At 41.3% G+C, this 144,179-nt stretch overlaps 3 protein-coding genes and 1 long non-coding RNA gene across 4 annotated transcripts; 2 read left to right on the forward strand and 2 right to left on the reverse strand.

Annotated features, from left to right (window-relative positions):
- Positions 1 to 5,906: 5,906 nt before the first annotated feature.
- fbxl16 (F-box and leucine-rich repeat protein 16) lies at positions 5,907 to 46,509 on the reverse strand. The gene is made up of 7 exons (XM_054758894.1): positions 46,220 to 46,509; positions 28,764 to 29,475; positions 25,478 to 25,720; positions 21,249 to 21,514; positions 18,786 to 18,870; positions 18,624 to 18,687; positions 5,907 to 14,698 (listed from the first exon to the last, which is right to left on the reverse strand). The coding sequence occupies exons 2-7, from the start codon at positions 29,466 to 29,468 to the stop codon at positions 14,550 to 14,552; spliced, it is 1,512 nt and encodes a 503-aa protein (XP_054614869.1). The 5' UTR covers positions 29,469 to 29,475; positions 46,220 to 46,509; the 3' UTR covers positions 5,907 to 14,549.
- Positions 46,510 to 61,561: 15,052 nt separating this feature from the next.
- On the forward strand, positions 61,562 to 116,659 carry smg1 (SMG1 nonsense mediated mRNA decay associated PI3K related kinase). The gene is made up of 64 exons (XM_054758356.1): positions 61,562 to 61,788; positions 66,523 to 66,671; positions 66,968 to 67,120; positions 67,351 to 67,487; positions 67,582 to 67,640; positions 68,489 to 68,702; positions 71,113 to 71,238; positions 71,397 to 71,469; positions 72,050 to 72,147; positions 73,490 to 73,663; positions 73,934 to 74,155; positions 75,667 to 75,768; positions 76,157 to 76,447; positions 76,528 to 76,658; positions 77,939 to 78,100; positions 78,343 to 78,461; positions 78,564 to 78,651; positions 80,052 to 80,153; positions 80,340 to 80,480; positions 81,203 to 81,429; positions 82,443 to 82,642; positions 82,738 to 82,899; positions 82,983 to 83,137; positions 83,555 to 83,688; positions 83,819 to 84,130; positions 84,251 to 84,392; positions 84,499 to 84,649; positions 84,923 to 85,043; positions 85,959 to 86,204; positions 88,061 to 88,212; positions 88,354 to 88,489; positions 88,631 to 88,775; positions 89,764 to 89,902; positions 90,086 to 90,304; positions 90,812 to 90,992; positions 91,201 to 91,362; positions 91,475 to 91,695; positions 91,798 to 91,952; positions 92,042 to 92,264; positions 92,655 to 92,901; positions 93,102 to 93,331; positions 94,782 to 95,027; positions 95,105 to 95,243; positions 95,375 to 95,484; positions 96,756 to 96,974; positions 97,100 to 97,293; positions 97,389 to 97,561; positions 97,705 to 97,984; positions 100,765 to 101,037; positions 101,213 to 101,447; positions 101,952 to 102,163; positions 103,406 to 103,562; positions 104,070 to 104,259; positions 104,351 to 104,625; positions 108,015 to 108,224; positions 109,265 to 109,402; positions 110,460 to 110,612; positions 110,690 to 110,869; positions 111,750 to 111,977; positions 112,078 to 112,289; positions 112,378 to 112,478; positions 112,595 to 112,768; positions 113,480 to 113,586; positions 115,462 to 116,659. Exons 1-64 carry the CDS (start codon positions 61,712 to 61,714, stop codon positions 115,537 to 115,539), a joined length of 10,962 nt encoding a protein of 3,653 aa, XP_054614331.1. The 5' UTR covers positions 61,562 to 61,711; the 3' UTR covers positions 115,540 to 116,659.
- Positions 116,660 to 121,129: 4,470 nt separating this feature from the next.
- On the reverse strand, positions 121,130 to 137,205 carry col1a1a (collagen, type I, alpha 1a). Its single transcript, XM_054758357.1, has 49 exons — positions 136,954 to 137,205; positions 135,456 to 135,647; positions 135,177 to 135,202; positions 134,942 to 134,977; positions 134,277 to 134,369; positions 133,606 to 133,674; positions 133,491 to 133,535; positions 133,102 to 133,155; positions 132,963 to 133,016; positions 132,830 to 132,883; positions 132,698 to 132,751; positions 132,559 to 132,612; positions 132,028 to 132,072; positions 131,885 to 131,938; positions 131,754 to 131,798; positions 131,617 to 131,670; positions 131,042 to 131,140; positions 130,862 to 130,906; positions 130,672 to 130,770; positions 130,518 to 130,571; positions 130,317 to 130,424; positions 129,935 to 129,988; positions 129,161 to 129,259; positions 129,036 to 129,089; positions 128,864 to 128,962; positions 128,722 to 128,775; positions 128,582 to 128,635; positions 128,396 to 128,503; positions 128,270 to 128,314; positions 128,012 to 128,110; positions 127,822 to 127,929; positions 127,581 to 127,742; positions 127,391 to 127,444; positions 127,198 to 127,305; positions 127,045 to 127,098; positions 126,920 to 126,973; positions 126,674 to 126,835; positions 126,404 to 126,511; positions 126,112 to 126,219; positions 125,981 to 126,034; positions 125,049 to 125,156; positions 124,909 to 124,962; positions 124,731 to 124,838; positions 124,598 to 124,651; positions 124,411 to 124,518; positions 124,050 to 124,329; positions 123,779 to 123,969; positions 123,462 to 123,704; positions 121,130 to 121,831 (listed from the first exon to the last, which is right to left on the reverse strand). The coding sequence occupies exons 1-49, from the start codon at positions 137,033 to 137,035 to the stop codon at positions 121,685 to 121,687; spliced, it is 4,347 nt and encodes a 1,448-aa protein (XP_054614332.1). The 5' UTR covers positions 137,036 to 137,205; the 3' UTR covers positions 121,130 to 121,684.
- LOC129170633 (uncharacterized) lies at positions 135,479 to 138,972 on the forward strand. The gene is made up of 3 exons (XR_008566655.1): positions 135,479 to 135,778; positions 136,409 to 136,546; positions 138,740 to 138,972. It is a non-coding gene; the product is annotated as an uncharacterized LOC129170633 (long non-coding RNA).
- Positions 138,973 to 144,179: the final 5,207 nt, after the last annotated feature.

Below are 144,179 nucleotides of genomic sequence, written 5' to 3' on the forward strand. Positions count from 1 at the left end.
CAGTTCAAAATAACATAAATATAACAATATCAGTGATGTAACAACATCTGGAAAAATAAATATAGAAGGGGAAAGTATCAATCTTATTATTCTAGGATCGAGCCCATACTGTTCCTGCAACTGGTATTGATTCTATCAATGGATCGATCTGCACAACTCCTTGGTTGGTGGATTTGGTGTAAAGGTGTGGTAAAATCTTTGTTGATAAAATGTGTTCCTGTGTTACCTGCAGTGAATAGAAAATAAAAATGGGTCACTATTTGAAACATGAAATGCCAGTCAGATGTTTTGACAGTTGATCCGTGCACAAAGAGCTACTGAAACGGATGCAAAAGTGTGAGTGGAAGTTGAAAGCAGATTGTAACGGGGTTCAGAGGGTGAAAGAAGCCATCACCGCGGAATGGAGTGTGACAACACTGCCACAAAGCTGCGGTGGCAGTGTTCTCACACCAGCCACTTCCTCAACCTTCTCACGCGATGAGGCTCACTGAGCTGTCAGGATTACTTCTGTGTGCACACCAGCGTGTGTTCCTTCATGAACGCTTCCATCGCGGCGCGTATTTGACATTGCAGACGGTTTCTGACTCCTCACTAAACCGCTCTGTCTCACCACTAAATAGTCAAGTGGGTGACAGAAAGGCACAGGAAAAAAAGCAAATAAACTACATTTGTACCACTCACACTGTACAGAAACATAAAAATGAAACACAATACGCCGAGCACTCTCTCTGCTGATCTTGTGAAAGGTTCTGTTAACGGAAATAAGGGTTAACGAATCAGTTGGACTTAAAAATGTCCTCTACTGGCCTCTAGTGGCTGCTACTGTGTACTGCAATAGTGACGGGTTGACAACCATCACCCATTTTCCACCCAACGACACTGACACGGTTGTTGCTGGCAGGGGTGGGCTTATTTGGTAGCAATCCAATGCCAAGCAAATACAAGGCCAGTATTCCCGACACTGACATCGATACGTTTTACTTTAACTCTTTCAACATCATTGAATGACTTTATGCTCTTTAATTTGGTGATTATAAATCAAAACGTGGATCGGGATTGGGCATCTCAGTGACCAATGAAGAGAACAACGACACAGGGACGACACAGAAGTACTGAGCGATGAAGCAGTGGAATGCATACAATCACAAGAGTTCAACACAACTAAGCAATGAACCAGCAAACGACAAACCTTCGCCTGAAGAAGCCAAGTAATTACAAATAAGGGTCAGCTGTGACTGGCAGCGTCCTAAGAAAGAGGTAAAGACGACTGAAAACAGCACGAAACAGGAAGTGGATGCAAAATAAGAGTACAAAACAGGACATCAGCAAAACCAACACAAAAGAATCCATACTGTCACGCTGAGTGTAACAATGTTCACAGTTATAATTTCCGTTTGCTTATATTTTGACATTTACATTTTGATCACTTCCTGTGTCAATAAAAGTAAGGAACGTCTTGAACCTTTTTTTTTTTAATCAAAATTTTAAAAAAGGATGAAAAATAAAAGTAAAAATGTAATTAGAGCAGTAAAATAGGCTTAATTTGTTAAAAACAAACTGAAAAGAAATACATTTGAATAAGTGGAGACATTCGAGATAAGTACATTAAAAAAACATTGAGGATAAATATATAAATACTGGAGTAAAAATGTTGACTGAATCACACAGTGATAAAGTAATTTCTGTATATAAGTTAAGTAATATGAGCTGAGTAGAGGCCGAAGGTGGGAATCTCGGCAGTCTGATCCTCGGCTGATCCTCGGTAGCAATTCTTGTCTCAACAAGGGAAGCCTTGATGACCTTATTGATGTGTGTTGCTCATATGGTGTTTTCTGAAGAGACAGATATGATAATTCCTGTGAAGATGGTTCAAATGTATCCAAACAATACACCATGGGTCTTGAGAGCATTTATTTGTGCTTTGGCCGAGGCTGAGGCTGAGCTCTAGCCTTATGCAGGACCCTCTACACCAGTGGTCCCCAACCTCCGGGCCGCGGCCTGGTACCGGGCCGTGGGTCATTTGGTACCGGGCCGCACAGTAAGAAACAATAATTTCCATTATTTCATTTTTTTATGTTTTATTTTGAAAAGTGGCCGGGTTTTCTGTGTTACATGCGTCTCACTTGACGCATGTCCATTGTGCGTGTGCTAACTTTATCTCATGCCGCACAGATAGACTACTACTGTATTTGTACCATTTTTCTTTCACCTCATATTTGGTGTCAAATGCTGATACTATGTGGGAATGCATAAAGGTAAGTTTTGATGACTTATTGAGTGCTAATGTGCACATTTGTCTCAAGTTAATTCATGCTAGGCACTGATTGTTACCACACACGTCAAACAGCGTTCATTTTGTGCTTTTAATTTGATGTTATTCATGTCTTAGTTTTACACAATATATAATAAATAAGATAAATTACATCGCTATAATGTAAATATAGCATGTCCTATCATCAATAAGGTCAATGGGCTCTCACCTTTTTTTTTATCTTTATTTATGTATTTTACTGTAATTGTTGTATGTTGTACTAATTTACTTACGGGTACTAATAAAGAAACCTGACCTGACCTGAAATTGGAACCGCGATGTGGCGAGGGACGACCGTAGCGTAGCGACCCTTGTGTTATGTGTGAGTTATGTTGAGTCCAACTGTTTGTGAAACAGTGAACGCGTCAGGAAGGGCTTTGGGTGTGTGTGTGTGGGCGCGTGACAGTTGACAGCTTGACACTTACTTGGCAACATTTTCCATGATTCTACCTGCGTGGTTGCAGCCGACAGCAGCCTGTTTTGTTTTTATAACGCACTTGTTGATTGATCACCTCAATCGCCCCTTCCTCCTTTTTATAGCATCTGATAGCTGCTACAGCTTGTATTTACTATTAAAAAGTCTCATAGATCAAACTATCTGTCAGACCATTAATGATAACGGCTGAAAGTTGCTTTCCTGCTCCCTTGTACAAACATAATGCAGACCGTTTGCTGTACAGTATATCAGGAAGGAAGGCTCTGCGGATGCACGCATGCTTTATTTATAGTAATTGAAGTGATCAGATAACTGGCTGGTTGATAATCATCACTGAACCATTTGTGTTCATTTCAGATCAATGAATGGTGCATTGGGAAGACAAGAAAAGTCTTATTTTAATAATTAATATAACAGCGACATGTCAGCTTTTGATTCCAGGTATTGACATCCGGACTGCTTGTTCTTCACCCATAGACACCTGTCTGGTTTTCATGTTCTTTTCACCTATAAATGCAGTTTTCACAGGCAAAACCGATCCTACCCGATCTGAAACTGAGCACAGACGTTCAGTGCTATTTATTGACTTAATAAGCAATGTAATAGGACACACCTGGGCAACAAAACAAAACCTGTCAGTCACATGTTCCAATACTTCGCTCACAGAAAAAAATGGGTGGGTTCAAACAAAAGGTGCTATCTTGCGACGACTGAGTATTAGGGCCCCGTTGGAAAAAAAGACTTTGAGAATAAAGTCGTAAATTTACGAGAATAATGTCGTAAATTTACGAGAAAAAACGTGTACATTTACGAGAAAAAAAAAGTCGGAATATCACGAGAATCGAGTTGTAAATTTACAAAAAAAATGTTTTAATATTACGAGAATAAAGTTGTAAATTTACAAGAAAAAACTTGGAAATTTATGAGAAAAAAGTCATAATGTCACGAGAAGCGAGTCGTAAATTTACGAGAATAATGTCGTAAATTTACGAGAAAAAACATGTACATTTACGAGAAAAAAAAGTCGTAATCGAGTTGTAAATTCACGAAAAAAAATGTTTTAATATTACGAGAATAAAGTTGTAAATTTACAAGAAAAAAAGTCGTAATATCACGAAAATATTACGAGAATAAAGTCGTAATATTACGAGAATAAAGTCATAAATTTATGAGGACAAAGTCGTAATATTATGTGTTGTGTATAACGTATAAGGCAAAGATCATGGAAGTCCCCCCTTTTTATAGCTGTCTCAGGCAATGCCTGTTACGATGGTGTATTAAAATAATCAGAGATTTCGTGAATAATGTCGGACATTTACGAGAAAATACTTATACTTATACTTATACTTATACTTAATATTGTCTGAGACAGCTATGAAAAGGGGAACTTATGTGATATTTGGCCTTGCGCATGTGGATGTGTCGGGGTAAGGAAGGCGGAAGCGAGAAGGGCTAGACATGCTAATCCATTTGTGCTCAACTGCTCTGTTTTGCTGCCACGTGATGAATAGAAATTTGCCTGAAGCAAAAGGAAAGTTCCCTTCCTTCCTGAAGAGCTATTTTCCATATGTAATATTATGACTTTATTCTCATAAATGTACGACTTTATTCTCGTAAATGTACGTCATTATTCTCATAATTGTACGACATTATTCTCGTAAATGTACGTCATTATTCTCGTAAATGTACAACATTATACTCGTAAAAATATGACTTTTTTCTCATAAATTACGACTTTATTCTCGTAACATTACGACTTTTTTCTTGTAAATAAAGACAATTTTTTCTCATAAAATTACAACTCTATTCTCGTAAATGTACGACATTATTCTCGTAAATATGACTTTTTTTCTCATAAATTCTGACTCTATTCTCGTAACATTACGACTTTATTCTCGTAACATTATGACTTTTTTCTTGTAAATTAAATTTTTTTTCTTTTAAAATTAGAACTCTATTCTCGGAAATGTATGACATTATTCTCGTAAATATATTACTTTTTTCACATAAATTACGAATTGATTCTCGTAACATTACGACTTTATTCTCGTTACATTACGACTTTTTTCTTGTAAATAACATTTTTTTTCTCATAAAATTACAACTCTATTCTCGTAAATGTACGACATTATTCTCGTAAATATATGACTTGTTTCTCAGAAATTACAACATTATTATCGTAACATTACGACTTTTTTCTTGTAAATTTACGATTTTTTTTCTCATAAAATTACAACTCTATTCTCATCAATGTACGACATTATTCTTGTAAATATATGACTTTTTTCTCATAAATTACGACTTTATTTTCATAACATTACGAGTTTTTCTTGTAAATTTAAGATTTTTTTTCTCATAAAATTACAACTCTATTCTCATAAATGTACGACATTATTCTCGTAAATATATGACTTTTTTCTCATAAATTACAACTTTATTCTCGTAACATTACGACTTTTTTCTTGTAATATAAAAAAAATTTCTCATAAAATTACAACTCTATTCTCGGAAATGTACGACATTATTCTCGTAAATATATGATTTTTTTCCTCATAAATTCTGACTCTATTCTCGTAACATTACGACTTTTTTTCTTGTAAATTTAAGATTTTTTTCTCATAAAATTACAACTCTATTCTCGTAAATGTACGATTATTATTCTCGTAAATATATTACTTTTTTCTCAGAAATTACAACTTTATTATCGTAACATTCAACTTTTTTCTTGTAAATTTAAGATTTTTTCTCATAAAATTACAACTCTATTCTTGTAGATGTACGACATTATTCCTGTAAATATATGACTTTTTTCTCAGAAATTACGACTTTATTCTCGTAACATTACGACTTTTTTCTTGTAAATTTAAGATTTTAAAATTACGACTTTATTCACGACTCAGATTGATTTTTTTTCAATGCGGCCCTAATACTTAACAATAATCTTGCTGAAATGTTGCTTTCGGGTTTTGTATTCGTCTTTTGATGTCAAACCCAAATGTTTTCCATCTACAGCAAAAATAAATAGAGTGACCTCAATGTTCCAATACTTGTGGAGGGCACTCTATGTAACGTTCCCTTTCCATTCAGGTAAATAAAAATGTTTGCCTGCCTGTCAATGCAACTCAAAGTTGAAAAAAGGGGCACACAGTCCATCAATACTTTTCATTATCAGTAAATTGTCGTCATTTATTTTACTGTTGAAAGTTGTGCTGTACAGGGGTTGTAACAAAATGGTGACAGATGTATACAAAGACCGTAGACAGCAGTAGAAGTGGCAGGAATGATTCTCCTTGGAAAACGTTAGGTCATGTACCGTGGACTCAGATTTGTCGTTAGTTGCTTTTAGCTGAGAAAATGCCTGACTGTACACGTTCGTTTATGATATGTAAACTTGCACATGAATCTATGGAAGCTCATTACAGGCAGAGTTGTGTTAATCGGTATCAAATGCAGGAATAATTAAAATATTTGTAATAATGTACACTGGTATAGACTGGTACTAAATACTACATCAATTACTGACAAGACAACATGTAAATAATTCCATTTGCTTATCTTACTCTCGTAGAAAAAGGGTATAGTATACAATTGATCTCATAACAATCTGATTATTTTCTGCTAAGACATTTACAGTACCACATTCAGAAGGTTTTTTTTAAGCTGTCGCCTATTAAAAATCCCACGACGTAGAAAAATGATGTCAGTCTGTTTGATTTAGCACTTCACACGTGTAATGTTTGAGTGTATCCGACACGATGGTCTTCATTCACGAGTAACATAAGATACACCAAATACAGTGGTGCCCGTTTATGGCGACGCCCCTCTGACTGGTTGACTGACGTCGGCCATAAAGGATTTATACATATTTTTATGTAGATTCTTCTGTTTTCATGTATTTTATACTCGTATCTAACAGAGCTGCTGCGCTAATTTCATTCAACGTCTTGACTACAATGACAATAAAGCTTTGGTACAGGCGCACATCTTTCTTCCAGTGGCTAACAATCTAAAAAATACTAATACATGGGTGCATTTTGTTAGTTCCTGTGATAGAACCCAGGTTATCCCTTTATTTTGAAGCTTACTTTGCACTGAACAGGAAGTCACTGTGTGCACATCTTAATGCTGTGTAACTACACAGTAGTTGTTGCTGCTGAGCAATAATGATGGAGTTAACAGTACATCACAACACATCGACTTAAGCGGGCACTTTTTAGTGGGCCACACAGACCGGTTGTTGATATAAACGGGGTCGACTTAAGCGGGTTCCACTGTAGATGGTTCACAACAAAAATCCTTGAATACAGGAGTTTTCAAAGTGTGTAGCTTGAGAAAAGTAAAGATTTGTTTTCCCAAACTTGCTAACTTCTGTTCTACAGCAGTAAGTCAAAGGTTACATTTCTTGATTTTTAGTTCCTACCTTTTTTTTTTCATTTTGCCCATCATCCACAATTCTTATGTGAGACAAGAACACACGTCTTTCCCTTTTCTGTGTGTTCTAGATAGGTGCTGGCTGTTTTTCACTAACAATGCAGGTAATGGGGAGTCGCCTAAAAAAACCAAAACAACCAAAAACACTAATTAACCAAGCTACTGGAAAGTGACATTGTTCTTGTAGGAGCTTCTTTTCTGACTCTCTCAGCCCTCGTCTGCTTCGACGTTTCGCCTTCTCTTCTTGCCGGCTCAGCTTCTAAAATGTGTCGCTCATCCTCCGTACATTTGGGCTCAAAGTAACGGAAGTAGCATTAGTTGCTATCCGCTCTTTGAAATCAGTGCGCCCTGGAAAGAAGCTCCGGTAGTGCTTAAAATGACCAAAATACTGTAAGTATTACATGTTATCACGAATGTGCCAGCGCAAGTCTGCTATCTAGAACGCACAGAAAAGGGAAAGACGTGTGTTCTTCTTGTGGATGATGAGCAAAATTCCTTAGTACACCGCAGAAAATTCCACAAAATCCTTCTAAAAAAAACAGTTTTTCCGGTGGTAGGGGAGACCACACATGTTTTAAGACAGGGACGTCAAACTTCTTTTCACCGTGGGCCACATCGCAGTTATGGTTACCCTGCGAGAGCCGCCTGTAACTGTGAAACCATCAAAATGTAAAATCACTTTATGATATTGTTACTCATTTGATGATTGTAATTTTCATTTTGTATTGTCTTACCAACAAATTTACATTCAAATAAGAAGTCAAGGTGCCAAGCAGAAATTTGAGTGCTGTAAAAAAATACTTTTTTCATAAACTTTGAACCCTGCGGCTTATACAGCGGTGCGGCTCGCGACGTCTCCTTCACTTCAGAACTACTTCGAATTGTTTAAATAGTGTGTGCCGCTCGTGAGTCAATGAGGAAAGGGTAGCTCTTTCTTTGGCAGGAACCAATCAGGAGCTATTAGTGCACTCACAAAAAGCTTGTCAACCCACTGGAAGTCAGTGGAGGTCACTATCTATACCAGTTTAACAACATAAGAGTCTGACTCACGGTGCCATCTTTCGAAGAAAACTTTGCTAACGGCACTAAATTTATCACGCCGCAACTTAATACTCAAAAGGTGTATATACAAATATACAAACACATCCCAATATCAGTTTAAAATTTAAAAAATAATAAAAATTGAAAGTTTTTCCATATGGCATTGCATCTGTGCAACACATTCATTGGGGCACTGCAATGACGTCAGCTTCCCTCGTTTGAAATGGAATTAAATGGTTTTCTCAAACAAAATGCATTATGGGAACACTTTAAAATGTTTTTTTTTTCATATAAAACTCATATTGATACATGTTTCTATATTTCTGAGGTATAATGTTTTGAGTTTTTGCGTGATGAGCTTAATGTTGTTTGTAAGATGAAACCGTGAGTCAAACTGTTATACTGAGTAATGACCTCCTGCAATTTCCAATGGGTTGACAAGCTAGTTGTGAGTTTTTTCACAAGTCGTGATTGGCTCCTGTCAAATAAAGAGCTGACTGGTCCTCACGGACTCGTGCACGCCACAATATGCCCCCTTATGACGTAGACACGTGCGGCTTATACACCGGTGTGGCTTATATAAGAACAAATCTGTTTTTTCCTCTAAATTTAGTGGGTGCGGCCTATACACTGGAATTTACAGTGTACAACTATTGTATTATTAATTTGAAATAGGGTTTGACAACAAAAAAAATAAACTCCAATTGCATTTCTGTCAAAATTGACAGAACAAATACATTTATCAAGAAAGATTTTAATAGAATATATATATTAAAAAAATGACATAAATAAATTAAAATAAATGATAATAATAAAATATATCTAAATATTTTTATTTTGAAATAATTTTTAAAAAGTGTCTTTGCTTTCCAGGCAAATCTGGCCCGTGGGCCTTGAGTTTGACACCCGTGTGTTAAGACACTTTACACTTTAAAAAATGTGCCATACATGACAAGAGTGATAAACATACAACACACATCAATACAGGCTCATTCTGATGACGATTTGTTGTTAGTTTGTCCCTAATAAGCTTCCATAGATTTCATTTTGCATTAGCAAACCATAAATCTTGCCCTTCATTGTTTGAGTAGTAGTATATTGTAAACATAGCTTAGCCATGACAGAGGTAAGTGGCAAACATTGTATGCTTTCTGCCACATTCAAGACAATGACAGTCAATACATCATGTCAGCACAAAGTCAAATATTTATTTTAGGGGTTGAAAAATTATAATTAAAAAAAAAAAAATCAGCAATCATTGCTAGACCAAATTTGAAGACTCTCTCAATAAATAAATCAAACAGGCAAGACACAAATTAATTGTAATAAATAAATAAATATATACACTGAAGAGGTAAAAGGACAGCGTTGTTGAAATCCAGAGGCAGAGCAACTAAAAAAAACATGCATGGTCTGCCCCCTGTCAGTCCACGTATGAGGCAAAGCAGCCACGCGTGATGCTGCACATGTATTTGGCACAACCTAACACCGGCTGTCACCCAGCCAGCCTTTGCAGATGGCAGTCGGCACGTCTGACGACACACTAGAGGCAACACAAAAGTAGCACAGTGGCTCGCTCCTTTTGATATCCAACGAATGCTAGAAAAATAATCAAATTCAAATGATGGGTCATTTATTTCTTTGTTTACTTGATGGGGACTTTTTTTGTCCCGATGCTTGAGTCCAGACAAATTAACGGATGCCGTTCTGTCACGCAAAGGTCATGTTTATCTTAGCTTACCCATAAGAACCCACTAAAGAACTACTTTAAATGTCCTAAAATGGGCTTGACTTGAACTCATCATGTACCTAAGTGATAAATTCAGGTGGTCCTCGCTTTATGACGTTTTGTGGTTATGAACGCACTCAACGTAACTCAGTCAATACCAAAGACGTAGTTATACGTTTGTATTAACCCGAACGCCCGATCCCAACGACGTATGTATACGTCATTTACGTGTTTTTGGTGCGAAAAGCAGGTGATGACGCAACTCTCCAGTAATGCATTTCACTTTCAGAGCAATTTTAAGCCATAAAAACGGCCACAAGGTGGCAGAAGTGCATTTCATAACAGCTCCGCCGGGATCGCGTAATGTAAAAATCACACGACAGGAAGGAGGAAGTGAAAGAGTGTGGAGGAGTGTAGCGTGCAGAAGGTTACGCATTGTAGGGAAATTTGAACGCACCGTGCACACACGCAGTTCAGTTCCAAATGTGAAAATTGCAAATCGTTCATGGTGTTATATTTGTAAATAAATGATTTTGATGTAAAACAACCTCTTTTTTGTGTCGTTTATGTTGGTATAGTTTAGATATTTGAGCTGTCACAAAAGAAAAAAAATATTTGTGTCTAAGTGAAAGTTATGCTTGCTTCTTTCCACAAAAAGCTGGTTTTCTCCATTTTGTAGTCAGGAACTGATATTTTCCTGAAACGTAACTATGTTCTACTGCTGATTACTAAACAACGGAAAAAATAGAAACTATTTTTTCTGATGAAAGATGGGATTCTAATCCTTCTTTTGGTATGGTCCATGTTTATATAGCCATAGAACACAATATTCGGCGTGCCTTGAAAGATCAGTCAAAGTCGTCCAAAATGGCCGGTACTGAAGGGGTTGTCTTTTGAAAAATGGCTGGGATTGATTGAGTTAATTTTGGTTCGTAAACACGGAACTCGCTGAAGAACGTGTGAAGAATAACATGGCTTATTATTTAACTTTTTGGATGTCATTATGTCTTCCAAGCAGCAGTCGGGGACATTTTGGCATCCCCCCAGTTGGCATGTAGGCTAGCCAATTTCCAAATGTTATTTTTCGTGCCATTGAATGTCATTTCAAACCCCTTGAACAATTCTAATGTTTTAATAGGGTGTCAAATATTACGATTCAACCGTTCTTACTATATTTCTTCATTGAATTCATATAAATCAAGCTAGGAAAATATCGCTGTGGGGCTTTTAGCATTAGAATAGCTATGCAAAGCATGACGTGACGTATTTGTCACAACAGCAAAAATACTAATAAGACAATCAGTAAATTTCAATTATTCTGAATTAATATGTTTGTTTCATACATTTGTGGTTGTATTTACTACTGCTACCAGTAGAGGGTGTCGTATACTCACGTGAGAGTTGAAGACGTGTGCGGCTCCACCTAGTCTCAGTATGCGTTTATGTGCCTGTACGAGCATATTAGGAAGCCACAGTAGACAATAGCCGGCTAAATATAGAGCCACAACAGTCCTTATTGGCTAAGGGAGAACCCGTCCGTTGTGTTCTGCGTTCTGATTGGCTGTATACCATTGTCAATAAATCTCCTTCGTGCTGTTTCCTGTTGTGGTCAATAGTCGCTAGCAAACTAGCTAACTGTCTCAGCTGCTTGCTAACCGCCAATAAACAATCGAAGAAGAAGAAGCTAACCCGCTAAATGAATCTTCGGTTGAAGGAGTAGGACGGATAAGACAGTTTTAGAACTATATAGTCATGAGCATGAACTAGGACCAGAGTTGTCCTATCGAGTCATGAGTACAAACTAGGACTAGAGCTGTCCTATCTAGTCGTGAGCATTCATCAGTCATGACAATTCATTAGTCCCTATCATGATTTGATAGGACTCGGGCTACTCATGTCTCAATAGGACAGCTCTAGTCCTATATAGTCATGAGCATGAACTAGAGCTAGAGTTGTCCTATCGAGTCATGAGTACGAACTAGGACTAGAGCTGTCCTATCTAGTTGTGAGCATTCATCAGTCGTGACAGTTCATTAGTTCCTATCACGATTAGATAGGACTCGGGTGCACTCACGTCTAGATAGGACAGTTCTAGTCATATATAGTCATGAACTAGGACTAGAGATGTCCTATCTAGTCATGAGTATGAACTAGGACTAGAGCTGTCCTATCTAGTCATGAGCATTCATTAGTCGTGACAGTTCATTAGTTCCTATCATGATTAGACTACTCACTACTACTACTACTACTACTACTACTCACTACTATTACTAGTAGACTACTCATGTCTAGATAGGACAGCTCTAGTCCTGTATAGTCATGAGCATGAGCTAGGACTTGAGCTGTCCTATCTAGTCATGAATATGAACTAGGACTAGAGCTGTCCTATCTAGTCATGAGCATTCATCAGTTGATGCTCATAACTAGAGAGAACTAGCCCTTTGAACATGAACTGATGGGGTGAGTCTGCTTGAGGTGAAACAACCTCTAAGACAGCCAAAACAGTCCAGCTGAGATCCATTCAACTAGAAGACAATGACCTGGACAGATATTGAAAGGCATCCATAAATTTGTCGGACTCACTGAAGCAGGAGCCTCCATATGACTTAAAACCGGCCATGTCATTTTCGAACAAGCCCACTGATTCACAAAGTGCACGGAAAAACCAAAACTCCCAGATGGAGTGAAAACCCCAGACTTGCCATCAAGTAGTCAGTCCACACAACTCGTTTTTACCGACACAAATTCAAATAAAAATACCAGTTCCAAAATTCAACGTCCCTTCAACGCTCTAAAAAAACCTCCAACTTAAACACTGCGAGCCATCTTGTATCGACTCGTGACACCTTTGAAGAAAAAAAGCACTTAACCGTCAGCAGAATCTCTCCAGCAAACAACACAAATGTATCATTCTCTCTTCCCACTCTTTAACTGCCTCGCTGACCACGCATTAAAGACACAACAGCGCCTTATCTAGAGCTATCATTTCACCGTCTTGCAAAAAAATGGGAATGAAAAACAGGAAATAATGAGCCGGTCAAGCCTGCAACGCCAACGCAAAGCAACAAACATTGTAAACCAGGGGTGTCCAAAGTGCGGGTCCATTTTCGGCCCACATCTTGTTTTTTTAGTCAAAAAATGCAACAAATTCTTTCCTCATAAGATATATTATGATATATTACACTAATACGCTTTGCCACCTAACACGCAAAGCTAAGATGTCGATGTTTTGTTCAGATAGCTTAGCATATACAGTACAGCAGATCCCCGCTTTTTGCGAGGGTTAGTTACGTTCCTTGGACAACCAGCAAAAAAAACAAAAATGTGAGTAATTGGTATATTTATCTTTGACACTTGCCCACCCCACAAACCCTCTTGGTAGCTTGACATTGATGTTCTCCTCCGATTTCTGATCAGCATTTACAATAAAAGTGACGCTCCAGAACCCTCCCACTGCCATTGTTCACTTGTGGTTTAAGCCCTAAATATGAATCATACACTTATTAAATGCATTGGAAGTATAAAATTTATAGTTACTCACTACTAATGAACGATTCCGTAGCGAGTCAAACTTTAGTGTCTCAACTATGGTGCGTTCAAGGATCTCCAAAGAAAGTGCGAAGTCTTAACGCTTGACAAAAGTGAAAGACATAAACATGGAAAAATTGCAGGCTTTCCAACAGTGATACATGTATGCCGTACATGTTACTTGTATTATTTATGAGTTATTACCGACTTATGGTGAATCATGTGGAAAAAAATGGCAAAAATGGCAATATTTTTGGTGAAAAAAACAGAAAAATCCACGAATGCTGAATCGCTAATGTGCGGGGATCCACTGTATTGACCTACACTGGATTGTTGTTTAAGCATCATTAATGTACAAAATGTATCAAAATCCCATTCATTTTTCCTCACTGGAAATAATTTGGACACCCCTGATGTAAACAGTAGTTTCTCCAAATGTCGTGTTGTTTTTGACTTCTGATAAGAGATGGGGGGGAAAAGAATGGTGGGATCCCAAAAAATGGTGCATGACTCACAGTTCACACACGTCGAGGGAGAAAAAAAGAGAAAGAGAAGTTCCTTCCGTATTTCATTAGCGGCTGGTTTGTGTCTGAACACTTTGAGAAAACGGATATATTACACAGAGTGATGAAGCAAAGAACAGTTAGTACTTGTATCACACACGGTATGCATGTGAGTGCGGTTAAAGTGTGTACGCACATGTGTGACTTCCACCAGAACACAAAAGTCCTTCTTTGTGTTCCCCCAATGCCACTTCCTTAAGAATCCAATCCGCTAAGAGTTTGTCATCAAAGCTTCTCCCGTACCCTTTAAGAAAGAAACTCGTGGCCAGACAAGACGTCATACCAGGCCTTTCGCTCCAGTGTCTTCAACATTGAACGCCATCCAGTCTTGAAGCACCCTCCTGCTGGTCCGCCTGTTCAATGGGGTGTGGAGGAAGACGGGTGGGGTCGGGGCCAGGTGGTGACGAATGGTGTTCTGTGTCCTGGCTGCCGTTTGACAAAGAGTAAGGAAGAGTAGCGAGGAGGAAGGTTGAAGTATTGCAGTTGGTTGCCAGGGTGGGAACGGCGGTCTTATTCGATGACCATGCAGTGCGGCAGGTGTTGTGAGTAGTATTTAAAGAGCTCGGCGGTGGCTCCCGGGCAGTTGGTCAGCTCCAGCTCCTCCAGATCTTGCAGCTGAATGAGGCCTGATAAGCCTGTGGTGGTCAGCAGGGGGCAACCTGCAGGAGGACGCGCAGATGTTTATGCAGAAAAATGAACCATCATTCAGACTCATACCTGAAGTCCTGTATTTTGACCTTCTTTCCTGGCGCTCTCCCGGTTTATTAGTTTCTCGTATTTTTAACTAAATCCTTTGTGGCAGCACAGGAGAGGCACAGATATCTACTGTATATTTATCTTGAAATGTTGTGCAATGCATGTCAAAATGCATTTATGACAATAAAATGATTGGCATTGTCCATTATTATTTCTGAAAATAAGGACCAATAAAAATATTGTAAGGTGAGAACTTTTTGGCTGTGATTTAACATTTTTCCTGGATTGTTTTGTCGCACCTTTAGTTCACGGGAGCCTAACAGCCACCAGATGGCGCTGTGAGTTAAATAACAATGCATTAAAGGTGTTTCCAGACGGTATAATTCTGTCTGGCTGTCTTGAAGTCGGATTACATCTTTTGGAAAAGTAACAGAAAAGTGGTTAAAAAGTGCATAATGCATGCATAATAATAGTGTTGTACTGATTGTATTATATAATTTCATGCTATACTGTTCTATACTGTATGCTTCTTTGCTTGTTATATGGCCTAATGTATTTGTAAAAATACAAAACAAATCAGATTTCAGCCTACAGGACAGCAAACCAAGCCCAGGTAATAAGATCGTGTACAGATTCTTTAGAATAAGCTCTATAGAACCTGTGGAATTATCTAAATATGTGTACATACGTGCATATATAGTGTGCGTATATACTTCACATGTTTCCTTGATTGATTTTTTCAATTAGATTTATCATTAGATAATTTCCTCTACTGTATATAGATATATTTATAAATATATGTAAACAAAGGCATACATTAAACATGCTTTTTAATTATACAAATATAATATATATATATTTAAATCATGCTACCCAATATAAATGATATAATATATTCATGAATAAATAAATATAAAATAAATAAGTAAAGATAATATGAATAAATGTTTTTAATTGACTGTATTTTAATATTTTTAATACATTAGTCTTAATCTATACATCAGATTTTTATGTATTATTTTGTAATATTTATTTACTTAGTTTGTAAGTAATGACATTAAAAAAAGTACTATTTATTTGAAATTAAATAATTAGTTAAATTATACACATATAAATGATATAATATATAAATCATTAAATAAATATCAAATAAATAATGAAATATAATGTAAATGTTTTTAAACAATATATGTTTTATTTTTGTAATACTTATTTACTTATTTTTTAAGTAAAAGCCTTTAAAATAATTATAATTAATTTATAATTTATAATTATAATTTATAATTAATAATTAAATAATTAATTTATTTGAAATGAATTGTTTGTTAATTAAATTCCACACATATAAATTATATAACATATAAATTCCACACATACAATGGAAAAAATGATTAGACCACCCTTGTTTCTTTAGATTCTTGTTCATTTTAGTGCCTGATACAACTAAAGGTACCTTTGTTTGGGCAAATATAACAATGACAACAAAAATAGCTAATAAGAGTAACATTTTTTGGCAGTACAATTCTATAGCTATTCAGGTACGGTTAACTCAGTGAGTTATGTGGGGAAGTATGTATGTACTGTGAGTGTGCACATGTACGTGTGTACAGGTATCTCTGTATGTGTGCAAGTCTTCATTTATATAAAGGTGCGAATGTGTGAGTGTGTAATTGTCACTGGGAATGTATGAAAGGAGAGGGACTGCCTCCCACCACCCAGCAAGCTTCGCCCCACATAGCCAGGCATAGCCCCCACCACAGAAAGCCACTGGGCCCACAGGGGCGGGCAGCACACAGACCAACCCACGGAGCCCTCTCCCCCGGGAAGACCAGCAAGGGGCCGCAGAGAGGCAATCCCAACCAGAAACACGGCGTCGGCAGGCCGGAGGACAGCCAACCCCGTAGACTGGCGAGAAATCACACCCCACAAGGGCAGACTGGCACCGGGGGCCACACACCAGCAAGCCTAAAGACGCCCCCGCAATAAGAAAGGAGCCCGCCCACGGCATAAGTGCCAGCCCCCCACGCCACGCCCACTACCAGGGAGCAGACCCCCCTCCTCCCCGGGCCACCCCACGCCCAACCCCCGACACAGGACCATCGCCCCCCCACCCACCTGATGGAGGCCCGGGCGGCAGAGATGTAACACCCAGCACCAGCCCCCACAGAGCAAACCCCTGCGTATCCCCATAAAATAGGGAGAATAGAATAAACAAATAAATAGATTTCAATAAATAAATAAATAACACACACACCCAGGGGTCCCAGACCCACAACCCAGATCCCAAGCCGCGGAGAACGCGGACCACTAGGGAGCAAGAAAAACCCCAGGCCCCCACATCCCAGCGGCAGGATGTTACCAGCAGGCAGACAGAGGAGCAGGCGAGGAGGAAAGCCAGCAAATGAGCGAGTGGGCGGGCAAACGGGCGAGCAGCAAGGCGAGCCACCACACAGCGCCAGCCAACACCCACGGGGCAGCAAATCCCCGGAGAGGGAGTGCCGTGCCCCCAAGCCACAGGGAGGCAGAGTACAAGAGCCGGGAAGGCGAGACCCGCAACAGATCAGCCGCTGGACCCCACCAGCCACCAGAAGCCAGACCACCCACCCGCCCCCAGAACCGACGGCGCACCACCCACGCAGCGGAGCACCACCCCTGACAAGCCCGCAGACAGACCCGGAGGAGGCAAAGACGCAGACAGCGGCCCAGCAAAGCACAAAGAGCGGCGGCAACAAACACCCAAGCGCCCGGCAGACCCCGCCCCAGGGCACACACTACCCACCCCCCACCCGTCACCCAAGACCACGGTCCCTACGAGAAGGACCAAGGCTCACCCCACCAGATAGCCCGGGCCCCCAGCAGCCACCACGGCAGCATGCAGGCCACCAGTAGCACGGGCACTGCCCCCTGGAGACTGCTGAATCCCCCACAAGCGCGCAGAAGTGCCCACGGCCCACGACCCCGCCCGGCGGACACGCGCCGTGGTATAGGCAGGAGGTACCCCAATCCAGCCCGCTCCACCAGTGGATGTGATAAGGTGAGATTGTGTCTATTCTGCAATTAAAAATGTAAATATATACACAAAATAAATAACTAAGTATAATCTAAATCAGTGTTTTTAATTGACTAATTTAATTTGAATATATTTTAATATTATACAACATTTTGTATTTATTGTTTTGCAATACTTATTTACTTATTTTTTAAGTAATACAATTTCAAATAATTAATTAATTTGTTTATTATTTATTTGAAATTAATTGTTGATTACTGAAATTATACAATTATACACAAAAATATAGAAAAAAATAACAAAAGAAGAACTCACACATAAATATTTGTTGGTACTGTACTGACCACATGATGATTTATGGTGTAATTTAGTATGTGATGTAAAGGACACAGCTAGAAATCTCTATTCAACTGAAAATGAATGAAAATATTAAATATAACTAGAAAGCACAACAGAATCATGACTAAAATACACAATATTAGAGAAGTTTGCGTCTGAAGGGCATGAAATGTATCACAAAAACAGTTACAGCTGTTTTTTTGTAAAGTGTATTGAACTGTGTGTAAGGAATGTCAAGTCATTCCAATTGAGGGGCGTCAAACTTTGAGGGTTAACAACAATGCCACCATGTGGTGTACTTGTAAAAAAAAATAATAACACGGGCAACACAACGGGGGTCCGTGTTTTGACAAATTTTCATTCATTTGTGTCCAGCGGTTTAGGAGTAGAAGCGTTAGCTACACAAACAATTACATGGGGTGTTTTAATTCTTTCACATGACTTAATGTATGAACAAATTAAAAATGAGTTGTGGTCTTAAAATGGCTCCCGGGACGCCCCGGGACACCCCTTGTTTCCTGTTACCACTCATAAAGTACCTGCTAGAGAGAGAAGACGAAGACTCCTCATTCCAAACAAATGCTGCAGTCCAAAATCCTGCACCTGAGCAACACACAAAGAATAATACAACAATATAATCCCACGTTTGATACAACCAGCATGCCTTCTGCATCATTCTGTGTGTGCAGATTTTGTGTTACCTGACAACACCAGCGCAGATAGAGGCTCCGCAATGAAGACATTGTCGACAAATAACCCAAGCCTGTGTCTGTGATCCGTACACATCTAAAAGCACAACGCACAACAATCAGACTTGGTTGGAAACAAAAACAACACACACAAACCTTTACTGACTCACATGTTATTAGTGATAAGTGAATTTCCGTGAAGTAGGATTCCTTATTCATAAATGGAATATTTTCGTAGTTAGATCATAGAAAACCTGCTTACGACCTTCTAAATAATTTTTTTTTAACATTATTAAAGCCCTCTAGTCATGAAATAACACAGCTATAGTCATCTTTACACTCGTATCACCCAATATAGTAGACATAAAAACAGAAAATAAGCCATTTAAGACATAAACATAACTTATGTTAGCTTGTGTTGCTGTAAATGTGTTCCGGTGCTAAGGGAGCCGAGTGGGTGGTGGGCAGGAAGTGACGTCGGGAGTTCAGAGTTTTAGCTTGGTGTGGGTTACGGCCGCAACAGTAGCTCTTGTTAGGTTAGGTTCGATAATTCAAACCTACAATAAAAGCCTGTTGTTACAGCAATCAAGTCTCGTCCTTGAGTGTCTCACCAAACTTTCCAATCACATTACTGACATGTCGTGACCAGTGTAGAACGCTACATATTATTACAATGTTTTTGAATGCGTCTTCTGAATGCCTTATATTTGTATTTTAGTTCATTTAGTCATTTTATGCTTGAAAATGCTTAATTTAGGCAAAAAAAGACATAAAATTTGCTTCAATTGGCATCTTTTTTTTTTTTTTTTTTTTACTAATAGGCCAAAAAAACATGATTTATTTATTAATATATTTATAAAAACATGATGGAATGAAGCCGCGGAATTAGAAGCTCAAATTTTATCTAAACCTTCAGGTGATCCTCGGTTTACGGTGTACCGTGTTACGACGTTTCGTGGTTACGAACACACGCCCATAAATTTATTAAAAACTTTGGTCTGTAAACACAATACTTGCTTGAGAACTTGTTACAGCGCACGCTGGCGGAAGTGTGGTAGTTTTGGATCTGTAAAATTGGACCTGTGCAGGACTGTGATAACGCCCACAACAGAGTAGCGCATGGTAAGTGCCAGCCTTTATTTAGAAACAAATGACAATGGGCTTCCTTGTGTCGCTGTTACGACACTGCATGACAGTGAAGAACAGCTTCACAGCCTCACAAATATGGCTTGCTGCAGTACAGGTAATATGAGTCAACATACATTTGGAAGGAAATGTACAGTGGTGTGAAAAAGTGTTTGCCCCCTTCCTGATTTCTTGTTTGTCACACTTAAATGTATCAGATCATCAAACTAATTTAATGCGTGAAAAAGTGATTGCCCCACCCCGTTAAAACATAACAACTGCAAATTAGTTGAGCTGTATCAGTCTGGAAAAGGTTATAAACCATTTCTAAGGCTTTGGGACTCTATCGAACCACAGTGGGAGCCATTATCCACAAATGACGAAAACACGGAACAGTGGTGAACCTTTCCAGGAGTGGTCGGTCAACAAAATTACCCCAAGAGCGCAGCGACGACTCATCCAAGAGGTCACAAAAGACCCCACAACAACATCCAAAGAACTGCAGGCCTCACTTGCCTCAGTTAACGTCAGTGTTCATGACTCCACCATAAAAAAAAAAAAAACGGAGTTCCAAGATGAAAACCACTGCTGAACAAAAAAAAACATCAACGCTTGTCTCAATTCTGCCAGAAAACATCTTGATGATCCCCAAGGCCTTTGGGAAAATACAAGTCTGATGAGACAAAAGTTGAACTTTTTGGAAGGTGTGCGTCCCATTACATCTGGTGTAAAAGTCATACCACATTTCAGAAAAAGAACATCGTACCAACAGTAAAATATGATGGTGGTAGTGTGATGGTCTGGGGCTGTTTTTCTGCTTCAGGATCTGGAAGACTTGCTGTGATAAAGTGGAACCATGAACCATGAATTCTGCTGTCTACCAAAAAATCCTGAAGGAGAATGTCCGGCCATCTGTTCGTGACCTCAAGCTGAAACCAACTTGGGTCCTGCAGCAGGACAATGATCCAAAACACACCAGCAAGTCCCAATGGGTGAAGAAAAACAAAATCAAGACTTTGAAGAGGCCTAGTCAAAGTCCTGACCTGAATCCTATTGAGATGCTGTGGCATGACCTTAAAAAGGCGGTTCGTGCTCAACAACCCTCCAATGTGGCTGAATTACAACAATTCTGCAAAGATGAGTGAGCCAAAATTCCTCCACAGCGCTGTAAGAGAATCATTGCAAGTTATCACAAACGCTTGATTGCAGTTGTTGCTGCTAAGGGTGGCCCAACCACTTATTAGGTTTAGGGGGCAATCACTTTTTCACACAGAGCCACAACTGAACCGTAACGCCTGATGTAAACATGTCTTTAAAGGACCTTAAAGTAAAGTGCAAACGCACACTGACCTGTCAAGCACTAGTTCTTCCAATTTATGCAAGTCACAGGCAATGTATTCCAGGGCCATGTCAGTGATCCGGGGGCACCAAGACAAGTCCAAGCTGCGTAGCTTCCGCAGGTTCTCCGCCACCAGCTCTACACCGTCGTCGGTGATTTTAGAGCAACCGGAAAGGCTGAGTGCTGTCAGGTTGGGAAGGCTGTGCACCATATTTACCACACCGTGATTGGTGATCTCCCAGCATGAGTGGAGCCGCAGAGTGTGCGTGGTGTAGCCCTGGCAGTGAACAAAGATCTTAATTATTACAGTGTTTTGGAAGAAACCATAATAATTGATTCTGACAGTTAAACCAATGAAAACCCACAAGTACAGTATGTGCAAGGATGATGTGGTAATGTTTTGGTTGGTTCATTTCCGCTGTTGGACAAATTACTATTAGTTGTAGTTCGTTGAACGAACATACATTTCTGGGGGTCATAATCAATGATATATGAGCTGAAAATCTCACGTTAAAAATATATACAACATAAAGTGGCACGGTGGTCTAGTGGTTAGAATGTTGGCCTCACAGTCTGGAGATTGGGAAGACCTGGGTTTGATTCTCCCTTGGGCATTTCTGTGTGGAGTTTGCATGTTCTCCGGGTACTGCGGTTTCCTCCCACATTCCAAAAACATGCATGTTAGGTTAATTGTCGACTCTAAATTGTCCATAGGTATGAATGTGAGTGTGAATGGTTGTTTGTCTATATGTGCCCTGCCATTGGCTGGCGACCAGTCCAGGGTGTACCCCGCCTCTCGCCTAAAGTCAGCTGGGATAGGCTCCAGCATATCTGTGACCCTAGTGAGGGCAAGTGGTATAGAAAATGGATGGATGCACAATTATTAAACATCATAGGATCCCTACAATACAATCAGGATCGGTATTGGCCAAATTTACTCCAATCCAAAAGCCTAAACTATCACATAAATGCTCCGTTTAACATTTTGAGACTTTATTCAATTTTATGTGGAATCTTTGAAAGTTGCTGCTGGGTCACGGGACCAAACAAAAATGCTATTACAAGCTATGTGCATTGAAAGTTAAATATAACACAGCAGCAGTATTGCATAACTTCAGTCATGATGTGGACAATTGAATTTCTTCCTTCATGGGAGCAGAATATTTGTTGTACTGTTGAAACAATTTAAAAATGTCTATTTCAAGCAAAGTACATTCATACAAATCTATTACTACAAGGACAATAGAAGGTTGATATCGTTATGGGGTTGATATCGGAACCCGACCTGAAAAAGTGGTATTGGGCAATTCATACTATATATATTTATCCCTCAAGGGAAATTTTATTTACACTTTGTTGTATATTTGTGTTACACACAACACACACACACACAAGCATGTAAAGAAAGACCTCAGCGTGAGGGTGACTGCCCCTGAGCTGCATTCTGTCCGACACTTTGGCCTTCAAAGTAAAAGCTCTAGCAGAAGCATTCTAGCATTTTTCCTCCTTTCTTTTGTCCTTTAAGTCTATACTTCAAAAGAAAAGTGTCTTTAACCGCTCTCCGTTTGTTCTGGTTTCTTTTCAGAGGTTTGATTGGAGTATTTATGTGGATTTATGTCAAAATGGAACTCCAGGATGCAGAGACTGAGGCGACATGCAGAGAAAATAGTCTTTAAGTAAGCTCACACACAGCAAAACAACAAGCACAAACACAAAGTACTAAAAAAACTCAGAAGAAAGGGAGGTACAGCTAAGGCTAACAAACAAACTCACCGTGGGAGGTGGAAACAAGAATAAGAAGGAGAATAAAACCAGCAAACAGGGAAAGGAAATGCAACGGGGTGGTATCGACACAAAGATAGCAATTGCCAACGGTAAAGTAATGAACCGGCAACACCGTGCTGCTGCCTCTGTGCTTTTAAGCAAAACAAATTAATGATTGGGAGCAGGAAGTACAGAACGGAGGAAAAAAAGTAAACAGGAAAGATCAACCCTGCAACTACTGTAGCATTCTATTTTATTTTTGTATGATTTTTCTATTGTTTTGAATATAATCATATTATGGCCTGTGGCTTGACCAACTATGATAAATTGACCTTTGACTCATTGAAAAATGTGTTTGTGGACCTCTAAGGGACCCTAATCTAAGGGATTAGACGTGCTTTTCTTCTTCTTTTGCATTTGTGTTGTTGTTTTTTTTGTGATGCCACTAGAGAAGGATACCAGTAGAGTAGATCACCAGTAACTGAGATGCCCATAAAAATGTCCATTTTCACACTCGAACACAAACCAACAGGAGGTCATCAAACCAAACGCCTCCTTCACTCACGGTGCAGCTAAAATAACACAAGAAACGTAAGTGGAACACACAATGTAACTGCGCCACACAGACTGTGCGGGTATTGAAAAGCAACACTTTCACATTAATATCTATACAGTCGTCCCTCGCTACATCGCGGTTCGAACGTCACTCCCGCACTCTATTGCGGTTTATTCATTGTTGAAAATTGTACATACTCATGGCCTAAATTAAGCATTTTCATGCATAAAAATGGCTAAATGAAGAAAAATACAAATATTCGCCATTCAGAATAGAGTATCTGTGACTTGTTGTGTGCGTCAGCGAGCTCGAGCTGACCATAGCCAAGCCTTAGTAGCAGGTTAGCGGTGTAGAGAGTGGCCGGCCACAGTTCCTGTGTGAATGTTCACTGCATGTGTTCTCTGCTTGTTAAAAAAGCGATTGAAGTGTGTGGGGAGTCTCTCTTTAACCACTACACTGGTCTTTAGGTGTCAGTAACGTTACACTGATGAGACAATAGCCACGGCAGTTAACGCTAACGTATGAGTCAATTAGAACGTTTACATGCAGTCAAGTAACCCTATCATAACCGAAATATTAGCAATAACCCGGTTGCGTACGGCCATGTAAACACCAATAACCCTTTTGAAAGGGTTCTTTAAAAACCCAAATATTACTGGTACCCCTGGGTTACTCCTTTTCTAACCCGAAAATCAGGTCATGTATACGCCTGTCGGGATATCCCGATCGAAAGGAACATTCATTTGTGTTCTGTGCAAGTTCTAATCGAAAGGAATCTTGTGTCTTTGGCAGGAACTACTTGTAAACATGACGACACACAAAACTCCACACTTTTGGAGCGAGGGGGGAAACAAGCCACCTCGTTAGTGTTGGTGAAAGACAGGAACGGAACATCATGTCTTTTAGTGACGGTGGAAAGTACCGCGATAGCGAAATCTAACAGAAGGTGAGCAAGAACAGGAAGAAGAAGCGGAAAAGATGTTTACCGTGCATCGAAACATTGTCCGTGCCCTGTTTTGTTTTTTTTTTACATCACACATGAAAACGGTTTATTACGAATGTTCCAGAAACCGGAATATTGACCTTAACCCGAATACAGACTGCATGTAAATGTAGTGTATGTTAGCTTATTTATGTCTAAAATGGCTTATTTTGTATGATTATGTCTACTGCATTGGGTAATACAATTGTAAAGGTGACTATAGGGGTGTTATTTAATGTCTACAGTGCTTTAAAAATGATAAAAAAAAAACGTATTTAGAAGGTCAAACAGGTTTCCTATGCTCTAACTACGAAAATATTTCATGTATTAATATTGAATCGTACTTATCGCGGTCGGGTCTGGAGCCAACTAAGTGTGATGAACGAGGGGCGACCGTATTTGCAAAACAATACTATTTTGTACCAAGATATAACCCAGAAGACACGTCGGGTGACTTCCTGTTGGGGAAGTGTGTGCCTCGGCTTCCCAGTGTGCCTTACGGGCTGTTATGTTATTTTGGGTTGATAAGCTCCTGATGGTTGGTGAGTAAGGGTGTAAAAATCAAGCAGATTCACTTCATATAAAGAACACTACAAGCAAGTTGAGGTTTACCTACGACTGCTTCCTGTGCAACTCAAGATTTACCAATGTAGGGCAAATGAAATGGGTTTTCAGCCTAATTATGGAGATTATAAGCACAAAAAGTTATAAACACACAAGTTTTGATCAAAAATCTGTGAATTTGCCTGAGTGAAAAAGAAAACAGCTCACTTAAAAGAGTCGAGATTCCCATCACTATTACCCAGACTTTATACAATAAGAGTATAGTAGATTATGTGATGGCGTATTTCCAATAATAACTCTGAACATGGAACATGGCAAGGAAATGACTTAAATTGTACAATTACACGGGTGATTCATTTATTTTCAAATGGTACCTGTTTAGCTGTGAAGTAGGCCATGGCCGTGTCAGTCACATGGTAGGCCTGCAGGCTCAGCTCGGATAGGTTGGGCAAAAGCTGTGAGATGGCAGCGATGGCGTCGTCGGCCACATTGATGCAGTCGCTGACGCTGAGTGACGTTAAGCGGGCGTTTAGACTGGACCACAGGCCGGCCTCCGTGAAGTCGTTGCATCCAGACAGTTCCAGGTGCATCAGACCCTGCATCTGCTCCAACATGACCTGCAACACATGTTTGACAGGCCACATGTGTGAGTCACTCGCGTGGCATGAATCATTTTAGAGGTGTTGAATAGTTTGCTTGATTCATACGCTCATAACTACTTTCCTGGACCAGCCCAAGAATAGAGGCGTCAAAAGTAATTTCAATATTATTGTTACGGACCGCTACTTGATTAGTTCACTTCTATGTTTATTTTCACAAATCTCTTACAATCCATCGTTTATCGTGGTTAATTGGTTCCAGACCTGACCGTGATAAGAGAATTTCCGCAAAGCATCCATCTTCTATGCCGCTTATTCTCACTAGGGTCGCGGGTATGCTGGAGCCTATCCCAGCTGACTTCGGGCGAGAGGCGGGGTACACCCTGGACTGGTCGCCAGCCAATCACAGGGCACATATAGACAAGCAACCATTCACACTCACACTCATGGACAATTCATGGAATGGGGTATGTGGGAGGAAACCGGAGTACCCGGAGAAAACCCACGCACGGGGAGAACGGGGATCTCCTGACTGTGTGGCCAACATGCTAACCACCAGGGCACCGTGCAGCCCCGTAGGATTCCTCATTCATAAATAATACCAAATTATTAAATAAAAAAATAAATAATAGTAGTTATACATAGAAAACCTGTTTAAAACCTTCTAAATACGTTTTTTAACATCATTAGAGCCCTCTAGACATGAAATAAAACCCCTGTAGTCACCTTTACACTCGTATTACCTAATACAGTAGACATAACAGAAAATAAGACATTAGACATAAACAAATAACATAGACTCACACGTTAGCATTGGAGAGTTCCCTGTTGTTTTTTTCTGGACAGCGTACTTCCTGAGGTGGCTATCCTGACCTGAATCCTATTGAGATGCTGTGGCATGACCTTAAAAAGGTGGTTCAAAACCCTCCAATGTGGCTGAATTACAACAATTCTGCAAACAAGAGTGGGCCAAAATTCCTCCAAAGAGACTCATACGCTCAGACGCTTGACTACAATTGTTGCTGCTAAGGGTGGCCCAACCAGTTATTAGGTTTAATCATGTTTCCATGTAAAGTGAAGTATAAGACGTATAAATACATCTTTGGGATCAGGCATTTGGCTTTATAAAAACGTATAAATACGTCCTTGGTACTGAATGAGTTAATAACAAATGTTATTCTCTACACCCCCATGGAAAACAGCACAGCGAAACCTTGGAGGACACACACAAGAATGTATTCATGCAGACTGACTTGGTGTAAGAACACAGCTAGACATGTTAAAAGCATTGTTTTCATCTGCTACATTCATTGTGTCTGCAGTCCGCACAATATAAGCCTTCACCGCTGATTGATCGCCTTGTTTTCAACTATTTCATGTCTTTATGCAACACACCATGCACACTCACACAACTGGAGTGAAGAATTTCAACGGCATGCACCGTTATCGGCCAAACATTGTACAAAGACAGGGCCTTTGTATGCCATATTGATCCTGATATATATGTCTGCATCAAGCTTTTAAAAGGTTATTAATTATGACAAATGACCAGTTTGTTGTTTCCGTTTATTTGCCAAATAAACATAACCATAACATTTTCTTAGTGAAAAGCAGCAACACTATATTGTAACTCATTTTAACAGTAATGTCCGTAGTCTACTTTACTCCATCCATCCATCTTCTATGCCGCTTATCCACACTAGGGTCGCGGGTATGCTGGAGCCTATCCCAGCTGACTTCGGGCGAGAGGCGGGGTACACCCTGGACTGGTCGCCAGCCAATGGCAGGGCACATATAGACAAACAACCATTCACACTCACATTCATACCTATGGACAATTTAGAGTCGCCAATTAACCTAACATGCATGTTTTTGGAATGCGGGAGGAAACCGGAGAACCCGGAGAAAACCCGCACACGCACGGGGAGAACATGCAAACTCCACACAGAGATACTTTACTCCTTCATGTAAATACAGTACATTCCACTAGACTGACATATACTACTTATGAAGAGGTTTTATAAAATAAACTGTCAAATATCATTCATTTCAATAATGAGCTCTCAGTCGCTGTGAAAAGCCTGCATGGGGTTCTTCCATTTCAGGTGCAATCAATTGCCGATGCACACTTCAGCACCCACAACAGGAAAGTCCATATATAGATCACGCAGGCAACACTTTCAGCTTTCACCATGACAACCATGCACTCATCCCAGAATAGCCCTCTTGCCTAGCAGGTATGAGGAGACATCTGACAAACACTTCCCAGCATTAAACTGCTTTTGTTCACAGCCGTGGAATGTGACAGCACATAAACAGAGCTAACAAAGAAGCAAAGAACAAGAAATGTCACCAAAAGTTGAACGCTATAGTTGATTATTTCAACTAAAAAAAATAATAAACCTGACTTCCTATAATAAACCGGATCACCACTGACCAAAACACCATTTGTACTATTTCCAGCCTTATTTATAATAGTTTTTATTGCAAAACTAAAGGTAATTGGGCCTTAGTCCATAGCTTCTAGTTTATGGAACTTTTTGGCCTTTTCCCTGACAACTGTAACCTCTATTAATATTTTTAAAATCTCTTCAGACAAGCTATTCACTCTTGATATTTCACTGATTATACTGTATTTTAATATTTCCAGGTTGATATTTTTATTGCCCTCTCATTTTATGCTATGCTATTATTTTGTATGTTGATTATATATAATTTATTATAATATTTTTTATTATTATATTATATATGTGATTGAATTATTATTATTAGATATGATATATATGTCAAAAAACCCTGCACAGTTGCACAACATCACATCTTGCCAAAGCATCTTCCTGCTGGAAAATGTTGAGCAAATTGATTTGTGAGATAGCTCCATCTGCTGGATTCGTAGATGCAGCACTGTTTTTGTTTTTGTACACAGTGCCAAATCCGTGAACATGTGGAGTGGCAAATAATGGGGCCCTACTGTATACCATACTGTGTATATGCAGTCAATATGCTTATATATAATAAAGCTCACACTCACTCCATTCCAGAACTCCAGAGAGTGACTCACCTCCAAGCCAGCGTCCGTGATGGTGGACCTCTTGAGGCTGACAGAGCGTACACCTTTCTTGGAGAGCGGGTAGTTGTCAATGAACTCACAAATGTCCAGGTCTGACACGCCCACTAAGCAAAAAGACTGGAAGCCACGCAGGGCGAAGGCCTGAAGACTGACAAACTCCTTCTCTCCATTGGGCAACAGGGTGTAAAGCTCCTTGGCGTGCAGTATGGGTGTCACACCCTCCCAGAACTTTGGCTGGTACAGCACTTTGCGCCATGTCTTGCATACCTGCGCCAACACACACTTTTCAGCAGTGGTGAAGTACCAGAGCAGTCGGTTTAGCAGCTTCTCATCCAGCACAAGTTGCCGCTCCAACAGGATGGGTTTGGGCAAAGTGAGGGGGGGTAGTTGACGAAGGGTCTTCAGGCCTACAAGCTGCTTGCCGGGTTCCAGGTCCGAACCCAGAATAGAGGCTGCTGAATGTGGCATGACCGTGCTGTCCAGGTGGTGGTGATGGTGGTAGGGAAGGGAGGATGGCGGAGGAGGCAGGATGGAGGGCACTGTTGAGGACTGGCACAGACGGTTCTTGGCAGCAGGGGTGCCCTTGGTGATGCTGGCGCTGCCCAGACCGTTGGGCTGGCTCGGGGGCAACTTCACCATGCCGTTGCGAGTCACGCAAGGAGACTTCAGCTCGCTGGGGGTGGACATGTTCAACATTTGGAACCTGGTAAAAAAGAACACAGGATATGTCAAATAATTGACAAAACTGAGGAACTAAGTCGCATGACAGTTTGTTTCTTTCTTAGTTCCGGTTTTCATGCCCTTATTTTGTTCCACTTCCTGTGTTATTCCGCTACTTTTTAAGCTGCCTTTGCTTAGCCGCTAATTAGGCGCTAATTTGAGTACGTTCTATTTCACAATCGGAGGAAATGTTTGCTTCAATATTCACTGATACAGTAGAACACGTTCACGTCGACTCCACTCGGACTGGCTGACATAAGCGGTTGTCGGCTTAACTGAAACGGAAACGATTGAATATTTACGTATGACATTCGGCAGATACGTAAGGAGAATCAGTGCTACCAGATGGGAACACTGTTGCTATTGGCTGTCCTAAAGGTCGCTAAATGATGTTGTTGGCAAATTTGCATAATATTTGCATATGATGATGCATATGATACGCTGTAGGCAAAAAAAAGTGAGTAAAAACACCTTAATTATGTTTAGAACTACAAATAAACTTGATTCTTGGTTTGTTAATTGAAAATTGGCCATCACTTCATCAAAATAAAATAATTTGAATATTTTATCTCGGCCAGCGCCTCTCAAAGTTTAGACAGCCTAACAATTACATCCAGACTCGCCTCCAGCCGCCACCTTTTATCTTGCAGTTAGGACTACTTGTTTAACGTATCAGAAATTGTTCTCCCATCACACAATCTGACACACTGACAGGCAAGTGACCGAGTCCGAATGTGGCTTAAGTGTAATGAGCGGTCATTTCATAAAGATTAAGAAACAGTTACATTTTAGATCCCGCTCCGCTTTGCAAAAACAGGGCGAGATCCACCCCGGCGGCATCGCGCCTCGCGCATGCTTGATTCATGGATGCGTAGAGCTCCACTATGCTCTCAGTGTGCCGCGGAAGCTGACAGTGCACTGATGGCTTGTGACTGCCTTGGGGCGGGGCGGACATCTCAGCAGCAGCCGCTGCTGCTTAGTGAGAAAACAGCATCAACAGATCAAATTTTAAGTCCCGAGATACCAGAAAACTCGCCAACAATGCCAGAAAAAGTAGCTAGATTTGTCGCTAGTCACTTTTGGGAAAATACGTCATCAAGAGGGTTTGGAATGTCGCCAGATTTTGCGTCAAAGTCGCCAAGTTAGCAACACTTGACATGGTTTTCCTCCATTTGTGCATATTTTTTATTTCGATCCTTCTGTTTTGATATTATACTCTTATCTACCAGAGCTACAGCGGTAATTTCAATGTAATTTCAATTCAGTGTTCCCTCGCTATAACGCGGTTCACTTTACGCTGCATCGCTATTACACACAGTGTAGCATGCTATTTTTTTTTTTTTTTTTTACAGATTAGGAACGCATTGTGTTCTGCGTCCTGATTCGCTAACGGAGAACCTGCATTGTCTTCTGCATCCCGATTGGCTAAGGGACTGTAGACCATCAGTCAGTCTCCTCCATGCCTACAGAATGCATGCAGATTGCCAAATTGACATAATTGTTCGATCACTGGCAGCGTGGCTCTTTGGTGCTATGTACTTGCAAGTTTTCTGCCCGACATAACTCACAATGTCGACTAAACGCTCTGCACCAGGCACCTGCAGTTGCGCCCAAAAGGTGATGCTAACCATTGCACAAAAAGCTAGAATTCTGGACATGCTGAAGGAAGGTAGAACTTACACAGCTGTTGGAATAAATGAATCTTCGGTTCGTACCATTAAGAAGGAGGAAACAAGGATGCCAAAGGGGCTTTAACTGTCCGCAACAAGACCACGGAGAGGCCGCCTTTGCGGATGCCGGGGCAGAGGCATACGTGAACAAATTTAAAGGCATCATCGAGGAAGATGGATATAAGCCTGAACAAGTTTTTAATATGAATGAATTTTGGAAACATATGTGATCCGCGCTTTCAAGGCCCTCTCTGAGAAAAGTGTATAAAGTGTGTAATGAGGCGTTTTACAGCCTTAAAACATATATAATAAACGAAAAAACATATCCTGTAAACAAAAAAACATATGCTGTAAACCAGGAAAACATATAAAATAAATGAAAACGAGGGAACACTGTATTCCAAAAAAAACCCCCAATGGGTGCATTTTGTTGGTTGCTGTGGTAGAATCCAAGTTTTATACAGCCGTGCTTTTATTTTGAAGCACTGAGCAGAAAGTCACTGTGTGCACTTTTTAATGCTGTGAAACTAAACAGCAGTTTTGTTGTCGTCATTTAAAGCTGCTCAGTGATGATGACGCTATCGATACTAAAACACGGGCCAGTCTTCGATCGAAATGATCCCTTTGGCTCTCGACTTTCACGTTGACAAAAGCAGTCGATTGTATACGTCGATGTCGACTCGAGTGAGCATTTTTTGGTAGTAAGAAGAACACAGTGGACCGTCACTTGGTGAGTTGGTTGACATAAACGGGGTGTTGACATAAACTGGTTCCACCCTGTACTATAGAAGGTATTTCACATTTGCAATTACAGAAAACTGAACATTGCTTGCGTGTTTACTTGTGATGTGGCCACAGACATGAGGACAATGGGCGGTAATAAGGGATTTTCTTTAACCTATGGAAGTTTGTTGACATGGTTTTCCTACATTTACGCATGGTTAAATGTTGTTAGTTGCGGACGGGGGGATGAGAAGTGATTTCAACAATACGGCAACGCATGTTGACATAAACCAGGGGTGTCCAACTCGTTTTCATTGAGGGCCACATCGCAGTTATGGCTGCCTTCATAGGGCCACTTGTAACTGTTAATATACGGATATGAATATAAATATAACCTCATGATATTATTACACAATTGCCCGTGCATTTGATTGTAATATTTGTACTAACAACGTGATAGATAACTTGCCTTGAATTGAGAAGTGAAGTGAAAATGTCAAGGTGACAAGCCGACCTTCAGGGATTTATTTTTGATAACAAAAAATGCTTGGAATATCTGATCAGATAACATTAAAGTTTAGAAAAACTGCACGCAGTACAATTTTTCCGTCAAAATGAAAGAATAAATACGTTTAAAAGGAAAAAGATGAAGTGCATTGTTGACACACATTATTCCCCGGCTTTTGCGGGCCACATAAAATGATGTGGCGGGCCACATCTGGCCCCCGGGCCTTGAGTTTGACACGTGTTGACACAAACAGACTGATTTTTCCACAGAAAGGACGCCTTTGAGTGTAAAATTTTATGTGGACAAAAACAATGGAAATCCATGGGCATAAAAATCCTAATCAGCGCACATAAAGACGACTCGCCTCGCAATCGCAGTCTCTAAATAATCCCTTGAGGGGATTATTTCTTATTAATTCTTATTACTAAAAACTGCTCAATTAAGTCGACTGACATACATGGGCGACCGTTTTTTATGGCGTCAATACAGTACCAAAATCTGCACACATAATAACCATAATCACTGCATGAAGACCACCATCGCTCACCGCTGCTCCCTGTTGTGAGAGCGGCATCTCTACTATGATTAATAAGAAGAAGAACGGGTTCCACAGTACTATCCACACCAACGTGGGATCATGAAGATTTTTTTTATACTTCATAATTCCAGGAGAATTAGACTCAAATTAGAATTTTAGAATTACAAAATTGTGCAACAGCCACAACTGGTGGTGCTCGGTTTCCAGTGTTCGGTGTTATGATGTTTCGTGGTTCGTTTACGTTTCGGAAACACAAGACATGCTCGAGCCCTATCTACAGCGTGCCCCAGCCCCAAGAATGCTGAAGACACACTGCGTAGCCACACTGATGATTAGTTAACTTTTTTACACTTCATGATGCCTCCAATGAAACACCATAGAAAAGGAAGTGAAAATGAACCATGGAAGTGAAAATGAACGTCATAAAAGAAGAGACACACCCACCAATATTGGCTGCTCGTTTTCTTTTCCTCGCACTGTAAACAGCAAAATCTTATCGTGACTCTTTTTTTCCCCCCAACAACAAATATCAGTAATGCATTCAATGTACCAACAACAACTCCTTTTGACCGTAGTTCATTGATTTGGAAGAGAATTCGCCAAACTATCTGCACAACTGTTTAAACGAGTTTCTGGACGGGAGCTGGACGCTGTGTTGACGTGAAAACACTTGAGGGTGTAAATGATGGACTGCCCATGGCCTCATCTCGCCTGTTCTCTCTGATCTCACTGTGTCAGCAGCAGGAGGAGGCTCACAGGCTCCAACTGATCAGTTATGTAAGCTCCTGACTTTAGGGCTTCACACACAACACCATCCTTTCGTCTCACTACACTAAAACAACGGGCAGTGTGACCATCACGTGACCATCACCGCGCAAAAACCATCCACCGCGCTTCTTCTGTTTTCGTAAGCACGACCCGCTGACAGTAGGACCGCATATGATGTGGCGTTTTTCATTTTCTCCCATTAAGAGAACTTGTTGTCAGTCCCTAATCGGACGGCGCCTTGCTCTGCCTCAGCTGCAGCATCACCAGGTTCATCCATTACATAATGCAACAATGCTTTCAGCGAGACCGGCTGCAGCCAGCACTGTGAAACATTTAAAAAGGCAGACATATTTTAGAGCAATCAAGTGCTGTGACAGAGCTCACGTTCGCAAATGAATGTAAAGATGTACCTATTATCCCAGTGCACGCACGGCTACAGCAAAAACCTACGCTAAGCAGACAATCTAATGAGCTTCAATACAAGCACAAACGTGGCTCAGTAGATAGAGCAGGTTGTCCGGAGACTGGAAGGTTTCCATCCAAGTCACTGTTGTTGCGTCCTTGGGCAAGACACTTCACCCGCCTTGCCTCCAGTGCTGTCCACACTGGCGTGTGAATGTGAATGAATGCTTGGTGGTGATCAGAGAGGGCCGTAGGTGTGAATTGGCGTCTAGGTTTCCATCAGTCTACCCCACGGCAGCTGAGGGTACAGATTATCACCACCGGTGTGTGACTGAGGAGTGAATGAATAATGGCTTCACTGTGAAGCGTTTGGGTACCTTGAAAGGCACTGTATAAATGTAATCCATCATTATCATCATTATTAAATCCAACTTAAATGCACTTGCGACTTTCTTTGTTGTTTTGCAGCCGTGATCAATAAAAAAAAAGCTGAGATCGGAGGTGAGAAACACTGCAGGGGTCGTAAGAGGCGGCCGCCACTCGTAGCACATAACAAGCTACTCAGCTAACTAGCTAGCCTCCAATTTATTTGCTCTCACTAGGGCTGCAATAACCGATTAATCGGTCGATTATTTTTTTTTTTAAACACATTTTTAATTTCCGCCTCCGTTCTGAAATCGAAGATTTGAACTGACAAAGCAAATAAGGTTGCCGCTTGAATATTCTGTTAAAATAATGTTAAATAAGAAAAAAAAATAGTCAAAAAGCTTCAGTAAGGCAATAAATGTGCACAAAAATACAATCATGATCATTTTCTTAGTCGATTCAGCTGAAGCTTGTTTAAGTGAATGGAGTAATGGGTTAGTCCATTGATGGAACAAATTAATGTGAAGCAAACACCTACAGTTAGTTGTTGGGCCCGCAACATATCAGAAAAGAGGCAAAAATGCCCATCGCCCATATCTGCGAATATGTTGTTTTGGCTAAAACACAAACATAATAGGTGTCATGATCCGTGGTGCCTGTCTGTATCTTGTTTTGGCAGACTGGCCTGGGAGGAGCCACCTGGTCACACCAGCAGCCAGTTAACCTGGGACGACTTCAGCCGTGCTGTTTGGTGCACATGTTGCCAGATTGTTCCCTGCTCCTCGTCTGACTCCTGCTAACTCCTGCCTTGTATTACCTCACGTCTTGCTATCTGGTACACACTTGCCGTGTTGTAAGTAGGCTACATTGTTCCCTGCTTGGTTTCTCCAGCAGCGGTGTGGTTTTTTTTGGTTATATTTATTGCTCTAGCCGTAACTGCTTGAGTTTCAGCAGTGCCCTTGTTCTTGTATTGTACGCGTGTCTCAGCAGTACCTTGGCTACTACAACATTGGTTTTAAATGCCTTGTTTACTCATATATCTACTATATTGGGTAATAAAAGTGTAAAGGTGACTATAGGGGTGTTATTTCATGTCTGGAGGGCTCTAATAATGTAAAAAAAACGTATTTAGAAGGTCATAAACAGGTTTTCTATGCTCTAACTACAAAAATATTTTATGTGCAGATAAGGAATCCTACTTTGCGGAAATTCACTTATCACGGCTGTGTCTGGAACCAATTAGGGATTACTGTACATCTAAAATAGCTTATAATAATATCCATGTTGTATGTTCCTAACCAGTGTCTTTTACGCTGTCTTTCCTGTGGTTGGTGCTCCCTTCTTCCATTGCATGTTTATTCATGTTTGTCTACTTATTTGATCTATTACCAGTGATGGTAATGTTGGGAACAGACCTCCATCATCGCTGCTGGTGTCATAACCCACCCTCATTCCCTCTACTCTTGTACAACCGCCGCACAGAGGCCTGGGTTCTGTTCTGTGATGTTTTTTTTGGGGAATAATTTAAGTAGCACACCCAACGCTTGTTGAGATGCTGTCAGGTAATGTAATGTAATATTATTTTTTTTTGGCCATCAGCATGGAGGATTACTATCCAGTATCACTTTAGACTTGCTCACTGTGTCGTGGGATCCTTGCAGCTGCACATTTTGAATGAGGCAACAGGTTTGCTTCCCCCGATGAATCACTCTCGCTAGGCTGTAAATGTTTAAGAACACTACCAACATGTTTATCCCACCAAGGCTGGAGTTACCTAACAAGCTTCATTTCCATGTCACCGGCAGTGATGCTGGGCGTCAGTTTTGAGGATGAGTCAACAAAGACTGTAAAGCAGAGCGATATCAACACGGCGTTTCTCTCTCATACTTTCATTCATTTGCGGCAGCCACAAATACCTTTTGGACCGCCACAAATAAATTTGCCGCTGCCTGTTCACCCTCCTGAAAACCTTACGATGCCTGTGAATGTAGTTTGTCATTCCCACTCTGTACAGCACATGGCGTTACAACTCTGCTTCTGAACATGGATAAGAACACGTAGCAGGAGGGATCAGCGTTGTCTACGTGGTGACCATGTCACTATACTTGGTGAGTATTCAGACCTCTCTAGATTCAAAAAACCAATTAGCAACAAATCTAGCGTCTTTCATGTTTTTTTTACTTTACCTTTTGTCTCACACATACATGCAACATGCAACTCGCCGCCACAAATAGATTGCAGCCCTGTAGAAAACACTGGAACAACCCATTTTCTCCTTTGACTCCAATAAATAACAGTTTCCGTCCATGTTGTTCATTGTATGCCAATACTTAAAAAATCATTAGCTCATTTCACATCACTTTTGTCATTTTCGATAGAATTCAAGGCCAGGGACACTAAAATAGAAAGTAGGAAAAAAAATGAGCCTTTTCCATAACTTCAAGAAAAAGGCAAAGTTACAGGTGGTCTGTGGGTCGGTCTTTTTAGATGAATATGTCCGAAAACCAGCCAGTAAGTATGTGATCACCGTTTGCCTCAAATACCGCATACAGTCGTCCCTCGCCACTTCGTGGTTCGAATTTCACGGCTTCACTCTCATGGTTTTTCAAAATAAGTAAATTTATAAATTATTGCTGTTTTTGTGGTGGACTACGGCTCATTATTAGTCCAAAATATGCATATTTAATCACATTTTACATAATCCTGGCCTAAATTAAGCATTTTAGAGCAGAAAAATGGCTAAATGAACAAAAATGCAAATACAAGGCATTCAGAAGATGAGACATGTAGTGTAATATCTGTGACTTGTATGTGCCTTTAAAGGCCCAGGAAGTGACGTATGTGACATCAGCTAGCTCGAGTTGACTGTTTAGCTGAGTGTTAGCAGTGTTGAGAGTGTTGAGTTACTGGTGTGAGTTGTTGCCGACAGCAGCTCCTGTGTGAATGTTCACTGCATATATGTTCTCCGCTTATTAATAAAGCAAATGACATTACAGCAGTATTGTACACTGGTGACCCCTGGTCTACCGTATATACTGCGATTGGCTGGCAACCAGTCCAGGGTGTACCCCGCCTCTCGCCCAAAAGCCAGCCGGGATAAGCTCCAGAATACCCCTGCGACTCTAGTAACGACAAGCGGTATAGAAAATGAATGAATGAATGATTGTCTACTATACTGGGTAATGTGAGTGTCCAGAGGGCTGCAATAACGCTAAAAAAGTTTTCTAGTCTCTCATATATACGGTATTTGAGGCAATTTTGGGTCACACCACATGTCAGATGGTTTTCAGAACCCACCCTCCCCCGTACAGTTCATCTTTACATTTTAAAGCACACCTGTGCATGAATTATGCTGTTTAATCAGCGTCTTGATATGCCTGCCACGCCTGTGAGGTGGATGAATCATGAATGATGAATGCTCACTTAGACAGATTTGTGAACAATATTTGAGAAAGATAGGCCTTTTGTGTTCTTAGAAAAAGATCTTTTGAGTTCAGTTCATGAAAAATGGGAGAAAAACCAAACGTGTTGCATTTATGTTGTTGAGTGTGTATAGTAATCCCTTGTTGATTGCAATTAATTGGTCCCAGACCCGCAAAGTAGGATTCCTTCTTTATAAATGCAATATGTTCATAGTTATGGCGTAGAAAACCAGTTCACAATCTGGTAAATACGGCTTTTAACATTATTAGAGCCCTCCAGACATGAAATAGCACCCCTATAGTTGCCTCCACACTCGTATCAGTGACAGGATGATACAGCCAAAGTGTGTGAAGGAGAGGTATCGCAGGTCTTTCCTTCCGGTAGGTGTCAGATTCCATAACAAAAACTCCACAAATCCTGTACGATAACCATGCAATAACTGTGCAATAAACTGTGCAATAAATCAAGCAATATCCATACAATTAACCGTGCAATACACCTACTGTATGGCTTGATCAACATGTGCACAGCTATAAATAGTGTATATAACTTTTTGATTTGTACTACCTTTATTTTGCACTTTCTATGTTCTTGTGTGCTTTTGTACTATGCTATACTGTGCTCTTGTAGTTTTGCTGCTGTCAACCTAGAATTTCCCCTTGTGGGACTAATAAGGCATATCTTACCTTATTACACAATATAGTAGACATAATCAGAGTAAATAAGCCATTTAAGACATAAATATGATTCATGCTTGTGTGTGTTGCAATAAATGTGTTCTGGACGGGTGGACAGGAAGTGACATTTTGGGTTCCGAGTAGTGATCGACCGATAATTGGCCGGGCTGATGTTATCGACTGATATTTGGTATTTTGACACATATCGGCATCTGCACTTTTTTTAATCCGACGTGTTATTTTGGCTCTGATACACCGGAGCCTCTCTGTTCGCAAACTGCGAGACTTCCAGAGCGTGAATGAAGCTAGCTCGGTTGGCTTAGCTTAGCAGCGCATGCCAGTGCGGCTGTGTGTGTGTGTGTGTGTGTGTGCGACTCAGGCTGTATGAGTGTGTTTATAACATGTTGTGTTTCACCACTTGGGAATGTAACGGAGCGTTTTACAATGCCCAGTGACGTTGTGCAAGTTCTGAGTGCAATAAGAATGGGAGGCACGTCTCTCGCATCCAGCTGTCTTAACCGTCAAGACACATTCTCGACACACAACACACTTCCGGCCTTCAAAATAAGAGCTCTGTTTGCCGCATACGGTCTTAATTGTGTAAACAAAATTAGGGTGTCATAACAAATATTTGGAATTGCATCGGTGACTGCCTCTTCCTTAACCACAAGCACAAACACTATTGCAATATTTTTTCACGTACAGTAATATGTTATTAATTTGTTATAATTAAATGTTTTCTTTTCTTCTTTCTATATTTGATTATGTAAAACTTATTAAACCTAATATGAAACATTTATGTGGCCAATGTTTTCACTTTTGCTGCAAATGAATATCGGCTCCAAATACCGGTTATCGGCCTCCTTGACAACTAAATTCGGTATCGATATCGACCCTGAAGAAAACATCATGGCCACAAAAGTAACTTGCGTTATTATAATGATGATTCTAATGATTATTGTTGTTATTGTGCCTGTTGTGAGATAATACAAACCTGCAAGTCTGGTGCTTGTCTCACCTAACAATTACTGACACCTAGTGAATACATTCATTTTCTCTGCTGCTTAATCCTCATTAGGGTCGCGGGGGTATGCTGGAGTCTATCCCATCTGACTGCGGGCGAGAGGCGGGGTACACCCTAGACTGGTCGCCAGCCAATCGCACGGCACATATCAATGTAGAATACTACATTCATTCATTCATTCCTTGTATATGTATTGTAGTTCATTTAGCCACTTTATGCTTGAAAATGCTGAATCATTTCTCATAACATCGTGTATATTTTCATTTATTTAGTCGATCCTGGCTCCTAGTGAGGACAAGTGGTATAGAAAATGGATGGACGGATAGTGGGGTCCTAATCCTTTGTAATGATCTCATGCGGGCCATCTTTGATTTTATTTTTGGAATAACTACCGAGCTGCGGGCTGCAAGTGGCCCCTAAGCTGGAGTTTATATTTTCAACTCATTTCATTTAACACTTTACATTACCACGAACCTTACAAAACAATTACTGAAGCTGCTTTTTCCCCGGTTAGCAATGAGCATATAAATACAACTGATGATCCTGAAAGCAAATCTACTTAACGCTGCGCAACTGTCACTACAATTCTTAACTCTTAATTCTTTACTCTGGGTTAATGAGCTTTTTGGGTCATTTGTATGCAAAAAGTGCTAATGAAAAAAATGTGTAAAAATGTACTATGCACGGTAATGAACTGAGCTGAAAAATAATATGTGCTTTAACAGCCTCTCTCCTCTTGTAATCACATAAACACAGCATTGAAAGGAGTCCCGAACACAGGAAATAATGAAAACAGCAATATGTAGTAAGTCCATCCATCCGTTTTCTATGCTGCTTCTCCTCATTAGGGTCACGGGTGGTATGCTGGAGCCTATCCCAGCCGACTTTGGGCGACAGGCAGGGTACACCCTGGACTGGTCGCCAGCCAATGGCAGGGCACATATAGACAAACAACCATTCACACTCACATTCATACCTATGGACAATTTAGAGTCTCCAATTAACCTAACATGCATTTTTTTGGAATGTGGGAGGAAACCTGAGTACCTGGAGAAAACCCACACACTCCACGCGGAAATGCCCAACGGGGATTCGAACCGAGGTCTTCCCGATCTCCTGACTGTGACTGTGTGGCCAACATGCTAATCACGAGACCGTGTGGCGATGTAGTAAGTCAATTCCGTAAAATAATTTTACACTGGTTTTTGTACATACACCCCGTAATGGAAAAAAATAAAAATAAAATTTCTTTTCCTAAGTAACATAAAAAAATATACCTCCAAAAACATAAAAAAGTGAACATGTTAATGCCTTCAAAGTAAAAGTTAGTATTTTGTATTAGTATTAGTTTTGTCAGACAATTTCCATCCTCCCATTTTTACTGGGAGTTGGAACCTATCCCAGCTGGGGGTCTGCCTCTTTGCTCTTATCAACCAACTGGAACTGGGGGCCTGCAAGCTGGCCCTGAGAGGTGAATCAGAAATCCGATTGGCTAAAAAAACAGTCCCATGGCTAATAGTGTGTATGTGACAAGGGACCAGCACTCCTGATTCTGAAGGCCCTGGGCAGATTACATTGATGTGGCAGCACACTGAAGCTGAAACCTGACTGTACACTGCTAGACCAGTTGAAAAATTGCAAGAATTTACATTTTGCACTATTGGATCTTAAGGAGGCTCTAAGTAGAGCTTCAAAAAGCAAAAAGAAGAAAATGGGAGTGAGACAAAACCATTATGAGTAAGCAGTTCCGGGGCAGACTTACCATTAGGCAAATAAATTTTTATTTTGAAAGAAAACAACCCTTTTATTGTGTTGTTTTTGTTGTGGTATAGTTGTTTAGATATTTGAGCTGTCACAAAAGCAAAAAATTAGTGCGTGAAATGTATCTAAAGCTGGTTTTCTCCCTTTTTTAAGTCGGGAACTGATATATTCCTGAAACTTACCAATGTTCTACTGCTCATTACAAAAGAACGGTAAAAGGTACAAACTAACTTTTTTTTTCTGATGAAAGATGGGAGTCTGCTCTTTCTTTTGGTAGGTTCCATGTTTATATAGCCAAAGAACACAATATTCTGTATGCCTTGGAAGATCAGTCAAAATAGTCTAAAATGGCCGGGTACTGAAGGAGTTGCCTTTTGAAAAATAGCTGGGACGAGTTGATATTCTGTTTAACTTGCCAATAAAAATAACAATAACAATAAAAATAAAAATAAAAATAAAAAGTCACTGTTTTCAGATAAAATTATTGAAAAATATGTTTTGCTTTTGCACAGACACTGTTTCAAAAGTACAGATGTGGCACCGTTATCAGTTGATATCTAAATGATACCCAACCTAAAATATGAGATGCAAAACTATGCAAGGATAAAAAAGTGTATATGCCTTGAGATATCCATATCTGACTTCAAACTCCTGAATGAGACCTCTCAATGCGTGCAATCTTCGAAAACTCCCGTGACACCGACACAACGTATACAATTTCCTGCTCCCCTTCGTTGCCTTCTGACCAGTCAAAGAGCACACTGCAAAATTCAGCTGCTTTTAATTTTTTATTCAGCTCTGCGCTGATGGTCTGCGCGATGGACTGTACTGTATAATACGCGTGGTCCCTTCTCGTGAGTGATACAGTATGCCGCCTCGACATTGACTCCAAGCCTCGTGAATATCTTCCTCATATGAGCGCATAGGATGTGCATTTTTCAACTATCCTCAGCAGTACTCAGGAGGTAGAGCAGGTCGTCCAGAAACCGGAAGGTTGGCGGCTCGATCCTCGCTGTTGTTGTGTCCCTGGGCAAGACAGGGTGGTGGTCGGAGAGGCTACAGCGCAAATTGGCAGCTATGTTTCCGTCAGACTGGGCTGCTGTGGCTACAGATGTACATTACCACCACCAGTGTGTGACTGAGGAGTGAATGAATGGAAAAAAAAAACATTATGTCCCTAAAAATGTGATATGTGATGTTAGTACCTGTCTTATTTCTTATTAGTTTAGTTTATAAGTGGTCCTCGGGTTGTGAACGACTTTTATTCCTATCCGACTGTGATATAAGTCGAGTTTTAGTTGAAAGGTATATCTACATTGGACTTAAATTGACTCCTAAATCACTCACACTCTACACAGAACACATGAAGGACATATAAAACAGTCACAAAAAGATTAAATACCAGAATTAAATGAAACGGTAATAAAAAAAGAACAACTCTGTACTTTTAGAGGCCTTTCTATCTTCTTAAAATATTGTCCCAGGCTAGTCTGGAAGGATAACCTCTTCTTCTCTTTCCAGATTTAGCAGTCAATAATCTTTATCCTTAATGATGGTTGCGACAGTCGAGCTGTTCGGACCCCACCAGCAAAACGTATACAATGTATAGGTACTCACCACGAATGAATGATAATATAAGATGATGGAGGAACAGAGTCATGTAGAAGTTTCACTTTTGCGTCTCACAGCAATTACAGCGCATTCAAAGACCCCCAGACAAAGTGTGAAATCTCAACGCTTGAAGAAAAAAACATTATCGGTGAAGCATCAAGACATAAACATGGAAAAGTCTCGGTCTTTACTAACAGCGGTACATGTATGCTTTACATTTTATCAGTATTATCATGTATTTATTCATTATCATCGACCTATAGTGAATGGGATGTGTTTTCTGCTGAAGAAATGGCTTATTTTCTTTCTTTTTTTTGACGAAAATCCGCGAATTGCATACGGTGACTGCTGATTCGCAAATGCGCAGGGATCCGCGATAATATGCAAACACACACATGTGTACACTCGGACATTCGGGCTTGCATAATGTTTAATATCTTCTCCTTTTACATTTTGAATCATCAGCTTTATGAGATCATTCAACATGGCACGGCGCAATGCCCCGAGGCTTTTAAAACTCTTACTGTATGCCCATGACTGAAAAAGACATACAAATATAATATAGTGCCGCAGATGCACGATGGGAAAGGACCGCGTGTGCGTATTACGGCGCAAGCAGAGTGCAGCATGACTTACACAGTCTAATCAATCTAGCTGATGCGGTTATGAATCATTCATGACAAACAAAAGCCGACGACTTCCTCACTGAACTTATCAGCGGCATCAAAGTGATACCATGTCATGATATCTTGAAATGATATCAGTAAGGATTAGATTAGATTACGTTCAATAAATGACACACTCCAGCAAAACAGTCATTTATGTAGTAGCCACTGAGTCTATATTTACTTTTGTTCAATTTTAATTTACTTACTTTGACGCAATTTTACAGGGGTCAGGGAAAACCTTCACAGTTATTATCGGCGGCCTGTTTGATAATGTTAAATGAACTTGGAAAGATATTGATCTGATCGGTTTCTTTGTGTTTTGTCAGCCCTGGTCTTCCTGTCAGTCGATTGGTTCTGTCGTTTTCCCTGGTGTCTTTCCTCGGCTCTCTCATTTACTGTCATTAGTCCCTGTGAATGCAGTGTGGGTGGGACAATACAGTGGAACTCACTTAAGTCGACAACCTGGCAATGACGACCAACTCATCAAGTCCCTGTTGATTGTGTTCTTCTTATTACTCAAACGCAGTTGTTGTGAGTCAGGGCCAGCAAAGCCTTCACTGCTGGCTTAACCATGATCACAAGCACTGACCTACATTTGTAACTTCAATTCTAGTATTTCTTTCATGAAATTGTATGAATTTATTCCCAAAAGTCTAGCATCTTCATTTAGGAGCATGTTTCTTGGCTGCACTGATTCCAGTAGTGCATGTGTATGTTAGATATGTTTGTCCAATCAGATTTCAGCTCCTATGTGTCGCCATATCAATGTAATCTGCTGAGGGCCTTCAGAATCAGGAGTGCTGGCCCATGCCACATACACACTATTATCAAGGGGGCTGTTTTTTTTTTTTTTTAACCTGATTTCAGCTTCGCATCCAAGTCCTTCCTCTGCCCTCTGATTGGTTGATCAGAGCAAAACTGATCAACAACCCAGATTACGCCCACAATGACTGACTGAGGAGGAGAGCTTGACATATCTGGTGATGAGTAGATGTATTTTAACTAAAAATGTTATGCTTTGGTCATGTTTTTAGATAAATATTGAGTCTGAACTGCGCCAGGTGATAACTTTCATTTCTGTTGGGAAAATGTATGCAAAGACAAAGGGTTCAGTGATAGTATTCTATGGCGTAGTGGGTAATGATCCCACTGTTAGTATTCTATGGCGTAGTGGGTAATGATCCCACTGCTTGAAACAGTGGATTGTAGTTTGAATCCCAGTCAGGGTGAATGGCAACATACAGAATATTTTATTATTATCATTATTTTCTTTTACAATACTGAACCCCACACTGTCTGCAGAGAAACATACTGTCTGGTTAAGTCCCCACTGAAGGCCCAGGTACCACATGTACCACCCGCCGGTGCTAAAATTTTGATTTCGTCGACGTCAACATACGTGGTAAGCCACTTTTGCGACACGTTGACACGTGTGAAAGTATTGTTACCATCCTCGTTGTCGCAGCAACATAAATACTATGAAGTTACACAGCATTAAAACATGCACACAGTGACTTCCCGATCTCCTGGCTGTGTTGCCAACATGCTATCCACTTGGCCACCATGCGGCCGTCACAGTAAGAGGATGCAAATAACTTTGGTCTTGTTGAGAGAGCCATCTGCCAGGGCTTGGAAGCTAAACTTACCATTCAAAATACCCTTTTCTTTGTCCATTTCTGCTCAATATTTGTTCCCTCTTATGGCTCAACATCAACTGCAATGCCGCTGTGATTTCTCAAACTACAGTGTGGCCCAAGGGTCAAACATGACGTGCGCACGTGAATCACGGGTTTCAAAAAAAAAAAAAAAGCCTCATTATCATCGCGTTAACTGTGACAGCCCTGGTATCAACATTTAAGCATGTTATGCCTTTTTGCTCCTTTTCCCCCCATTTTTGCTGTTGTTTTCTTGTTTAAATGTATTTTTAGAACATGAAAACGAGCTGCACGTTGCTTGCATATGTCGACAACCGCTTATGTCAACAGTTGCTTATGTCGACGTGAGTCAGCCGGTCCGAGGGGCGTCGATATAAACGGGTTCCGCTGTATTAATAATTGTAATAATTATTAAATCATTATCAATGACACACTTTACACAAAGCTGGCATGCAGGCTGTTTTTTCCCACACCTTAAATATGATATAACTTCTTTGCAAATCTGCAAAAATATCAAAATAGACGAGTCATCAGAGGAACACAAACTCAGGAGGTGTAAAGCAAATGGAATGTATTTGAATAGGAAAACATGGCCGATAATTTGTGGCTGACATGTTTTGAACGTGGATGATCACCCCCACCACAAAAGCTCACGTTGCACAAAATGACAACCGAGGCAGTTGCGTCACTCACAGCCGGTGACGTCACAGTGTCGGTTAATAATCCGCAGCTCGATGCGGCTGATCAGGTGTCGTCTTCCCCACAAAGAGCTTGGACCACCCAGTACCGTCCCACCCTCCCCGTGGATCTCGGTGTCCTCTGGACCGCAGTGTGGATGCTGCTGCCATAACCCGGCACTGCTTCAGACATCACGGCACCACACACACACACTTTGCATCCATGCACTCCCTTGTCCGCCCTTTTCCTCCTTACCTCTCGGATGGATGTTCACTCGGTTATTAATCCATGATCCTCACGTTCCTCCCAGCGTCTCCTACAGGGCCAAATCAATATGTTCTATTTCCTGCACGGTTCCAACCGTGAGGGGCATTCAGGTGGAGAACCGAACCTCCTCCTCCTCTTCTTCTTCTGCGTGATCACATATGCTCTAAAACGCGACCCTGTTGTGTTTCCGGTCGTCCTCCAGCAGCAGCAGCAGCACAACACAACAGTGCTCGCGTAATTTCTCCACGCACACACGCACACATGCACAGGCGCAGAGAGCCCCGTGTCATTTAAAGAGATAGCGGCAGCTGTGCCCACAGCCTCCTGCTTCTTATGTAACCTGAGCAGGAGCTCCTGGTGATGGAGCTCCATACGGTCCAGACACGCACGCACAAAGGTAGCTGTCCCAACGTGCACGCCATATGTCTGTAATGATGACTTTACTATAAGCACGGGGCCAGTGGCGTGCATAGACAGTCTGGGGGAGGGGGCAAGCACACACCACAATACTGCACAATCTGAGACCCAGAAATCCATTTTTGTCCTCTGTAAGGGACAAACACTTCACAGCCTTATTTTAAATGCAAAAGAGGGGGTCCAAAGTGAGGCTCGCAGACCATTTTTAGGCCGCAGCTCTTTTTTAATTGGCCCTCGACATATTGTGAAATTAATCCGAGAAAATATACCTACATGACCTACCCACATACCGACATTATACCTGACATACATTGAATCATTTTTAGCTAGGGATGTCTAGCTGATATTGGTATAAAAATGATCAGATCATATCGGAATCAGTTTTTCTGCCGATAATGATAGAAGACCTAATCAAAGTATTTAAAGATGTTGTGCTCCACAGAGCAACAAGCTCAGTATGTCCACGGATCTGGAATTAATACTTCTAATCTTCAATCGGGAAGAATCACACACAGCATTTTGGTGTTTTTTCTATAACTTGCATTGCATCCAATGGCATCACGTGTTCATTACACAACATTAGTTTGATCGAGGGACAACCTGCTGCCTGTATTGGTATTAGATAATATCGGTAATGTGAGTAATGAAGTGCTGGATGGTGTCGGATATTAGCCATTATTGAGCATCTCTAGCTTTGTCATCATTAATGTACAGAATGCACAAAAGAGGCCGCAACGTGGCCAAGTGGTTAGCATTGTTGGCCGCGTCGCCAGGAGTTCGGGAAGACCTGACTTTGAATCTCCGCTTGGGCGCGTCTGTGTGGCGTTTGCATGTTCTCCCCTAACATGCATGTATTTTTCCAAAAACATGCACATTAGGTTAACTGGCGACTCTAAATTGTCCATAGGTATGAATGTGAGTGTGAATGGTTGTTTGTCTATATGTGCCCTGCCATTGGCTGGCGACCAGTCCAGGGTGTACCCTGCCTCTTGCCCAAAGTCAGATGGGATAGGCTCCAACATACCCGCGACCCTAATGAGGATAAGCGGCATAGAAAACGGATGGATGTATCAAAGAGGCAATGAGGACTTCCTGATATTACTGACACCACAGTAGTATTGGTATAAGCATGATGAGATCAATATATTTTTGTGCTCTTATATGTTAATGTTCACAATTATTTTGTTGCCTTGTTCAAATATTTACATATTGATTATAAACCCAGGGAATCAGCACTACTTTGCTCAAACAATCGTACGTTGCAAAAGATAATAATTGTGTCATTTAGCTACATAGTTGTATAACGTTGCATTTGTATGTGTTTAAATTGCTCACAAATAAGTTTGTCGTTGGAGATTGTTTTGTTTGTTTGGCCTCAAATCTTCGTTTTATTCTGATGATCATCGCGATCAACAGAATTAATGGGTTTGAAAAATATCGTTACGGGCAATCTTAAATTGTTCTCAAAGAAGTTTGTAAGTTGATAAAATATCAGAAGAGAAACGTCAAGAAATGAATGACGAAATCCCAAAATCCATTTCATGATTTTGGAAAATTTTAAGTAAAAAATCTTATTATCAGTAGTGGTATTGGCAATACCGGCCCACCTGATAACGGATTGATACCAGAATTTGTAGTATCGCCCACTCTAGTTTGCATTTTGTTCCCGGGCTTGTGTGGTTAAGCTAAATTGTACTCCAAATCAGTGGTTCTCTATTATTTTCTGTCCGGGGGACAGAAATGTTTTCCCGTTTTGCCAATTTAAAATAGTATTGAGAACCTGTAATATGAATTTATTTGTCTGTACAAACCACTGCATGAGTTGCTGGCACCAGCATCATTCAAGCATGAATAAGGACACTAACAAACCTGTCGACCTCAAAGAAATTTTATGAATATACTGTAGTCCCTCTTGACTCACACATCCCCCCCCCAGCCCCTCACTGCTGTGTACCCCGCCTCTCTCTCACCCACAGTCAGCTGGGATGGGCTGCAGCTCACCCGTGACCCTAATGAGGACAAGTGTTGTAGAAAATGGATGGAAAAAAACAGGAGTTCATCGTTTAACAACATTGTTTGGACTGACAACATGTTTCCAGGTGTGTGGATGTCCTGTATCCTAATATGGGCATCACCTCAGTGAGGAAGTGACGCCATGATGCTCCATCTGAATATGCATTTTCTCTTCCTCTCCTTTATCCTCCCTCTGTTCCTTTTTCTCTCTGAGTCCAAGATGAGGACCGAGAGGAGCCGGAGAGGTTTCTATTTATAGAATGCAACCCGCTGCCCCTCCCGCCCTCTTCGGCACAAAGAGATACACCCACACGCACTCACACAAAGCAGCCGTGGAATGGACAAAGCGCACACACACACATACTGAAACAAGCAAGTGAATTCATGCATTCACAATGTAAAGCACACTGGAGGGAATACAGGCAGAAAATGGCAAATGCAAAGCAAAGGCAAATAAAAAACCCCGGCTAGGCTCATTGTAGTGCACATACTACAGCATCAATAATGCAGGGATTTTCGGAGGAGGAAAGGGAACACTCCCTGTAATGGATATGGGGGTGGGGGCTTGGGCGTCTGTGTCTGTGCACTAGATATTACTGATGCTGTGGGCATAAATCTGCGTGCAAAGTCACATTATGAGAGCTCGGGCCCCTTTTGGTAACAGAAAGCAAGCATAAATCATTCCATTTTTAATGAACAAGGGCAAGCAAGGCACGAATAGTTTCAACAGATGAGCTAAAACTGTGAGCAATGATGTTCAATTCTTCCTAAACTATTATAAAAAAGCCACACTACAACTTTATCTTTGCTTATTTACGAATTAGGACACCCCATTCTTACTATACTCTTCTGCTCCTGAACTGCTGCACACAAAAGGCCGAAAATTTGTTAAAACATGCTCCCCTACTGTGTTGCCTGTGCTATTATTTTTCGAACAAATACACCACACGGTGGCGCTGTTATTAAACCCTTATGTCTGGGGTGTCCATAGTGCCGGGACCATTTTTGGCCCACATCTCATTGTTTTCTTTAAAAATAAATCTAAAAATAAAAAATCTAAAATTAAAATTCTAAAATATATATTCAAAAGATTCTAAAAATTAAATAAATTAATTATTAATGAGATATATTATTTATTATTATTATTATTATACATTATTAGACATTACAGTCAATTTACTCTTTTTTTTTCAAAATTACAGTATGTTAATCAATAAATCATGCTGTTTCATGGTTGAATATGGCATATTATTAGTCAAAAATATGTTTATTTAAGCAAATTGAAAAATGTTTGCCTAAATTAAGCATAGAAGTGCCTAATTTCACTAAATACAAATATTAGACATTCAAAAGATGCATTCAAAGATGCTATGTAGTGTTCTACACTGGTCACTAGGTGTCAGTAATGTTACTGTAATGTTCGGTAAGGCGTACAGTACAAGCATCAGGCATGATTGCCGGAACAACAGGATTTTATTGCAGGATTGAATGATCTCACAACTGGCACAGTAGTAATAATAATAATAACATCATCATCATTATAATAATAACACGGGCTACTGTTGCGGCCCTAATCCACTCCAACTCTGAACCCCCGACCTCACTTCCTGTCCTCCACATGCCCGGAACACATGTGTCATTTATGTCCTAACTGGCTTATTTCCTCGGATTATGTCCACTGTGTTGGGGAATATGAGTGTAAAGGTGACTATGAGGGCAATATTTCATGTCTAGAGGGCTATAATAATGTTAAAAATCGTATTTAGAAGTTCGGAAACAGGTTTTCATTGCTACAAAAATATTTGATTTACCTACTTCAGGAAATTCACTTCTCACGTTCGGGTCTGGAACCAATTAACCACGATAAACAAGGGATTGCTACATAATAAATATTATTATTTATTATCATAACCAACTAAATACATGTTATTATTATATTTGTTCACATGACTGTACGTGTCTTGCACGCTTTAATCAAACTAGCGTACTATTTAATGACTTATTTAATGCAGCTTGTCATTGTTTTTGTGGTTTGGTCCGTTTCAGGCACCTCGTGTAGGCAATCTACTGTATGTGTCATTCAATCAACTGTGATTAAGACATGCACTGGAAGTAAATACAATACAGTAAGTACGGATGCTGCTCATACACGCTTATGGTAATGCATTACATTTTCTCTGTTTTTCATGGTTTTGATACCAAATAGTGTGAGTCAAACAAGCTAAGTACAGTCGAACCTCCAACATCGGGCTATACTTGCTTTGACATGTGTTATATTGATTCATTATTAGATTTTTTTTTTTTAATTTTACAGTAAACTGCTTCAGCAACTAAATCCTTCTGGGGATTAACAAAGATGTATCAAATCATCTTAACAGGGTTGTTTTCATCTTATGTGATGAAGAGGCGGTCGTGTTTAGGAGACCCTTTTCAAACAATGTCACCATTTCAAGTTGCATTACCAGCGGTCCGGTCTCGGCCGCATGCGACCTCGCGACTCGACCTTTGATTTGCATGCCGCACACCGAACGCCGTGGTCGGACCGCTCAGCTTTAGCCATAAAAAGAGGCTCCTTCTGTTCTCTGTGCGCCTTTCATTGCAGGGGTGGTGACATCATGCTGGAAATTGATAAAGCACATTACAGTGCTAAAAGCATTCGGTAGAGACAGGACGCGGTGCCCTTCGAGATGAGGACGGTCTCGGTATCGCAAAGTCGCTGCTGCCCATTGACGAAGAAAATGTGTCAAAATTGGGCTGGGAGAATTCTAATCAGCAGGCAAACTGAATGAATGAAAAGAGATACGCAAACACATGTGGACTCTTATAAGAAGAGCGGGCACTGCGGTGAAGATGACTCAGCCACTAGGGTTACCATGGAAACACAGCCTCTTTGCAATCAGTCTCTAAGTAACTGTGCTGTTGCCGAGGACTGAAATTGTGCGTGTGTGTGTGTGAATGTGAGACATTTAGCTATGAATATCATTAGGTGTACTGATGCAAACTACAGAGGTGGTTCATTCACCCTTTGAATTCGAATGCATTTGAATCTCGGGGTGGGCGGATCCATCCGAACATGGATTGTATCGATGCCACTTTTGTGACCAATTATACCAAGTTGGACAATCTAGGAGCAGCGGTTCATGATGACTCCTGGCTGTAAAATGTAAATGAATGATATTTTCATTTGTATACTGTTATACAGTGGATCCCCGCATATTGGCAGTTCAGCATTCACAAATTTGCTGGGTTTTGGTCCAAAAAATACACCTCATTGACTACAGTAATAATTTACAGTGGTATGAAAAAGTGTTTTCCCCCTTTCCTGATTTCTCATTTGTTGCATGTTTGTCACACTGAAATGTTTCAGATCATCAAAGAAATGTAAATATTAGTCAGCGACAACACAACTGAACACAAAATGCAGTTTTTAAATGAAACTTTTTATTATGAAGGGAGAAAAAATATGCGATAACTTGCAATGAGTCTCTTACAGCGCTGTGGAGGAATTTTGGCCCACTCATCTTTGCAGAATTGTTGTAATTCAGTCACATTGGAGGGTTTTCCAGCATGAAGCACCTTTTTAAGGTCATGCCAAAGCATCTCAATAGGATTCAGGTCAGGACTTTGACTAGGCCACTCCAAAGTCTTCACTTTGTTTATCTTCAGCCATTCAGAGGTGGACTTGCTGGTGTGTTTTGGATCATTAACCTGCTGCAGAACCCAAGTTGGTTTCAGCTTGAGGTCACCAACAGATGGCTGGACATTCTCCTTCAGGACTTTTTGGTAGACAGCAGAATTCATGGTTCCATTTATCACAGCAAGTATTCCAGGTTCTGGAGCAGAAAAACAGCCCCAGACCATCACACTACCACCACCATATTTTACTGTTGGTATGATGTTCTTTTTCTGAAATGCAGCATGACTTTTACACCAGATGTAATGGGACACACACCTTCCAAAAAGTTCAGCTTTCGTCTTGTTAGATCACAGAGTATTTTCCCAAAGGTCTTGGGGATCATCAAGAGGTTTTCTGGCAAAATTGAGACAAGTGTTAATGTTCTTTTTTTTGTTCAGCAGTGGTTTTGGTCTTGGAACTCTGCCATGCAGGCCGTTTTTGCCCAGTGTCTTTCTTATGGTGGAGTCATGAACACTGACCTTAACTGAGGCAAGTGAGGCCTGCAGTTATTTGGATGTTGTTGTGGGGTCTTTTGTGACCTCTTGGTCTTTTTTCTGGGCAACTGTCAAGCTTGAGTGGGAGAGGAAGGACATCAAGTAGAGACAACGGCGTCCACCTGACACACAGTTGCAGATACCTGCTGGAGAGGGGCGCGCCATAAAGTGTTCATCACACTGTGTTGAAAACAATCTTTTCAAATATAAGATATTTGAGAAGTTGGAGTTCAAAAATTCCCCGCAATTTGTGTCACTTCTGGTCATGGAGGGGTGATCGTGGGTTCCGCAGCCGAACCAGTTGAGAACCACTTGCTCTAAACAACATCCTGGCTCTTTCCAGGGGAGGTTTGACGACAAAACATTCCAATATAAAACATATCGACCAACATAAAGTCGTTTGCACACGCTGCAGGATGGAGTTTTGGTTTCAGTAGCGCTTCAACGGAAAGCATAAATTATTCGGGGATTCCTCTGCAAGTACTTCAGAGAACGCAGTGCTCGGCTTGCGGCAAACCACCCTCAAGGAACGCTGGGGCCTCAGTAAGACGACATAGGACAAACTGACTCACACAATTGCCGAGTGGATTGCAAAAAAGTGGAACCAGATTCATTGTAGTCAAGACATAGAACAAAATTATGGCGGCAGCTCTGTTAGATAAGAGTATAAAATAAGATAAAAATGGAAGAATCTAAATAAAAATGCGCTCAAATAGATGACTACGACTGTCGTAGATCCTTTATTATTGCCAAGAATCCCAATGTCATTTTTGAAAGTGACAAGTAAATGTGGAAAAAAAGGGCTAGTTTTGGTTTCGATTTCGGTTATGTCGACAATTGCTCATGTCAACTTCAGTCAACGACTCTGAGGGGCGTCGACTTAAACAGCTTTCACTGTACGACCAATTAATAATAAATGGGCATGAATGGTGATTCATGTAGATGAATCAGCATCTGCCCTGTGATTAATCAGAGTTACGTTTTAAGCGTTTGAGACCCCTATGCACTTTCCCGTATGCATTCCTTTGCCTTGATCCACCTGGCTCCCTTTTCCTCTTCACCACCCTGTTTTTCATGCCATTCATTGTGCTGTGCTGCCAAGCTAAACTAACAAACCCACCTAACCTACCCACTGCAAGCTTCTCTTCCACACACAGTGCTCTGTGTGTTTAGATGCATTGACGTCAGGGCTGACGCACGGCAGCCTGGGATGTCCGCCGCCATCAAAGGCCTGTGTGCCAGGCCTTGAACAGAGGTATTATTGGCCAGCAGAGGGAAGAGATAGACAAAAAGAATAGGATGGGAAGGGAGGAGAGGAATGGGGAGTTTTTGAATAAACCACAGAATATCATGTGGTTGTTGTTTGCTCTGTGGGACACGTAGAGTAGGACGTGCTTGTGTGTGAGGAACAGTAATCCGCAAAAATTGAATTTTTGTGAGCTGAAGATGCTTCACCTTTAATCCATAAGGTTTTGTCAGTTCTATAACATAGGAGTGGGGGTTCAAGCCAAATATTGATAGTATCGGTTATATTGAAGGGTAGTGTCAGCTTTGAATGGTTACTTGTATATGTTTGGTTTATGTTTTCAACTTTTTTTTGTTCTGTTGTTTATAGTGTTACACTGTACTGTATTTATATATTGTCATATCATATATAAATGCTTTATAAAAAAAAGTCACCTCAGGGAATGAGTCCTTGGACACAAAAAAGCCAATATAAATGGGAATAATTGTATTAGTTTGCTGATATTGCCACGTTGTCTGCTATTATTGTATTTATATCTTGTTGAATTATAAATTTGTGGATAAAATTATTATTTTTTGTTTGCCTGAAATCCTTGTCCTGCATACAGTCAAGTTTAATGAAGTTAAATGTGCATTTATCCACTTTGTTTGTCATTTCTGATTATTTTACAATGTTTTCTTGTTTTCCGCATGTAAAACTACAATTATTCTCAATAACATTATTTTTTTTTCGATTATACCCTATGGGAAAAGTTGCTTTGATTGTCGTACATTTAGTTTTTTTCCAAAAAAGTACATACAGTACTGTAAACATCTGACCGCACTGGAATAAAGTCATCAACAATCGACTGCAGCAACACTACAATACCGACATAGATTGGTACACTAATTTCTTTTTTAATAACATATACCAATTTCAACAATATTGAGCTATATATTTCATGAATTGCTCACTCTATAAACGGCATCTATTTGTGGATTCTACAACATTTCAGTCAGATTTTTTATTCCAGTATTTATTTCATCTTTAATATGTTTCATTGTTTGTTTTAATTATTTATATTTTTACTTTTAACTGGATGTTTTTAAACATCTTTTATATTCTTCTGTAGTCCCTTTTTTTTTACTCCTATTTGCTTATTTTGCTTGTATTTTTTCCCCAACATTCCTGAGAGTACACCCCTCATATTTGATGATATCTTTTCACGGACAACATTGAAAAAAAATGACGTACGATGTAAAGTAGTCAGTGTACAGCTTGTGTAACAGTGTAAATGTACTCATGACGCATCCATGTCCATTGTGCAAAAATGTCTAAAAAAACTCAAAAGTGAGAACACCCCGAAGGGAAAATTGAACCCGGTTTGTTATTTTGCCTCCCTGGTGTCATGTGTGTCAAGTACAGTCGTACAGTACTGTGACTTCCTGCTAGATGTAATCATGTGATGCTCCCTAATGTAAGCATATCCAAAACCATGAAGTGTACATGAACAAAGAAACATCAAGACTGCTCATTTAGTTCTTCTGTCCAGACTTTTATAATACAGTATATATTATTATAATATGATAATATAATATATATTCATTATATTATATTATATTATGTTGTGTTGTGTTGTGTTGTGTTGTGTTGTGTTGTGCTGTGCTGTGCTGTGCTGTATTGTATTGTATTATACATTATATTGTATTGTATTACATTATATTATATTATATTATATTATATTACATTACATTATATTATAATATATTATATTATATTATATTATTACATTACATTATATTATATTATATTATATTATATTATATTATATTATATTATATTATATTATATTATATTATATTATATGATATGATATGATATCATATGATATGATATGATATGGCCCCCCCATACTCTCCAAAAACCCCACTGTTGATGTAGGAACTAGGATCATTGATTCCACCCACTACCTTAGAGTCATTTAATTTGTGTTTTATGAGGCTTTATTAAGGTGGTGCGGGTTGTCATGAAATAAAAGGGAATTAAATAACTAAAAAGGCCATTAAATATATAAATTGGTCATGAATTTACCATAATATGGCATATAGTGAATGGTATCTTTGATTTTTTAAAATGTTTTTGTATATTATTATTACTCACTACATATTTTAATTTCTTCTTATTATTTTTTTTTTAATAATTGTCTTAAATTTTAGTACAAAAAAAACAGGTTTTATTTATTAGATGTGCATCAACCATCTAATGCCGTTGAGTGCCCTCTGGTGGTCAGCATATAGAATACAACCCAATTCATATCAAGGAAGACATGCTTTGTAACCGTATGATCCACAGATCGTAAAAGAGCGAAAGACCAAAACTAATGTGTGAACTTAGAATCAAGCGGTCCCATGATGCTCATTTAGATGTTTTCTTTCATCATTGTGGCTCACATGCGCTGGTAGTGTAGTGCCTGTTGCATTTCATGCAGTGTGTGTGGGTTCAGTTCCCAGCCAGAGCCCCTGCTGCACCCATTCACTGGAGTGCTCCAATACCAGAGTAAATGGGGAGGTCTGTGTCAGGAAGGGCCTGTCGTGCAACAACTAAACCAATCACGTACTTGTTGTGGGAGGAGTCAGGCACTACATCATTCTGCCTTTAATCTTTAGGACATTTTATGGTATTTCTCAACAGATTAGAACCAATTACATTAAAATCAGTAGAGTCAAAGGTTGTTGCGTTTTGTATGGCTGACTTGGACACATCATCCATGCATCCCAACATTCACGGGTGGAGGTGTGAAGATTGAGAAAATCTTGGTCAAAGAGGTTCCTGTGCTGGCACTCACAGACTTAGGGGCTGAATGGTAATTTTTGGGATTTGTAACAATTTACCCACCTTGCCTCCAGTGCAGCTCACACTAGTGTATAAATTTATTTATTTATCTGTATTATTTACTTGTATTAATGTCTCGTCTGTTGTTGTTGCTTAATTTATTGGTATATATGTTTATGTGTTTATGTTTCTTATGTTCTTATTCTTTCATTTGTTTTCTTTCTTTTCTTGGGAGAATGAACAGAATAAAATTTTCATTGCATGGTATAACTGCTGTTGTACTATGCACATGACAATAAAACTCTCTTGAATCTTGAATCTTGAAATAATGCTTGGTGGTGGTTGGAGAGGCCATTGACACGAATTGGCAGCGGCGTTTCCGTTCGAGGACCCCAAGGCAGTTATGGATACTGATTTAACTCACCACCACCAGTGTGTGACTGTGGAGTAAATGAATAATGGGTTCTCACTTTGGGTGTTTAAAAAGGTGCAATATAAACACAGTCTATTAGACAGAAAGCATTACCCACCAAATTTCTGGTAACCACACTGAAACTATTCATTTATTGCTACGTCTTCATATTCTGGTCCCCAAGTTCTGGGTCTTACCTGGCTGCAGATCCATAATCAACAAATTAACTTGGTCAGGCTGGCCATTACTAGCTGGAGTGTCCACGGCCACTCACATTCCTTGTGGTCTTCTTCTCCATGGACTTGTCCTCGGTTTCCGTTCACTATAATGACCTGTTCGAGCTTTTTCAGTAAAGGATGTTGCCTTATCTTAAAGGCCACCAAGACCGAGGGACTGTGCCATTGACCAACTTGCGGGATCTAAATTGCCTAGCTCCAAGTTATATAACAAGACAAAGCTCGAAAACCCGTCTTTGGAAGAATACATATCTACATCTCTAGCAGCCAGCCTTGTCTGTCTTCTTCCTCCCCAGTGGGCGTTGGTATCTTCTTTGTAGAAAAGAAGGACAAGTCATTGCGGCCTCAACTCCAGCATTTATCTCGACACTGGTCAGGAAGCAGACAAGCAGTTCTTCAACAAGGTGCAATTTTTGTCTACAGAAGACCTCAAACTGGGACCCTCCAGTTCCATAGCTCAAGTCCTTGTGGACTGGACTACTGCGACCCAGCCTAATCCGTCTTTGAAATGTACTGTTAAGGTTGACGGCTCCAACTTTGGTGTTGGTGTCATGGTCTCCCTGAGGTCAGATGCATCCATGCACCTTCTTCTCCCATCATCTGAGTCTAGCCGAGCATTAACTACAATGATGGTAATTGAGAGGTCCTGGCTGCTCCACCCAACCTTTCTCCTTTTGGACGAATCACAAGAACCTAGTTTATCTCTGCTCTGCTCAAGGGCTCAACTCTTGCCAGGCACGGTTTTCTTCGCCAGATTCAGTTTCAAGCTTACATATTGCCTAGGCTACAGGAACGGCAAACCAGATGCCCGGTCCAAACAGTGTTCTCTGCAACCTGATTAACCAGCTAGGACAGTTTTACCAGTGGCCTGGGTTCTTGGTGGTTCCAGTAGGAACTGGATGAAAAAGTCCTGCATCCTCTCAAGGAACAGCCGCTCAAAAATGTCCTCCAGGTCTCCTCTATTTGTTCCATGAACTCTGGATGGAGGTTGTTCAGTGGCACCCATTCATCCAAAGTCACTACTCGGATATTGTTCCTTCCTTCTTGCTTTTGGTGGGCCTGACTTTGTTTCTGGTCTGCCTCCATTACTCTGTAACATTGTCCTGATAACCCTTGTAGACTGCTTCTCTAAGATGGCACACTTCACCCCCTGCCGAAGGAACAGCCGCTCAAAAATGTCCTCCAGGTCTCCTCTAGTGTTCCATGAACTCTGGATGGAGGTTGTTCAGTGGGCCCATTCATCCAAAGTCACTAACCGGATATTGTTCCTTCCTTCTTGCTTTTGGTGGGCCTGACTTTGTTTCTGGTCTGCCTCCATTGCTCTGTAACATTGTCAAGATAACCCTTGTAGACTGCTTCTCTAAGATGCCACACTTCACCCCCTGCCGAAGGAACAGCCGCTCAAAAATGTCCTCCAGGTCTCCTCTAGTGTTCCATGAACTCTGGATGGAGGTTGTTCAGTGGGCCCATTCATCCAAAGTCACTAACCGGATATTGTTCCTTCCTTCTTGCTTTTGGTGGGCTTGCTTTCAGGCTTAACTCAAAGAGTCACCTGGTCTTCCATGTTTTCCTGCTCAAGCGTTACCCGATTGTCCTCCTCATCTGTGACTCATCAACAACCAGCCTGCTTACACAGTCAGAGGCATTTTAGACATGAAGAGAAGAGGTAGGGGTTAGGGGCTTTCTGGGACTTGATCTTGTATGGTCTCTGCTCAGGGACTTCTAGAGGCACCATCCTGACAAACCAAGTAAACCACCATGCGGCGTCTATTGGGTACTACTTTTGTTTTGTTATCCGTGGGCCATTTTCTGTTTGTTGTTCCTTTTCGTGTATGTTGCAGGTGGACATCATTGGTAATCGACAAAGATATGCGTCTACACCAGGAAGACACCTGATTGCTCACCTGATTGCTCCTTCAGTTCTGCACCACCCATTGCCTTGACGCATTCAAATTCAACGCACTTCGCCAGCGGTTTTCCTGCTAGGTTTTGTTTCCTACTTTTTTTACTTATTTACTTACTTTCCTGTTAGCTCTTTTGCCATCTTTCTCGGTTGCCTTATTGCTCTTATGTCTTTATGGTCGAGTTTTATACTGGTTATTAGGATCCAACGGAATTTATCACACTACTTACCTGTTTGTAGTCAGCACACTTGCCAAAGCGCCATTAGACGCCAATTCTCTCTGAAAGGTCTATATTTAATTGTCAGTAAAAATGTGTACTTTTCAGTGCTGTCTTCAGGGTTCAAGCACAATGTTAAGTAGCTGTCGTTTACGGGAAGACGACATAGAGTTGGTTCAGCTTTGAAGCACAATGAACAGTAGCACTGGTGCTACATACAGTGGTGTGGGGCCACCAATATATACAGTAACTCGCCAGTGCTGTTGCACAAAAGCACTACTGGTCCAATATCGACACATCCCTGACGTCTTTGTAAAGTCACTTAAGTCAAATGCTAACAGTATCGATACCATGGACGGCATCGATATTATCAGATCGATACTATCATGATGAGATCTTCTGTTTGTTTCACAAATGTGTTTTTTGTTGTGTTGTTTATATTGTGACCTTGTAAATATTGTTATATACAAGCTCAGAGAATAAGTTATTGGACACAGGAGGACAAAAATAGACAGTAGTATTTTTTTTCTTTTGTTTTGCTGTTTGTTTGAAATAAAAGGGAATAAGGGAGTAATTGTATTATTTTGTTGATATTCATACATTGTCTGCTGAACAGTAGCCTGGTAGTTAACATGTTGGCCACACAGTCAAAAGATCTGAAAGATCTGGGTTCGAATCTCCGTTGGGCATTTCTGTGTGGAGTTAGCATGTTCTCATGGTGCGTGCGTGGGGTTTCTCTGGTTTCCTCCCACATTGTCAACGCTGTCGCCCAGACGAGGACCAATCAGCGGGAGTTTCATTGATCGACCAATGAGCGGTTAGGATGCTAATCAATACGCTATACTTTTTCCCGGATTTATTTGACATTTCTAAAAAGAAAAAAAAAAAGAATATAGAGATATTAAAAAAGCAGCGGCTTGGGAACTCGTGGGCGCCAGAGTAAGCATATCACGTTTACATTAATTTACACAGACATTTATGTAAGTTTATTTCAATACTTGCAAGATCCGGTACGAGCAAGAGTCCTCGATCAACACCGGCCGCGTTGCCACCCCCCTACTTTGATGTCCCCAAATTCCCTCCACATTCGACAGCCAATCAGACCGTGAGAAACTCGTACAATTCGCTCTGGATGTGAATGCGTAGCTCACCTGTGTAGCTGGTCACAACCGCTTGTCGCCTCCCGTGTGCATGGTTTCATACGCGATGGCGATTAATTTCGCCAGTCGTGGTCGTTTGTCGCCTCCCCTGTGTGGCGCCCATTAATCTCATGTCATCTCTCAAAGGCACATGCCACTACATAGCTAATTCCAAATTATTTTACATATTTGAAGGTTTTTAACAAAAGTAACGCAGTAATTTCCCTGGAAACTAATTACATTTATGAAGGGGTAATTCTGTTACAAATTCAATTACTTTTGGGGAAAATAATTCATAACTATAATTAATTATTTAGTTTTAAAGTAATTTGTTGTGCTTTTTACATTGTTAGTTCATTATTTTTTGCCTCAAATATTTGTCGTTTGTTTTTTTTTTTTTGCTTATAATCATGACCAACATATTAAAAGGTAAAATCACAAAATCATCAGATCATTGATCTTAAACATTTTGAAGTATCTATCTCTATCAGAATATGTATCACTATCTGCATACTAGTCCTGTATTTACTTGGTATAGGGTATTAGGTCAATACCAAATTCGCCCAATTCTAGTTCAGATTAAGTATTTTTTTTAAATTAAAAGCATAAATGTTGATTTGGAATTTTTAAATAAGTATGGCGTTCCATGCCATTATCTTGACACCATCAGTAGCTGTCACCATACAGTGCAGTAACGCCATGAGCCAACAGAGGGCGCTAACAAAATAATAAGAGCGGATTCAGATGCTTATTCCATCGCGAAGAAGGCCGAGCAAACACAAGCTCAAGCTAACAGTAACAACGAGTTGCTAACCGATTTGCGATACTTGACAGAACGTGAAAAGTCAAACATCAGCCCGGGCTACTCGGTTGACGTTACCGCTGCAAGCGGGCCATGCAGCTCTCCAAAAGGTAATGAGCCGGAAAGCCTCGCGTTCTCGGCTCAGCGGTGCCCACAAACTGCAGCCACACCGGAATGACTGGCAACCCAGGTTGGTGCTCCGTGTCGGGGGTGGTTGATGAAAATAAACCGCTGTTTGTTTCAGGGCCTGTACCGTTGTGGTCGTCGTAGCCACACGGAAGGGGAACTTGTATTTACCCTCTTATTCATCCGATTCAACACCAAAACGCGGCCTTGTGTTGCCGCTTCGGGAACCTAACGTCGTCATTTGCCCGTCACTTATGTAGTTTCGGGCGGTGTATGCGCGCCTTAGCACCCGTGGTTGACTTGTGGGGGAATGACGCTAAAGCTAGCTTGCTTTAAGCATTCCACCTGCTACAACTTCATTTTTGACAGCCGTGGTGCAAAATCTAACCGCAAAAAGCACGCTAACGTGTCACGAATTTTGACCAAAAAAATGCTTCTTTGTGTAGCGTTGTGTAGCATACCTGCTTCGGTATGCATTGATTTATGTTCTACAGAATTCTAACATGAATGCATTTGGGTTTTTTTTTCTCCTCCAAAATATATTCCCACCGTGAGGTGTTTTTCCGAAGACAAGTGTGCCATGTGTTCGGTTGTGTTGAAGGCCCAAGGCATTGTCATCATTTTCATTTCCATGAAAACGGATCCTTTTTCATGAGGACGCTTTTACTTTCGTTACATCCACTCATCTTTTTAGGTTCCCTTTTCATTTGTCACCATTTAAAGTGTCCTGCTGAGTAACATGGAGCTAATTACGTATGACCATGTGGGAACAAGACTCGCTATGCTATTTGCGACAACTTCCCTCTGTAACGTTATTAATATGTATAGCTGCTTATAGAAACTTTTGGGTACGCACACACAAAATGGACTACTTTGTGTTGGGTTTATTGGCATGTTTAGCAATATCATCGTTGGCATCATAACAAAAGTTGACACGCATATTCCGGTGTTTCCCCACAAGACTGCAAAAATATCTGAGGGTTGGCTTGGGAAGTGACTTCGTCATTGAATTTGTATAATTGTAAATGAAGCAAAAGTCAGTGTTTGTGTGTGGACGGGTATAACTGAGCTTCTCTTTTTGGTATGTGTCATAAGAAACAATAAAACCCTAGTTAACGAGAGGACATTATAAGTTGTTGGTGTTGGTTTCATTATGTGCAGCGGCCAAAGCACATGCCTAACAAAAACATTCCATGTAGATGTACCCAGCATGTCTTGCGGGCACTTTGTAACAATTAAAGCCTGTTTGTTGTTAGTGCTTAGTCTTTGTTACCCACATGGGATGGTATTTAGTTGTGTTAATCGCACCATGAGTAAGACTGCTCTGTTTGATGGCCGTCTGTACGTTTGCACTTTTTCAAGAAAGTTGTAGGCCTGCTTCTGACTACGCTGTATGAATTATTATGCCATTTGCTGGACGGAGTTGTAGCGACATGCCATTCAGACAAATCGTTGCACTGTAATGTGAGCAGATGGCGCCAAATCAACAAACAAATTGCGGTCCAAAATGAATTGTGGCGGGCCGCCACAATTAAATGAAGGTATGGGAAACACTGCAGCTCTTCCAAAAATTGTGAGTAAGATTTTATCGGGATTCCGCTGAGCATCACTTTTTTTTTTTTTTTTTTTTTTGCAGCTTTTAAACTAGTAATAGTATCTGATCCCCTGCCGATTTTGAAAGTGAAACCCCTTACAAAGACATGAACAGTCCACAATTTTATTGTAACAGAGAGACAGAAAATAAATTCAGAAAAAAACATGAACTAAAGGTTATAAATATAATTTTATCCCCAAACATGTGACTTAATCGGTGGCTTCATGTACTCTTAGCTGCGAAGCAGCCCCAACGCACAATGTTTCCACCTCCACGTTTGATAGTCGGGATGGCATTCTTGGGCTCATATTCGGCATTTCTTCTGCCTCCAGACACGTCGACTCGATGCCAAAGACCTCCACTTTGGTCTCATGTGACCACATCACGTTCTCCCAAGCTGTCAGTCCATGACAGCAGTGTGTGTTCCGAATTGTTTTCTTGGTGAATGTGGCCCCAACTCCCTTGCGATCATTAACCAGCCCCTCCCTTGTAACCCTTGTAACACACCTTTCTTACCCCGCGAGGTGAAATCTTGCATGGCGCTCCAGAGCGAGGCTGATTGACTGTTATCTTGTATTTTGTCTAGAGATGCAACAACAAATGGATGATTTATCGATTATGCAACTAATCAACCATTTTAATGTTCAATTAATGTTTTTTTTTATATTTTAAAATGTAAATCTCTGATTTCAGCCTCTCACATGTGAATATTTTTTTTTTTTTTTTTTACATTTCCTTAGTCATCCATTAAAGCGGGCCTATTATCAAAACAAGATATCGATGATCAACAGTTTTGCCTCATTTCTGATATGTTGCTAACAAAACCACTAATAGTTTGTGTTTGGTTCATGTTGATTTGGTCCATTTAGTGCCTAACTGATTACTCGATTCATCAAAACAACAAGCTTCAGATTGATCGATGAAGAAAATCATTGTTAGTTTCAGCCCCAATGCTACAATTTCTAAGTTATTGCGCCAATATCGGTCTCTTTCTCACCAACCTCCTTCCTAATGGGCAGTCTTGTGCAATCATATCCCTGAGGTCCTTTGACAACTCATTGGTCTTGAATGGAAGTGGCTGTTACTGTGACACTTGTTTTTTTTGGGAGGGGGTTGTTTTTTTTTGCCACATAACGAGTTGTTTAAAGTACTTTCCTAAAGGATAGGACCTATTTGTGTCCTTCATGGGTTCGTGACCGGTCTGTGGGGGTCAAACTGCTCGCTGATTGATTGATTGGGCATCAAATAATTATTTCCATCAACCAAATATATTTTTTTTTACATTCTGTCTCTCTGTTAAAACAAACCTTGCATGAAAATTCTGGCCTGTTCATATCTTTGTGAGGCAGTCAGCTTACAAAATAAGCAGAGGATCAATTGCATGGAGCAACCTGGCGGCGCCGGATGGACCTAAACATAATGCCCCCCCCCCCACTGTACAGCCGTCCCTCACTACATTGCGGTCCCTCACTCTTATCGCAGTTTTTAAAAAATGTATGAATAAATTATCCCTGCTTTGTGATTGACTATGGCCATTATTAGTCAAAAAATATTGAAAGACAAGTCATGTAGTTTCCTGGCCACTAGGCGTCAGTAATGACACAAAACATTGAAATATGACATTACGTCACATTACTGTCACGCTGCGTGTAATCAGCCATGGCTCGATAAAGTGAAAATATGTTCTCCTAATATGTGTCGAAGTGGTAGGTTTTTGCCTTCTTTGTCTTTCTTCTCCACTCTGTTTGAAACCCTTTCTAAAGTTCAGAATAAATAAATTGGAGGCTAACTTGTTGGCTCGCTAGCATGCTGTGCAGCCACGGCCATCACTTGTGTCCATGCACATTAGCAATGTGGTGTAAACAAAGAATAATAGGTGCGTAAATATGACTGTAGGGGTGTTATTTCATGTCTACAGGGCTCTAATAATGGTACAAACCATACCATACCATTATTACCACATCTAGCGAGATTGTTTATTTATCGCGCGGTTAATTGGTTTATTAAGGCCTAATCGGTATTTACATTTACATATGTTTTGTAAAATAGAAAAATAACCGAAAAATGTTGTTTATAGTGCCTTTTTTTATAAAGGGAATTACAGAGGATTTTGCTGCAGTCTGTGGATGTTTTTTCATCAGTGATATTGCAGTGATTTTGGGCGCAGCTGCCCGAATTGGTTCATATTGATTATAGTTTCTACAACACTCAATGGACTGCAGTTTTGAACCTTTCCTCACTGCTTATTAGAGATGGCGCCCTGCACACAACATATTGTCATCTACCGTTTTTTTCCATTGGTATAGCTGATTTAGTATTTGTGGAACAATTTTGTGGTTTGTAGTCTTTTTGTTTGTTTGTTTGTTTTTTTTTTTTTAGTGTCACAAGCAAGATGGAGCCGCCTGTGAGTTCTTTCACTTTACGAGTGACACCTGCTTTCTTGTTAGTGTCCAAAAGTGACCAACAAGACCAGCAAGTCGCTTTTTTTTTTTTTTTTTTTGAAAAACAGAATTTAGAGCGTTCTGAATCCTCACTAAATATAGCGACGCTCTGTCTGTGTTGTCTCTATTCTTTGGCAGACCTGGTCCATGAGGTGTGTTACGATGTTAAGAAGCCGAGTTACGTTGCCATCTACTTTACCGAGTTGTAACGGCAAGCTACATTCCCAGACAGTTCCATTTTATAATGTCGAAGGACGAACAGGGAGCGGCACATCTGTACAGTATGTGGCAGTTCAAATTTGTTTGTGGGGGGGCCACCACAAATTAATGAATGTACATGAAACACTGGTAATATAAGTCAAACAATATATCGATCACCAGATGGGAGCACTAATAGTGCTAATATAATACAGTATATGATGCTTCCATATTATGTGCCTTCTGCAATGCGTCTTTTTTATGCAGTACACAGCATTTGCAATTGTATTTCTAATTGCCTTGGTTTACATGGACATAAATAAGCCCAATACGGTCATCGTTAAATGTTATGGCTGTGACTCACTAACTTTGCTCCTCCTATAGCAGTATCATCAATATCACCACATCATATTTAAAACACAAACACAGCAGCCCAGTCCTGGAATGAGTGTGTTTTGTTTTGTTTTGGTATTCCTCTTGTCTTGTGCGTGAATGCTACGTAAATTTGACCTCGCTGTTTGCACATTATAGTCTTTCTCATGTCTGCGTTCATCCTTTCATCCAGAGTTGATAGCGTATCATCCTTCGAGGACGGCGTGAGGTCCGGAGAGCTCGGCTTTGCAACATTTTCGGAGACATTGCCTTCCAGCTTGGCAGAACAGCCAGTGGTGACCAGCGATGCCTTTGTTGTTGCAGATGAACTTCAGGAAGAGGGTGAGTCCTCTGCTGTTTTTTAGACTTTCTTTCCTAAAAAGATCAAACGACACACAAATTTACTCCCAAGAATCCAAATCAAAATGTGGACAAATGGAGGAAGACATTGTCAACAAACTGCCATAAATTAAAGTTGTCCTTATGCCTCTGGCCAAAGTCACAAGTACATGTGTAAGCAGTGGCTATTTTTGGTTTTGCTTATGTTGATAACCACATATGTCAACGTGAATCAGACAGTCCGAGGGGCGTCGACCTACTGTGCAGTGCTTTAGTCGAACATGTTTTCTGTTCCTCAGGTGGACATGAAGCTGGTCAAGGTGTCAGTGATACTACTTTTGGTTGGAAGTCGCTGGGGCAAGAGTTGAGGCCAAATGATGTGACAGCGGATTTGAACCCTTTTCAGCATGGAAACCGTGCTTTAGCTTCAAAGGACATGAGGAAATCGCAGGGTGAGCTCTCCTAGGAGAATATTGATGCGATACAGTGTGTCGTTTTCAGTCGCAGTATTAAAATGAAGATAAAAAGATAAAACTTGTTAATTTCATGAAATAAATGTTTACATTGGTAACCGGAACACTTATACTGTCTAATGCGAGTAGAACCATGTCTGTCTTCACTCTGCAGCAGATATTGATCCTTTTCTTTGTATGTGTCTTCTCATGTTGATGTGCTTTTTTAGACAGAGGGATGGCTCACTCGGATGAGTCTCGGTTGGCCAACCTCCTGCGGCGAATCTCTAGGGAGGATGATCGTGACCGCAGGTTGACTACCCTCAAGCAGTTGAAGGAATTCATCAGCCACAGCGAAAACAAAGTGGTCAGTGTAAAACATCATCCTCAGTTTAAAAAAATAAATAAATAAATGCATCGCGTTTAGAAATGCTAATCGTTTCAATTTTGTTCTCCTACAGACATTGGTCAAACAGTTGGACACCATCCTCAGCACATTGAATGATATTTTGAATGAGAGGTAAGTGTTTTTTTCTTATGTGTTCCAGTAACAGTCATCTGATTATGTCAGTGGTTGTCTGTGCCAATGATTCAGTGTGTGCAAGTGTGTCGCAGAGAAATTAATACGTTTTTCTTAGGCGATCCGAATGATCAGTTCACTAAAAATCAGGCAGAACAATTAAATGTTCTCACACTAGATGGCGGAAGGAACATACTATATTTTCCAGAGTATAAATCACACTTTTTTTTTTATTTTCATAGTTTGGCTGGTCCTGGGACTTATACTCAGGTATAACTTATATAGCAAAAAAAAAAAAAAAAAAAAAAAAAAAATATATATATATATATATATATATATATATATATAAAATGAATAACTTAATGTTAGTTCATCCTGACTGACATGAACCAAGGAGTGAACATTAACATCGACAGCCGCGAGAGGGGGCTTTAGCCTTGTGACAACTATGTGCTGCTCCTGTACCCCTGGAAAAAAAACTACAAAAACATTAATTTAAAGACATCTGAGACCTCTTCATGACGCAAATACAGCAATTAACCCGTGTAGCCACCTTTTGCTATTCACACAACATATTCAACTATGGCACGCTTGGTGCAATGATATTTTTCTCATGTAAAAGATGTGCCCTGGTTCAACAAAGGTTGGCAAGCACTAGTTTATGCCTGAGTATAGACACAAATGTACCGTAGTTCTACTGGATGTCTACACAACTGCAGTCATAAAACTACATGTTGCTCTACAATGTCAGGTGACTTAATTTGAGCTTTAAATGCCGCTTGTCCACATAGTGTGTTTACAGTGAATTCAGCCTCCTGACAACCTCTCTGTGTTGTTCATTTTTATAGCAGTAAGCTGCTGTGGGAGTTGCGTCAGGATGCAGCAGCCTGCCTGGGTCTGCTCTGCACTGTGCTCAGCTATGAGGCAGAGCGCATCTTCAAGTGGCTTTTCCTCAAGTTTACGTCGAGCAGCCGTGACGAGGTGAAGTTGTTGTACCTGGTGGCGACACAACGTGCTTTGGAGGCCGCCGGGGAGAGAAAAACCTTTTCTCAAGTCATGCAGGTAACCACATACACGAATGTTACGCTCAAGAAGCACTTGGTTCTTTTGTAGGTTATGGGGACAGTTCCGTTAAGAATGACCCTGACAACAGGCATATCGCCAAAATTTAATTTGGTCATCTTTCATGACAACTTGGGCTGTATAACAGAAAGTGCTAATATAACTGTACTTTAATGGCATTACATTTTCTTAACCCAAGCTTAACGCTAGAATGTACTGTAGTTTGAAGAAACGGGAAGCAATTGTTGCTGTGAACTGAGTTACCACCGCAGTACGTTGAGTTGTACGGCGCAATCATGGTCATGGATTTTGTTTCTTTTTTGTTTTGTTTGCTTAACAAGTTAGATTATGGAACTGTACATGCTTACACTTACACAGTTCATGTTCGAAACGGAGCATCTTATTTAATCCTACCTCAGCAATGTGCGTGTTTAACAGGTTCGCACTTATAATAACTTGTGTTTTTTATTTTCACCATTTTGTAATGGGTAGAAAATCTGTAGCAAAAGATACTTTGGGCAGTGAGAATGGAAAAAGAAAAAAAGTGTGATAAATAAGTGTAAGTGACTAGATTAATAAAAGTTGTAAAAAATAGAAAAAAGTAAATAAGGAGATTAAAAGATAAAAGGAGATTAAAGATGAGAGATGAATGAAGTGCATTGCTTGAAGTTGTTGAATACAGCATAGTCGTCCCCCCCCACACCGTGCCATCACAGTTTTTCAAAAATGCATGAATAAATAGCCACTGTTTTGTGGTTGACTGTGTGGCCTATTATTAGTCAGAAAAATGCATATTAAGCAAATTTGATCTATTCTTGGTCTAAATTGGGCATTTTCAAGCATAAAAACAATTTTTTTGGAGGTTTGACTTATCTCACTACAGCAGGGGTCACCCACACGGTGCCCGCGGGCACCAGGTGGCCCCCCACGACCGCATGAGGCGCCCGCAAGCCTGCTTTTCATCCAGGTTTTCAGTTAATAATGTGACAACACTAAAAAGAAATGCATTATGAAATACAAAATATGAGTTGTGCATACCAACGTTTTGTTAATGTTGTGGTAAAACAGGCATATTTAGTTTGTTTGGGTTAAAATAAGCCAATAAATGCCAATAACACAAAAATGAGTAGCTCTCTGCCGTTTTCATTTTGTAAAAGTAGCTCTCACAAGGAAAAAGGTTGGAGACCACTGCACTACAGGCACAATAATAAAGCAGGGTACCGTTGCGGCCGCACTCCAGCTAAAATCCAACTCTGAATCCCCAACATGGCTTCAACATGTCCGGAAGAGACCTATTGAAACACACACGAGCGCTGGTGTTGTTTGTCTTTAAATGGCTTAAGTTCTTTGATTCTGTTTACTATATTGGGTAATAGGAGTGTAAAGGTGACGGTCTTATTTCATGTATAGATGGCTCTAATAACAATATACTGTAAACCGTATGTAGAAGGCTGTAAACAATATGAAAATATTTGATGTGTAAATACGGAATCCTACTTTGCGGAAATTCATTTATCGTAGTGTGGTTTGGAACAAATTAAGCGTGATGAAGGAGGGATTACTGTATATTCTTCTGCTGTGAAAATGAATAATTTATCATTTATGGTCAGATCTGAATGTTTGTCGCTGGTGCTTCAGCCCGTTTTTGTGCCATCCCTGAATGGCACACCAATGTGTTACTGCTGTTTTCCTTTCCTCACTTTAAGCATTCACATTTTGAGTCGTGCTTTTTATTTTTGTTGCGCGAAGTGGTCGTTGCTACATGTGCGGATGTACTTGCGATTTACTAGATTATTACTTCCAGTCTTCTTTTGAGCCGTTTATTTCTATTTTGCAATTTCGGGGCTATTGTATACCATTGCTCAAATGTACAGTACATGCCATTGAGTGAGAATGCTGTGGCTTCTGACTGTGTGGTTAAACATTGTTTCTATTGAGAAAGGTGGCTGCTATCATAAAGAACTGGCATGCAGCTATTGCATTACAGTCGTTCTCTAAGGTGCACCCTTTTCCAATTTCACGCTGCTTAACGAAAATGGTGATCTTGGCAATACTACAACAGAAACAAACTGACAGATTTTTCATGGAAAATAACCCCTTTGGGTCTCAAAAGTGGTCAAATATGTATGTCGACTTCAGCGGGCACTTTTTACTTCTAACAGCACCACGATGGACCAGGACTTAATGAGTCAGGCAACATAGATGTGTTGTTGAGATAAGCAGGCCCGCTTATGTCAATGTGAAAAATATCAGTGAGAATGTATTGGTTGACTGTCCTATTAAATGCCATAAACAAAATCAGAGTCGCGTGCGTGTGGTTGTCAGTATGGCACCACTGTTGAATTGTAGAATGTGATGATGATCAACTGTATATGGCTAAAATGAACTGTGTGTTCTGTGTGTTTTCTAGCTGGTGATGAGCAACCTCCAGTCCATCTTGGAGAACGTGGACACTCCCGAGCTGCTTTGTCAAAGTGTGAAATGTATTCTTCAGGTGGCTCGCTCCTACCCGCATGTCTTCAGCACCAATTTCCGGGTGAGAGCGTTGGCAGTGGATGTTGATGCTGTGGCATATGCCTGTGATGCACAGGAAAACTGATTACTCATAATGTGCAAAAGCATGCAAACTATAATTGCAGAACTTAATTATCCTCCGCATCATTGGGTGTGTGTGTTGGGTGGATTTTTCTACAGGACACTGTAGATATCTTGGTGGGCTGGCACATTGACCACACTCAGAAGCAGGCACTCACTCAGCAGGTGTCAGGTCAGTGACTTTTTTTTTTTTTTTTTTTTTTTGCAAGGATTGTGACATTTTTACAATGTTGTTTCAAACAAAATCTACTTTAAGGTGCAATGATGCAAGGCACGTATGTGTACTGTATATACCCTATAGGGATGCACAATATTAATATTTTTTCCAATCCGATACTGATAACTTCTAATACTGATACGTTACCTGATTTTGGGGGGGGGGGGGGGGGGGATTAATTTACATTCAACTGTAGTTTGTGCACACCTGGAGGTAAGAACGAGTCAAAGTTGGATTTGACAAACGGTAACTGTAAATTTGTCCTAACTATACAATGACATCACTACTATTGTTATTGTAATATTTTAAAAATTGCAGTCCAAACTGTGTTTTTTTTTTTTTTTTTAGTTATCAATTTTTAATATTTTTTTTTATCAGATTTATCGATTTATGACGTCATATGGACCCGATTATCGGTCCGATAATTATATTGTGCACCGCTAATACTATTCATTGGTTTGTTAACCACTCTGTTGTATTTGTGCATGTACCATAAAGATAACGTAATACTGTCTTGCCTGGTATGTGTTAACAGGCTGGTTGCAGAGTCTGGAGCAGTTCTGGGTGGCAGACTTGACATTTTCCACCACTCTGCTGGGACAGTTCTTGGAGGACATGGAAGCATATGCAGAGGTGAGGTTAAACATGAAATGGATTGGACGTATATTGGTGTCCCGCCAGGGGGAAGACTATGGATTCATATCCATATCGCCATATGTCGCAGTCTTGTTACGATCACATTCAATTTGTTTTCTAAAAGTACATAAGATCTCGACATACGCCAAAAATACTGATTTGGTTATGACCCTCTTTCTCTCAAATTTTATATGATTGCAAAAAAATTGCATTTGAATTTCATTTGAGTAACAGGTGGCAGTAGTGAAGAGAGGCTGGGCAAGAGGACTGATTCCGGATGGAAAGACTGCAGTTATACTAATATTAACCTGATCTGCCACCCACAATGGCAGTCAAATAATGCAGCGGTAATTTGAGTGGGTTATGTGGAGTACAGTCGGCCCTCGTTTATTGTGGTTAATTGGCTTCAGACTCGACTGCGATAAGTGAATTTCCGCAAAGTAGTATTCAATATACTGCATATTTTTTGTAGTTGGAGCACAGAACACTTGTTGATGACTTCCTAAATACTTTTTTAACAATATTAGACCCCTGTAGGCATGAAAGCACACGCCTGTAGTCACCTTTACACTCGTATTATTGTTTGTTTATACCATGTTGCACAAGCTACAGGATCACTGCAGGGACATAAGAGACGGCTGCCGCTAGCATAGCACGCTACTTAAATCCACAATCCTTATGTGAGACATGAACATACAGTACATATTCTTTCTCATCTAAATACATACTGTGCATTCTAAATGTATAAAAACAGACGGATAATTAATGCATGGGACACACCTATTCCGCCTAGAAGGCCACGATTAAAACGGCTCCAAAAACCTTAAACAACGTTTCATCTTTTTATATACATGCTGTGACCGTGTAATAAAAGGCACATTCACGATGACATGTAATACCTACAGTAGTTTGGTCATTTTAAGCATTAACGGAACTTCCTTCCTGGGTGCATTGGTTTCACATAGCAACATAGAAACTAAAGTTTCCAAACTCAAAAACAAAAAACACAGCAGCAGTGGCGGCGTCTCCAATATGTAGTGTTACCTTTCAGTATTTGCCGGAGGCATTGTAAGCACAGCGCTGGCGAGTATGTGGTGAAGCTATCCGGCTAGTAGCTAGCCGGTGTGGTGAGGTGTCAGTACGCCAGTAACATAGTTTTCGGTGTAACAATGTTAATAATAAAAATAACAATGTCGCTGTAGCTTGGTTAATATGCACATGACATATGTCAATGTGGTCATCTTTTTACTTTGTTTTTGAATAAAGTGGAAGTACGAATACATGTTTACCTTTTTTACCTCCATGTCTATGAAGTGGTTTGACTGTGTTCTCTTTTTAGGATTTGAGCCATGTCACGTCAGGCGAGGCACTGGATGAAGACATCCCACCTCCTTCAGTGTCTCTGCCAAAGCTGGCCGCTCTGTTGAGAGTGTTCAGTACAGTGGTTCGCAGTATCGGAGAGCTATTCAGCCCCATCAGAGGACCACCCATCACAGAAGTCTATGTCACTGATGTAAGAGTGGAACTCAGGAAAATCATTTAAGAATCATAACCTATGAAGTCAGTGGGAACCTGAAATGTAAATGTGTATTAAATGTGTAAATGTGTACTTTTCCGATGTTGAGGATATGTTTTCAGATTTTGTCAACTCCGCACAGAAATCAACAAACCTAAAAAAAATTCAAATACATGTAAAATGAAATGTCCACATTTAATTTTTCAGGTTTATTAATTCAAGCCTATTGAATGTATTTTGACTTGGGCTTTCCTGTGCTATTTTTAGGTTCTTAACCGGGTTCTGGCCTGCGTGACCACAGCCAAGCAGGTCCAGTTCTCTGAGCCAGTTCTAACTGCAGCAAATGAGTGTGTGGGTGTCTTACTGGCCAGCATGGAGCCCTGTGGTCAGCTCATGGAGACCGTACTAGCCTATGGCCTGGACCAGCTAAACAGCTGCCGTGCTTGTGGTTCTGACTACAACCTGGCAGTGCTCAGCCTTCTCATTCTGGTATGATCACATTTTATTAGGGATTAGGTAGCTAGTTCCTTGATCAACAACTCTGGAAAATCAATCAAGTAAGGATTAAACAGCTTTTTGTTTAGCGTTCCCTCATTTATCACGGGGGATAGGTTCCCAAAATAGCCTGTAATAAGTGAAATCTGTGAAGTAGCCAACTACATTTTTTTACTTTACTTTACTTTACTTTTTATTATGTTTTAAGGCTGTAAAACTCATCCCCATACACTTTATACACTTTTCTCAGACAGGCAAAAACATTCTCTCACATTTCTCTCTTGTTTAAACACTCTCAAAAGTTCAAAACTTCGTTTGAATTTTAATCAACCTACGGGTCGGACACAGGAAATTATTAAGTCACTCACGCATATTTCACTCCTGTGATTGTGCCTTTTCATCCTGGCGCCGTCCCGCTGTATTGTAGCGTTTTTGTGTCCTTGTTAAAACATTGCTGCAGTACTCTTGATGTTACAGTCCTCCTCCTTCAAACCGAAGATTAATTTATGAGCCAGCAAGCTAGCGATGGCACAGGAGACACGGCAGGGCGGCACGAAGATTGATTGACAATGGTCTACTCCCAGTCAGGACGCATAAAACAATGGGTAGTGCAGGCAGAGGGACGAGAGACACTCAACTTCCCACAATACAATTCTTCTTAAAGGGCCATAGTTGTCCTGGAACAGCGTTCATACGCAGTAATAAAGAAAAAGCAAGCACTAAAAAAAATCCGCCAAACAGCGAATCCATGAAAGGTGAACCGTGATAGAGCGAGGGAACACTGTAATTCTATTTTTTTGTGTCAAATTTAGACCACATACTTTTACTTGTATACTTGCTCATTTGAACTTTATTGTAAACTTCAGCAGCAGGTGAAATCATCCATAAACACAATGGTCCGGCTCATTTTGTCATGTGTTCCTCAAACAGTTTCCCCTGCAACCTGTTAACTACAGAACCTTTACATAACACTCCTATGGTCACAGATGCTACCTCTGTTCTTTGCTACGACTTAATTCTTGATTTCAGTAGTGTTTCTCACCTTCTTACGTGCAAGTTTCTTTCAAGTATTTTGCACGCAATATAGTCAATAGGGAAAAAAAAAAGCACAGACTGAACACTCAGAAAAACCCAGTGCACTTGAACACTCACTCAGCGCACATTGCTTGAAAGGAGGAAGAAAGAAGACGTTACTGAGCTGTGCATCGTTCTGTGTGTGTTCTTTGAACAAATAAAACCCTCACACACATACATAATAAAGCTGAATAAAGAATGGTCGAAATCTTGTCTATACATAGTGTCCCAACTCTAAAAGAACCGATCTTCCCAGAGACTGAATCACCAACGCCTGGATGCTTTGTTTGGGCAATCTATTCCGTACTCTTAGATCATGCGATAACCGAGACGGTGTACAAAAACGGAGAGCTATTTTTTTTTTTTTGTCATTTTTCGACAAAACCGAGGTTCCTACTGTACATGCATAAACGTATCCTCTTGTGTTGTAGATTGTGGAACAAATCAACACAAAGCTGCCTGCGTCCTTTGTGGAAAAATTGTTGGCACCGGACTCTCAGCTGCTGGAATTGCGCTTCCATCGAGAGAAAGAGGTTTGTAACCATGTTTGTATAGGACATGTTTGATGGCACTGCAGTACAACACTATTAGTTATCATTCTTTTTTTGTATTCTGAACAAGTAAGTTATTAGTGTTAGTTGAAATCATCGGACTTAATCATCTCTATTTTTATAAAAACGCTCTGTCGGCTGAATGGTTTTGAACTTGGCACCTGGCCCCTGTACGCAACAATTATGTACTATAGTAAGAAAGCCAATCAATGACTCAAATAAAAATTGTTGGTGGCTTTATTACTGAATCCATTAAAAAAAAAAAAGTTTTTAACTTCTGTGGGAGATATACAGTATCCTAAAGAATTGGATGACGCTCAGTGGGATACAGTTCAATTTTTTATTAATCGATTTTGTGCGCGCTCCACAGGTGACGTCAGCTGTACATGGAGTGTACCGGGCACTCCTGAGTCTGAAAAACATTCCAACACTTGAAGCAGCTTATAAAATGGTGTTGGGTGAGATGACATGTGCCCTGTTCAACATTCTGGCTACCTTGGAGCCAACTTGTGGGGTCCTGCCGTCCAGTAGCACCTGCCTCAATATCCAGCACCCGGCGTTCACTTCAGTCACCCTTACCCCTGAGAAGGCGCAGTTTATCCTCATCTTCAATCTCAGCACTCTCACCACCATTGGAAACACCAAGAATTCTCTCATTGGGGTAAGCTGCTGTGATAGTCTATCGACATCAGTTGATTTTTTTTTTCCTCCTTATTATGTTATTGTGTTTTACCTGTTTAGATGTGGGCATTGTCTCCTACGGTCTTTGCCCTGCTCAGTCACGATCTGATACTGGTGCACTCAGAGTTGGCCATCTACTACCCTGCCATTCAGTATGCTGTGCTTTACACCCTCTACTCCCATTGTACCAGGTAATACACAAACTTAAAAACCTTCAAAAACCACATATCCACCAAGCAGTACAGGTCAGCTCATCATGCATTTCCCTGAATAGTGCGATATCTGCGGTGGCGACAGTGTAATCTGACAATGATAATGACTAAGGATTTACATGATGATTCTATGACCAATCAAAAGAATGCATTGTGTCTAGCTGCCTCTCACGAGGCACAGCAATAAGTGAAATTCACGAAGTAGCCAACTTTATTTTTTTTTAAATGATTATATATGTTTTAAGGCTGTAAAACCCCTCCCCATACACTTTTCTCAGACAGGCATTAACATTTTCTCACATTTCTGTCTTGTTTAAACACCAAGTTCAAACCTTCGTTTGAATTTTAATGCACAACTTACAAGTTTGGACACAAGAAATTAAGTGACTCACACGTATTACACTCCTCTGATTGTGCCTCTTCGTCCTGGCACCGCTCCGCTGAAGCATTTTTGTATCCTTGTCAGCATTGCAGTACATTAACCGAGACTCCCCCCCCCAATTAAGTAAGACAATTAAGTAAAGAGTTTGGCTTCTCAAACCAATATGCGTTCAAAAGAGTAATACAATTCCATCACAAAAACGCCTTCTCAAAAAAGTAAAACCTCACAAAACGCTCAGCGTTATATTTCTCCCGCCGTATCCCTGCGCACTGTTGCCTGTGCGTTCATGCGTATGTGACGACGACACTCGCATCTTCTTCCGCTGTTTTTTTTTTTTTTTTTTTTTTTTTTTTTGAGAAGGCATTTTTGTGATGCAAATGTATTACTCTTTTGAACGCATATTGTTATGAGAAGCCAAACTCTTTACTTAATTGTCCCGAGCAACTAAGCGGAACTACTTTCTTCATCACAGAAATCTGGCCAGAACTGGACTTAGGAGACAAAGTGGGGGGTGTAAGTCTCTGTTAATAGACTGCAGTGCGGATGGGAATGTCATACAACTTCATGTCAAAAAAATCCAAACTATCCCTTTAAATTGGTTTGATTGAGAGTGCTTTAGCTATGAATCCAGCAGAGGGCGGTGTCTAAGTCAATTCACTCAATTTCCAGCAGGTACAGTACCATGTACCTATGCCTGTTTGTTTAACATGTATATTTATGTGTGTTAAGAGTATCAAAACTAGGCGTTTTAGAGCTTTTTATGGGTGTATCTCTTATTTACAGGGATCTACTATGAATATATGGATATATGATGATAAAGCTGTGGACATTTTTTTTTTAACTGGCCCTGTATCTTCTCTTCCTGTGTGTCTATTAGACATGATCATTTCATCTCATCCAGCTTGTCATCATCGTCTCCTTCCCTGTTTGATGGTGCAGTCATCAGCACTGTCACAACAGCCACCAAGAAACATTTTAGCACTCTACTCAGTCTTTTGGGAGTGCTGCTAGGGAAGGAGCATCTCTACCCCGAAGCCAGGTTTTTTCTTCTCTCTCTCTCTTTCTCTCTATTTTTGAATACACACACACACACACACAAAAAAGCAGCATCGTTTAATATTACACAAATTTAGTAGGTCAGACTCATGGTCATGAGTTGTGTCTTTTTAACAATTCAAAAAAATCATTTAGAGCTCGATTGATTTGATATTGAAATGTAAACCACAACTGACAAGTATGCAAGTATGACAATGGCACACATAGACTGTGTTGATGTTTCAGGAGGCTGCTGCTGACATGGGCTCAGGAAATCTCTTTGCTGATGAAAAAATCGGACACCTACAGCCCTCTTTTCTCCTTGCCCTCTTTCACCAAATTCTGCAAGGGCCTGCTATCGAACGGTGAGCCCAACATGTTCAAAGTGTCTGCTGTCCTTTTTGCAGGCTGACACATTTTATTACATGAAAATCAGTATTTTTTTCCTCTGCCGTCTTTCCCATTAGCTCTGAATGAAGACCAGGGGATATGCCTTCAGACCTGCAACAGCTTACTCATCCTCTCTTCATCATTGTCCTCTGAGCTTCTGCAGAGGTACACACGATCAGGGTTTCCCCTAGGATTTTTTTTGAAGCTGTGGTGGTGGGTTGCATGGGACGGCGGACTGCCGCCGCTGCGTCTGCAATTTTATTTTTTTAAATGACATAGCATGACTTATTAACTTATTTAACTTTTGTCAACATCTAGCACAGCATGAACTGCAAACATTGCAAAACTGTTAAAACTGAGAGCACTGCCAACATTTCAATTGCACTTTATTTACAAAGCACATCTCCGCTCTGTGCTCATTTGTCATGAAATCCAGGCGTCATGTTTGAATAGAACTCTTAAAAACACTGAAAATACTAGGAGGTGAAGCAAATATTCTTTGAACTACTCAGCTGGTGAGCTACCTGTCAGAGACCCCTGTAATCACGTGTGATACGTGTTTCTGTTCAACTTCAACACACCGCTAGTCTTTTGAAGACACAAGAAAATAACAAGATAGCAAGATTAAATGATGTAAATAATAAGCTACTGTATATATGTATCTCCATAGCATTTATATCCATTCATAGAATATATTACATAAAATTGTTTTCAAGTTTAAAAGAACAACACATTTTTAAAGTGCGGCGGCTTTTATTTTGTAGTGGCGTACTCCCACGATCAATTACATGTAGCGGAAACCCTGTCGATGAACCACACTCAGGAATTGAACTGAATTGCATTAGTAAAGTTGTTGGTCAGCTGTTTTGTACTACTGCTACGTTACCTGGGTTACCTGGGTTGATACCTTGGTTAACGTCTTGCCCCGGCACGTTTCTCGGTTAACAACGGAAATTTTTGCTAAAATTTTGCTTTGGCTGGCGTTTGCCCGCTTGTCTACCGTCCAAAATACCGTTTGTTTACGCCACTGTCTTGGATCACACGCACTATACCGAGACGAGGGCAAGACCTCAGAATTTTACAGCTTAAAGAGAAGACCGTCATCATTTCAGAGGTATGTAAATGATACGGCAAGGCTCGGTCGTCGGCTGCGTGCACACACATACATGCATACACAGCTTCCCGCATAACACTCAATCCGGTGGCGCATTGTGGGTGGCACTGTGTTTCTGCCTTTCTTATTTTACATCCATAACACTCATTTCTGCTTCCAACAAGAAAACATAAGCATTCCAACTTACTGTAAACATACCAAATGTGCCCAAAATCATAACTTTAATGCATCGCTTTGAGCCATTTTTGTTATATATTTTTTATTTATTATTTTTTTTTTTAGTTCTATGGTAACATTACTAACCTATGCCCATTTTACGTCCACTTCCAAGTTTTCACTCCTGAACTTGAGTCCCGAGGGTCCACTGTACTTACAATCTTATGTGATGGTTCTCCTGAATAAAGTTTATGGTGTGTGTGTGTGTGTGTGTGTGTGTGTGTGTGTGTGTTAGGTGTGTGGACGTGTGCAGAGTGCAACTGGTTCACTCAGCAGTGAAGGTGAGGCAGGCGTATGGCAAGCTGCTTAGGACAATTCCCCTGGATGTTTCTCTGAGGTAAGACACTACATCCAAGTGCTCATTGCAACAACAAATAGTTATTTTTAAACATGTTAACTCCAGAATGTAGAAAGCAGGGTTAATGTTTTTGTCATTTCATGCACAGAAATAATCACCTTCAATCAATTAGCAAAATAAGTACTATATATTTGTCATATTTGTCATACTTATTTTATTGTTTAGCAACCACAGCCACCCAGAGATCACTCAGATCTCACTGGCCATCCGCCACCACATGAGCCGAGCACCAAGCAGCACCTTTCACCCCCAGGACTTCAGTGACCTCATCAGCTTCATCTTATATGGAGTCCTGCACCGTGGAGGGTATGTCCTTTTTTTTTTTTTTTTTTTAAAGCGGTGTATTCCAATGCATAATTGACCATGATGCAAAACTCAGAATGGAGATTTTCTAAAACTCAGGCGTTATGTTTGTGTGTGGATGGGTGAAACTGAGCTTTTTGGTTTGTGTCACGAGAAATGTGTGAGATAAACCTTAACAGAACATGAAGTTCTTCACTTACACGTATAAGTGTGTGCCGGCTTTAAAGATAATGTCCACTTCATTGTATATCTGATATATAATATGTTGTATTGTCGAGGGGAGTTGCTGCTGGAGTACCCATAATGCCTTGCGGGGGCTTTGTGATTGACAGTTAAAGTCACGTTTGTTGTTAGCACTTATTTACCAACATAGAGTGTAGTTCATTGTCGTGGTGTTTTCACTTGACCTGTTACGTGTTGTGCTGTTTTTATTTTTTGTTTTGTACGGTGAGTAAGCCTGCCGTCTGTGGTGGTCCAAATTTATCGGTGGCTGGCCACCACAAATAAGTGAATGTCTGCGAGAAAACCGAGTATGCACTGGTTACAGATATCCCTATGTGATAACTCAAAAAAAATGAATTCAACACATTTTGGGTCGTCCTTACTTGAAATTAAAGTTAATGCTGTTTCTCTATTAGATGTTTTCATTATCTTACACCAACTCACTTGTCAATGCCCGCCAGCTGTGCTGAGTCTTTCTAATGATCAAATTCTTGCATCAACAGCAAGGATCCATGGCTCGAGCGTCTTTACTACAGCTGTCAGCGCTTGGAGAAACGGGATGGTCGCGGCAGTGGTGATGGCGTGCGTCCTGGTGTCGTGCCAAGGGCTTTGTTAAAAACCGAAGTGGTCCTGTGGCAGTGGGCAGTGTGGGAAGCTGCACAGTTCACTGTGCTGTCCAAACTCAGAACTCCACTTGGCCGTGCCCAGGACACGTTCCAGACCATTGAAGGTGAAGACACAAGCTCTTGTTTGTACATGATGCGTCCATCTTAGTGCACCCCTGCTTTTAGTTTTTGCAAAATAAATAAAGTAGTGTTGTTGCATACTTGCTGGGATTACAACCATCAAACTGTTGGTTGAGATATGAAAATGACCACGCATAATGTCTAATAATAGAAAATATTAGGGCTAGGGAGTTAGTTTTAAGTTGCTGCACATGCGAGACTTAAGGGTCCAATATTGTACCCCACCTGGGAAACTATGGATTTATAGTCCTTCTGCCATACTGTAGAGTTTTTTTTTTTTTTTACCGCAGCGCAGGTTGTAGTTTAAATCACATTTAATTTATTAGTGTTTTGTACAAGTACATAAGATCTCCACATATGCCAAAGATGGTATCTATTCCTTCTAAATTCTGATTGTTACCACATTTTTTTTCTTAAAAAGACAGTTTGCATTTGAATTTAATTTGAACACGAGTTTGCAGTAGTTAAAGAGGCCACAAACCAAAAGTTAAGATTATAGACCTCACAAAAAGGCTCTATATGGTGGACCACAAAGAATAACATAAATTAGGTGAGATAAGTGTGTTTTTAAGGACGCTATTACATAATTACACAACAGAAAAGTACCTTTTGCATTCAGAATTTATCGAGCACAATCCGTTGGCCTCCGATTTTTACTTCATGTCTTTTGTACTTTTTTTTTGCCAGCATGGATGTGAAATGGGTTTTAAATTGTGTTAATTATGGGCTTAAATTTGATTATGTGCAGAGACTGCATTTGGCCTATAATAAATCCACCATCCACAAGGGCTGCCAGTGCTAACCTAGAACTTTTAGTATTACTCCAAGTTAATTTTATTTGCCTATTTATTAATATTTGGTTGCTATCATGTCTGTCACACAGTATCAAAAACATTTTATGATGACATTTTGCCTTTCAACCGCCATGAATTTCATTTATGGTGATAAAGAACAGCTTAGCCTTCCCTTATGTTGCTCCCTAATTCTTATATTTCAGGTATGATTCGCAGCCTGGCTGCCCACAGCCTGAACCCAGAGCAGGATGTTGGGGCATGGGCTGGTGCTGGAAGTGACGGGGATGGCCACCACTCAAATCAACTCCGGATTGCGCTGCTACTGCAGTACCTAGAGAACCTGGAGAAGCTAATGTACAATGCATATGAGGGCTGTGCTAATGCTCTCACTGCCCCACCAAAGGTAGGCCTGCATAAGTCACGCTGCACTGCTGGTTTAAAATGATGTGTATCAGGTTGGAAGTGACGAGACTGGACTGAACATTCCAATTTACACAGGGCATCAGGACTTTCTTTTACACCAACCGCCAGACATGCCAAGACTGGCTGACAAGGATTCGCCTGGCTCTGATGAGGGTTGGTCTTCTATCTGGACAGCCAGCAGTAACCATACGCCACGGCTTTGACCTTCTTGCAGAGATTAAGAACAGCAGCACCCAGGTCAGTATGAGCACAATGTCAACGATGATCGAAGGTAAGCAATCAATTTACTTCTAATAACTGGGTTTTGATTTTTGCTGCAGGGCCCAGAGTTAGAGGTCCCTCTGACATTATTGGCAGAAGCTCTTTGTGAGCTGCATTGCCCTGATGCCATCCAGGGGCTTGCTGCCTGGAGCCTCTCGAACACTGGCAAGAGTCTTACCTGGTTGTCCTCAGTCGCCTTGCAAGCAGAGGGACGGTAAGCAACAAACCACCCAAAATACGGTACAGTCAGCAAAAATCGAAACACACTTGTTTTTGCTCCCATCTTTCATGAGCTGAACTAAAAAAAAAAAACAACTTTTTAATGTATGTAATAGGCCTATTTTCCACTTATTGTTCACAAACGTGTCTAAATCTGTGTTACTGAGGCCTTCTCCTTTGCCGAGGTAATCCATCCATGGCATATCAAGATGCTGATTAGACAGAATGATTATTGCAGAGGTGCGCTGTAGGCAGGCCATAATAAAAGGCCACTCCCAAAATGTGAAGTGGATGTGCTCACTAACACAGATTTAGACAGATTTGTTAATATTTAGGGAGCCTTTTGTGTAGTGTAGTTTTATTGTGCCCAAACCAATGTGTTGATACAGCAAGTGTGCATGTGTCTGTGTAGGTTTGAAAAGGCAGCTTTGGACTACCAAGATCAGCTATCTGCAGTTTCAGGGATGGACTGTAGCATCAAAAGCTCTGATTGTTATGTACTCAAACTCTCCAGCAGTGCCAGCAGCCCCAAACACACCAGCAATGGTAACCAGCAAACATCAGTTAATCATCCGGTATCTTTATTTGGCACAGGCTCTTAATTGAGCTTTTGTATGCCTGCCTTTGCACATTGGACTCTTGCTTAGTGTCACTTTTATGTGTTTTCTCTGCAAAGGTGACAGTAGGAAGACTGTGCTGCTAAAGGCAAGCGAGTGCTCTCCTGAGGTGGTCAACCTCCTGGCCAACAAAGCATGTCAGTGCTACGTGGCACTTTGTGATTGGCCTTCCGTCAAGGAATGGCAGGCCACTGTTCACGCCCTGAAACAGAACTCCACCAACCCAGTCAGCATCAATCTCAGAGCCGATTTCAACTACATTCAGGCTCTAAGTCGCTTTGAGGATGGAGATCTGACTGAATGTGGCGCTCAACTGGAGCTTCTACCCGGGGAGGACTTCAGCTCGCTCTCCACGAGCAAGGACAAGCTGGGTAAGGCCAGGCTACCGGACCAACCTTTACTTCATCCTTAAACTTGGCTTTTAACTTTTAACGTCCACGCAGTCATTGCTAAATAGGTGGATGTTTGAGATATTCTATTGTTTGTTTTAGATCTGAAGAGGCTTCTGCCCTCTATGAGTCCAGATCCAACAGAGCTACAGCGAGCCATTGAGGTACAGCTCCTACGTACTGCTGTTTGTGCCCTGGCAAAGGCCAGTCAGCAACCAGAGCAGAGGACCACCGCCAATCAAGAGTGAGTAGTTAATAAGTGAGGTAGAAATGCTTGTTATCTGTCAAACTATAGGTGTAGTCGTATATTTGTAAGACACTGTCTTTTAACAAGTCTTGTATTTTTGCAGTACATTGGTGCGCTGCCTCAAACAAACTGGGCGGATCTGCCTGGGTCCTCTCCGCCTGTCAACCCTCACCCTTTCAGATGCGTTGCCCACCCTTCCCACTTTGCAGCTCCACTGCACTGCCACACTAGAGAACACACTCTCGGGACAAGAGGCATGTACATTTCCCTTAGATTAGATTAGATTTTCGTTAACTTTGGCGGGGGGTGATGACTAATAAATGAAATGTATCCACATGGCTATGATTTTAACCCGGCAATCATAGTTTAAATATCATCAAATATACAGAATGTCCAATGTCTATGTCAATGATTACCAACTGTACTTTGCTTGTTAAAATGAGCAAGCAACATATACATCAGGCCTGTTGACCAAATCAAGTGTTGAAGTATAATTCAAGCCTCTGTTGTATTTGTATTCTCTGTAGGACTCAGTGATTCCTTTGTACAGTGAGGCTCTGAGCTCCTGTAAGCAACAAGATGTCCAGCCTTTCCTTCAGGCAATCAGATACACCATGTTCCAGAGACAACTTCTCAACAAAGTCCGAGGTATCAGTCGCCATTTTTGGCAACATTTAACTGAAGTTGTGGGGAAATCATTGAACTAGGCTCTTCAGTAATGGGTAAGATAATTCGCTCGGTTAGCTACATTAGATCAGGGGTCACCAACCTAGCCAAAGTAGCCCCCACATCACTCCACCCCACCACCACCACATGCATGAGAAAGAAATGCATTCTAAAATACAAAATGCAGAGGGACAAACTTTTTTTTTTTTGGGGGGGGGGGGGGGGGGGGAGTGTAAGTTGTGGATATCAATATTTTGTTAATGTTCTGGTAAAACAGTCATTCAGTTTGTTTGGGTTGAAATAAAGTATGAAAATAGTTTTAACAAAAATGAGTAGCTCGATGCCATTTTCATGTTGTGAAAGTAAAATGGTTGGCAACCCCTGCGCTAGATGACGCTGAACCAGTAGGACTTGTGAGTGTCAGGACCTGACAGACATTGATAAGATGACTACTTTATTCATCATCAATAGAAAAGCCATTTTCATCCTTCCCTTCCTTTTTGATACACAGCAAATGTAACCAAGTCATGCCCATGTGTTTACGTATGGGATCAGAGTTCTTAGGTAAAATAGATGCTCTGCATGCAACAAGGTACAGACAAGATGTAGACTTTGATTTTTGCCTCAGTCCAGAGATGAGCATTGCAAAACAAGTAGCATCTTTGCTATTGCATTATACTAGCCCAAAGTAATGTGATTGAGTGGGAGTCGATATGAATCAACAGCACACATTTGAGACCATCTGCATTAAAAGTACATTTTCAGTTCTGTATTCCGAAGCCCCTCTCAGGGGCCCTCCTCTCAAATTTTCATTTCAAAAGCAATTGTTTAGACCCAGACCCAAGAGAAACGATTTGAAACATGTTTTTTTTTTTTTTTTTTTTTTTCTCTATCCAGGTTCATCTCCTTCCACAGATGGCCACCTGATGGAGCTTTGTCTGACGACTGTAAAGTTTGCCCGGAAAAAAGGCAACATTGCCTTGGCATCCCGCTTGCTCAGTCAGTGCTGTGATGGAACCCAAAAGGAGGAGCAGGGTGAAGAACTGGTAAAGGCCTTCCGGCGGCTCAGCGTGGAAGGCACACTGGGAGAGAAATGGGGGCCAGAACTGCAGATGGAAAAAGCCAAAGTAGTGAGGACTTCAGGTGAGGAAAATGAATCCTTTGGTAATTTGAACATAAGGGACATGGCAAGCAAAGATTCAAGCTGTCAGTATCACTTGTTCTGTTTCAGCTTATGAAGAAAAACTTGCAAGAAAATATCACATTTTTCATTGCAGCAAGGCACTGTTGACTTGACATTGACATAATGTGTTTTATTTGATTTTTTTTAGTCAAAATTTGTCATTTGCACTTTGTGTGAGTAAATGAGTTTAAAGTAAAATGTTTTTTGGGGGGGGGGGGGGGCAATTTTGACATTTTTGGGTGAGAAAGGGGTGTTTTAAAAGTATGACAATTTGCATATTAACGTATCAATGTAAAATAGATTTCTATATCATCTATCACTATAAATGCTTTCAACTTACCATAAATTGTCACAAACATGCTCCAAAATGGCGACGCATCTTGCACGTAACACGGAGGTAGGGGATGGACTCTGCTTCAAAGCATTGTTAGTGTGCACTCCAGTAACACGCTTCACCTTCAGCTGAAGCATGTTTAAAAAAAAAAACAAAAAAAAAACAGTTCCCCAAAGGAAATGGATTAGCAAAAATAGATCAGAGAAATCCTGATGGTAATCCGTATCCTGGACAGTACACCATATTTCTGATTTTGAATTGTTCTGAATTTTGATGAAAAACTACAGTAATAACACGCGACTACTCTGAAGTTCACATTGTGTGTCAAGGCAGAGTTGATACTTCGGAAATGACAGCAGCTGAAGTCTAAGTTCCACCTTTTTGTATTATTTCATCGTCTTATTTCATCGCATTGTTAGTGTGCACTCCAGTAACACGCTTCACCTTCAGCTGAAGCATGTTTAAAAAAAAAAACAAAAAAAAAAACAGTTCCCCAAAGGAAATGGATTAGCAAAAATAGATCAGAGAAATCCTGATGGTAATCCGTATCCTGGACAGTACACCATATTTCTGATTTTGAATTGTTCTGAATTTTGATGAAAAACTACAGTAATAACACGCGACTACTCTGAAGTTCACATTGTGTGTCAAGGCAGAGTTGATACTTCGGAAATGACAGCAGCTGAAGTCTAAGTTCCACCTTTTTGTATTATTTCATCGTCTTGGTGGCACGGCGTGACATTGGCATCAGATTGTGATTTATCCACAGCAGACACAAAGACAATATTCAACACTGGTTCCCCTGTTTATTCAATGCATTTGTAGTATATTTTTGTTTATAGCTGCAGATCACCGTACTCTGTGCGTCATGCCCCTTGAAGTGACTGCGCGCACTCTGATACCCCTTTCAGGAAACTGGCAATAAACCAAATATGGATATGAAATTTTGTATTTAATCTGACTAACGTTTGCATACGAAAGTCTGTCTGAAATTTGAGCAGTGACAAATTATATTTTACAACATGTACTATATTGGCACATTACAGTAGATTCACAGGGGGTTGTGTGCTCAGATGCCCGCAAATGGCAAAAAACCACAATTGAAGCCCATGAAATTGTCTATTTTGACACACTTAACCGTATGTCATCAAACCAAACGCCTCTCACCCACCCTCACAGTGCAACCAGAAATAACACAGCAAGTAACATTTGGCACACACAGTGTAACTGCACCACACAGACTTTGCGGGTATCGAAATAAACGCTTACAAACTAATACATGCAAGACAATAAACTAATATATAACCCGCACTTCCTTTTTGGACTTCCCAGCATGCTTTGCAGGTTATAAATTAGTATTAAAATATTGTTTTGCATGCGTATTGGTGTATAAGCGTATATATTTCAATAACCGCATAGTCTGTGTGGCACAGTTGCATTATATTTTGATGGGGAAAAAAAGTTGAATATCATCTTCCACAGGTCAGTCCGTTACAGCCATGGAAATGCTGAGCAGGGCTGCTCTGTCATATTGCTATGTGGGGAAAAATGAAGGTGCTGCCTGTCGCTCGTTGCTGACTCTCTGCAAATGGCTGTTGGCTGACTGGAAAGACATGATACCCCAGCTCAAACAGGTACGCTCCATTTTTAACGTTTTTAACTTACTAGCAGGATTTTACTGTGCAAAAATTGCAGTTGTGTTGATAAATAAGTGTTTTACTAATGTATTGTTTATGCTTCATCCTTAATAAGCACTGTGCAATGTGTTGGTCCAGGTTGTAAAGATGTCAGGGGCTGTCAATTCATCCAACGCTGTGGGCAGCTTGTCACCTTTGTGTCAGAACATTTCTGCTCTGCTGGAGCTTCCCCTCGTGGAACAAAGCATTCCCCACATCACCACTGAGACCTCTGGTAACTGAGTACATTTCTGTAAATGTTTGGTCATTAGACTGCCATGTAGCTGCAAAAGCACATCTCAATGTCTAATGCCGAATGCAACGCTTATATTGGCAAGAATACCACACCATAACGAAAATGTTGTTTTTGCTGCAGTGAGTGTAGGTGTTGGGGAGCCAGACTTCGTGCTTGGCCAACTCTACCAACTCTCCACCAGCCTGGCCCCAGAGGTTGCCAAGTCCTGGGCAGCACTGGCTAGCTGGGCTTACCGCTGGGGTAGGAAGGTCGTTGATAATGCCAGGTTAGTGGAACAATATATCACTGGTTAATTCTAATATTGAAGTATTGACCCCGATCTCAGACCGCTGTTTTATAATATACGGTGTACATGCAAACCACCACACAGAGGACTCTATCTCACGCACGCACACATGCACACATACAGAGCGAGACCAAAGCAGAAAGACGGGCTATGTCATTTCTTCATGCGCTTTCCTGCAATTTCAACGCTGGTCCGTGTCCCATTCACCACTGATTGCTTTACAATGTCACTTTTTAAAAATCTATTTTAGAGAAAACTCACACAAGGTAAATTAGCACCATGCCTGATTTTAAAAGTGGCCACCGTGCACAGAATGTATAATCAGAACAAAATAACCAAATACAAATATATAAATAATCAAATACGACTGGAATTATTATAAGCCGTAGATATTGCGGTAATACAGCAGAACGTGCCGTTTTATTAACGCAATTGTACCATTTGCAAGTAATTATGACAGCGGCAACCTTGTATAACTGTATAACTATACAACTGGAAAAGGTATATAACAGTGATGGGACAGGTAAACTGGGCATGGCACTATTGGAGGCCGGGAGAGGGACGGGGAATTGAGCCCAAGTCAAGCCCTGTATGAATGGTCTATGTAGTGTGGATACGCCCTTACAAGTTTGTTTGTGAAATCCTAGCTGGTTAAAAAATAAATTTAAAAAAATAGAAGAATATCAAAATACCTTCAACCCAGCTGACGGTATTTTATTTGGAATATTTTTGACTTTTGCGCATATGTTACAAACACCTGTGTCGTTTTGATTTTGTCCTAAAACATATTGTTCCAAATACTGTTATTGAAAGTAGTAGTCATCTTATATTCACGGATGTCTTATATTCTGGTCAATTCCATATTATGTTGATTGTGTTTTTATGCTAACAAGGGAATGTGATGTAATACATTGTACATCCAGACCAGCATCATTATCTAGACATGATTTTTATATTGTCCCTTCAGCCAAGGGGAGGGATTGCCTCTTCTTTCTGGAGAAAAAAAAGAAATAGAGGAGCTGCTACCTGCAAATACTAGTGAAGAAGACAAGGAAACCATTTTTGGCATTCTTGGACAAGCCATGTGTCGACCTACAGGCATACAGGTAGGGTAGTGTAATAATTACTTACTGCAAATGATATTAATTGATGATATTGATTCAATATTTCTTTCATTATTTCAGTTTAAATGTTAGAATAACTACTGTATGTACTCCTGCTGAAATACAGTATTTAGTTTTTAATCAACATAATTTCCTAATAAGGTCTACTAATCTGTCCTGCTTTAGGATGAGGACATGGCGCTACAGCAGGAAGATGACGAGGATGACATGGTGGACGTGATATGGCGGCAGCTAACTGCGTCATGCCCCTGGCTGGCAGACGCAGGCCAACCTGTAGCGGATGGTCTTATCCGCGTTTGGAGACGTGTGGTGGACCGAATATTCGGTCTCTACCGGATCTCTTGCCAGGCCTACTTTACATTTTTGAAGCTTAATGCTGGCCAGGTGAGACTTGACAACATCTTCTTTTGGTCTGCTAGGGTCCGTACCAGGGGTCAGTAACTTTTTTTTTTTTTTTTTTTTTTTTTTTGCCATTTTAAGACAGTGTGCCATAACTTTTGTTTTCATTTGAACATTTAATAATAATGACACAAAGTTTAAAATCTTCATCAATGGAGGAAAATGATGTTAACTGTCGTAAAAGTCTTTTATTATTGCCCGTGCTCCTTATGCATGTCTCTGGTGAAAGTAAATGTGCAAGCAAAGGCTATTTTTGGTTAAGACACCTACTTATGTTGGTGTGAGCCAATCTGAGGGATGTCTAGGTTTCACTGTACCATTACTCTATTATAAAACATAAAAAAAAAATGTATTTATAGACTCAAAAGTATGCTTTGCCTTGTAGAATGTGGACTAAAATTAACCATTCAAAGAGATTTCTGTTAGTCCACCATTGCCACCCAGCAGCAGGGATGGACAGCGTTCATCTGAATTGTATCTTTTGTGTTTTAGATCCCTATTGATGAGGACGACCCCAAACTTCTGCTTTCCTGTCACAACAGCAAGCAGAGCAATGATGACGTAATTGTCATGGCAACGCTTCGTCTCCTCCGTTTGTTGGTGAAGCATGCTGGGGAACTGAGGGAGGGGCTTGAGTTAGGATTGGCCTCCACTCCGACAGCACCCTGGAGGGGTACGGCGAAATAACAATCCAGAACTTTTTATGTACAAGCTATCTGGAAGTTTGTGCTTTTTTTTTTTTTTTATCCTTGACACTTTTATTTCAAATTTTTTGAATTGAAACGATCGGAACACATTAATTGCCCTAACTAGCCTTACCTGTTTTTTTTTTTTTTTTCTATCTCCCCCCCCATAATCTTTTAATGTTTATCTTTATTCAGGTATCACCCCCCAGCTGTTTTCCCGCCTCAACCACCCAGAGGCATATATACGACAAAGCATATGTAGCTTGCTCTGCCGTGTGGCCCAGGACTCTCCACATCTCATCCTTTACCCTGCCATCGTGGGCTCACTCTCCCTTGGAGGGGAGGCTCAGAATTCAGGTAGGATATTTTCATGCTCGCTTTGGCATTCATTTTAAGTAATGTAATTTAAGTCCAAATCTAAACATGAACACTGTAAAATGCTAATTGATTATTGACCATGTTTTGACAGGGAGCAAGCTGCCATCAGATCTGCCCACCTTTTTGGGGAGCATCCCAGGAGAGGGCCTTGATGGGGAGGGGGAGGAGGAGGACCAGCCGGAGAACAGTGAGAAAGAAGCTCCAGAAGAAATAGCAACCTTTTGCTCCAGCCAAGACCAAGCCATGATGCAGGATTGTTACAGCAAGATTGTGGAAAAGCTGTCGTTAGCAAACCCGACCATGGTGCTTCAGGTAATGGACTTTACGTCTCGATTTCCTTCTTACATGGACAGTCGGTACAGTTTTTTTGGGCTGTTTTCTCAACTAGCTCCTAACAAGTTGTGTGCAAACCAGGTTCAGCAGTTGGTTGGAGAGCTGCGCAGGGTGACATTACTCTGGGATGAATTGTGGCTGGGAGTGTTGCAGCAGCAGCACATGCATGTCCTGCGTAGGATCCAACAGCTTGAGGACGAAGTGAAGAGGGTTCAAAACAATAACACACTTCGCAGGTAAGAATGATCTTCTCACCAATGTCACCAAGTCTTTTGTGTCAAAAGTCAACCCTTTTTTCCCCCCCTTTCTTTTATTTGCACTGCAGGGATGAAAAGATAGCGATAATGCGTGAGAAACACTCTGCTCTGATGCGCCCAATGGTTTTTGCCCTGGAACACGTCTGCAGCATCACTTCCGCTCCAGCAGAGACACCACATGAGACCTGGTTCCAGCAAACCTATGGTGATACGATCAATTCTGCCCTTGAGCGACTGAGAAACCCCCACAACCCCGCCAACCCTGCCAGCAGCTGGCTCCCCTTCAAACAGGTATGCAGTGTTTCCTACAGGACTGCAATGTGTCTGTGGTGTTGGGTTGCAGTGGGGAGCGCGTGGGGCTCTAGATAGCCATGTCGGCTGTAATATGATGTATGTTAAGAAACAGAGTTATGATGTCATCTACTGTATGGAGTTGACATAGACAGTCGTATCTGTGAACAAGGGCATAATTTATGTGGCCTGCCAAAAATGAATGTATGAGAAACACTGTTTTTCAATGTGCTATATTTACAGTGATAGACTTCAACATTATATTAGTATAACAAACTAACACCTTTTTCTTTTCAACACTGTAAGCCTATGCATGCTCCACATGCATTGTCATTCTGGGTATGGCCGATTTACTGAATGATTTTATTCATCCTGTTGTTTTTTTTTAAGATGATGTTGAGCCTGCAGCAGCGTGCTCAAAAGCGAGCCAGCTACCTGCTCCATTTAGATGAGATCAGTCCACATCTGGCATCTATGACTGCAACTGAGATGGCTCTGCCTGGCGTGGTGTCGGCGTCAGACACCGTCACTATACAGAGCATTGGCAAGTCCATAACCATTCTCCCAACCAAGACCAAGCCCAAGAAGCTCTTCTTCCAGGGATCCGATGGACACAACTATCCATACCTGTTCAAAGGTGAAAGCTACATAATGAATACTCACATAAAATGTATGCGATGAAGCCTACCCATACTTGTCATATGTGTCTCATGCATCTATAAAACACTGAGAGATTAAAAAAAAAAAAAAAACGGACATACTATCCTCATGCAATGTTGAACATAAATAGTTTGTCAGATGGTCGGTTTTGATAAAGTCATTCTTTTTTCCTAACAGGCCTGGAGGATTTACATTTGGATGAGCGCATCATGCAGTTCTTATCAATTGTGAACACCATGTTCACAAAGATCAACCAGCAAGAGCAGCCACGCTTCCATGCCCGCCATTACTCCGTCACGCCCCTTGGTACCCGGTCGGGGCTTATCCAGTGGGTTGATGGAGCCACGCCCCTCTTTGGCCTCTACAAGCGCTGGCAGCAGAGGGAGGCTGTGCTGCAGGCTCAGAAGGTAACATAAATTTAGATTTTTTCCTTTTGATTTCAAATGCAAAAATAATATAAAATAAGAGTCTCCTTTTGAGATAATTCAAACAACAAAAGTCATAAAATACATAAAACCCCAAACCATGCTTAGGGCGTTCTCACACTAGACCAAATCATTCCTTTCATGGGCCCGCTTCACGCCGAAAGCACAATATGTTTGGCTAGTGTGTGCGCATTGGTGCCCGAGCAATTCCCACTTCCCCTCTATGGAAGCCTGTTATGATGCACGCGCACAATGTAGCAGAGTCATGGAATGACAAGAATGCAATCACTCCTCGCAGACTGTCAATAATAACCAACACAATTTATAATACCAAAAATATAGTTGGTCCTCAGGCTAGTATGTTTCTAGACTGTGGTGTATGTCGGGTTTTGGTGTAAGTCGGATCATGTACCTAAATTATATTATACCTAATTGGAGTCCTAACTCACTCCAACTGTACACAGAACACATGAAAGACATTAAATAGAAAAAAAATGTAGTGTAGCAGCACGACTACGTGTTACTCCGCTAGTCTGCCAATGTATTCATCGACCAGTCACGTGCGGTGAGGTTCATGACTAGTGAGGCACTGACTTGAGTTTTTTAATGTTGCTCATTTAGAGGATGACCAAAAAAAAGAAGAGAATTCACTTTGATTAAAAATGTTTTCAAATTGTTTTCAGATACTTCTTAGTCCAATTATTTTTTTTATTTTATTGTTGTGATTATTAACTAAAAATAATCTGTATATGCACCTTATCCTCCTATTTGACTTGTTTGGAAATCTAGCTCTAGCCGGCACTGCTGTTTGTGTATTTCAGTAAAGCTTTAAAAAACGCTGGCTTTTCCTCTATTGAAGGACGACAGTGACAACAACAGCAATATGATATTATTGGCAACATGCTGACGAACAGAAGTGGCTGACATAATCACATAATTGTCTAATTGGCCATGATTCTTTAGCCAAATGTAAGTTAAAAAAAAAAGATGAAATGTAAATATGATTACAACTACAAATGAACTTTCTTCAGTCGCTTCTGTTTGTTTTTGTTTTGGGTTATTTTAATATCTCAAAGATGGACCCACCTTTGAGTGCTCTTAGATGGGACAGGGGCCCACAGCACTCGCTGCGTGTTTAAGAGTGACACGTGGTTACAGGTCAGTTGCCAAACGTTGCATCTTTTGAAAACGTATCCAGAGGGGTCTGATGACTCGCCAAATATCGCGACAATGTCACTAAGTTGGCAAAGGTGATCCCTCCTGGCACATTCTTATTCTCCGGCAGACCAGGTGCGTTATGTGTTTATGAGCAATGCGAACTGGTGGCGCCAAATCTATTTGTGGTGGTCAAACTTTATTTGTGGCAAGTGAACCATGCCATTCTGTACCTCCTCTGTTGTAACCGGGTAATGCCTAATTGTTTCCTAACCAGGCCCAAGACTCGTTCCAGCAGCAGCCAGTGCCACTTGTACCCCGCCCCAGCGAGCTCTACTACAGCCGCATTGGTCCTGCCCTGAAAGCAGTGGGGCTCAATCTGGACGTAACGAGGCGAGACTGGCCTCTCAGTGTCATGAAAGAGGTGCTGAAGGAACTGATGGAGGCCACACCTTCCAACTTACTGGCCAAGGAGTTGTGGTGTTCTTGTACCACTCCCAGTGAGTGGTGGAGGGTCACCCAGGTAACCGCTGTTTGTGTGTCTTTTTAAAATGTGTATTATTACAACCTAATTGCTAATAATGTTGTTTTATTCTATAGTCTTATGCCAGATCCACTGCTGTCATGTCGATGGTGGGATACATAATTGGTCTCGGTGACAGACACCTTGACAATGTGCTTATTGATATGACCTCTGGAGAGGTTGTACACATTGATTACAATGTGTGTTTTGAAAAGGGTAAGTTCATAGACCCAGTAAAAGCAACCTGAGTATTTTTTGTCATGACATTGTATATAGGAGGGACTGAGATCTCTTCGATTGTCAAACCTCCTTGGTAAAAATGTCTTTGTGTTTTTATGTGCCGCTAGGGAAGAGCCTACGAGTGCCAGAGAAGGTTCCTTTCAGGATGACCCACAATATTGAAACGGCGCTAGGAGTTACTGGGGTGGAAGGCATCTTCAGGCTTTCCTGTGAACAGGTACATTGTCACGATCCAAACAAGCAGTACCCACAGTACCCCTTCATTTTTGTAATTTCGGGAAATCATTTGTTAAACTTGAAGTAAATGTTAAAATAATAATTGCACTGTTCGCTATACGGAACGCACCACATAGCCCGGGACCCTTATGAGGCGCCCGCAAGCCTACTTTTCATTCAGATTTTCAGTTAACAATGTGAGTTGTGGATACCAGCATTTTAATGTTCTCGTAAAATAAGCACATTCAGTTTGTTTGTGTTGAAGTAAGCCATGAAAATAAATGTTGCAAAAACCAGTAGCTCTTGGCCAAGGTCATTTTGTAAAAGTAGCTCTCACAAGAACAAACGTTGGAGAACCCTGCTATAGATTGTGCAATGTTAAAGGAAAGTGAAGAAATAAAGATATTAAAAAAAGCAATAAAATAAGAAATACAGTTAATTATAAATATTAAATAACTTTGAATTAGTAAAGATATTAAAGGAAAACTGCACTTTTAAAAAAAAATTTGCCCATCATCCAGAATCCTTTTGAGACATGAACACACATCTTTCTCTTTTTTGTGCATTCTAAAGATACAAAAAGAGACAGCTCATTACTGCACATAATGGGACGCATGAATGCCGCCTACAAAGACCGCTATTAAAACATCTCCAAAAACCTCCAACAAGGTTCTATGGTTTTATATACGTGCCGTGACCATGTAGTAACAGCTACATTCATGATAACATGTCATGCTTACAGTCTTTTGCCGTATTTTGGGCCTTTTTAAGCATTACCGGAATTTCCTTCCTGGGCGCATTGATTTCCCCTAGCAACATAGAAAGGAATGCTTACACCTAGCATGAACTTTTCCAAGCTCAAAAATAAAAAACACAGCAGCAGGTGTGGTGTGGCAAGTTATCGGTACACCAGCAACATAGTTCAATCGGCGTAATAATGTTAATAATAATAATGTCGCTGTAGCTTGGTTAATATGCACGTTAATTATATGGAAATGCAGCGTTGTTGGCGCTTTTTGAAGGGTTTTTTTTCCCCCCAGAAGGCTTTATAGGCAGAATGGTGTTTCCCATTATGTACATTCTTAGCTTTGTCTTTTTATCTGTTTTCTAACTTTAGAATGCACTGAAAAGAGAAACGTGTTTGTTTCTCAGAAGGATTGTGGATGATGGGCAAAATTCCACAGAAGTGCAGTTTTCCTTTAAGAAAAAAGTGTGAAGAACTTTATTTGATAAATGTTTGAATATTTATTTTTTTTTTTTTGCCTTTTTCAGGTTGTTCAGATGATGCGTCGAGGCAGAGAGACCCTCCTGACCCTCCTGGAGGCCTTTGTCTATGATCCACTAGTGGATTGGACTGCTGGGGGGGAGGTGGGCTTTGCGGGTGCTGTCTATGGAGGAGGGGGTCAACAGGCTGACAGCAAACAGAACAAGAGGGAGATGGAGAGAGAAATCACACGCTCGCTCTACTCTTCCAGAGTAGCTGAGATTAAGGTAAAGCCTACAACTAAGTAAAACGCCACGAGCATCCCGTGGGCTGCACAGTGTTTTTTGAGTATCGAACACAATTGTTCCAGAAGCAAACCATGTGACTGGTTGACTGTTTGCACTTTGCAAAGGTGAACTGGTTTAAGAATCGTGATGAAATGCTGGCTGTCCTGCCACAAGTGGAAGAGGCTGTAGAAGAGTACTTGGTCCTGCAGGATCTGCTCTGCCAAGGGGAGAAGCTACAGGCAAAGCTTCAGGAGGAGGTGACCTTCCTGGAAGGAGCTGAAAACCATCCAAACCATCTAATTTTTACTCTGGAGCAAAGGTTGGAAAAATAGAATGCTTACTTCATATGCATAAACTACATATTGTTTTCTTAATAAAAAAGCGCTACAACTGCAAAACATCTTCTTTGTACAGGTACTCTGAACACACGCAGCTACAGTCACGACAACGAACTGTCCAGGAGGCCATTCAAAGCAAGCTTGCTGACCTCGATCAATGGATCTCGCAGTACCAGGCAGCGTTTTCCAACTTGGAGACCACTCAGCTGGCTGCTCTCCTGCAGGATATCAGCAGCCCCATAGATCTTGGTTAGGATCATTAACATTTTTTTTTCCTTTTGCATTTCATTTTTGGTTATTTGGAAGGCACATTGCATATTAATGGACATATGGACATCTTTCTAACCATCAAGATAAGAAAGTAAAATACACCAGTTGTGTTCTCTCTTTAGGTCCTCCCAGCTATGTGCCAGCTACAGCCTTCTTGCAGAATGCGGGTCAGGCCCACCTGATCAGCCAGTGTGAGAGTCTCGAGGCAGAGATGAGCTCCCTGCTGCAGCAACGCCGTGGGGCCCTTCGCATTTGCTTGGAGCAGCTGCACAGTTACGCCACAGTGGCTTTGCTGTACCCACGAGCCACTCTGTTGCGCCATCGGGCCCATCAGTGGAAGGCCTGGTTGGAAGAAATGCTGAGAGTTATGACAGTTGAGCACTGCCAGCACATCTACAGACAGTAAGAAGACCTTTTGTGTGTATTTTTCTAAAAAAAAAAAAAAAATTAAGGGCCAAATGTTGAATAGAAGTGTTTGTTACGTCTTACATGTTGTTTTGACGTAAAACTTTTAAAATGCTGTACTTGGATACACAGTTGATCCCCCACTTTTTACCGGGGTTAACATTCGGGTTAACATTCCCCTTCCAAACCCTCCTGCTTGCTTGACGTTGACGTTCTCAATGTAATTGAAGATGATCAATGAACAGATGGAGTCAGTGTTATAAGTTATGTAAGTTTTACTTTTGCATCTCACAGCAGCTATGGTGCTTTCAAGGACTGCTTGACGACACTTGACAATATCAGTGAAACGTAAAGACATAAACGTAAACAATTGTCAGATTATTAGGGGTATGTGTATGCTGTATGTTTTATCTGTATTATCCCTCACTAAATTTAAAAAAAAACAACAACTAAAAAACAGATTTGTTCTTATATCCTTGAGCAGCATCGGTGTGTAAGCTGCACGTGCCCACGTCATGACATGGAATATTATGGCGTGAACGAATTTGTGAGGACCACACAACTCTTTATTTGACAGGAGCCAATCATGAGTTCCGAATAAACTCACCACAAGCCTGTCAACCCATTGGAAATTGCAGGAGGTCATTACTCAATATACCAGCTTGACTCATCACACAGCAAATAACTCAAACGTTATACCTCAGAATTATAGAAACATTTATCAATGCAAGGTTTATATAGGGAAAAAACATTTTAAAGTGTTCCCATAATACATTACGGTTGAGAAAACATACTAAGTAGGGATGAGCCAGATACTCGTTGACGAGTATCCATTACGGATAATGCATTTTTGCCGAGTACGAGCCTGAAACGAGTACAGCTCGTCATTATCCGTAATCTTCATGAAACAAAATTTTCATTATGCATTCATCCTTTCAACCACAGTGACCGCCCCTCCCTAGCCAGGCGCTGCAGCCAGAGAGTCGCCACTCACACACTATAAAGACAGTACAGACGGTATGTGTGTGTGCGTCCCAACTGGCCGTACTTGCAAGTGCGTTCTGTCTATTTGCAAAAACGTGGGCAAAATTTGGGGAGTACAGCCTCAGTGCGGGTTTGGGCGTGAAGGAGGAACTTTCACTGCATGCGGGCTGTGTCGAGGCTACAGATACAGGTACGTGGGACGCACGTGCTCTCTGCTGCCAATGAGCGCACAACGCACTGATCGCCCCCACACAAATACAAATTAAAGCACACATAGAGCGCAGACCTCGGCCAAGCACCACAGTTCCTCCCATATTGTGATTCACACCTTTCTCAGTGCTCTGACCATTTTGTGTGGACTTATATGCACAAATGTCGAAAATGGTCCAATCTCACAATTCTCTCCATTTTTATTTCACATTTGAGTAGTGAAATAACATGTTTGAGACACTTGTTCTGCAATGTAATTAATATACTATAATAATAACAAAATATGTTTCATTTTTTAGCAATTACTGTTGTAATATACTGTATACCCCCATACCCTGTTTGCCATCACTGGATGTTTGCATGGATCACCAACTTCACACAGATCATTAAAAAATAATTAAATAATAGTCTTACAGATCACTTACACACATACACAGTACACATATATCTGAATAATAAACAATAAATATAGCAACTTCTGATCAATCTGTCAATTTCAGGCTTAAAATAATGTACTGATTTAACCCCCGCACATTTTGGTTAAACTACGCCCACTCATTCCGAGTACAGCTACGGATACAGATAATTTAGATGGGTGAACAGATACAGATACTTGTAGAAAATGGCTGCAATGCTGCTTCTGTCCACCAGAGGAAGCCAGAGGACCAAAAGACAGGGAAGCGGTGACGGAGGGAAGGTGACGCGATGCATTACGGGAAAGCTTTAAAATGTAGGCTTTTCTTTATTTTAAAATCACATTGGGACATGTTTCGATATTTGTATATACACCTTTTGAGTATGAAGTTGTCATGTGCTGAATTTTGTGCTGTTAAGTGATTTTCAACGATAACACCGTGATTATGTTCTTATATTGGGTCTATATAATGACATACACTGACAACCAATGGGTTGACAAGCTTGTTGTGAGTGCGCTGATAGCTCGTGATTAACTCCTGCCAAAGAAAGCTTTCCTGACTCACGAGCAGCACAGTATTTAAACAATCAGGAATAATTCTGAAGTAAAGGAGATGTCACGAGATTAGAAGCACCGGAATTTACAGTATTTATAAATTATCACCGACTTGCAGTAAATGAGGTGTGTTTCTGCAAAAAAAAATCCTATTTTCATTTTTAAAAATTCCAAAAACAACAATATGACCAATAGTTTTGCAAATTGGCGGGGCCGCAAATGATGAATTGCGAATGGACGCTATTCATCTAAAAAGTATTTTTGGACTTTTGAGCCATATGACCAAGCCCTAACTGCCAATATGTGAACACAGCCAGTCAGAGTCCATCCTGCAGCATAAAACACTTTTAAACAAAACATATTAAGCTGTTACATTTGCCAGATTGCACTTGCTCCCTTGTACCAAAGGTTGTATTAGCAGTACAGGTGGTTGGAACTGCGAGGCGAGCGTGTTTTTATGACAAACCTGAGATGGATCAAGTTCCACATGATATAAAATTCTTGATGATAAAAAGTACATAAATTTAATATACTGTGTCATGGCCATCCTTCAATTATTATTCAAATATTTTTATCTGTTACACTTATGCAACATGTCTTCCTTTCTGCACAGGTATGAGGTGCTGTTTGCCCCCCAGTTGACAGCACCCTCCTGCCAGTTTCTGTCCAGCGTGGAGTTGGCTGTACAGCGGCAAGTCGCTGACACTAACGAACGTGTAATGCACCAAGCCGAGCGACTGAAAGCTGAGGGTACCACTGCAGCAGCCTGTGAGGAGCAGCTCAAGGAGATAGAACACTGCATCGGGGTCTTCCTGCATGAAAATGGAGAGTCAGGCTCACTGAGCTTGGCAGGAATCATCACCTCGGCCCTGTGCTCAATCTGCAGGTCCAGATATGAACATTTGTTTTCTCAAATTGATACCAAATCAGTTCAGCAATACCAAATAATTCTACAAAAAAATCAAAAATATAGCCACATTACATATTATAAAACTATTAACTTTGTAGCTTAGTATTGGAAAGAGGAGGAACATACAGTAACTGCTAATTTATTCTTTCAGGCGGAACCTGGTGATGGAGAGTGCAGCAGCAAGTGCTGGAGAGCAGCTGGTCGACCTCATGTCTCGGGATGGGGCATGGTTCCTTGAGGAGCTGTGCAGTATGATGGGAAATGTCAGTGCCCTGGCAACGCTGCTGCAACGCTGCCCCCTCCTGCCTCACGATCTGGAGCTCCTGTCACCCTCTGCCACCATCCAAGCCGTTTACATGGCCAATGCCGTGTATACCTGTTTGCAGGTACTGGAGTTTTAGCCTCAGGCCGCTATGATTACACAGTACACCCAGTTTTGTTTTTTCCTCAAGGCTTTTGTTTTAAATGTTGCTGTTAGCGCAATATTTTAGCCAGCCTCAAAATCTTTTTCACGACTCATATAGCTTAACGCTAGTGTTACTGTGTTAGAGCCAACAAGACTGCTCGGAAAGTGTAGACCTCTGCCAATGCGGAAATGTTAAATCATTAAGTGAACAGCTACAAGGGACAGACACAATCTTAATAGCTATAAAGATGTTTACATGATCAGATTGTAGCGGGATTATGTCAGTCAAATTATTTGCTGTATTCTCATGGTTCTTTTTTATTGATATATTCTACATACAAAGTAATTTATTGATGCTAATCCCAGGGTTTTATATAAGAAACACAAAACCATCTCTGCCTTTCACTTCAGATTCTTTAATTTCCTAACCGGTGCTGATTTTGTCAACTCAAATGCAAGTATCTTAGTTTCTTTTTCATGACAGGAACTCAACACCAATTTCCGTCAGATCATCTTTCCTGAGGCTCTGCGCTGTATGGTAAAAGGAGAGCCCACTTTGGAGTCGATGTTGACTGAGTTGGAGCAACTGGTGGAGCAGAGCTCCGATGGTCTGGGCTTGCAAGGCTTGGTTGACAGTCTGCTCGCCACCACAGGCCTGGACCATGATGGACACAAACAATGTCTGGACATCACAAGGTAAGTAGTGGTTCATCAAGGGTAGAACCGTAAACCACCCATAAACAAGACCCATGATGCAGCCATTCCTCTTGTGCAGGGATGTCCAATGTTTTATCCCGCAGTTCGTTTATAATTAATTATTACACAGTATATATGTTACAAATATATTTATTGTAACAATACAGTTAATTCATTGTTAATTAGATGTTTGTTTCCCCACAGGTCTGTAGTCTATCTGTGGTGTTGGGTTGTGGCAGTAGATGGCGTCATTGAAGTTTCATAACTGGCCAAGCATGTGCATATCATTTTTATAGACACTGTTTTGTGCCATAAGACATGTGCGGCATTATCTCATGTGTTTAAAACTTAAAACAAAAAGACATGAAGTATTGACCTACGGGTATTTTATTTCTTGGAGCAGTAGACACACATACGTGCACCTTTTTGTTATAGCATGCAGGGCAATTAAAAAAAAAAAATCATGGTGAAGAGATGCATTACAATGTGTGATCAGGCTCCGATTAGACAATGCACGCGACAGCCAGGTGAATGTGTTTTTACTTGGACAGCGATATTTTTAAACTCCACTGTGGGGGAAGTTTCCGAAACGATCCCCACGGTGGGACCCGTGGCTTGTTGAGAAGAGCATAATTACTAGTTAAGAAGCAGAGTTACGCTGCCATCCACTGGTGGGAGTTGTAACGACAAGCTACACATTCAGTCCCATGATAATGTATTTATCAGGGTGAGCAGGTGGCACCAACTCTATTTGTGGCGGGCTGAATTTGTTTGTCAGGCTGCACAAATAAATTCATGCATGGCGAACACTGGATGTATTAGATGTTACGCCATTTTGTTTTGTCAGCTATCACATAAAGAGAAGATGCAATGTTTTTTTCAGATAGCTTAGCAAATACTGACCGACAATGAATTGGTTTTAGCATCTTTTAAGATAAAATTTTTTTATCAAAGTGGTACATTTTTTCTGTAAAGGCTCCAAGAGGGTGCAAAATGATATGGAAGTAAATAATTGTTAAAGAATGGTGTTAAAAATATTGACTAATTGGTGAAGTTATTCCAAAAATTAATATCACAAGCTGGAACCCAGCCAAAAGAATCATCTAATAACTAAATATTTACATACAACAGAGACAGTTAAATAAATAAAATGTTGGGGGGGGAAATACATACAAAAAATTGCTTGAGGGTGGCAAAATGGTTAAACAAGAATAATTTGTCAAGTTATATTTCTGCCTTCAGGATGTTGCGTGCCCAGTACTCTGAGCTGATCCAGCCACGCAGCATGGACGGGACGGCCCAGGACTCGCCAAAGATGTCTGCAGGTCAAATGCTACTTGTCGCCTTTGATGGAATGTTCACTCAGTTAGAGACTGCCTTTGGACAGCTCACTGAAAAGGTAACACATGTAGTAATAGGCCCAAATCAACGATTAGTATGCATCTGTCTTTGTATGGTTGCTTTAGACCAGTACTTCTCAAATAATGTAACTGTGAGAGGCAGGGAAGACTTCAGTATTAAGGCAGACCTGCCAACATGTATGAATTTGTTGTGCTCAGCATCCAATTTGACTCTTGAATACGCTTATATGCTTCACTGCTCTCCATTTTGTTGCGTTCCGCTGGTTTCAGTTAGAGTTAAAGCCATACAGTACAGATAAATATCAGTTTCTCAATAGTATTTCGATCCGTCAGTGGTGGCATGAGAGAAAACTATTGAGAACTGCTGCTTTAAACCTACAAGTTACTAGACTCTGAATGTGGAGACAAAATGTTTCAGCACTTAATGGACCTTTTGACACTAGGTGAGGCTGTAATGTCATGTAATGAAATGCTTTCACAACAGCCAGCTTTTTATTCATTTTCCCCACTGATAGCAAACCATTTGCTCTGTTCCTTGTGCTCAGCTGAGTTCTCTGGAAGTGCCATCGGCCTGGAGAAAGGTGGATGTTCTGAGGGAAACACGCACTGCACAGCTCCACTTCTTTGACAGTATCAGTCAGCGGGAACTGATGGAAGAAGTTTTCTTCCTGAAGAGACTGCAGACCATCAGAGATTTCTTTAGAATGTGTGCCTCCTTTGCACAGACTCTATCAGGTAAGGCTTCTTCACGGTCAAATGGAGATAACGATCGCTTTTCTAAGTCCTAAATAACCACCCGCTGTCTGTGATTGCTTTGTGTACCAAGGGCCCGCTGCTGATGAACTTTTACCCTCCAATGGACCGGTTGGTTTGGGGAAGCCGTTGTACCGGCAACCTAATGCTTCTGGCTCTAGTGGGGCAGTGGTCAGCGAGGAGCAAATGACTCGTCCAATCAAGGCCTTTACAGCTGAATTTGTTTGGCAGATGCTCTTGGGTCTGCCCAGCCAAGCTCTTGGTCTGGCCCTCTGCAGCACCCTGTCTGCTCTCGGCCTGGATATCGTTGCCCAAGTTGAGGCGAAAGATTTTGGGGCGGAGAGCAAGGTACGACATTTTTTTTATACATTGACTGACGTTGACATTTACTTGGGACTTTAGACAGACATATAAGGAGAATGGACAATAATGAAAATTTTTTTCAACAACACATGTCAAACGGAGAAGCGGTATAGAAAATGGATGGATGGATGTCAAACGGACCGATTTTTCGATGTAAATCTCTTTGTGGTAGGCAATTTGATACGCATCTTGATACACGGGCTACAAAAATGATATATTTTAAAAAATGAACAATTTGATACAGTGTACAAATTTGATAGTTACGTTTGCTGTAAGTCTTACATTGTAAAATAAAGAAGCCAGTTGTATAAAAGTGGCATTCTTCTAGTATTTTGAATGTGAAAAAGAGCATATCATATCCCCAAGCATGCTATAAGGCAGGAGTCCCCAACCACTTGGCCGAGGGGGAAACGTTAAAAAAAAAAAACACACACACTCACACACACACTTAAAAAAAAAATTAAAATAAAATATTTTGTAAATAACTACAGACATCAAATTGTATGTAAATGGATATAAATTTTGGAAATATATTACCAATATTTTATTCAAAAAATGATATACAGTTTGAAATCCCACAGGTTTTGCATGTTTAATGCGAGCGGTCTTTGAATGCACCATCTAATGTTGTCCCACGCTGCACAGATAGACTACTGTACTGTATTGTTTCCGTTTTTCTTTCATCTCATATTTGGTCCCAAATGCTGATATTATGTGGGAATGCATGAACGTAAGATTTGATGATGAACAAACTCCAGGCTCGGACTGGTGGATGATTGGTTTGAATTCACGCTACTAATGCTGTTTAGATTAGCAAGCTACAGCGCCTGCGAGACAATTGTTTTGCCGGCAGCCCAGGCTCTCGCGTTGTTTGAGACGCACTGTCATCCAGTTGGTAGTCTTGGCGTACCTCGTGCATGTCTCTAAAATCGATCACACTAAGGATTTATGGCTGATTCTTATCAATCTAGGAGGTTGCTACCGATGCTGCCGCATATCCGCCTTGTCAAACCGGATATCCGGTCACATCGGTTTCACAACCCTAAAAATGACCCCTTTTTGGCTCTCAAAATTTGATGTCGACAAAAGTTGTCCACCATATTTGTTGACTTTGAACTATGTGGGCACTTTTTAGTAATACGAAGAACACGGTGAACCAGGGCTTGACGAGTTAGTCAACAAAGACATGTCAGCATAAATAGGACCAGATTGGACTGTACCAATAAATATTATTGTTCTAACTCCATATACATAATTTTTCCCCAAATAATTTGGCAGCAAAGACAAACCATCAGGGCTTGTGTCCATAATTGGCAATGATGCAGTCGCATGTGAGCAGTTGCTTTTTCATATCACTCTGTTAGTACAAACTAATAAAAGTGACTGGAAGCAGTACTCTAAACCACTTCATCATGTTTTGGTAGTCGAGGAAAAGGCTTCTTGAGACGTCATCTGTACTTCTGTGTAGAAGGTGTCGGACGTTTCGCTCCTCATCCGAAGAGCTTCGTCAGCAAACTAATAAGTGCTGGTAGCTTAGGCCTTAAATACAGTAAGAGTGGGCGGAATTGGTGTGCCAACACCCTCCTCCTATTGGTTCGTTACACTAAGCCTGGGCGGAGCAGTGGTATAATCCTATCCTGTTATTCACACCTACGATAAAAGGGAAGTGTCGCTCCCTGAATTGGGTATGAACGACTCTGATACTGGCTTGTTAGCATCTATTGTTCTGGCTCGGCCCTGCCTTCACCTCATTTGCAAGACTAAGAGCTGTGGGTTTTGGTCTCAGTAACCTGCTGAACACAGGGTCCAAATTAAACCTCAAACCACCATTCCGATTCAATGATGGGTTCTGTTGTTTGACAAAAATAGCTTCCTTAACTCCTCTTTCAAACCATCTGTTTTCTTTGGCCAAAATCTTAACCTCGCTGTCCTGAAAAGAGTGATTGGTAGCTTTCAGGTGTAGATGTACTGCTGATTGAGGACCACTAGCATTGTCCCTGCGATGTTGATAAAGCCTTTTTTGGAGCATTTGCTTAGTTTCCCCAATGTAGTGCTCTTTGCATTCCTCATCTTTACAGTGGATGGAATAGACCACATTGCTCTGTTTCTGGTTTGGAGCCTTGTCTTTAGGATGCACTAATTTTTGTCTCAGGGTATTTACTGGTTTGAAATAGGTAGGAATTTTGTGTTGCCATAAGATCCTCTGGAGTTTTTCGGAGACCCCCGCTACATAAGGGACTACCACTCCTCTCCTTTTTGCTTCTGTGGGCTTTTGGGTTTCTTTCCCTACTCTCTTCTTTTGACATTTGTTAAAAGCCCACCGTGGGTACCCACAGGTTGAGAGCGCTCTCTGGACATGTTGTGTCTCCTTTTTCTTTCCCTCAGCACTAGTTGGTATTTGTTCCGCTCTATGTTGGAGGGTCCTAATAACCCCTAGTTTATGTTGTAGTGGATGGTTTGATTCAAAAAGCAGGTATTGGTCAGTGTGTGTGGCCTTTCTAAAGACCTCTGTAAGTAGCTGTCTGTCCTTTCCTATAATTACCTTGCAGTCTAAGAAGGCTAGTTGGTTTTCTTTAGTGTCCTCGCGAGTAAATTTGATATTGGTGTCCACCGCATTGATGTGATCTGTGAAAGACTGAATTTCTTGTTTTTTGATTATGACAAAGGTGTCATCCACGTATCTAAACCAGTGCCTTGGTTTTGTCCCTGAGAAGGATGTGAGAGCCTGTTTCTCCATCTCTTCCATGTACAGATTCGCCACTATGGGTGAGACTGGTGAGCCCATAGCACAACCATGAATTTGTCTGTAGAATTTCCCTCTAAACTGAAAATATGTGGTGTTAAGGCAAATTTCCAGTAATTGGCAGATGTGGTCAGCACTAAGTTTTGTTCTCCGATGCAGAGTTGAGTCCTCGAGCAGTCTCTTCCTCACCACCGAGACTGCTGCTGAGGTGGGGACAGATGTGAAAAGTGAAGTCACATCATAAGACACCAAAGTTTCCTCTGGCTCCAATCTGAGGTCTTTGATGCTCGCCACAAACCCTTTTGTGTTCTCTATATGATGATCAGTGTTGCCTACCAATGGGGATAAGACTGTTTTTACATATTTCGCTACATTGTACGTGGTAGAGTCAATGCTACAGACAATGGGTCTGAGGGGAAACCCTTCCTTGTGGATTTTTGGAAGGCCATAGATACATGGTGTAGCCTCCCCAGGGTATAACCTATGATACATCTGTCTGTCAATTAGTTCTTCCTTCTCTAACTTTTGGAGACAGTGTATGATTTCTTTCTTATACCTACTGGATGGGTCCCTTTTAAGTTGCTCATATGTGTTGGCATCACTAATTAGACTTGTTATTATGTTTTGGTAGGTATCTCTGGATGAGCTTTGTAAGAAGGGCGCTGAGCAGAGTCTGGCATCAGGCCGGGTCTCCCAGATGCTGCTGAACAGAGCCACAGTGCTGGCCGCCTCTTACGACACAGCCTGGAAGAAGTTGGACCTGCTGCGAAGGTTGGATGGCAACCTGGATGCGGCTAAGGCCAGCTTGCAGAGGCTTCAGCTGCACATGGCCATGTTTCAGGTACACACCACTCACAAAACATCACATCTTGTCAAAGCATCTTCCTGCTCAAAAATGTTGAATGAATTGCCTTTTGAGGCAGCACCCTTTGTTGGATTCATAGCTACTGCGCTTTTCCCCCCATCAAACCACTTTCTATTTCTCTTATTTACAATTTTAAGCAGAGAAAATAAATCTAAATACGCGGGAGAGTGAATGTCCAACCGTGAATAGGTGGATCTCTACTGGGGATGTCCCGATCCACATTTTTTGGCTTCTGATCCGATCCGGGAATGAGCCTTTTTTTTTTCTTTTTTTTATAATAAGCTTTTGTTACAAACATTTATGTGTGGAAATTAATATGGTTATGAAAATAGCTCTTCAAAGCATAAAAAATAATGCATTCAAAGTATTGGTGAATTTACTTTATCACACAGCATGACCAACAATCGTTTTGTAACAAGCCCGAGTCAGGTCCCTAATCCAATAAGATAAAATTGGGAAAAAAATTGGTGTGCAAAATACTTTTAGGGTAGGACTAATCATTTTACATGGTTATAGATGAATTTGTGGTCTGATTTAGAATATATGATTATTTTTATTTATTTCTTTTTTTTAAGCAAACTCTTTTCAAAGCAATAGTAATGTATTGACGGTCCCTAGTATAAACAACCAGTGGTTGGAGTAGCACTTCCTGTGTGAGCCCCCTGCACAGTGACACAGCAGTCTGGGCACAGTGAGGAGGAACTACCGCTGTAGCTACGGAACCGAATATCCAAGGTGAAACTAACTTCGCCACCGGTACACCGCGGACATGTCTGCATAGTGGTTTTCTTCTTCTTGCGGGAGTCGAGTGGCAACCAAACGTTATACTGTATGGCAACCAGATCGGCCCGATCTTGTGGCAGAAACCGATATTTTCCGATCTTCAAAATACAGCGGATCGGCAGCCAATCCCGATCCTGAAGATTGGATCGGAACGTCCCTAATCTCTTACCGTATTGTGGTATTGTCAGTTTTTGCTTGTCATAGAACAGTGTCATTGTGTGTCTCCTCCACAGTGGCAGCATGAAGATGTCCTGGGTCCCAACAATCAGTCTCTGAGTGTCAACATTCCTCCTCGTGCAGTCATTCTCAGTAACATGAAGAAGAAGCTGTATAAGCTGAGTCAGGATGAGGGAGCCATTGTGGCGATTCAGGTCTGCATCATTTGACATACTATTTATCTTCCTCATTGTAACTTGGAAGGTGCGGTGGGCACTGCTGCTTGCGCTGTTTAAAACACTACACACATTATAATTTAGACCTGCAACACCTACCCGGTTAATTATTCTGGTGAGTATTAGTGGTTTAAAGGGGTGTCATGATACACTCTGCTCACAGGACAAGGCGATACATGAATTTTTTTCTCCTGAAAACGAGTTAAGACGATATTTTAACATGACTTTCAAGAAAATGACAAAATGTAGGACTGGACAAACAGACGGAGTCACAAAACAGTGCAGGTACATTTGGAAATGTTTTATAACTTTGCACGCATGAACTAAGCATGATGCTTTTAACTGAACTTTTTTTCACAGCTTGAAGCAAAAAAATATATGAAAGATAAAATAAAGATGGCAGTTATAGCTGCGACTACTAATCATTTATGTTAAAGTGTAGTTATGAAAAGACACGTGAAATAGATTGCAGTATATTAGTTCTATGGAAGTAGATCCGAAATAGACTGTACTATCACGTTTTGGTAGAAGTCATATGCAACGATCATGCTTTGACCGGACAAATCTCAAGTAAATTTGATAAAATGTAGTAATTACTACACCTTCTGCTTGGCCATTAACACAGTCACATGTCCTTAGAGAATAATGCTGGGAACGCCGAGAATAGGTACGATTGCAAGGTTTATAGTGTGCGTAAAGCACTTAATGTGCAATTCCAATCGTGCCTCGCGTACTGCCACTTCCATATTATGTATCATTCACTGTAGCGATGCCATAGCTCACAGTCTGATTGACGCTGAGAGAAGCTGGACGAAGTGGCCGGGGAGAGGGAAGTGTGGTCTTCCCTGCTTAGGCTGCTGCCCCCGCGACCCGACCTCAGATCAGCGGTAGAAGATGAATGGATGGATAGATTTTGCCCGCCTGTGTTTCTGCTCTCATATCTTAGTCATAGTGTAATGTTGTGTGTGAGCTAAGACATGTTTAAAAATGTTGAGCAAAAGTTGATTTCTTATGTTTTAACGGCTGGTCTCTTCAGGAGAAGCTAGCCTCACTGGAGGCGAGCATTGAGCAGCGTCTTAAGTGGGCTGGCGGGGCAAATCCAACACTGGCCCCTGTCCTTCAGGACTTTGAGATGACCATCAGGGAGCGACGTGCCATGGTGGCTAGAGAAAACCAGCGTGCAAGCCAGGTGGGAAAAGCTGATTTTAAGAGTTCATCCATAAAGCCTAAAGATGAAATTAATTCTAAAGACATTTTGTCATCCAGGTCACCTTCTTGTGTTCCACCATCCTGAACTTCGAAGGCCTTCGCACTCGATCCCCTGAGGCTCTCAGCATGGACGCAGCTTTGTTTGAGTTGCTGAAACGCTGCCAGCAGACATGTTCATTCGCTGCACAGTTTAGTAGCACGGTGTCTCCGTTGGAGCTTGAACTATTGCAGAGACTGGTGGGTTTTGACATCTAACATTACACTGGACAGTTAATGGACAGCAATTGTACATTATGTTAATATTACAAGATCTACGTTTAAACATTCACTAAATTTAAACAATACATTTTTCTTTGTTTAGCGACTGGTTAAAATACAATTGACATTTCTTTTGCTAAAAATATATTTCCCTGGCAGTCCCTGGTGTGATTTGTCATAGTTTTACGTTTTTAAACATGTAATCTGTGTTTATCAACAAATGCACTAAATTGTCCAAGCTGTACTTTGGCTTCATATTGTGACAGTGATATAGACACACACCAGTGTTTCCCACAGGACTGCAGTGTATCTCTGGTGTAGGGTTGCCATCTAATTTGCACGTGTTCTAAGAAATGTGTGCGACCTTATCTCGCATTTTTAAATCATATTTAACAAGAGAATGTGAAGTTATAGGGCTCCATGTAAGTGTGCGCTGATTGTAAAGATAATGTACATGTCATTGTACATCTAATATCTCACTATATTAGTATATCAAAGGGAGCTGCCGCTGGAGTACCCAGCATACCTTGCGGACATTTTAAAATGAGTTATGTGTTTGTTGTTAGTGCTGAGTTGTTGCAGACCACAAAGCGAATCACAAATTAGTGCAAAAAATGTATGAAATCTTGGATGATTCTAAAATCCCGGCCAGATGCTGTTTGTAGGTCCCAAATAGTGGACATTTGGTCATCCCACTTTAAGTAACTATATTAAATCCAGAAATACAACTACAGCTCTGTTGACATTTCCCGTTATGATACATCCATCAATAACGTAATTGTCTTTGAATGCAGAAAGCCTGAGCAATTTACAGTACATCGTCAGGCCTGTTTTAAAGCTCTTTGTATGGCCGCTACAGAGTCCAGTGCTGGACCTGCCTATAGGCAGTCCTGATTGGCTGAGCTATGCCCAGCGGCAGCTTGAGGAGGAGCTGAGTGCGGAGCAGAGGACGCAGGAGGAGCGAGAGCAGCAGCTGGACTCCTGTGCCGAAACCCTACAACTCCTCGTCGACTCCATTAAGACCATTTTGTCAACACACAACCGCCAACTGGCTGATGTCAAGCACTTGCTCAAAGCAATGGCTAAGGTACAGTTTGTACATTGCCTTATGTATTAAATGTAATATTTTTGTTAAGATCCACCCCTGACCCAGCAGTCTTAATTCTCTTTTTTTTTTTTTGAAACAGGATGAGGAGGCGGCATTGGCTGACGGCGAAGAGGTGGCGTACGAGGGCAGCGTGCGTCACTTCTTGATGGAGTATAAGGCGTGGCAGGACAACATCCAGGTAGTTTTGTTCACAGTCATCCAGGCTAGTGGGCAGCCACGCAATCAGGAGCAGCTGGAGTTGCTTGAAGAGATTCCCGCTACTGTGAAGGAGCTCCAGTCCCAGAGCCAGAGGTAGTTTCAGTTTTGTACGCATAACCATTTTCTTGACTTTATTGGTACGAATCTTGCATTAATCCCCGCTATGCTTGTTTCACAACAGTGTGTATAATGGCCTGGTGGGATTTGCGTCCCCACTGGTGACAGAAAGAGAGAATGACTGTGCCAGCCCTGTGTCAGCAGTACAGACAAGCTTTGCAGCCGGTATGACCTTGAAGAATACACACTAGAAATACCATCAAGCCACTACTGTACTATGCAGACTGTAGACAAAAGTTTAATTCAATATTTAAAAAAGTCTCTTTTTGCTTTGACTCAAGCTGTTAGATGCAGTGGGTTGAAGACTCAGCCAGAGTCCATGTCCCAGAATGCACGGAAGGCCCTGCCACGTAACCTGGGGACCCCCACGGACACCCCACCCAGCACACTGTTGAACAGCAAAGGCCTCAACCCCAGTCCCAAGAGGGCTGTACGAGACCCCAAAACAGGAAAAGGTACCAGTTAGCCGTAACCCATATTTTTGACTGGTTGATGAGGGCAAAAAAATTAACTTACTTTGGACACACACGCTTTCACCCATTAGCTGGTTTGCTCTCTGTGCCATCAGAATCAAATCACTACTGATGTCAGAGGGAGGTATACGGTGTATCCCCACTTCCCTAAATGACCATGAGTAATTGATACGCTTTTAGAAATGTATATTTTTGATACACAGCTGACGACCCTCCTGCAGCTTGACTTTGATATTCTCCTTCGAGTTCAGATCAACATTTCTAGCAAAAGTGACTATTGTAATTTTATATTAGATTCAGCTCCAGAGCCCCTCCCTTCTCTCTTCAATTGCCATTGTTCACTCAGGGCACAATCCAGGTTTAAGCCCTACTTATGCCTCACACACTTATTAAGTACATTTAAAGTATAAAATGTATTATACAGTAGTCAATACTAAAGATTGATAATGAAAGATACTGTGGTGCGTTCAAGGACAGCTGAACAGAGTGAAATCTCAACTCGACAAAAAAACGGTGAAACATATACATAAACATCTAAAAATTTGGGGCTTTTTTTAACAGTGGTATATTTATCCATCCTGGATCCCATCCTGGCTGTAGCCAAGACAGCACCAATTGTGACCTTAATTGCGTTTCTGTATTTGTCATTCCACTGCGTTGCAAAAAATAAACCTGCTTCTTTGTTTTTTGCAGCTGTCCAGGAGAGAAACTCGTACGCTGTGAGTGTGTGGAAGCGAGTGAAAGCCAAGCTGGAAGGCAGAGACATCGATCCGAACCGGAGGATGAGTGTCACTGAGCAGGTCAGGTGTACAGTGAGCGTGTTGTCACGTTGTCAAGCAAGACGTCTGTAATCTGCTCACAACGTCCTCTTCAATTCAATCGTCTCTTTTACTGGTTTACTGTAGCTTGTTGGATTCCCCATCAATTGACTAAACAAGGCTAGGTTGTATTTGTTAGCACTTTTGCAACAAACCTTCCTGATTACATTTGTTAATGCCGACTATGACCAATACGAGACCAATGGGTTGAATGTGACATGTTTTGTTGTGCCTGAATTTTAAAATTTATTTTTTTAATAACAGTGAGGAAGGTTGTTTTTTTTTAGTTGATAAACCCATGAAGTGATTTGGAGAGCCAGCTATCGGCCTGAAAGCACCCTAAGCTTCAAGTAGGAATAGTGATTTAGGGCATACTCGCACTCTACTAATCACACCTAAACCATAAAGCAAAGAATGTTTGGCTCTTGTCAGCGCGTGCTTCCACTATTCCGAAAAAGGTAGCCTAGTCAGGCGCTCAACATAGTGGAGTCATATAATGACCGCAATGCGGGTTATTAATAACAGACACGATTCATAATACAGCGGAACCTTGGTTAGCGTCAATCTGTTTCAGATGGTCTGACTCTAACCGAAACGTCCTCTAACGGAATCTATTTTTTCCATAAGAAATAATGTAAACTCGGTTACTGTTTCAGAAAGCCAAAAATGTTAACACAAAACACATTTGTATGCTAACACTTTACAATAAGGTACACAAAATTACAGTAGTTAATGAGGAATGAGCCTACCTAACCTAACCATTAGTTACTCATTAGTTCTTCATTAGTTCCTCAGTAACCACTCAAAATGTATGTGCTTTAGTTCCTCAGTAACTACTCGACTCATTAGTTCCTCATTCGTTGTTCATTAGTTCCTCAGTAACTAGTCTAAATGCATGTACCTTAGTCATTAGATTCTCATTAGTTCATTAGATTCAAACCTTTTGTATCTTTTAATCTTGAATCTTTGAATTAGTTCCTCAGTAACTACTGTGTTTTTGTGTACCTTTATTGTAAAGTGTGACCTTTTGTTATAGTTTTATATGAAATGCTTATGAATGAAAGGGATAAATGACCATTTAACGTCGCTTACACCTTGATTGAAGACGTGATTTTTGAAGACTGCTTTGAGGCGGCACGAGCCACATGGACACCGCCTTCATGTTTTACCGTGAGTCATTTCTTGAATTCAATCGTGTTTCTCGGCTTCTTTAGCAAAATGCTGGTTCTTGCAACTTTCTTTGGCTCCATTGTGTGTTATTTTGCAGCCGTGATCAATAAGAAAAGCAGAGACTTGTGGTATAACTGTTAGTTATCAAAGAACGACAGAGACGGCCGCTGATGACATCATAGATGGGTGACGCAACTTCAGTTTCTGTTTCCGTGTAGTAGGAAGCTAGTAGGCTGCTAACAAGAGCGTTTCGTGATCAAAAAATATATTAAGAACACAGTTGGACTCATGCAGTGTATTAATAACGCGACAAGAAGTGCCCTAACCGAAAAGTGCGCGAACTGAGGCAACATTTTGGTGGACATTTTTGACGTAGACCCCTCAGACTGGGTGACTGATGTTGACATACGTGGTTATCAGCATTATCGAAACCAAAACTAGCCACCTATTACACATTTGCGTGTGACTTTGGGCAGAGACATAAGGAGAATGAAAGCTAGTAAAGGATTTTTGAACAGGCAGTTTTACATGGTTTTCCTCCATTTGTGAGTTTTGATTTTGCAGCTTACTTTGCACTGAACAGGAAGTCACTGTGTGCACACTTTAATGCTGTGTAATTAGACAGTTATGTTGCTGTTTCATGCGGCAACGTTTTGTCTTGAGCTGGTTTGTTATGTTTGACTGCAGGTGGACTTTATCATCAAGGAGGCCACAAACATGGACAACCTCGCCCAGCTGTACGAGGGCTGGACCGCCTGGGTTTGAACACGGCACCGCCTCATGTCTTTGGTTAAGGCTTGGAGATCCACTAGAGTCCAGCAGGTCTGGGGTGTCGGAACAGCAGCACCAGGCCACACTGCGAGGAGGAAATGGAAAGCGGAAGCTTAGCCCACCCTCCCACCTTCCTGGGCACCCATACCGGGGTAGCGACCCCGTAGCACCGCTGCCACCATACTCCCCGCAACCACCGGCGGTCGGGCCAACGCAACGCTTAGTGGGCCTGCCGCCCCACCTCATTTTCTGGGGCTCGACTAGGCAAAGCTGCCGGACCGGGGAGGGGTGGGAAGAAGGGCAAATGCCTCCTCACCCTCACTTGGGAGACCTTCCCCCCCTCACCTGCGCAGCCCGCTACCAAGTTGTACCCTAAACATCACTGCGTCCCGTTGAGTCAGTCCAACTCCACCCGAGTTCAGGAAGAAGCAGGGAAGCGTGTGATCCGTGACTTCACAAGGCTCACGAATATCCTGTTCTCTTGAAACTCTGCCTCAGCGGGTATGTGGTACTGACGGCTCGTGGGCCAGTTGGGCCGGAACGAAAAGAATGAAGGTTCCTCAGAATTCTTCTGAAGACTGAAATGCAAGAGGACAACGATATTCAAAACTGTACTCTGATTGATAAAAAACGGTCATTCGACTTGACAAAATAAAATGTTACTCTGTGTGCTCGTCGGGATGGTTCTTTGTGCTTTTGTGGGTAACGCCGAAGCACAGAGTCGCGTAACTTTGTCAGCTAAGACGGGACACTAAACGATGAATTCATTTAGAGGAGGCACCACCTCCATCAGATCTTTATTCTCCTGTGTGCATCTTTGTCTGTGTTGTGCTTTGTAAGCGTTTGCTCCTTCTTTACAAATAACGAAAAGTCGACTGCTGTTGCCCCTTTTTTTTGTTGTTGTTTTTTTCTTTTTTTACTTTACTGCAAACAAGCTCTTGCTTTTCTCCTTGGTCGTAACTCCCCAGCCCTGATGCTTGTATTTTATTCATCTTGACTTTCTAGTTTTACATTTTTAGTGGGAGATGCAATGCTTTCGGTGATGGTGAAAAATGTTTTCTTAAAGCTTTTACTCAATTTCTTTGACTCTAAATAAACATTGAATTGATAAGTGTCCAGGACTTCAATCTATCTGTGGCATTTGGTTGCGGAGGGTGGGGCGCTAGATAACGTCACCATCGAATTTGCATAATCGGCCATGACGCAAAACCGTCTGAGTGGAGCGTTTCAAAAAGTCAGGCTGTTTGTGTGGATGGGTAAAACTGAGTTTTTTTTTTTTTTAGTTCGCATCGTAAGAAATGTGCGGCATGATCTCACAGCACACTGTGCTGCACAAGTAAATATTTGCATCCAGACTGGAACATATTACCTACGGGTCGTGCTGTACACAACCACGTGACACACCAAAGTATAGTAGAAAGAAGCAAGAACTTTACTGATGGAAATTTTGCCTCTTTTTAGAGAGCCGGCTCACTAAATTATGTGTATTGTGTAAAATGAATTACTAATGTAAAATGTACATGATATAAAATGTTTATTTAAATGGATATATTTAAACCTCAATGAGCAGCTAGAAAATTTTTTTTTTCTAAAATACAAAAGCAAAGACCCATCTCAATAGACAAATCTCTTCATGCAAATTTCTTTGAACGAATCGGCTCCACCACAGCGTGTTTCACCCCGCCCGCCTCCCCTGCCCAGTGTGGACACAGAGAAGCCGCCACACATCTTGACCACTGACATTCGCCTCTAACATGAAAAGAGGAAAAACGAATCGGCTCCTCACTATTACAAAGAGCCGGCTCTTAGAGCCGATTCGTTCGCGACCGACACATCACTAATGAGCATAAGTCCATCTTGCTTGGGCGGCATGTCAAGGCTAATGACGAAGTGGAATTACTTATACATTTTGGAGTATATACATTTTGGAGTATAAGACGACAAAATATCAGGAGTGAGTCACGCCGGTTGAAGTATTCAGATACATTGGAGTGTCGGCTTGTCACTACTGGTCATGTGATGGCGACGGGGCGGCGTCGTTGTTTTAAGTAATAAGTGGTGTAGCATGATGGCGCAGCCACACAGACGCTACGTTTCAACTTGCACCGAAATTGCACGCCTCACACTGCTTACAAGTCTTTCAATTGTGAAAACCGGTCAAGTAGTTTGTTAAGTGATTTCTCATTTGTATTTGTAAGCACTTTGGGTGCGGGAAGACACCCACTTTGAAAGAGAAAGTAAACAGGCAGCAGGTGCGGGGAAAAAAGCTCATTAATCAGTCAATCGAAGGTCATGTGGTTGCAGAGGAGGAAGGAACGGACGGGCACTGGACACCCTTGTCCTATCAGAACCCAGGCAATACTGTTTTAATGATATTGCCTTTATATACTGCAGTACTACTTTCATGTATGTAGTTCTACACTAAAATACAACATTTCGCCATCAGTCCAATACCAAGTAAATACAGGGCCAGTATTAAAAAACGAATATCTGTGAAAATATCAAATCAAACTGTGAGCTAGTATTGATACTTTAGATATTTGCATTGCCCACCCCTAGTGAATAATGCTGTTAGATATATAGGTAGATACATTATTGTTGTCGTTTCCGGTAAATAATTCATTTGGGTCAGCACTGCTCTGTGAAAATTCATGCCCTCAGGAACTACTGTAAGTACACAGAGTACACAACACAGTGTAAATATTGAAGCGCGCACACACGTACGGCCTGGCGACCTGGCGTAGGCTCCAGCTCACCTGTGACTGTGAACAAGATAATGTGTATTTAAAAAAGTAAGTGCGATGTGTAATGCTGACGTCTAATGCGGACCTAAGAGAGCTTTCTGCTTGCAACAGCCTCTCCTGTGTTCAGAAGCAGAGTGGTCAGCATTCCTTTCTGAAGGCCCCAATGCAGACCCGTATCCTTCCTCAAATACTCTGCAGGGAGTGAAGGTGGACAATCAGTGTCTTTGTGGTGCCCGCTGCCTGTACTGTGGATCTACCCTGCAGACCCTCTCAGTCCTTCCTCCTGGAGCTGTGTGAACCACCTCGGTCGCTCTGGATGACTACTTTTGGAATAAAAACCTGAAAACTTGGACTAAATCCTCACTTTTGGATTTTAATCCCTGAGAAAAAGAAGTGAGGACTCCCTGCAGCATTCAAGAGGTAGGCTGTTTGTTCGTATTCTACTCATAGAAGACGAGGAAAAATGTATGTTCTATGTAAATGAAAACGATTTGCAATGATTTAGACAAACAATTTACAGAAAAAGGATGAGTGGAGGCACTTTGATACACTTTGTACATTAAAGATGCTTAAACAAACACTACGTTGGTAAATATATACGATAAGCCAGTGCATGGTTCCCTTTTCATAGTTCGGTAAGCACACAAACACCCTACTCTGAATTATTTCTCACCTGATTGATATAGTCAATGAATTATTCATAATTACTATTTCTTGATTTCTTATATTAAATGTATTTATTTATTCATTGTTTAAGATTTTTTTTAGAGAATTTATATCATATATACATATATATAAACACAAAACAATGAACAACTTCATGTTTGTCTCCTTTCTTCTGCACTGCACTCCCTGCAGGCATTGCTCCCATGATGAGGTGTTCAAGCGCGCTGCGTAGCTCTTAGTTTTAGGCTTTCCGACGCCGATATAGTCACGTTGTTTTTAATTTTTATTCACACACACCCATAACAATTTGCGGACCTCGGCGCTAAGCGAGCTGAACAAAACATCCACATTTTAGCTTTGTGTTATATCCAATAATATATCTCATTAACTCATGAAATACCAAAGACGGATTTGTACGCTTTTATAGTCCCGAACGCCCGATCCCAACAACGTATTCATACATCTTTTACGTTTTTTTTGCGCGAGAGGCAAAAAGAGGTGATGACGCAACTCTCCACTAATGCATTTCACTTCAAAGCAATTTTAAGCCATAAAAGCGGCCACAAGGCGGCAGCAGTGCATTTGGTCAGAGCGCGGAAGGGATCAGGTGAACGGAAAAATCACGCGTGACAGGAAGGAGGAAGCGAGAGAGCTTGGAGGAGTGTAAGCGTGCAGAAGGGAAATTTTAACGCGTGCACGCGCACTCATACGCGCTCACACATGCGCACACATAGTTCAGTTAGAAATGGGACAATTGTAAATAGTTCACGGTGTTGTATTTGTAAATAATTGCTCTTTTGATGTAAAACAATCCCTTTTTTGTGTTGTTTATGTTGTGGTATAGTTGTTTAGATATTTGGGCTGTCACAAAAGCCAAATATTTGTGTCAAAGTGAAAGTTATGCTTGAAATGTGTCTTTTCTCCCTTTTCGAATCGGGATATTTTCCTGAAACTTACCTATGTTCTACTGCTGATTACTAAAGAACGGGAAAAGGTAGAAAGCACCTGTTTTTTCCTGATGAAAGACGGGAGTCTAGTCTTTATTTTGGTAGGTTCCATGTTTATATAGCCATTGAACACAATATTCTGTATGCCTTGAAACAACGGTCTAAAAATGCCTGGTACTGAATGGTTTGTCTTTTAAAAAATGGCTGGGATTGAATGAGTTAATAATGAATTTATTGAATTTTTATAATATGGTGAGGGTCGATTAAAAAAAAAAAAAAGAAGGGCTGCAGGCTGAAAATGGCCCCAGGCCACACTTCGGAGACCCCTGGTTTAAGAGAAGTATAATTTAAGATAATTTAAGACATTCATTTGTCCACATAGGGTACAAATTAGGTCACAGTTGGTCATCTTTCTGTTTTTTGGGGGTTGCATTGTGAACGTAAATGTCAACATCGAGCTAACAGGAGGGTTTTTATGGGCGTGTCAAGTCACCATTCACAGGTGGTCCTGGATGTAACCTCCGCGAAAAGCAGGGTACTAAAGTATTTAATTAGAATTTTTTTAAAACCATTACCAGTGGTGGATCAGTCCTGCAGGGTCAGTCAGTGAGACAGTGAGGCAGGATTCATTGTTCGACCACTTAACATGCTTTATTTCAGCATTCAAATAATTAAAAACATCTCAAATTATTTTACATATACAAAACAGGTACAGATCCGTGTTGCGTTTCTCCCAATGGATTCTCTCTAGATGGCTTTCTGCATGTGCATTTCATTTATTTATTTGTTTTTTTTACTGCGTGAGAAAAATCACCTCCAGAAAACAAGAAACAAATGACAACAGATGTTTTGGGATGGGGGGCTTTTGGAGAATTTTAGGTGAGAACATCAAAACAATTAAAAAAAAGAAACAGAGAAGAAATTCTGGACACCAAGAATTATAAAAGCCGGGGTGTCATTTTAGCACCAATAGTAAAGAACATTAGTGGACGCAGGGAATTCAAAGAAAAGAATAGCACCTGTTTTTACTAAAATGCCTTCCCTGCTGCAGGAAAACACACCTTGTCCAACATGTTTGGGTTTTTTTTTTTGAGGTAGCCATAGGATGTTCTTAAAAAAAAAACAAGTTTTAAAACCAATGTTTCTCTGCTGGTGGTTTTAATGTGACTTTCCAAGAGGAACAAACAAGAGAGTGACAGCAAAAACACTGTAAGACAAACATGGCTGTCAGTTTCACCGTTTATTCATCAACACCTGAAACGTGGTACAAAGCAATCGGGTTCTGTCTGTCGGGACTGTCCTTTCATTCCTCTCACGGCACGGGGTGTATAAAAATACAAAAGTCACCTGTGTGTTTCTGTAAACTCCAGAGAGGCCTGGATTGGCTTGGTTGAAGATGGAGGGGAGTCAATTTTTTTTTTTTTTTTTACAGAATCATATATTATTTTCTTGTTGCCAGTGAAACAAAATGTCTTCTCTACAGGATCCATGGTGTTGGTGATGGTAAAAACAGGACAAAAAAAAGAGTCAGAAACAAAAAGTAGTGGTCCCAAACGCGATGGCGCGGGCGTTGCCGCAGCACCGCCATCTTTGTTGAAGTGCAGGTTTTTAGGCGTAGTGGACGCAGGAGGATGAGGAGTAGAAAAAAAAAAAAAAAGGAGGGCCAGATCAGAAAAATGTTTGGGTGGCTTTTTCTTTTTTTAAGAGAGGGTTGGTTGCTAGAAAAAAAAATAAACGCACACACTCACGCACCACAACATATTCAAGTCCAGATTTCTCTTTTTACAAGAAACAGACGGGTCCGACTTCAAGGCCAAACTCTTGGTCTGGAGCACCAACATCCATAGGAGCGATGTCAATGATGGGCAGGCGAGATGTTTTCGATGTCTTGTATTCGATGATTGTCTTGCCCCATGTACCGGTGTGTGACTGGAAGGAGGAAGAACAAATGGTCAGCATTCACAAATTCACTCATTTTACCTAAATACACTCTGAAGGCGTTTTCGTCATTGAATCCCCCGCCTATTTGCGTTTTCATCATTCGCCTCTGCATATTTGCAGATTTTTTTTCTTTCTGTTCCTTAAATTGTAATTGATTCAGGTTTTTATTGTCATGGTAACTTCAATATGAAGTGGTTTGATGGCACTATTTACAGGGGGAAAAGTGTTCCAGCTATAAATACAGCAGAGTGTGCCGTCTCACAAGCCAATCCACTCAACATCTGAAGTACAATACGATATACTGTATCGTATTCTTATTAAATGTGTTTAATAAGAATAAATAAGAGGCATGTTACAGGCTTTTAGCCGATCATTTATACATTTTTACGGCATTATTTGTGGTTTTTCACCCATTCACTTGGAAGTCTTGGAGCGTGAATATCGTAGTTGAAAATCCTAACCCCATACAATGATGGGATACTTTATGAACTTACATTCAATTCAACACCGGATTGTTTGTACTTTATTTAACTGAATTGGAGATCAACCTTTTTTTAAATGCCGACACTGAAAATGATTCACGCTCCCTGATCATACGCAGAAAACACAATCATTTGTACCATTCTAAAGCATGGCGTCGCATATTCCAGAACGGGGTGTCCAAACGTTTTCCACACAGTGCTTAACGAATCTACACCCATCATAAAAACGAGGAAATGTAGAATTCTATTTGCCGAATAAGAAAGTAAATAATAAACTAAATAGTCATTCTTTCACATCTGAAGAAAAAAATTACGTTACTATTTTTCTTGTTTTTTTTGTTTGTTTGTTTGTTTCTCATTAAAAAAGGGGCATTTAAAAATTCCTGGATGACTATGTGGTGTTTTAATGCATTTCTTAAGCGTACATGCGTGCTATGTTAACTTTTTTCCCCCTTTACCTTCCTTGTAATGTTCTGATGTGGGCTTAAAGGCTTTCGTGTTTGTAAGGTCACAAAGCAAATTAGTGTAATATCTTTTCATATGTCATTAATAAATAATTTTATTTCTCTAATATGCTGAGGGCAAATGAAAAAACGAGCAGTGGGGTGAGAATGGCCCCCAGACCGCACTTTGGACACCAAGTTGTAGCGCATTCAAATCGATGATAAATATAGATGTTGTACTATTATACTTTATTGAACGAGGGTATTAATTTGGACATGTGACTGTCAAAATTCTAGCAATTAAAAAAAAACAAAAAACAACTCAAACACAAAAGCACAATGGTTGTCTCAATGGGCGCACTTCCCGACTTATACTTAGCATTTTGAGTGCATAAGAACACAAGGTGTAAGTATGGAAGTGCACCATTTGAGACACAGCAAATGTCTTCAGTCGTTCGACACGTTTATTAGTTTACCTAATCCAAGGGTGTCCAAAGTGCAGCCGGGGGCCATTTCCGGCCCACAGCTCATTTTTTATTGGCCATTTTGTAAAAATAAGAGGAATTATTAATGAGATGCGTGATGATTTTACACAAATTTGCTCCGTCACGGAAAACAAAAGCTAAGATGCCGATTTTGATTTTCGGGGTAGATTTTTACGGTCAGTCTAAAAACATGAATAAGTGTCCTCACCGTGCAGCCGTCCTCCAGGACGCTGTAGGTGAAGCGGCTGTTGCCCTCGGCTCTGATCTCAATCTCGTTGGAGCCCTGGAGGATCAGAGCCTTCTTCAGGTTGCCAGTGGCAGCATCCATGTAGGAGATGCTGTTCTTGCAGTGGTAGGTGATGTTCTGGGAGGCCTCAGTTGACATGAGGCGCAGGAAGGTCATCTGGATGTTGACATCTTCTGGCAGAGAGCCCTCGCTGCCGTACTCAAACTTTGGGGAAAGCAAGGGGAGAGGTTAGAGAATGGGAACCAAGGAAGGAGGAGAATCAATGGATTCTTGGTTACCTGGAAGCCCTCGTTCATGGCCTCTCCGAACCAGACGTGCTTCTTCTCCTTGATGTTCTTGCTGATGTACCAGTTCTTCTTGGCAACCTCAGGCTGAGTGGGGGCCACGCAGGTCTCTCCGGTCTCCATGTTACAGTAGACCTTGATGGCGTCCTGGTTGCAGCCCTGGTCAGGGTCGATCCAGTACTCGCCTGAAGATGGAGAGGTACAAGACGTCAGAAATCCATTCCTTTCACCCAGCTTTATCTTCTGACCACAAGCAGAGACTTACCGCTCTTCCAGTCTGGGTGGCACATCTTGAGGTCGCGGCAGGTTCTGGCGGGGTTCTTGCGAGTACCGTCGGGGCTGCGGATCTGCTCAATCTGCTGGCTCAGAGTCTTCAGGGTGCCGTCCACCTCCAGGTCGCGATCACGCAGAACGTTAGCGTCATCAGCGCGGTACATGCGGAAGGGATCGGGAGCCTTCTCCTGGGGCTGGGCAATGAAACCGAGGTCAAATCCACCACCAGGGGCGCCTGGTGCTCCGGGAGGTCCGGGTGGTCCAGGAGGACCCTAAAGTGAGACAGAATGTGCCGTTAAAAGTGTCTGGTGTCATCTGGTGTCATCTCGATCTCACAGTAAAGTTAGCCTTACAGAAGGTCCCATCTCTCCAGAGCGTCCACGAGGTCCGGGAGGTCCAGTGGGACCGGGAAGGCCAGTCATACCGTCCTTACCAGGAGAACCAGCAGATCCAGAAGGTCCCTGTGAAGAGCAAGCAAGACCACATTAAATTCTCTGAAGGAAAAAGTACCAAATGACCAAAATACACAAGTTAACTCACTCTAGGTCCAGCAGGGCCAGAAGTACCAGCAGGTCCTTGCTCGCCAGTGCTGCCCTATGTGTGGACAAAGAGAACTTCAGTTAGGGTCAGAATGTGTATGTTTTGAATACTACATGAGTGTTGAGTCACATACGGAGGGGCCGGGAGGTCCCTGCATGCCAGTGAATCCTCTGTGTCCCTTCAAGCCTCTCTCACCAGCCTCTCCAGACTCTCCCTTGTCTCCACGAAGTCCAACGGCTCCCTATGAGGAGATTAAATCATTCACCTGCTCTCTGTTCGCCTCCATAGCCGATGCTCATCATGTTACTTACAGCAGGGCCACGAGGTCCAGCAGGGCCAGCAGGACCAGCAGGGCCAGCAGGTCCCTGAAACACCCCAAAAAATTGCTCATTCACATTGCGTGAAGGTGATGCATTGACTGAAAAGGCAAAGGGCACTTCTTTTCACTCACAGACTCTCCGCGGTCACCATTCTTTCCAGCGGGTCCGACGGGTCCAGGGGCACCAGGGGGTCCGGGGGCACCGGGGGCTCCAGCGGGGCCAGACTCTCCACGGTCTCCCTGAATTGTTCCACAAGATCACCGAATTTAGACACTCTTTCAAATAAAAATGAATGACATTATCCAATAACAGCGGGTGGAAAACCTACACCAATGTGTAGAATAGTCAAACCTCGGTTCTCCAATGGCCCCGTTTTCGTATAATTCGGTTTTCAACAAAAAGTCTTGGTTATTGTACAATATCGCACGTGACATACTAGTTCGTTTGCCCTGTACTGTATCATTCCGTGGAACTGAGTGCCCAAACAAAACACTATGTGTTGGTAACTCACTGTCCATGCATTGTTTTTATTGAGTGCAACTGCTAAATCACCCACCATTGGGCCAAAGAAAGTTGCAATAGGTGAGAAACACTATTGAATTCAAGACGGAACTCAAAGTACAAAGTTCCTCGCCGTATTCACCAACCGCAGTTTGTAAGAAATGATGTTAAATGTTCATTTATCCTTTTCACATAGTTTTCCACATGTAAAACTAATTATTCTCTGTAAAAATGTATTTATTTGTTAATATTTGTGGGTGTCTGGAACAGAGTCATAGAATTGACATATATGAGAAAAATTGCTTCTTTTTTTGATGGGAACATTTGGTATAAATTATATCCACCCATCCATCTACTGTGCCTTCATTCTGGTGTGGTCTACAGCGCTATCCGATTGATATCAAATGTATTCATGCTGTATTTGTAACAAGCTATGTTAGGGAATATGTTTGCACAATTCGTCTTAAGGAGTAAAGTAGTAGGAAGAAACAGATCTCATTAAATTCATATCTCCATAAATGAGCTTGGTGGTACTGATTGTAGTGTTGCCTACTCAACTCACCTTGGGTCCAGCAGGTCCATCACGACCAGCTGATCCCTCGTTACCAGGGGCTCCCTACAACACATACGCATTGAATTAATTATATTATGCTATCGCAGGACTGACGCACACAAAGAAGGTTATTTCGTTACCTCGCGTCCGGTCTCTCCAGCGGGTCCAGCCATTCCAGGGGGTCCCATGGGTCCAGGAGGTCCACGCTCACCACCGGGGCCAGCAGATCCCTGCTTTCCGGGCTCTCCCTGTAGAGGTGGCATGATTGTTATGTCTCAGAAATCTGTCTTCGGACCAGCACAAGACCAGAAAAGCGCTATCCATTGGAGCTGGATTTGAGTGTGTTGACTACTTATTTTAGTGTTTTTAACACTGGTTTTAATTGCGCTCTTTGAGGTCAAGTAACACTTAAGTCATTTTGTTGGAACTTACAGAAGGTCCAGGCAGGCCGGGGAAACCTCTCTCTCCTCTTTGTCCAGACAGACCAACAATACCACGCTGTCCACTGATACCCTGAGGTCCAGGGATTCCAGAACTACCCTGCAGAGGATTACAAGAAAAAAAGGATTACAACACAGGTGTGGGGTGGAAGAAACCACAAGAAAAAAAGGATTACAACACAGGTGTGGGGTGGAAGAAACCACCAGAATCTGGACAAGAGGCTTGTTTTTTGGTGTAGGTTTTGTGCTTAAGATAACTTACAGGAGCACCATCGGCACCGGGGCTACCCTTCTCTCCAGCAGGTCCTGGAACTCCGGCAGGTCCAACCTCACCAGAGCGACCAGCAGGTCCAGTATCACCACGGTTTCCTTTGGGTCCTTCCTTTCCAACGGGTCCAGCGGGGCCAGGGGGTCCAGCGTTGCCCTGTTCGAGACATTAATCGGGCACAATTAGCCTTCAAGCCCTCTCGCAATCTACAAGATGTCATACTGACTCATTGTTACTTACAGAGGGGCCGGGTGGTCCAACTCTGCCGGCAGCACCAGGGAAGCCAGTAGCACCCTTGGGAGGCAAACAGAGGCTTCATTATAACGTCAATTTGAAGCATGAGGAGGGGAAGAGTTCTAACTCACAGGAGGTCCAGCAGCTCCGCGAGCTCCCTTGGGACCAGTGTTTCCAACGGGACCCTGAAAACCGGGGAACACAGTACAGAGTCAGTCGGCATGCGAATGCTAATGACAATCCACTTATGTATGGATTGGGATTTTTTTGTTGTTTTTACAAACCTGGGGTCCGGGGGCACCAGTGGGTCCAGCAGCACCAGGAGGACCAGCATCTCCCTTAGCACCATTGTTACCAGCCTCTCCCTTAGCACCAGCCAGTCCATCAGCACCCTGAATGGTGGTGAAGAGGAAAAGTGAGTTATTCTTGTTTTCATTTAACAACAGGAAACGAGTCCGAGCAAAGCTGTGAACTTACAGGAGGTCCAGCAAATCCAGCAGGTCCAGGGGGTCCGGCCTCTCCACGCTCACCCTATTGAAGAGGAAAAGATGACAACACTTGTGAAGATAATGACTTGAGTGCGCTTCATAGTATATTCTGCTCCAATAATGTCAGCGTGACAGTCGGACTGGATCTTCCCATTTTATAAAGACAGATGGTAACTCACAGGGGCTCCACGGGCTCCAGCAGGTCCAACAGGTCCAGAGGGGCCAGTCTCTCCCTTGTCTCCAGTAGCTCCAGAAGGTCCGGGAAGTCCAATAGGACCACTCATACCACGAGGACCATCTTTGCCAGGTGCTCCATCAGCGCCCTTAGCTCCTTGCTCACCCTGGAGAAATCAGAGATGATCATGCATGAGATTCTCAAAGAGCAGGAGATCTCAATATAATGGTGGTGTCACAACTCACTCTGTCTCCCCTCAGTCCTGGAAGACCACCAGCACCACGCTCACCAGGCATTCCCTGCAGTCCAGGAGGTCCCTGAGCTCCGGGAGCACCAGGTGCTCCAGCATCTCCCTGAAGCCAGAAGGAAAATATTACATGAGAGAAGGACTCAGAAGCAGAGTCGGAAACAGCTTTTAGCTTCTGCCAAGATTACCTTAGCGCCCTCGTTTCCAGCAGGTCCGGGGGATCCACGGGCACCAGCGGGTCCGATGGCACCAGGGGCACCACGCTCACCGGGGAATCCTCTGTCACCCTGAGGATAGCAGAAAGTTAGGGGACTTGCTAAAACAAAAACTGTGGAGTATTTGGAGAAATCTTTTCACACCATAACATTACAGGTAGACATATTGTCTACTGTTGGACCAATATAGTCTGCTATCAGTTGATTTGAATATGATTAGGGGAGACTTACTCGAGCACCAGCAACTCCTGGGGCTCCAGCCTCTCCGGGGACACCCTACATGACAGGACGAGAAGACAGTCAATAAAGCTTTCAACTTTTCCAAGAAGTGATCCACTAGAAATAAATGCACCGTACCTGCTCTCCGGGCTTGCCACTCTCGCCAATAGCACCTTGGGGTCCTGGAAGTCCCTGGAATCCTGGAGGTCCAGCTGGTCCTGCCTCGCCTCTCTCACCAGCAGGTCCCTAAAGAAGAGCAAATGAAGGCACCAATGAAGAACCACTCATTTGTGGAGTTTGTTGTTAATGTCCGTGTCTACTTACAGAAGGTCCAGCAGGTCCCTGAGCACCAACGTCACCGTCCTTACCAGGGGCACCCTAAATAGCCAAAGATGTTAAGAGTTTGAGTGTCGAGCTTTCGCATATGACAAGGACACAGCAGAATCACAGAGAGGAACACTCACAACAGGGCCGGTAGGTCCCATCACTCCTCTCTCACCGGGCTTTCCAGCATCACCCTAAAGACCAGGATTACAAAAAACTCCATTACCAGAGAATATCTACAATGATCCAGATATACTTTATAGCATGAGACGCAGTACTTACAGCGGCTCCCTTGGGTCCAGGGAATCCCATGACACCAGGCTGGCCTCTGGCTCCAACAGCGCCAGGGGGTCCAGGGCGGCCATCTTGTCCAGGGGCTCCCTGGTAAGGTGGATTACGATGAGTGTGAGGAACACAATCAGCCAAAAGTGATGGCATAATAATGAGAACTTACAGTAGGTCCCATTTTGCCATCAGGTCCAGGGCTACCTGGGCTGCCAGTCATACCCTAAAAGTCAAAGGCCAAAATGTTCAGAGCAATAAAGTGAAGAAATCATTGTTGGGTGATGAAAATCTCACCTTAGCTCCGGGCAAACCAGGCTCACCAGTGCGGCCGGACTCTCCAGTGGAACCTTTAGGTCCAGCAACACCAGGAGCACCGCGCTCACCAGTGGCACCCTATGATTGCCAGGAAGGGGAAAATAGTTGACTTCAACGGAAAACTAAGGTTGTTTATTGTTTACATATTTATTATCCAATACTGCTGCCGAATCGGCACTTTTGAAACCGTCTCTGAACCAGTACTTAAAAATGGAACCAAAGACATTTTGGCCAAAATGTTAAACAGAATAGTAATTTAAACAGTTGAATAATAAAACGATAAATAAGTCATAAATTTACTAAGATGATGTAAAATTCACAAGCAATTGTGTGCAGAATGTGAAGATTTTACAGTACATTAAGCGCATACAATCCACACAATTGGACCATAAATTGATACACAATACAGAGATGTTAGACTAGCATTAAACGATGCTTGCTAGTTAATCCGACATGCAAGAGTCGTGATCTATTAATTCATGAATTGAGTAAAAATAAAGTTACTGTAACGACACGTCTTGTGTTCCGAATTGTGGTTGTGAATGCGCTCACTTCAGTGCCACTAAATTTAGCACCAAAACGTGTCACCGATCTCTACTTAAGTTTTTTGGTCTGGTTACTACCATTTACGTTGGCACCGATGCCATTTCGATACAGAGTTTCAGTACACATCCCAACAAAAAATAAACTATATCAATTCCAGTAGCTGAAATGGATGATCTATAAAAATAACTGTGTGTCTGCTGTACTCACTTTGGGTCCAGCGGCACCATCAGCACCAGGGAAACCACGACCACCAGTACCACCCTGCAGGGGAAGTCAAACAAAACATCGATTTTGAGTTAAGAGGATTTAGTCTGTTTTGGACACTCTAGTACAAATACATTTCCTAATTAAATTGTTATATAAATGACGTGTCGGATGATGCAAGCAAAGGTCTAGAAACAAGTCTGCTCTGACTTTATGCATTAAGACTACTGAAATGGTTGGTTTTGTCCTTGCAGTTACAGCCCTGTAGGGGGCACTAGCAATAACTGGTTTGTGCAACATTTGGAAATCGCCTGTGTTTCGTGTGTCCTATGAAATGAAAACAATCAATCTTCAAGATCTAAATAAATTTAGCAATGAGGCCTACACGCTCGCCAGGAACTCCACGGGCTCCAACGGGACCAGGCTCTCCTCTGGCTCCTCTCTTGCCCTCCTCGCCAGAAGGTCCGGGAGGTCCCTGAACTCCTGGGGCACCCTGTAGAACAAAAAATGCACAGACAGCATAAGATACGGAAGGCATTGCATAAAAATGCATGCGCTTCTATGAGACGCAAACAAGTGGACTTACAGCCTCTCCCTTGGCACCGGGCTCGCCCTTGGATCCGGGGGCACCAGCCTCACCCTGTGAGAAACACACAAATGTCAACAAAAAAGCCCAAAACACAACTCAACAGCCATATGCAAATTATTTTTATAATCTGTTTTGTAAGGGCTTTACTCACAGTGTTACCCTTGGGTCCTGCAGCACCAGCAGCACCCTGGGGTCCTGGGGGTCCACGGGGTCCGGGGAATCCGGGAGCTCCAGCAACTCCAGCAGCACCCTACAGGGGGCAGCATGCAGATCCTTGTCACACTTATTTGTCAGATCTGGTGAGGCAGGTTAGCGCCTTCTGCGGGAGATTGTCTACTTACAGGGCCTCCCTTAGGTCCAGCAGCTCCATCATTTCCGGGGTTACCCTGAAAGGGGAGAAAGGGAACTGATTGGATAATTCAGAAGTCAAGCGTTTACTTATTTGGGAGTCGTTATACTCAAAATGTCGGCGGTTTCTGCTAACTTCAAGCATAGTCGATCATACAGGGGTTTGTACTCACAGAAGGTCCAGCAGCTCCGGCTGGTCCAGGGTTGCCAGGCTCACCACGGGCTCCAGCAGGACCCTCGGGTCCACGAGCACCCTGAGGTCCGGCCTCACCCTGAGAAGTGAGAAAAAAGTAAACTATTTAAATTCCAGAAATCTATTGAATAAAATCCAACATTGGCCAAAACATACAGCGTAACCTCGTCCAAATCTAATCGTATTTTTATTTAAAATATTCATTTCAGATGTGAAAGTATATCATGGCGGACATTTCCAACATATTTCCTGTCAAATCTCACACTGGCACTTGATGCATTATGGGTAACATAACTTCTAAACCCATGCAAATATTAATTACTCATGAAGGATACACTTCTTTTACCCAACGTTGTGAACAAAAGAAAAAACAAAACAAAACAAGGAATTCATCTGGGATGACCTTGAGTGGCCCACCCCCAAGTGACCATATACGCCTCTTACTGGGTCAAAAGGACAAGCTGGTGACCTACATTGAAACATTACCAGCTATGCAACCTTCTAAACCTGGAAAAACCTATCCTGAGGAGAATGGGAGACTGTCATGTCATGTACCTTGGCTCCAGGGCCACCGGGGAAACCAGGAGGTCCAGCGGGGCCAGTGGGACCCTGCAGAGACACAGTAAATCCAACATATTCAGACAAATGTCCCAGTCAGTCACTCAAATCTGGAGACTATGATGTAGACTTACAGGAGGTCCAGCAGCACCAGCAGCACCATCATTACCACGAGCTCCCTGCGGCACGACGACAACCAAGATTAGCTCTGAAGACGCGTTACCATTATTCCATAGACCCATCAATTAAGCTAAAGAGAACTCACAGCAGCTCCAGCAGGACCAGTGCGACCTCTCTCGCCGGGCAAACCACGAGGTCCCTAAAAGGCAAGAATATATGGTTGAAACGTATGTTATTTGGTATTATCTTGTATAGAATCCAAGATTTTGTGCTGCTTGGTTTACGCACCATAGCACCAGGGGTTCCGTTCTCACCAGCGGCTCCAGTCTCTCCCTAAACACAAACACGCAGAGGCAGGTGAGGCTTTGAAGGCATCATTATTTGATAAAACAGGCGATACTGATCCTGCTATTATCCAGTATACGTTGTTACCACTTAACAGCATTCACAATGACACCTTTTCAAGTGTCATTTTTGTCGAATTCAAGCTTTAAAAGAGGAATTTCCGTGCTTTTCCAACCTTCCAACAGTCATAAACTTGACTTAGTCTGCATGATTATTTTACTGTGTATGGCCAGGAACCACATTTGGTAACTTCACTCATTCCTTCACTGTAAGGCAACAGAACCCTGCCATTATTAATAGGTAAATAATTATGAATATAAATTAACAGAATGGAAGAAAATGACAGAGAATGGATATATGATCATAATAAATGAGTATTATTAGTCATCCGTCTAACAAGAAAGCTGTTGAAATAGATAATGGATGTGTTCAGTTCAAAGCCCCTGTGGCAATCCAAGCAAATAGGCAAGTTACCTTGGGTCCAGCAGGGCCAGAGTCTCCCTTGGCACCATCCAGTCCGCTGAATCCCTGAGGAGAAGCACAGATTCACGCCGTTGGGAAATCGAAGCTTTATCGATGTTTGGAATTAGGCAGACATGTAGTCAGGACTCACTCTGTGTCCCTTGATTCCGGGCAGACCGGGAGTTCCAGGGAAACCACGAGCTCCCTGATGTGCAGATAAGAGGAAGGGATGTTGAGAGTTTCTTCACAAGCTTACAATATAATTACCCAGGGGAGGCCTTACCTGAGCGCCGGGAGGTCCACGCTCACCAGGACGACCTGGTTTGCCAGATTCACCCTGGTAATAGGAGAAGATGAAGTTAGCATGCTAAACGTGCTACATATGAGGCGAAAGAGAGTAGTTTCAATCCACTTACGTCCTCTCCGTTCTTTCCAGCTGCGCCGGCGGGGCCGCGAGGTCCCATGGGGCCCTGTAGAGACAAAAACGCACACAAAAAGTCAGAGTTGCGTCAAGTAAAAAACTAGTCTTGTTGTGTCTGTATCTGTAGTACTCACAGAAGGTCCAGACTCTCCAGACTCACCAGGAGGACCAGTGAATCCCTGAGGGCCCTGAGTAGAGGACACAAAAGCATTGTCAATACTGATTTTTGCAGCCAGTGTCACATCAACAAAGCACTTCCTGGTGTCTGGTTTAATATAGAGAAGTACGCTGATGTGTTTCCCGATAGGCAGGATGCATATTAAATGGTGATTGGCTATCATTTTACACTACTAAATCAAATACAGGATTATTATGATTTATACCAAGAATAGTCAAAGCTGGAACATGTGATGCCTCACAATGAGCTCCACGGTGTGGCAAAGGGTCATGATAATCAATAATAAATGAATCGCTACTAAACCGTTATTTTTTTAAACAAAAGGGGAAAAAGTTGTGTTCTTACGCTAGCACCGGGAGATCCAGGGGGTCCACGAGGTCCCATTGGGCCCTGCAAATGAGGGAAGTTAGATAAGAAGAATTGAATAGGAAATAATGAAGTGTATGCATGCGGGTCGTACCATGGGTCCAGGAACGGGCATGGCGGGAGATTTGTCGGAGTAGCCACCAGACATCTGAGGGGAGAAGTTCTGAAAGAAAACAGGGACATTCATCAGCTGTAGTTGCTTTCCAATATTCTGTGCATTTATTACCATCAATCCATTTGTTTTCAATAACTAATAGCGAAATACAACAAAACATTCAAGAGGTTAGCTTTGAAGCCACTTTGTTCTGGTGACACAACTAACTCAACTACAAACGAAGCTTCCTTGTGCTCCACACACAGTAGATCGACAATATTAAGATTATAATAACATCATTACGCACATAGTTTGGTAAGATGCTTTTCAGACTGTCAGACTTTATAAAGCATAATGATGTCAGCCTCACGTTTGGGCTAATTCTTCAAATAAGTTTAGAATTATAGGTTGTTTTTTTACTTTAACTAGGTTATCCACAGCAAGCTCACTGACAACGTGACCAATGCAGATTTTTTTTTTTCACTTAAATCTCCATAAACTGGATAAAACATCAACCAGAGTATTTTACTGTGATTATGTAACATGGATACATGAATACTAAGTAGATACAATAAATAATGATGCTTCAGGATGAGCATTTACATGCATTACACCAATACACCAACCGGTCAACACACTAAAATATGATTTTTAAATAACCGCTGACTTACTCCACCGAGGCCGGGGGGTCCAGGGGGTCCAGGAGGTCCAGGCAGACCAGGCTGGCCGGGGATACCATCGTTACCAGGGGGACCAGCAGGACCCTGCAGGGAGGTAAGATAATATTTAATACTGTTTTGTTATGACAAGTCATTACTCAAACTGTAATTAAATCATATTCTGGGTCATGAACATGCAGTCGGCTCCCCTCAGACGGGGCCATGTGACCAACCAGGAAGCAGATATAAACTGGTCATGTGACGTCAGGAAACAGGAAATAGGCGCCAACTAACAAATGGCATAACTGTCACCAAAACCCAAACTTATTATACATTAAAAGAATAACAAAACATTGTATCAATGTACTGAAGACAAACTACAAAAACTACCATTCCACATTTAGCTTGAATGTGACGATTCAACAGAAGCTTAAGGCTTGGCCTTCATGTATTCATTCAACCTATAAAAATCCCATTAAGCAGTGACTGGTTTCCTGTTTTGCACGTTTTTTTAGTGAGAATAATACAACAAGAGCAAACAGGTCCAGCACTTAAGTGCAAGTCTGATGGGTGTTATTTTCATGAGTGTTACCTACAGCTGTATTTGATTCAATGGTCTCGTTTCCTCACAACAAAGTGGAAACACATCACATATACCAAAAAGAGAGCACACTTACCCTGTCTCCCTTAGGGCCACGCTCTCCCTTGGGTCCCTTTAAGGGAAATAAAAGAGAAAAAAAGATAATTAAACAAAAATATGATTTGTGGTTGATAAACAGTATATGACATTTCCTAACAATAGAGTCTACGTCAACGCTTCATTCAAGTTTTATGGTAAACATTTATATAGTTTATTCATATTTATGCTCTATGATCTTGATGATGATGATGATGATGAATAAATGAATTTACCTCAACCTGAGATTGACCCTGGTAGCCTGCAGACAAATAAAAGAACAATAACGGTTAATTAGACATATTAAACACGTGATTATGAGAAATTATATATTTTTTCATACGATAATATCATGGTAGCTCATCCCTAAAGCAAAACTTATAGGTCTTTTAAAAAAAATGTTTTATTATTTTACTAATTATGGGTCATTATAGGTGCCATTATGGGTCACACGACGTGTTATCTTGGAGTGCAGCCATGTTGGAGCAAATTATGAGTAAAAAAGGATGGGGTACCGTCGTCGGGGCAGATGGGGCAGCACTCGTCATGGGGGATGACGGGGTTGGGGCAGTCGGTTGTGTCTTCGCAGATGACCTCATCGCACATCACGGTGCCGCTGTCGCACACGCAGATCTGGCATGGCTCGGGTTTCCATACGTCACGGTCCGCAAACACCTGGCCGTCTAGGGTGCAACTGCCACCCGTGCCTGAGGGGGGCGACAGAGAGGCATAGGTGAGACAAGCGGACTGCGGATTAAAGCGAATAAGAAAAAAAAAACCGGAAATAAAGTAATTAATCTAATAGAATATTAACAAAGACAAGGTGTTGTGGCTGAAAGTAAGTTAAACAATTACAATTTATAATTACATACATTGATAGGAGCAAACAAGTGAAAGAGAGGCCATTTACAACAGGATAAATGTAGCAAACATTATCATAAGGGAAGAGGGAAGCTCGGAAAAAACACGTCTTCCCATGATTTAACCTACTTCTAAATTTAAACGCGGCACATTTTGTTCAGTTGCTGCTGATTCTCCTTGAGATTTCTCAGCAAATAACGCTGAAAGTGGACAATGGATCTCCCATAATACCAAAGAGCTGAGCTCAGACGGTGGGATTGGCAGCAGCTGGTGGAAAGACTTTTCCATGTGTTTGCAATTAGAGGGACACGTAAAAAAAAAAAAGTCGAAAAGGAAGGAGGCGCACACGATGTGCATGTAGGTGAAGAGAGCAGCCGCTAGGTGGCAGTATAAGCCCTCATTTGTTTTAGGGAGACCTTTTCCAGTTCCACATCTGGAAAAGTGACGATCTGCTCCTTTGTTCTTTACATGAAAGTGAAAACGTTTTATGCTCACACGCTAAAATCTCACTTTAGATCCTTGCACAGGACACATGATGATCTTTCCAGTAGAAGACAAGACTACACCTGCTCACCTCTTCCTCTCTAATTTTTTCCCCCCACCCAAGGTATCGCCTCACCTGGCCAACTCAGCAATGGGCCTCGGGCAGTGTTTAGTTTGCCACATCCATCAAACCTGCAGCAATGTTGTCTACGGGACTACTTTGGTCGAGTAAAACGCTGCTGGTGTTGCATCTAAAAAGACGGTAAAGTTTGCCAAAGGCCTAATTCCCCCTTTAGGTTGCAATGTGTTTGTGTTAGAAAATGCATGGAAAACGGGGGAATTTAAATGTAAGCAAGCCTCTAGAACCCTTTGACTGGAGGAAAACCTGCATCAACTTGCTTTGCATGCATTAGGGTGGGGGTGGGGGGCAGGGAGAGGGGCCTTCTTGGGATGCCCCATGCATTACGCAAAGCCTGGACTGCTTTCTTCTTTATCTATTTACCTATCTCTCTCTCTCTAGTGGAAAGAGTGTGTGCATCAAAGTTAATATTTCTACTGCAAAGGTTTTTCTTCCTCCCTGCCGCCACGTCCGCATGAAGAGAATATATCCACTTTCCAAAAGGCTGGTTGAGAAAGTCCAGAAAACAGTGATGAGATGATGACACTTACGGTCGTCCTCGCCCTGTGCTCTGACCAGAAGCACTGCTGCGCTGAGCAGCAGCGCCAGCCGCAAATCCACAAAGCTGAACATGTCTAGATGCCACTAGACATGTAGACTCTTTGAGGCAAGAGAGGAAAAAAGTTGGGGATGTCTTCTCTTTCTGCTACACTCCACTCATACACGGGTGTTTGGGGTAGGGTCCGCTTGTCCACAGTCCTCCTGACCCCAGCAGAAAACTCCCTACTGCCTACACTAACTTTCCACCAGGGTTTTTATATGGGAGTCTGCACTGGGAGGCGCTGGGACTGGAGCGACTAGGACGCACCCTCATTACCCTCTTGCTGCTGCTCACGTTTAGGGAAGACAAGAATGGACCCCTCCCTCACAGGAAGAAAAAAAACAGATGAAAAGAAAGAAAGGGCAGAAAAAAGGAAGGTCCCTCCTTCCATAATTCCACAGCAGAAAAGATTGGAGTTGGGATGAGGAGGAGAAGAGGAAAAGGGGGGGCGAAGAGAAGGAAACTTGATCCTGAGGAACATTCGTTGGTTGGAGGAACATCTCCTCCTCAAGCAGCAGCCACGGGTTTCTTCCAGACTTTATTTCTGCTTCTGATCTACTTCCTGATTCTAAAAGTTCTTCCTCACATTCATTCTTCTTCTGGTTCATGCAAAATCCCTTTTTTCACACTTTCATGCTTTCTCCGCATGACCATGGAAGTACTGTACACCTATGGAGTACTCTCATCTTATGTGCGGCCATCACACGGCCTGCAGATTAAATCAAAGTGAATGCCAGGTGGTGACCAGAAGAAAACTGCCTCAAAGAAAGATGCCTTTACCAAGTGGATGCCATCAAGTGGCACTGTGGGTATTGTAGGCTCATATATATCTCTCGACAGCCACCGTTATGAAATACATCTACGCATCTGTAAGGCTTCATCTGAGATGATAGCTGGATAATTTTGTTCTTAATGAATCCTCCGTAATATATGCACAGATATTTCCATAAACAACAATTTTTAAACATTTTTATGATGCTGAATTTGAGGGAAGCCATACTGTATAGAGCGGATCCCCAAGAATTGACCGATTTTCGGTCAAAATTGTTAGATTTGCTTCGAAAATAGGCCACAAGTTGTTCATATTTTGTAAATATGCGATATGTAGACGTACCACTGTTTAAAAAGCCCACCATTTTTTAATGCTTATGTCTTTATGCTTCACGTTTGTTTTAAAATCGAGCATTGAGGTTTCGCACGTTGTTCAGCGGTCCTTGAATGCACCATAGTTGTGTGCTGAGACGCAAAAGTTTGTTTGGCTATGGAAGCACCAGCTTCGACAGTCATTGCTCGTCTTATATTAGCATTCATTAGTGGTGAGAACCTCATCGTTTTGTAATTAAAATGATTTTAATAAGTGTGTGAGGCATATTTAGGGCTTGCACCTGGATTATGCTGGGAGCTGAATTGAATAATAATTACAACAGACATTTTTATTGCAAATGTTGACCGAAAATCGGAGGAGAACGTTCATGTCAAGTTAGCAGGAGTTTTTGGAAGGTGAGGAGTGAGCCATGTGTCAAAAATAGACATTCTTATGGGCAGGGATGATCGTAGAAATTAACCCCCACGACAAGCCAGGATATCTACTGTATCATTTATAAATTGACCTTTAAGAAACCTCCGAATCCATACATACAGTATATCGAATAGCAGGGTATAAGACTAACTGACCTTAACATGGACTGTTTCACTGGCAAAATCCGTCCCTCGTTTGTGCTTTTTGTTTTAAACAGACTGCACTATTGGCTAGGAAATAGCGTGCCGCCTATCCCCAGCTTATATCCCCCAAAATGGGCTTGAAAAGTGAAAAACCGGCCTGAAAAAGAACAGCGATAGGTGAGTATTTTCATCATATTGTTCCACTTCTGTCTGTTATGGGGTAACCAGATGTTTTTTGGGGGGTTTTTTTTAGCAAAGGGTCCGCCAACCCTGCCTGTTTAGAAATACCTGTAGAATTGAGGGCTTGACTGACTTTATGATTGTTATTGGCACTGAATAATAAAAGCCCCCTTTTAAGCAGCTGCACGGGTGACCTGCCGGTCTCCTGCAAACAACTGTGTGCAGGTGAGGTGTAATTAACCACAACCCGACCATTACAATGGAAGGGAGACACACAGCCATGTGATCCAGCAGCAGCAGACACGTTGCACAGTGTGACGCTGGCCAACTAGTCTGTAATTCACTCCTCCTCCGACTGCTCGCTCTTTCTCTCTCTCGCTCCCTCTCTCTCTCACACACACTGCAGATACCTTCTCAATATCCATGTGTCTGCCTGATCTTTTTTTTCTTGACTGGGAGGAGGATGGAATGCAATCTGCCTTTCTGGAGGAAGGCAGGCAGAAAAAGAAGAGAGCAAAAAGCGCCACCTCATCATTCCCCCATTCGACCTTCTACAGTGTGAGCGTAACAAAGCAGCACAATTATTCACACACGCACTTTTCAGTGTTATGAAATAATATCTCACTCCAGTGGCACACCGCAGGATTTGGATTTGTCTTGCATTGCAATGTTATCAATTGATTTGAAGTAAATTAGCTACAGAACCCTCCCCTTCTCTTTTCAATTGCCATTGTTCACCCACGACACAATCCAGGTTTAAGCCCTAAATATGCCTCACACACTTATTAAATATATATAAAGCATAAAGTATATACTGTAGGTGGTCACTACTAACGAATGTAAAATGATCAATGGACAGATGGAATCGGAGTCACCGTTTAGCCTTTAGCCTGGTTGTCAAGTTAGCACTTAGGGGCTCGCAGTGTAGAGAAGATGTGCCAGTGCTTCTCAGGTAGTGGGGCGGGGCCCCCTGAGGGGGCGTGGTGAACTGTCGGGGGCGTTAGAGGCGTACTTTCAATGTTACTGCAGACCTGCCAACATGTACAAATTTATGGTACTCAACATGCAATTTGACTGTTGAATATGCTCTCCATTCATGTTGCATTCTCCTGGTTTCGAGTTCAGTCTGTATGGTCAGTTTCTCGATATGGGGGGGCATGACAGAAAGTAACTGACAACCACTGCTCTAAGCCAAGTCACAGCACATAACGATGGTGCGTTCAAGGACCGCCGAACAAAGTGCGAAATCTCCAAGCTTGAAAATAAAACATGATCAACATTATCAATGAAGCATAAAGACATCCACATGTAAAAATTGTCTGCTTTTTTAACAGTGGTACATGTATATTGTACATTTTGCCTGTATTACCTATGCATGGTGAATGAGATGTGTTTTTTTTGTGTGAAAAAATATTTTCTGAGGAAAAACCAACCTTTTTTTTTTTTTTAACCATCAGGGCCATCAATGCTGAATCGCAAATTTGTGGGGATCCACTGTATTGCTTGTTTGAAAATAACTTATGCTTGTACCACAAATGTACTTAACATTTAACGAAAAGGACATACTGTTTATTAATTCAAAATAAGTGACATTTAATGAGGGTCTCATCAGCATTTGCGCTATTGTGACAAATACATCACATCAGGCTTTGCATAGCAATAGCGATATTTTCCCAACCTATTTTATTTGAAATCAGCCATTGCCTGGGATAGTCACATGACTGTCACATGAGAACCATTCCGAAATGTTTTTCTTTTTGTCACTTAGGGACTTAACGAGTTAAAAGTCAAGTTTAAAATGCTGGTGGGTTCTTATGGCTTAGAGCGAAAAGTCTACACTGTCTCATGTTGCTTATTATATTTCAAATGTAGTGTGTGTGATGTCTTAAAAAACACCACAATATTGTCCAAATACTTTTTACTACATAATATGTTTTATACACATGTAATGTACATAAATTATACCAAAAAGTTTGGTTTATCAATAAATAAATACAACAATTATTTTTAAAAAAGATAAAAATGTGATGCATAATTATATCAATTCAGATATTATTCATATATTGAATTAAAAATAATTTTGTATTTTACTTTTAAGTTGGGATATAATATACTATATTACTATATATTGTATTATATATTATTAAAATTAGTTATTCTTTAAAACTGCATAATTCATGCATTTTCCTGCGTCTAGACACACTGACTTTATAATGGCTGTAGCAAATGCAGGTGTAAGAATATAGAAAATATACAGTGGTGTGAAAAAGTGTTTGCTCCCGTCCTGATTTCTTGTTTTTTTACATGGTTGTCACACTTAAATGTTTCAGATCATCAAACAAATTAAAATATCAGTCAATGGCAACGCAACTGAACACAAAATGCAGTTTTTAAATGAAAAACCTGAACCCTATTGATATGCTGTGGCATGACCTTAAAAAGGCGGTTCATGCTGGAAAATCTTCCAATGCGGCCGAATTACAACAATTCTGCAAAAATGAGTCTGCTAAAATCCCTCCACTGACTGTAAGAGACTCAATGCAAGTTATTGTAAACACTTGATTGCAGTTGTTGCTGTTAAGGGTGGCCCAACCAGTTATTAGGTTTAGGGGGCAATCACTTTTTCACACAGGACCATGTAGGTTTGGATTTTGTTCTCCCTTAATAATCAAAGTTTCAGTTCAGTTGTGTTGTCATTGACTAATATTTAAATTTGTTTGATGATCCGACAGACCCGATATTTCGACAGTGCATGTGTATGCAGTGTACAGTAAATATGGTCTACAGTTAATAAATCGCATCATCCGATTATTTTCCAATGTTTTTCCTGGCAAATTGATGATGGAGAAAGTCATGGAAATGTTTGGGATTCCAAAAGGAAAAAAGGATTGAAATGACATTAGCTATTCCCAAAGGTTGTGGACACAGACAGTCTCAGTGAAAATATTTGGCAAAACTTATATGGAGATAAAATATCCTTAAAAAAAAAAACAGTAGCACTGTTAACCCTCTGCCATGGGCAAAACCTATTTAACGTTTTTGCTGGGGCGACAAAATTTAATTGATGATGAAATCAAGAAATGGCTCCAAAATGAGTGGGTGAAAAAAAACAACCCAGAGATTCAGAAAAATGTAATAAGAACTTTGGTCCATTGTGTCCAGGCCTGCTAGTTTTTTACAGATCCCTGCTAGATGGATTATGCACACAAAAGCCAGTAGTTTCATCTGTAAGGATTTATCTTTGGGACTGGAAGGTCAAAGGTTTGAATCCTGCTGCAGACCAAAAATATGGAAATTTAAAAGAGAGAAGCTTTCTTGCATGCGTGTGCAAATTTGTTTGGAATATAAAGAAAGTGTGTATAGGATTAGCCCACTCATCAATTGAAATGAAAATAAATTAATTAATTGCATTGAACATATGCTCAGCTGTATTAATACAACAAATAAAATCCTAACCAGCCGTAATAATTCACTACTGTCCAGGTGGACGTTGGTGCTGTTCAAATTCCCGGGCCAGTGGATTTGGCAAGTTGCAATTGTTGGCCAATAAAAGCAGCTTGCAGGTGTTTTTTTGCAAATACCCAGGAAGTAATTGATGGAAAAGGCAACTTTTGCAAGCAAGAACATGACCAAACTAACTCAGATATGCACATATAGATGGAAGAATGGCTTGTTTGCTGTTTAAGAGACACGTAGACGTCTCATGAGTGTTACTGCAAATGGGGAAGCTGATGATTTAGTGTGGCGGCGAAATAGACTGAGCGCTTCGAAGGGTACAGGTTCGATACATATACAGTAAATATGATGCATACTAATATAATAATATAATGCCAACATAACCTGACCTTTTCCAGCATGAATTGCCTTTTTGAGGTCATGCCACAGCATCTCCATAGGATTCAGGTCAGGACTTTGACGAGGCCACTCCAGAGTCTTCTTTTTCTTTTTTTTCAGCCATCGAGAGGTGGACTTGCTGGTGTGTTTTGGATCATTGTCCTGCTGCAGAACCCAAGTTGGTTTCAGCTTGAGGTCATGAAGAGACATTCTCCTTCAGGATATTTTGGTAGACAGCAGCCTTCATGGTTCCATTTATCACAGCAAGTCTTCCAGGTCCTGAAGCAGCAAAACAGCCCCACACCATCACACTACCACCACCATATTTTACTGTTGGTATGATGTTCTTTCTCTGAAATGCGGCGTTACTTTTACGGCAGATGTAATGGGACACACCTTCCAAAAAGTTCTAATTTTGTCTCGTCAGACCACGGAGTATTTTCCCAAAGGTCTTGGGGATCATCAAGATGTTTTCTGGCAAAATTGAGACAAGCCTTAATGTTCTTTTTGTTCAGCAGTGTTTTTCGTCTTGGGACTCTGCCATGCAGGCCGTTTTTGCCCAGTGATCTTCTTATGGTGGTGTCATGAACACTGACCTTAACAGAGGAAAGTGAGGCCTGCAGTTCTTTGGATGTAGTTGTGGGGTCTTTTGTGACCTGTTGGCTGAGTCGTCGCTGCGCTCTTGTGGTAATTTTGGTTAGACAGCCACTCCTGGGAAGGTTCACCACTGTTCACCATGTTTTTGACATTTGTGGATAATGGCTCTCACTGTGGTTTGCTGGAGTCCCAAAGCTTTAGAAATGCCTTTATAACATTTTTCCAGACTGATAGATCTCAATTACTTTCTCTCTCACTTGTTCCTGAATTTCTTTAGCTCTCGGCATAATGTCTAGCTTTGGAGGATCTTTTGGTCTGCTTAGCTTCACTTCAAGTTGTGTGTCCCATTCAATTTGTCAGGCAGGTCCTATTTAAGTGATTTGTTGATTGTGAACAGGTGTGGCAGTAGTCAGGCCTGTGTGTGGTTAGAGAAATTGAAATCAGATAAACCACAGTTAAGTTGTGTTTTAACGGGTGGGCTTTGGAATTTTTTTCTCCCTTAATAATAAAAAAAAATCATTTAAAAACTGCATTTTGTGTTCAGTTGTGTTGTCATTGACTAATATTTAAATTTATTTGATGATCTGAAACATTTAAGTGTGACAAACATGCAAAACAATAAGAAATCAGGAAGGGGGCAAACACTTTTTCACACCACTGTCAATCCTAAATGTCATGGTCCATGGTCCATGTCATTGTCCGTGGGAACCTATCGAAGTCTTCTGATTGGTTGGATGGATGCGTACATTGGTGAAATCTACCAACAGCAAACACGCACGCGTGGTGAGGAGAAGGTGACAAAAGTGCAGAGACAACTGTTAACAAGCTGTGAAGCTGTGTTTTTCCTGTAAGTATGTGTGACACTTAGACGTCAACACTCACACGCACGTTCTTAGCTCTGCT

The sequence above is a fragment of the Dunckerocampus dactyliophorus genome, chromosome 18, assembly GCF_027744805.1.
Source record: "Dunckerocampus dactyliophorus isolate RoL2022-P2 chromosome 18, RoL_Ddac_1.1, whole genome shotgun sequence".
In the NCBI taxonomy this organism is placed as follows: domain Eukaryota; kingdom Metazoa; phylum Chordata; class Actinopteri; order Syngnathiformes; family Syngnathidae; genus Dunckerocampus; species Dunckerocampus dactyliophorus.

Excerpts from the sequence above, each read along its gene's own strand:
- fbxl16 (XM_054758894.1), bottom strand. The coding sequence starts at position 29,468 with ATGTTGAACATGTCCACCCCCAGCGAGCTGAAGTCTCCTTGCGTGACT. Across the intron at positions 25,721-28,763 it reads TCACGGACGCTGGCTTGGAG|GTCATGTTGGAGCAGATGCA; the intron begins GTGAGTCACTCT and ends CATGTGTTGCAG. Across the intron at positions 18,871-21,248 it reads GAAGAACTAGTGCTTGACAG|ATGTGTACGGATCACAGACA; the intron begins GTCAGTGTGCGT and ends TTGTGCTTTTAG.
- smg1 (XM_054758356.1), top strand. The coding sequence starts at position 61,712 with ATGAGCCGGAAAGCCTCGCGTTCTCGGCTCAGCGGTGCCCACAAACTG. Across the intron at positions 101,038-101,212 it reads GCCCTGTGCTCAATCTGCAG|GCGGAACCTGGTGATGGAGA; the intron begins GTCCAGATATGA and ends TTATTCTTTCAG. Across the intron at positions 112,290-112,377 it reads CTCCAGTCCCAGAGCCAGAG|TGTGTATAATGGCCTGGTGG; the intron begins GTAGTTTCAGTT and ends GTTTCACAACAG.
- col1a1a (XM_054758357.1), bottom strand. The coding sequence starts at position 137,035 with ATGTTCAGCTTTGTGGATTTGCGGCTGGCGCTGCTGCTCAGCGCAGCA. Across the intron at positions 128,111-128,269 it reads CAGGAGTTGCTGGTGCTCGA|GGTGACAGAGGATTCCCCGG; the intron begins GTAAGTCTCCCC and ends TGCTATCCTCAG. Across the intron at positions 124,839-124,908 it reads CTGGACCTCGTGGCCCTGCT|GGAGCCGTTGGACTTCGTGG; the intron begins GTAAGTAACATG and ends ATCTCCTCATAG.